This window comes from Ruditapes philippinarum, unplaced genomic scaffold (genome assembly GCF_026571515.1).
Source record: "Ruditapes philippinarum isolate M1 unplaced genomic scaffold, ASM2657151v2 ctg2134_1_1_1_1, whole genome shotgun sequence".
NCBI lineage: Eukaryota > Metazoa > Mollusca > Bivalvia > Venerida > Veneridae > Ruditapes > Ruditapes philippinarum.
The window spans coordinates 7,003-151,133 of record NW_026862004.1 but is presented as its reverse complement, the minus strand read 5'-3'; the positions used below and the strand labels follow the sequence as shown (position 1 = coordinate 151,133).

Sequence of the window (144,131 nt, the reverse complement as noted above, 5' to 3'; positions counted from 1 at the left end):
GTCAAGAATTCAAACACTTATAGTAATTTGACATTTCACAATTATTTTGAAGTCAGAGTGTTTTATTCAAAACAAATGTAATTTAAACATCCATCTAGAACACATGTATATATCCTCACTTCGCATGATGCACACATCTTCTTGACTTGTGGTGTGACCTCTCTGATGGATACTGAAAAATATGAATTAATTGTATATAAATACATGTACTTGTGTTATATGCACAATGTCAATATAATTAGTATTGTTTAAACAGGATTGATAAAAAACACAAAAGGGTGAAAAAAGTTAAGATGGAAAACTTTCAATTCAATGATTTTTGCAGAATATCAGCACAGAGTAAATACCATGCTTTGATGAAAATATTTTATTTGGTCAAAATCAACATTATGATAAACTTGTGTCAATTATTTCCCTGCTTTTCCTATAGCTATGTCATGACAACTTTATGTAATGGCAGTTTAAATTACTTAATGATCTTCACAAGTACTTAATTACCACTGAAAGTTTGAGATGTGTTCAGTGGAGTCAGTATAACAATAATATATGCATAAAACATGAAGAGCAACATTTTGTTCAGTGTTTGGAAAATAGCATGCATTTATATGACAACATGTTACTTCGACTTTTTTCAACAAAACAAACTAAATTATTACCAGGATAGTTCTGTAAGCATTCTGTATTCAACAGTACATATATCACTTTTCCCTCATCTGACATCCTTTGAGTTGAAACATCTCAAGACATGTGACTCCAAGATCTTGAAAGTTTGCAACCTAATATTGTTGAAAAATAAACATATGTACATGAGTAACAAGAAATTACAATTAAGGCATATGAATTTTATAAAATGTGAATTTGGAAAATTCATTGCTTGATAATGGAATCTGTTTCAATCACAAATATTTTGAATGGAAAATTATAATCTCTGATTTAAAATTTCCCGCCATTATTCAAAAATGAAAAAGATTTTCTTAACTATTAAATTGTAAAGTTTACATGTATGTAGAAATACAATCACTAAAACAGTGTATACTTGCAAAGAAAATTTGAAAAAAAAACTAAAAATAATAAGTGTTAAAAAATAAAAATACATTTGTTACTTTTTACTGTTAGAAATGGTTATATATACAATGATATATACATGTAGTTCCCTCCATTTTCACTGAATCATGAAATACACATGTTTAAAAGTTCATATTTCCAGAAAACTTTTGTAAATTTGTCCAGTTTAAACTCATTTGATCTAATATCCAATGCTCAAACATAATTTTTCAAGTTATAATTTTTAAGCAGTTAGTCACTTTTCAATGCTTTCTGTTCAAATGACCCGCCTGGAAGGAGTGTTCTGACCTGTGATTTGTTCTGCAAGGGTATTAAGTTACTTGGGAACTACAGTGTAATATAGTAGGTTGTAAACCTACTTTACCTCTTTCTATTCTCTTATATCAGATAGGTGAGTTTAACTTTGGTGTTTATGAAAACAGTTGGTTCCACTTGAGGGGTCATAAATATTTACATTGTGGCTGATGCTGATTTGAATGTTCCAGAAATTAATCACTATACATAAGTTACCTCTACACAAGATGAATATATAGATAAAATAATTATATACTTCAATAGAGATACATAATAAATTTATCATCAATTAATAAAGAAACATAAGTGCATAACAATTACATTTGTTCTTAAATTTAATTGTTTCTCTTTAATTGTGTATTTATTTTTTCCAACTAAGGGTAATATATAATAATGAACCTCTCACATCTGAGGCTTGATATGAGATACCTTGAAAATAATGAGAGTTAAATGAAAAAATACCTAAATTTATGCCAAAGTGTGGCAATGGAGTTGCATGTGTTTTTTTTAAGCTTTTTTTTTGCAATAAAAAAAGAAACAGTTGAGCTCTTGAGGGGCTTATGATGGTTTCATTTTGTTTAACTATAAGTGTTTATTTTGCTAACTGCTACTTTTAATTACAATGAGTACACATGTTGACCAATCTCAATGCTAAGTAATTAAATTCATTTGTTCTTGCTGTTCAACATTGTGGTAATGCCATATTTTAAATTGTCTTTTTTTTTTCATTATGTCTTAAAACCAGAAAACTGTCTTATATTAAAAAGATTATTTATGACTACTTAGGAAAAAATATTTAAGTTAAATGTATTAAGTGAAGTATATGTAAATGCAGAAATAAAATGAAAATTTCCTAAGTCCAAAACTTTCTCAAAAATGACTAAGTGTTTTCCAGAGTAAAACTCCTTGAAAATTGTCTAAGTGTTAACTTTCCAGAGTTTCCAGAACTGTTTCATGGTTATTTCTTTGATGAAAAAGTCAAGTTCCAGAGTTCTCCATGAAAATTGTTCCAGAGTACTCTGTAAATACTGTGGAAAAAAGCTTGTTTCCATGAAAATTCATGGAAATTCATGGAAAATCAGTTATTTTCCAGAGTTTTTCCAGAAAGACTGTGGAAAATCTACAGACGGGCTAGCGACAGGGCAAAAAGACCGATTTTGAATATTTTTGAGAATGGTGTAAGGTATTAAAATCACATTTTGTGGTGTTTTTGCATATTTTCTAGTGTTTTAAGCATTGGCACATAATTTCTGCCAAAAGTCCCGATTAACTAAAGTTATGAATACATAATAACGTATCCGGGACATCGAAAAATTGCAAAACAGCATAAATTTTTGGAACCACTGTGTTATGCAATATTGCTAGGCTGTTCCCCACCCACTCCGTTTCAATGACCGCATTTGTTTACCATGCTGATACGATATTCAGCGATAACATTTAAGCATAACTTTATTGTCTCATATTAAAGTTAACTTACATTTATATCCTGTCATGATTGATTGTTTATATATTCTAATATATGTCACTTTTCCTCATTATCAAATATTGTCTGAAATTAGTCCGCCATTTTGTTAACTGTAATTGTATTGTGACGTCACATTAACCCAGTTTTACGGGAAATCCTACTTTCATTTTGACGTCATAATGTAAACAAAAGAAGCATATAAATAGACCGAATTTCAATTAAAGGTTCGGATATGATAACGGATATGATAACGGAAATGATAACGGAAAAGATAACTGAAATTGATAACTGAAATTGATAACAGAAAGATAAAAGCTATAGATCGAATAACAGTCTTAGAAATGAAAGATAAAGATATTAAGGTATTTTAAGTAATATTTATTCTATTTATTACATGTATTTGTTTATTACATGTATTTGTTTATCATTGACTGTCAAATAAATTTATTATTTGAGTGATATAAAAAATTAAAAGAATTATTTAATTTTACAAATTTGTTGTGACTATTGTTATAATCCTGACTCGGAACCGGCCTGACAATATCAAGTGAAATATAATGTTATGTGTTAAGAGTGTTCCAGTCAAAAGTTTATAATTTTGTCTAGGATTAATATAATAAAACTTATCGAACTCCCATATTTTTCTTTAAAATGAATTTTACTTACTTTTAGTATATTTCAAGTAACAGAGCATAGGACAATAGTATCGTATGATTCGTTTAAATAGGAGTTAGCCGGAGAGCTAGGCAATAACAAAATATCATAATGACCTTAAATTTAAACATCTTGTACATATTGAAAAAAAGAACATGACATGTTAAGTTTCCATATCTGAAATTTCATGTCATTATTTTGTTTACATGATTATCGTTGATATTCATTCAGTTACTTTATCCCGGACAACAAAATGATAACAACACTACCGTGATTGTTGCAATAATGTTTGAGCTGCTTAAAAGTTTAAGTTAATGAGTATCTAAATTCTCTTTGCATTTGAAATAAAGATTCCCTTTGCCTTCAGAATCTATTAGTACTTGTAATCAATTGATACAATTTAACTTTCCTTACCTTAAAGTCGCTGGGTTGCGTGGCTAAATTGATTAAAACGTTAAACAGTGGACATGATGGTTGTTGTTTGACGCTGAACAAAATGGAAATCCATTGGAAGACAAGACATTTTATATTGATGTCCTTTTCTGTAGTTTCAGATTGAATATCTAGATTGAATTGCTTTAAGTCATTGATGCACATTGCGTGTAAAATAGCCTGCAATAACAAATAGTAAACTAAAAGGTATATCAATATTAAAATAAAAATATCAGCACAACAAAATTATGTATACAAAGTTTAATTATAATCAGTTCATTGTGGCATGTTAATAATTAGTATAGCCAGTTAGATTATTTTGTCATTAGACCATTCATATATGATATAAGAACGAGTACATTTAAAATATACTTATATGATGTTGGACAACAAGCGGTTAGTATGAATTTTTATACGATCTTTTCGTCAAAATTGATCTCTTGAGGATATTCTTCAAAAATGCTCAAGAAGGTATTAAATTTATAATTATTTAAAGACTATTCGGGACTATAAATAATATATATATGTACAAAAACTTTACCATGTTTCCAAAGTTTTTATTTGTGTTACTCAGCGCTACAAGAATGCGTCGCACCTATATATATAAAATTATGTTTACTTGAATAATGATTATGTTTTCCTCACCAAAAGATAAATACGATATAATTAAAAAAAAATCCAATAACTTACATTGTACTTAAAATGTATCCAATTGATTCACACACCCCAAATAAAAAGAAATGTAGCGATTGAATAAATATATACTGTAAAAGATTGTTTAAGACATTATGCATGTTTATTATCCCCATTTATGTTTTGGTAAGTTATTGATCATACAAAAAGAGCAATCTAGTTTAAGTGCATGCATGCAAGTTTATAAACTTTCTTATCACTTCTACCATTATCACAAAGACTGGTTTAAAAGGTAGACACAACATCAAATAGGACGTCACTTTTTCAGCATTTTTAATATAAAAACTAAGCTATAACGAATATTCTATATTACCGTATCGGCATGTCGTTTACATTTTGATACCGTCAATTCCCAATATATCGCCATTTGAAGGTAGATAAATCCATGCAGAGATGTCTGGTTGGTATTCTGAAAGCAAGTACTTTATAACGTAAAGTAATCAGACAGAAATTCAAATTAAATAATGTAGGTATAGCAAACATATCTATTTCCAAATTATACAATATACTTTTTCCGGTAAATTCTAACGTTGAATACAGAAGTACAAAGAAACGGTAACAAATACCTTTGCATTCAGTGTCCATTTGAATATAAAATGCAAATACATACAAATGTGATCCATGTCAATTCGTTTATTAGTTTATGATGAAATCGTCAAAGCTTTCATTATAAATCAAAAGGTTCTGTTATTCAATAAAAAGGAAAAGATATCTTAAAATAATTACCTTAACAAACTGAATCACATCGTCTGCTTGTGGTTTTTCATTTGGAATTTTCAAATAATCTTTTATACGAACGTACATGTCTCCACATGCCATGAATCTGTCAACTCGATCAGGTTCCTAGAAGTTAATGCATTATTATAACTTTATCGATTAAATACAGATTGTAGGATATTGGACATTGCCTATCTACGGACAAAGTATGAAGTTTGAACACTGTGGGCCAAATGGAACTTAAGTTATGCTCCGGAAACTGTTTTCAGTTTTAAGGTCATAGTCACCTTGACCTTTGACCTTGTGACCCCAAAATCAATAGGGGTCTTCTACCCAATATGGACAATCATTCTATGAAGTGTGATCACTGTAGGTCAAATGGAACTTAAGTTATGCTCCAGAAACTGTTTTCAGTTTTAAGGTCATAGTCACCTTGACCTTTGACCTTGTGACCCCAAAATCAATAGGGGTCTTCTACCCAATATGGACAATCATCCTATGAAGTGTGATCACTGTAGGTCAAATGAAACTAAATTTATGCTCCGGAAACTGTTTTCAGTTTTAAGGTCATAGTGACCTTGACCTTTGACCTTATGACCCCAAAATCAATAGGGGTCTTCTACCCGATATGGACAATCATCCTATGGAGTTTGAATATTGTGGGCCAAATGGAACTTAAGTTATGCTCCGGAAACCAAATTGCTAACTGACGAACGGACAGACGGACGGACGTCAGGGGGTATAACATAATATGTCCGAAATTCTTTCGGGCATATAAAAAAGATACCACCTTTTCAGCGCGGCCAAATCCAAATGATACATCAGAGGGTTGCCAGAAAAGGGATGTGCCCCCTTCTGTTTGGGGGGTTTGAAGGGTGGCGGCAGTCCCCCTTATCGCAAAGAAAATTTTGGACTTGTGAGAGGCTAAAATGACCTCAGATCGATTATAAGGTAACGTGTAACCAATGCTGAAAATCATTTGACTATCTCAATCCATTGAGAAGTTGCAGCACCTTAAAATAATTTTGATGGAAAAAATCAACGCAAAATAATGATTTATGGAAATTTTGAGATGACCCCTCGTTGCCATGGTAACAGGAAATTAAGCCTGAGCATGTTGTTACAAAGGCAATGGTCCAGTCAACATTTATACCAAGTTTGATTAGTATTGAAGCAGTTTTTATTGTTTTATGGCAATTTGAACTTGTAACGGGAGACTTTTCAATGAATACAGTCATTTTTCACAAAATGCTCATGAAGTAATGGGTTAAACTAGTTCTGGTGACATTTGAGAATAATATCTTAACCACACTAATGAAAATTGATTTTAAACGTTGGTTTTCAGACTGCTTACATTTCATTTATAGAACTTCAATTGTATCGCCTCGCTCTTCTTTGTTTGTTTGTAATATGAAGTTTAATTTTGATATACATTGTACTAGTTTGAATTTGCTAAAACTGAATAAACAAAAATCAAAAAAAGCTCCAGAACTAAACTTATAATTATAACAATGATGATTTCATATCTTTTTCTTTCTATTTAACTTATCCATCTATAAGTATGAAAGAATACCAAATGCATATTTTTCAAAAATGACATTATTCGTCAAAAAGTCTTGATTTTAATTCTAATTTGTTTTACGATGCGCTATTACTTACGATTACTAACGACAATCTTAGCATAGACAAAAGCTAGTAATTCTCAACATTAAAGCTCATCATACAGAAATTCATGTACAGAAATCGGACATTCAATTTACACCGCTCTAAAAATATTTTCATTTTCTTATGCCATGAATGAAGGTATTTAGGCTGAGCTGTTATACTGGATTTTTATCGTAACACAGTTTGTGCACGGTTACTTTTTACGCACTTTATGATGAAGTAACATACACGCATATACTTTAATATCCAATCCATGTCGTACTTGTTGAATTGCAAAAAGGTAACAAAGCAATTACTGCTGTATGTAGGACAGGTATCCAAAAACTCGTCTATAATCTTACAATGTAGATGTGTTTCGAAGAAAACAACTCTAAATATAAGACAAAAATCAGCATGTAGCACTGTAGCAGATGGAATTTGCATAACATTTCACATGTATGGAGTAAAAGAGACTACCTACCGACCAGCTGATTTTAGTATGTTCCATTTTATATTTTAATTTTCGATGGTACAAACGTGCACAAAGAGCCTTAAGTAGAGTACAGAGAATGTAGAGATTTAGCAAAATGAAGATTTCCTTCAAAATTTACAAAATACTAGTAGCTATGATCGTTGATAGTGGCATCAACAATTAATTTTCAAATAAAAACTTCGTATTAGTAAATTTTGATTTAGCTGCAAATATCAAATTTACGAAGGACTATATTGCGGTAAATAACATGCATTTCGTTTGCGTTTAAATAGTCAATAACCTCATAGAATATGATACAACGATAGCTCTTTGCATTGTCTTCATTTCAATCACATTTGATAACAGTTTGATGTACATTGACCTCAACTATAAATTGTATATCTATGTATTTTTTTTTCAGAAATAGAAATAAGTAAGTTGTTACCTTTGTCTTAAATTCGTCACTATATACCCAATTCACTGAGGTATCGTTGCTCTGAAATGCTGCTCTAAGGATGTCAAATCCAAAAGTTCTATACAAATATCTCAAAAGATATTTTCTGGAACGAAATATAATCAAAATATTGAGTTTCTACCTGTTTATACCGATACATTCTTACTATTAAATGACTGTGTTGGATAATCGGACTAAAATCTATTCATTTGCAATTTTAATTTTATTTTAAAATTAATAGTATTCATTACACAGCGCATAAGAGAAATTCAACGCTTTCGGATTTCATAACCCTAAATACTATTCAGTATCGCTTGACAGTCGATGATGTTAAATTTAAAAATCATGTTTTTGTCAATACAAAAAAATAACTAGCAACTTGCAATTTGTTATATATGGATTATAACATTATAACATTGATAATTGATAGCTGATAAAATACCTTGCCCCTGCTGCTTTCTGTTCCTCGCAAAATGTTTTCACTTTTTCAAGAAAAGTAGTCGCATCTTCATCAAGCATGCTAAATAGTCCATCACTGAAAGAGGTACTCTCACATATTTGCCAGTTAATGTATCCTGCTGCTTTGTTTAATAGAATCCTTGCATAAGCAATTCCGTGAAACTGGTCAACCAAAGAGTCTGAATTATACATATGCTCTTGCGCCTCTTTCAAAGTGACACGCCGATGGTCATGCTCATTGATGTGATCCTTATAAATAAATGTTAACAACTAAATAAAGAATGTTTCTTGCTGGTATTTATTAGGCTACAATATGCATCTAAGATACATATTAGAAATAGATCAAAGTGTTATTGTTGATGTGTATGTCGTTTCATATTGTCATATCAGATCGTTGCAGAAAAAAAAAGATTCATAAATTTACACGGTTGCTTCTCAGATGAGAAACGAACAGTGAGTGAGACTATGACACTAACTTTATCAAAGATTACTTTTACATATGTGTTTGTATATAAAACAAATAAAGCTTCTATACACTATATACTTATATATAAGTAACATTTGATTTTATTTATTTTTGTTCGATTTGTTTTGTTTGACAAAGAAGTAAATAAATTATGAATAACAATACATTTAATTGATCTGGTTCGACTAAATATATACAATATACATGTATTAAATATAACATAAATTATTTCTGTTTCTTTATGGAAACATATATCCCTATCTGGGTAATTTTGTTTCAAAGTTTAGATTATGGATATTTCGTATGAATTAGCGTTATTTGGTTACTCAAACTTGACGAATTTGCTTAAAGTTACAGTATCTGAACAATCTTTGTGTGCGTGCGTTCTCGCGTGTGCATATTTCATATAGAAAGCTACGAAAACAGTACGTACATGTTGCAAAGCCACAAGAAAGAACATGTTGTTTAAAGCTCGCTCCATGAAATGACCTGTGCATTTCTACTCTGTATCAATATGTTGTATTTGAAATGAATGTGCAAATTTGTTTGGGAGATAACGGGCGGAAGCTGAAAATTTTTCAGGGGCATAACTCTGTCAAGTACCATTGCACCATGACCAAATTTGAACTTTACCTGCCTTTTTGCCGTGATATATTCATATGCCAAATATAAGTTGAATGTGTGCAACTGTTCCGAATATAATGAACGGAAACTGATGATGACAGAATAATAATGGCATCACTACATGGCTTATTTAGTAGTTCAAAGTCTTGTTTCAATATAATTAATGTTTCAAATAATTACTGAAGAAATATGCTAACCACGTTTCGTAACAACTGTGGCAAAAATGTGACCACTATAGTGCTTAAGCGCTAATAAATTATAGCAGATGTTTAACCGACGCGGGACATTTATCAACAGAATGATAGAATGACAGAATAATAATGGCATCGCTACATGCCTTATTTAGTAGTTCAAAGTCTTGTTTCAATATTAATGTTTCAAATAATTACTGAAGAAATATGCTAACCAAGTTTCGTAACAACTGTGGCAAAAATGTGCCCACTATAGTGCTTGAGCGCTAATAAATTATAGCAGATGTTTAACCGACGCGGGACATTTATCGACATAAGTAGCTCACTTTGAGCCCACGGCTTAGGTGGGTTAAAATATATATCTGTTTAGTAAAATTTCAAAATGTTCTCTGTAAAATTAAAAAAAAAAGTCATGATAAAAAATTCAGGAAAACCAATCAGTAAACCACACACAAATATACATTCAATATGTTGTTCAGTAATATTTTCTTTAGCATTAATTTTGGTGATTTAGTTAAAATAATGTTGTACCTCAATGCAATACGCAATGATCATCATAAGTTCATCTTTCTCACACATCTGCATTTGTGCCGGACATTCAGCATTTGCCTCGCTATCAGATTGCTCCACCGATGGTTTTATTACTGATAGCATAAATTCTTCAAGGTGGTCTTTAAATTCTGTTTGACTTTTGAAACAGAAATCATTTTACAAGTTATTTAATGCAGAAGAAAATTGCATCATTATTATATTAATGCTTGCATTCAAAGTGTATGATTTTCCATATCTATATATATTTACTGGTATTTACAATGTCAATACGTAGCCAACAATACAAACCTTGTTCTCAACAGCAGTTTGAAGATAAACGTCTTAAATGCATGGTCGTGACAAACTCCAAAGGATTGTATCCCTGATTCTAAGGAATAACTCATTAGTTTTCTAATAACATATTTATTAGGACCTTGGTTTTCTGCAAAGCACAACTGCGAAACGATGTTCATGAAGAAAATTGTACAACGTCTTTGGTAGTCTTCCAATTTATCTTTGCCAGAAATAAATCTGTAATTTCAAGTCAAAGAAGGAACTTATGATTCATGATTTATATTTTGGTCAGTATTTATTGATAAAATTTATTTTATTCTTAAATACAATATATGTCTTCTTGAAGTTACTTATATTGACTATAAAGGCTCAATATCATTTAACATTAAAACGTTTATTCAAGGCAATGATGGTACAGTTAGTTGAGCATTTGACAAATATTATTGTATTGAACAAAACAGAAACATGTTTAAGCAAAAGATTGTAATGTCTTTCTACTAAAATTATATATTTAGATACAGAACAAGGTAACGGAATTTATTTTTCCGAGGAAAAGGCTTATAATATATAATTACTTTGTAAGAAAAAAGGTACATTTCCTTTGCCATTTGAAGAAGACATTACAATTAACTTTCTAAAATCGACGGATTTATTTATGTCCTGACAGCGTATTTAATGTTTTCGGCTGACGATTTTTTTTGCGATTCACATACCTTGTGAATCGCCGACCTTCACTATGTGGGAACGTTTTTGTACGTGATATTATTAAGTTCTTTTAAGCATGTTCGCACTTCATTGTAAATTATAACGTTGCCTAATAATAAAAGTAAAGTGAGCGTTTCTATCAGGTAAATCTTCATAAATATTGAAAAACATATTTCACCGTACCTGCTATCTGGTTCATCGAGGTAACTTGCTTCAAAGCTTTTTTTACAGCTAGGACAGACCAGTTCTTCTGTATTACTTAAGTCTGTTTGCACACATACATCACAAACTTCATGGTTGCAAGGTAATATCTTACTAGTTTCTGAGAGGGCTTTGCTACAGTGACTGCATCTTTGAAGTTGTCTGCGGGTTAATGTAGAATACCATTAACAATTAATAAATTCTAACATTTTGTTGAACAAGAAAAGCACAGCTACTAATTTACTCGCAATTGTATAAACTTTGCTTGTTTAAAAAAACAGTTAGAACATTTGTCTTTACCTTATATCAGTTTCTATTTCATATTTTATTAAACATTAAAGATATTATATTTTTTATTTAATTTTACCCATGAAATACGGTGATATATCAGTCAAATATATTTCTTCTTTTTTTTTAAAATAAATATGAAATATAAATATGAAAGTGGGCGGAGTCAAAACTCATACTTATTTTAAGGGACTTCTTTCCCCATTTTGTCAGAAAAATCTGATAAATATGAAGCAGCGTTTGTTGAATTTTGTTTTGGACACTATCTTGAATGATAAAAAATCGTCTAACTAAAAAAATAAATCCGAACACCAAATTATGATAAAAAACATGATAACACCAAAACAAAACGTCCAGGCTCGTGAAAATACGTGGCATTTTATCATGTTTCGTGAAAATATATTCAATATTTCACTCAAACGAACAAATATCCTCTTAATATTTTTTATCTCAGCATATCTTTCACAATGATTGATTTAGATATTAATAAACCGTTATCAAAACTATCTTTCACAAGCTGGCTTGAAGGTATTTCAAATATATACTGAGCCTAACAACAGTCACTAAACTAAAATTAAAATATTTATAACAAGCTTTTTACTAGGCCATGAAATTTTATTTAAAAGTTCATAAACTTTCTGTAAAATTCTAAAATATGTTTTTCACAGTACTTCATAGTTGCATTATATTTAAATGCAGATGAAAAGCAAATGACATAAATAAATAAATGAAAATATCGTGTGAAAAACGTTACTTTTATGTTCAAAATGAAACAGAATTCATAAATATTACAAAATAATTTTACAATATGAACGTTATGGCGTCACTATTTCATAGCATAATGGAGACACAAGGCCTTACACAGTAAAATTACAATTATGACAGATAACAAGTGAAGACACATAACAAAAAAATTCCTCTCTTAAATTTAAATTTAACGACCTTAAAGTGACATTATGTCTATCCAAAGGTATTAAGTGAGTTAACAGTTATAAGTCAAATTGAGCTTCAATTTAATTCTATAATTGACTTCTCATGAAAGATAAACACCTCAGCTGACTCAGGAAATTGTCTATACAATCCATCTGAAATTTCCTGTAAGGCACATTTTGTAAAATGAGTGAGACAGTATTTTTATTTTATTTTTCAGGCAGGTTGATATGTTATCACGAACGTTTTCTATCATCAACTCTTGGTCAATTAAACTCAATTTGGTCATAAGAAAAATGAGAATAATGTTACTTTAAATCTACTCTTCAACGTAAAACATTGTTATGTTCCATTTGAAACAAGGTCAGAGAGACAATAACGAACCTTTTGCTTATCTATTCGGCTGCAAAGAGCAGCGTCTTTTATGACTTTGAAAAGGTCGCATGATTTACTGCGGAATGACACAATTAAATGTGCGAGTATTAAAAGTATTGAAAAGTAGATACAAACATTCAAATGCACATGCTAATCAATTTTTTGCAAAAGCATTGGTTATTTACATTTTTGGCCATTCAACGAATAATATTTTTCCATCTCCGTAAACAAATAATGAACTGCTCATCCGGCTGATTTCCTATAATGAGGTTGCTTCTTCAGAAACCAGACTTAAACGCACAGAAAATGATGACGTATCGAATTAAGCTTAAAACTCGTTGTCCATCTATTTAATGGGGTACTATTTTGCATGGGACAAAACTGCATCAGCGAAGGGACCGTAAATGGTTACAATATATTCCAGATCTTTGCACCTTATTTTTCTCTCGCTATTACCCACACAAACGTATTTTCGAATTTGCGTTAACAAAAGATACACAGCGAATGAAGAAATAGAACGACGAAGCCACTGAGTTGTTAAATATCAATACGACGTTACTGAATTACGCTATGTGTGAGAACGCTTCACCTTTAACACTATTCTAAAATAAATTTTACACAGTGACAACTGCCTCACATGTGCTGACTTAAGACTAGCGATTATATGCATTTTTACACGCAATATTTTAAATACAATTGTATTATATACAAGTGTAAGAGGACAACAAGATGAAAATTGAATTTAGTGTTAAAAGGAAAGGGACATCTTAACACTGTGCTTATGGTACATGTAGAAGTGACTCGAGATACCCGGACAGGTCAGAAATAGAAAGTTTCTTTCGTACGATTTCCGCAAAATATAAGGACGCACTGCCTGGCAAACAAAACATTATTATTATCCATGTCCATACTTGTGAAATTATATTTTTTGATGTTATTTTATTACAAAATATTCCAGACTACAATGCTTAGGAAAATAGCCTTAAGGAAGTTTGGAAGTCTAATAATTGAATTGACCGTTTTTATTAACTATAGGAATAAATGATGAATAATGTGTTATAAAGTGGTGTCATAATGAGTCGCTGAAACAGATAATATAGATCTACCAAGAAATATAACGGGAAATTAAATATTCTGTAGACTTGAAAATTCATTTTTTTTACAATAATGCTTCAGATGCCAAATGTAATCAGATTCATTGAGGTTATGATATGACGACGCCCCACTGACAGATGAAAATTTGTCCGTTGATCTGAATCACTCCTGTTCTGTTTTATCACATTTGACAGACACCTGTTTTAATTCGTCTCATGTGTTTCAGATATGATTTTATTTTGTTTTAATTGTTTTATTTCAAAACTATTGTCGTTTTCTTCTACTATAAAATTAGATAAGATGGAATAAGTTAAACACATCTTTATCACATGAAAACATATTTGTAGGTCTTGTTCTGTAAAAACTGACTGAAAAAATATACTTAAGTCGTCAATATTTAAGGTGACAAACTTTTGCAACTTTTTGTATTTGGGTGAAGAATATGATAAAGTTAAATGATGTAGTTAATGATGATTTTTGAAACATTATCAATTTTACATTTTATACCTAAAGTCCAAAGTTCTCTGTGAATGTTTCGTGTGCAACGTATATTTTCAGACCATAATTAGGTTTGTTTATAGATAAGAATGCGACTCACTTTAATGCATTTTACAACCTTTTGGCAAATCGATTTGCAGTAAACATAACATCTTCTTTATGAATGCTGAGACAAAAGCAACAAAGGAAACGTTGTCGCAAAATACACCCGTCAAAGAAGCTTTTGACAGAGATGTAGGCATTATAGATATGCATATAGGAGATATGCTCTTGGCAATATCCAGATATGTTTGTCATCTCTAGTGACATTGACCTTGCAAATATTAACCTAAATTACATGTGTCACACATGTGTAGTTATTATTTGTGTTACAATCCATCAATAAATGATGAATGGTTTAAACATATTTATTTTATCAAGTTCTTGAAACTTATATTAATCACTTCCTGGAACCAACAAGAATTGGTTTCATATGAAGAAACATGGTCGTTACCCGAGTAGGGCTCGAACCCATGCTCTCTTGGTTGAGAGGCAGGCACCTAAACCACTAGGCTACCGCTCCCCTTAAATAAATGATGACTAAAAGGTCCCGTACACAAACTTTGACCTCTCTAAGTGACCTTGACCTTGCCCGAAGGGACCTAAATTTTGCAGGAGAATCTCTGCCTTACAATGGTGAACATTTCAATTCATTTCAGTTCAATTAAATGATGAGATCAAGGCTGCTACAGAGGCTTGGTTTAGAGACCAAAAAACTTCTTTCATTTAAATGATATAGACTGCCAAAAGTTGGCCAAATGAATTGGGTAAAGGGGAGTCATTTTGAAAAATATTAAATGTTAATCTTTTAATCTGTCACTAACACTCCAAGTACTACGAACTAATTTTACTCCTCTCGCAATTTTACACAATTTTTAATTGTCTCAAATGCCAGCACTAGAAACATATAAAGGAAAACAATTTCAAACAGAAAATAAATAGTTAAAAGCCTTAAGAACTGCTACACTTACATTTTGTATTCTTCTGTAGCTAGGTCAAAGCAAGTTCTCAAAAATTCTTCAACTTTTTCAAAAGTTGCTTCTTGTTTCATGTCAACTTCATCTTCACACAATTGCTGAAAGATGGATATGTTAGTTTTTCGAATATTGCTTGATAATTACGATATAAAATTATGACATAAATTTGATGTTTAGATTTGTCCAAGGTAAAATTATTCAGTGATGCATAAACTTTTAAACTTTTCATTTAAAGTCATAAAATGGAAATGCATGGATAGAAATTATCAATTTTACTTTAACAATTTTTTTTTCATTCACAAAAAAATTGCTTACAGTCCATAGTGGATCACAGAGGTCAATTGTGATATTGTCTTCGCTCGTTGTGTTGCATACGTTCTCCACAAATAAATACATTACAACAACTTTGTTCCACATTGACCTTTAAATGTTTATTAAAAGATAAAAAGTGAAAGTCGGAACAATGACAAGCAGTATTATAATGTTAATATATGCAACATCATTAAATATCATTTTAATTCTAAGCTTTACACAATCAAAGCAAGTTTGGCAAATTGGTTTATACAGAATTTATTTAAGTTCGATTGTGTAGGAAGTTTAAGCCTATAGAAACACTTTCGAATCCATTCCTGGAACCAACCAGTACTGAGCAATAAGTGTAAAGTTTCTTGCTCAAGGAAACAACGACTTGCCCCTGACGGGGTTTCAACTCATGCGGCTAGCGATCATAACATTACTAGTACAACGTGTTAACCACTCGGCCATGCCGCCACTTAAGTTTGGAAGTCGCATGCAGTATTTTGATAAGTACGTACGATGATCGTAAATAAAAGTATCAGGTTCTACTGATTTAAAAAAATTTACAACTAAATAAATGATAATTAGTAGGCATTAAAAAGGACATTTTTGATTGTTGAAATCATGGAAATAAATATTTTAATAATTTAATGACAAAAATATATAATAAATTGTGATGAATTTGACAAACTGATTGTTTGTAATGTCACATCAAATTTGCAATCTTTCATCTAAGATTAATTATTATTGTTAATATCATTTCCGGAACTGATAAGAAATAAAAAGTATATTAATAGCTCATTGAAATAACCTGGTTTGCTTCCAAAAATATAAAACTGTACTGTATTTTCTAAACATTAAAGAAATCTCTTTTTAACAAGTGTGGAATGATCATTCACTCCTATTATACATAGTACAATATTCGTGATAAAACACAAAATTTAAAAGCTTAAAAGAGTTTTAAATATACGACTATATATAAAGCTGCAAAGTGTTGATTCAAATTTTATTTGTCATTGATTCTAATACATTTTAAATTATTTGACCAATGACTGTTTGCAAAATCAAAGAGGTAGATCGTAAGTTTTCAAAAAGAATCTAAACTGATGAAAAAACATGCAATAAACTTTATCAAAGTATTATAAGCTAATCAAAAGTCCCCTACCAATAAGAGACACATGACGAATATACATATTAACAACAATGTCTTTTAATTATGATATAATTGTAGAAAAAAACTAGAGCTATCACTAAAGGTGATTAATATCCTCACCAGCAACTTTGACTTTTTTGAAAAATTAGTGATCGGAAGAAAAATTTGAAGTCTCACATTAATGAAGTATCAATTGTTTAAAAAACCGTTATTTCAATTACTAGTAATTGCAACCCTACCAGGATATTTATATATACTTTCTTAATACTAAATTTGAGTGTTATATTTCATTTCTAACTCTAGTTATAGTTTGAAAAGCATTTTCTATTTTAAGTAATAGTGACCATTGACCCCCGGTGGTCCAAATGCCATCCCAAGCAGGGTGTCCACATAAGGCTGCTAAATACCAAGTTTGATAACAATATCTCATTTGTACCTAATATAATCTTCTGGAAGAAATTTCTTTTTAGAAATGGTGACCATGACCACAGGGGTTCCAAAACCAATCCTAACCGGGTTCTTCATGTAAGCTGGCCATATACCAAGATTCATAACATTATCTCATTCCTAACTCTAGTTATTGTCCGGAAACCATTTTTCTATTTTGAAAAATGGTGACCTTGCCCTTGACCCCAGGGGGTCCAAATGCAATCCAAACCGGGATCTTCATATATAAAGCTTGCTATATACCAAGTTTGATTACAATATCTCAATACTAACTCTATGTATCGTACGGAAACAATTTTTCTATTATTAGTGACAGTGACCTTGATCTGAACACCAGGGTGTCCATGAGGTTGCTTTATACCACGTTTGATTACAATATCTCATCCCCAACTCTAGTAATTGTCCGGAAACCATTTTTCTATTTTTAGTAATGGTGACCTTGGCCTTTATCTCACGGAGTCGAAATGCACTACCAACCTGAGTTTCTGAATAAGTTGCTACATACCAGGTTTGATTTTATAACCTCATTTCTAACGTGTAGTTATCGTCCGGAAACCATGATGTGGACCAACGGTCGGACGGACCGACCGACCAACCGACCGACAAGCTTAGTCCTGTAAACCCCATTAAACTTAAAACTGGGGGTTTAATGACCCTTATTGCATATGTCATGTATAGTCACGGTTATTTTATAACATTGTCAATTTTGTCTAAATATTTCATTAGTTCCGATGTTATCAAATCTATAAATAAATAACATGACCATTTTAGCTTAATTTGATAACTGGACCTTGACGGTCGAAAGGCAATTAGTAAGGTCAAGACAATAATTGAATAATTCAACATGATGGTCCAATAATCAAAATATCAAAATTTATTTTATTTTACCTTGCTTCTATCAAAACGATGTTGTTCTCTGAGCTAATGTCCTTGAAAGAAGCAAACGTGAACGTCTGCTGAACAATATAGCGAATGCGATGGACATTTGCTAACCATGTCAAACGTTTTGAAGAGTCGTTAAACACATCACATGATTTATCATCTGCTGGAGATTGTTTTTCTATCATGAGATATACACCTTGAATGAGCTGTAAAGTAGTGTATGAAAATTAATATAAGGTTTCCTGTCATGAAAACAGTATATTTTAACTGGGACATACAACTTACGTTGTCACAATACATAATAGTCGGCGAACATTTGAAGGAAATGAGAAAAAGACTTTGTGAAATTCACATTTTACCAGAGAACAAGTCATTCACTGTCTAAAGATGATATTTGATTATTTATTAAAGTTTTGTCGTTAAAAATTAATCATCTTTTTAAAGTGTATGAATTCATGTTTCTCAAGTTTTTTAACCCCACATGTCAAATGCACACTTTAACCATATAGAAAGTTGAATGCATTTAAAGTAATATGTAAGAATTCGATCATCTATTAATTATAAAAAAATTGTCCCTTGTCGAAATGTTATAGTAATTTTAAATTTTTAACCTTAAACATATTGATACCAAAACAGTGATATATATACCCCCCAAACACAATCGTAATTAATAACTATATTTTGATTGTTAACTTCAAATAATGTGCTTACTTTGTTAACCTTGAATTCTTTATATTGTGCAAACGATTAAAAATAAAGGCGTTTAAATTATTTAATTGAAAACTTTAATTAGGCTAAAATATGCAAGAATGGCAATTTTATTTTGAGTATTTTTGCAAAACTTTTATTGCAGATAACATTTTTCATTTGTATTGATAGATCCCTACTCTTACCTTTAATTTGACAAATTATTTAACCACATATATTGACATGTTCTCCTTTTTAGCTCATCTGAGCTTGCTCAGGGTGAGCTTTTAGGATCGGTGAATGTCCGTCGTCCGTCCGTACGTCCGTCGTACGTCCACAATTGCTTGTGAACACTCTAGCGGTCGCATTTTTGCCTCAATCATCATCAAACTTGGTCAGGATGCTTATCTAGTTGATAGCTCGGATGAGTTCGATCATGGTTCATCTCGGATGAAAAACTAGGTCACAAGAGCTAAAAATAGAAAAACCTTGTGAACACTCTAGAGGTCACAATTTTGACCCAATCATAATCAAACTTGGTCAGGGTGTTTGTCTTGGTGATAGCTCGGATGAGTTCGAACATGGGTCATCTCGGATGAAAAAGTAGGTCACCGGAGCTAAAAATAGAAAAACCTTGTGAACACTCTAGTGGTCACATTTTTGAACCAATCTTCATCAAACTTGGTCAGATTGCTTGTCTAGTCAATTGCTTGGATGAGTTCGAACATGGGTCATCTCTGATGAAAAACTAGGTCACGGGAGCTAAAAATAGAAAAACCTTGTGAACACTCTAGTGGTCACATTTTTGACCCAATCTGACATCAAACTTTGTCAGGATGCTTGTTTAGATAATAGCTCGGATGAGTTCGAATATGGGTTATCTCAGATGAAAAACTAGGTCACCGGAGCTATAAATAGAAAAACCTTGTTAACACTCTAGCGGTCACATTTTTGCATCAATCATCATCAAACTTGGTCAGAATGCTTATCTAGTTGATAGCTTGAATGAGTTTGAACATGGGTCATCTCTGATGAAAAAGTAGGTCACCGGAGCTAAAAATAGAAAAACTTTGTTAACACTCTAGCGGTCACATTTTTGCATCAATCATCATTAAACTTGGTCAAGATGCTTGTCTAGGTGATAGCTCGGATGAGTTTGAACATGAGTCATCTCGGATGAAAAAGTAGGTCACATGAGCTAAAAATAGAAAAAACCTTGTTAACACTCTAGTGGTCACATTTTTGCATCAGTCATCATCAAACTTTGTCAAGATGTTTGTCTAGGTGACAGCTCGGATGAGTTTGAACATGGGTCATCTCGGATGAAAAAGTAGGTCACCGGAGCTAAAAATAGATCTAGAACTCCGCGAGTCGGATGTGTCGCCTTGTGAACAATATAGTTTTAAGAGAAATGGCAAAGACAAAAATGAAATTTGAAAATCAACAAAGGGCAATAACTCATAAGATAAGTAATGCAGATCAGCAGTTTCTGTGCACTGCACTTCTTATCAATAAGATCTATCATCCAATTAAGTTTCAAGTCTAAAGCTTTAATAATTTATGACAAATGGCCTGGACAAAAATAAAGTATGAAAATTAACAAAGGGCAATAACTCAAAACATAACAAATGCAGATCAGCAGTTTCTGTGCACTGCACTTCTTATCAATAAGATCTATCATCCTTTTAAGTTTCAAGTCTAAAGCTTTTATAATTTATGAGAAATGGCCTGGACAAAAATAAAGTATGAAAATTACAAAGGGCAATAACTCAAAAAATAAGAAATGCAGAGTACCAGTTCTTGGGCACTGCACTTCTTCTTAATAAGATCTATAATCATATTAAGTTTCATGTCCATAGCTTTTATACTTTAGGAGAAAAGGCCTGGACAAAAATAAAGTATGAAAATTAACAAAGGGCAATAACTCAAAAAAAAAAGAAATGCAGAGTACCAATTTTTGTGCACTGCATTTCTTCTTAATGAGATCTATCATCCTTTGAAGTTTCAAGTCCATAGCTTTTATACTTTAGGAGAAATGGCCTGGACAAAAATAAAGTATAAAAATAAACAAAGGGCAATTACTCAAAAAATAAGAAATGCAGAGTACCAGTTCTTGTGCACTGCACTTTTTCTTAATGAGATCTATCATGCTATGAAGTTTCAAGTCCATAGATTTTATACTTAAGGAGAAATGGCCCGGACAAAAATAAAGTATGAAAATAAACAAAAGGCAATAACTCAAAAAATAAAAAGTACAGAGTACCGGTTCTTGTGCACTGCACTTCGGGTCATTATGAGAAGCATGCATACCAAGTTTGAAATCAATCCAACTTATAATGACTGACTTATGCTCCGGACAAGCTTTAGGGGACGCCGACAACGACGCCGACGACGACAACGACGCCGCCGACAAAGTAACCCCTATATGTCGCATTTTTCAAGGCGACACAAAAACCTTGTTAACACTCTAGCGGTCACATTTTTGCATCAATCATCATCAAACTTGATCAAGATGCTTGTCTAGGTGATAGCTCGGATGAGTTCGAACATGGGTCATCTCGGATGAAAAAGTAGGTCACAAGAGCTAAAAATAGAAAAACCTTGTTAACACTCTAGTGGTCACAATTTTGACTCAATTGTCATTAAACTTGGTCAGGAAACTTGTCTAGGTCATTGCTGGGAATAAATCGAACATGGGACATCTCGGATGAAAAACTAGGTCACAGGAGCTAAAAATAGAAAAATCTTGTTAACACTCTAGTGGCTACTGTTGTGATCCAAATATTCTGTTAATTGGTCTGAAAGTTTGTTTTGATGATTTCTAAGTCAAGATCAAACATGGGTCATCTTGGATGAAAAACTAGGTCACACCGCCTAAATATGGAAAAACCTTGTTAACATTCTAGTGGTCACATTTTCGACTCAATTATCATCAAACTTGGTCAGGATGCTTGTCTAGGTAATTGCTTGGATGAGTTCGAAATCACATGTGAAACTAGGTCACCGGAGCTAAAAATAGAAAAATCTTGTTAACACTCTAGTTGCTACTATTTTGATCCAAGTATCCTGGAAATTGGTCTGAAAGTTTGTTTTGATGATTTCTAGGTCAAGTTTGAATATGTGTCACCCGGGTAAAAAACTAGGTCGCACTGCTCAAATATGCATAATCCTTGTTAATACTGTAGTGGTCACATTTTTGACTCACCTGTCATGAGACTTGGTCAGAATGCTTGTCTAGGTAATTGTTTGGATGAGTTTGATAAGTCAGGTGAGCGATCTAGGGCCATCATGGCCCTCTTGTTTAAACAAATCTGTTGTGGTGAAATTCTTATTGCAAATTAGAATAAGACAGGTCAGCGACCTATGAATTACATAATCTATAAAATATAATCTAATTTTTTTATTTTTTTTTTATAAATGCGAAATCCTTATTTAGCATGTGGTAATTTTCACTTATGTAAGTATTTTTCAAAAAACACTTGAATAAATAAGAGCTGTCACAGGAGACAGCGAGGCTCGACTCATTTAATACTGGACACAGTAAATGACGACAAAATTATGAAAAAATATGATATATTTATATATCAGTATCAAGCACCACTCAGATGCTCAGTATTTTTGCACCACATTATATGAATGTGACCATATATAAAAACTAAACAGATATTGCTATATGAAATCTGAAGTCAATTCTTTCAGTAACAAAAATGAATAGAGCAAAAAGTGTATTAAGTAAAAAAGTTTTTACTGTAAAATTAAGAGTTCAAAGAGAAAATAACTCTTAAGATGATAGAGTTATGACCCTTTGTCATAAATAATGTAATGACAAAAACAAGTATCTTAAGTCTACAGTAGATACCATTTATATTAAGAAATATAATACTTAAAACATATACATTTTTCATATAAACGAGATAGCATAACACATTGATTATAAATCTTATCACATATTGAAAAGCTGCTGATAACAAACTTTTTTTTGAAATTTGAATTAAATTTCTGAGGTAATAAAGAAGTTACAGAAAATAAGGAAAATTATGAGTTTAAAGATAATTCGAAATACTGATGATAGAGTTATAAACCTTTCATATTATTATTATTGTATGGAAGTATGAAACTTAAATCTAAAGTTTAAAGTATAAAGAAGTAAAGAAGCAAAAAATACGAACAACAAAACATTTTTATAACCAAAAAAATCCACGTTCAAGGAGGAATAATTTTGGAAATATTCATGCTAGAGTTATGACCGAGCCTGCGACATTTTCAATTGTGCCTTGTTGGGCTTTCTTTGGGGATTCAGTTGTTTTTTCTTTTTTATTTTATGAATCTTGCCACACATGATGTGGAAATAGATACTTTAAGAAATGAAGAACTTAAAAAAGTTTAAAAAAATAAAAACATTTTCAACATAATTTCTTGATTTGAAGTTGATCCCTTCAGAAATAAAGAAGTCAGAGTAAAATTATTTTTAACGAACATTTTAAGTTCCAGGGGAGATAATTCGGAAAATATTTCTTCTTGAGATTTGAGCTTTGTAACATATTATAAAGTTGAAATTCTATTCCAAACAATTGTTGTGTCCGTATGATAAATTTTCATTAATTAATAACAAAGCTATAGCTCTTTTGGTACATTCTTGGCTATTTTCTAAGTTAAAAGGGCATAATTCTGTCACACTAACTATCGTAGTTATAAATCTTGATATAGATACGGGAACTGTAATATTGCATTTATGTTTCAAATTTTAAGTAATAACCTTAATTATAGCATAAAATCGGCTATTTTTCCCTATTTTGCCCATGTTATACCGGGACCAAAACCATGTGTTAACATAGTCACGCGCTCTTGTTATAGCCCAGTTTTACCTATGCGCAATACATACAGGGCCCAGTAAACAAACAAAATAAATGACGATTTGGCCTTGTTGTCCAAAGAGTCATGCGCTTTGTTATATTGAAATTATTGATTCGAGGGCATCAATCGCATAAGTAACGGCGAGCAGCATTCAAGTAACTATGCCGGAAATACGGCGTATAGACATCGCCGCTAATCTTAGTTGTCGCCCTTTCTAAGAAACGGACCGTTGTCAATGTAAACAAACCCTCCGAGTAACTTACAAAACAAGATAACACAAAATGAATATGAGAAAATGTTGTTTTATTGATGTTTATATTGATAAATGCTCTTAATATTTCTTTGAGAGAATAATGTTTAGTGCCTGATTTTTTATAAACTTGTGTGCTTGAAAAAAACCGATTCTGATGTCATTGATCATTTTTCTACCGTCAATCAGAAATAATTTTAGGAATTTCTGACGGTCATGTTCTGTCTTGTGTAGAGTAATTTAATGTGTATATTTTCTTAAGTTAATAAATCTCCAATATTAAGCTTTGTTAAATCAATTAAAATTCGAAATTTCGTTCGGTTCTGGGCATTTGTATTTCCAAAGATGTTGGCCCGGCCCCGGAAAAATAAAACGCATACGTAAAACATGTAGAATTGGATAAATACCATCCAAGCACAAGGATTTAATATATGTGTTTTGTATTAAATCGACATCATGAATCTGTTTTAAAATTTTATGATATAATAACGTTAACGCACGTTTATTTCGTGTAATAAAGTCTGCAGAGTCCCTCGGAACTGTTGGAGCCCTCGCCATACCGGGCTCGGGTACCAACCATTCCTCGGGACTCTGCAGACGTTATAACACGGAAAAACGTGCGTTAACCCTATAATATAGTTCTTCGCGTTCCTGAGATGGTATTATAATAAGTTACCGCAAACAAATAAATAAATAAATAAATAGATAAAAATAATTTGAAAGTCTAATACATTTAAGACTCAAAATCAATATACTCGTAGTATATAATGTTTAAAATATATTCCATAGGATTGTTGTGTCAAACTCTGAAGAAATTTTATTCATTTATAACAAAGCTATGGCTAATTTTGGTACATTCTTAGTTAAGTTCTAACTTCAAAAGAGGCATACTTCTGTCAAACTAACTATCAGATTTATTAATCTGTACAAAGTTACTTGAACTGTGATATTGCAATGATGTTTAAAGTTTCAGGTCAATACCTTAAAAAGTTTTTTTAGATAGCGGGACGCGACGAGACAAAGTGATTCCTATATATACCCCCCCCCCCCCCCCCAAAAAAACAAAAACTATTTCTTTGTGGGGTATTCATAATTTGCAGAAAATGAATACACAAAGACGTTTTATTAATTGCCACTAGCGCTGCTAATGTAAGAAACTGCTCCTTGTCAACATGACTTGAATTTTTCAACCATTTCGTCCTATCTAACATGGTGATTGAGTTGTTGTAAAATGATTAATAACATAATCTGTTGTGTCATTTCTTCAAAATAATGTAGTCGCTGTGACAGTATACTGTTAAAATAATGAATATATATCCAAACAAGGCTTTAAGTGTTCTCTTATAAATGAAAAGATAATAAATCAGAAATTCTTTTTCTAACATTCGGAAAAAACGTTAATGTAAAGTAAGCAAGTGAACAATTGATGTCTTATAAGTCTAAAATCTGACTTACTCGATCAGTGCAATGTCGTTCTTGCAATATGTGTGATTCTGGGAGTCCAGAAATACATAATAACTCAGCGCTGCATTCCTTCCAGACATGGTTCATTTCCCGAAAGTAACTCAGTTTCGAAGAAAGTGTTGTGTATGCATAGTGTACATTTATAAGTGCGACATACAATGGTAGCTCATTAGCATCGTCCCTGTTGATTATTGTCATTTCCTGCTTGATCATATCACATACAACCTGTCACATATTTAAAAAAGGATATTTGTTGTAAATGATATCACCCGGCGTTAGACATAAATGACTTGACATTAGCGCTTTTGCACTCAAAGTAAATAAAATAGAAGGGAATAATGATAAAAACAATACTATTGAAAAGTGCCTATAATAATACTGAACTGTATTTAAGAGCAGATAAACACAAATATGAAAGTCAGGATTAAAGTAGATGTATGTGTATTGAAAGAGTATAAGATTATGATTTTTGTTAATAAAATATTGCTGAGGGTTTATTCAAAAAATGCGGAAGGGGTCGCCCAACAAAATCACAAATTAAGATTGGTATGATCAACTTCAGCATTTAGGCTACCTAGAATCTTTGGCACACGGAACAGATCAGCGGATTGATTTCGGCTTATAGAATGTTGTTTCATTTCTGAATTAAGGCTTATCTTAAATGAATGACGTTTGATATTGCAATAGGGTGACGTCTAACACGCCGGTCTAATTTATTTCAAGGGTGTTCGACGGAATTTAGATGAGGGCTTTTAGCAGGTAAGTCATGGATAAATGCACTGCTATTGGCACGGAGAAAATTGACATTGCCCATAGTCATATGTATTGTGGCAGTATTATGTTTTAAATATTGATAATGACATCATATGAAACAGTGGGATAACATGCCTCAAAAGAATTTCATCTGGATAGCGTTGGACATTCAAGTAACTATCGATGACAACGAGTATGAAAGCCATGTACAATGCCTGCCCTTGACCAATACAGAACGCCTAAACCCAAACGATCTCGTTCAAGCACGTAGCAGACCGCATAAAGCTAATTTCTCCTACGGTTTATTCGAACCCTGCCATCAGCCTGATGAATCGATAACCTCGACTCGTCAGATAAAAGAACGCTATTTCATTGTTGTCTTAGCCAGCGTTGGTGTAAACGTGCCCAATAAACAGTATTTACGCGGCGACGTATATATATATATATGTGTGTGTGTGTGTGTGTGTGTGCGTGTGTGCGTGTGTGCGTGCCTGCGTGCCTGCGTGCGTGCGTGTGTGTGAAATAACATTTAAGCAATTAAAAAACAACATTTCCTAGAAATGGCTCCAGACAGATGGACGGACAACGTCATTTTAATACCCTATTTCTTAATTAATCGGCGGGGAAAAACAAAAGAGAGTATGTTGCAAGACTTCGAAAAGAAAACAATATGGTTTATTGTGTAAACATTGTGGCTTTATACTGTAAAAGAAAATGAACCATAATACTGTTGTTTATTTCTTAATGCGTTTAATTCATGCTACCAAAACAGAGGTATGTTTTTATTCAAAATCAAAAATGGTGTTCTTACAGTTAATCTGAATTCCTATCAAGTATAAAATTAATGGATTTCATTTCGGTTACTTTATTTCTTATATAATCATTACAGAAACAAAAGAACTGAAAAAAAGCTCAGTAAACTATATTTAATATACAAAGCTTCTAATGCCACACTTCAATCCATTTGTATACGTACAGTCATTTCTTCATCTTCTCTCGATGAATAAATCATGTTAACAAAGTCAACAATGTAACAATCAATAGCTTGTTCATGATTCTCCGATGGGACGGTCGATAGCTCTTCCATGATCGGCGAGTCCCCGAAAACTGCCCTGCTTGCAGTACCTTACAAAGATTTTTTAAAATGTAACAATAAAGAGATAATGCACACTTCAGAAAGACAAAATAGTTCCTGATTGTATTCAAAGGCTTTCAATATATCATTCATCGATCAATTTATTACATTTGGTTTCTCGTCGCGAACAAAACGATTTTTTAATGTGATTAAATAGGTGTTTATTATTGTAGATTTGAAACAACATTTTTCTATAAGCTATAAATAAATCAATAACCATGTCCAAAGCAATATTGTACTACCTTGAATGGAAAAGTAGTCCAATAAAAATCAAACAAGGAAAGTTTACCTAAATTTAATTTCGTCAATTTACAAAAAGAAATTACTTCTTATCTATCAGTTAATGAGAAAATTACAAGAGCCGGTTGAACCGGGTGATGCTCCCCGACTAGGTTTTGGACACAAAAAAGTATATCTTTTGTAGTTTCAGAGTAATGTCCAAGACAAAGTTCAAAGTGTGATAATTCCAAACTTGGGCAAGGCAGAGTTACTGGTCTCTACTCTGCACTTCTACTCAATGAGATCTATCTACAGGACTTGCGCCAGGCACGTCATCTCAATATGGTGATCATTTCTGTGAAAAAGTTTTTAAATCCGACTTTAAATAAAAAAGTAATGGGCCGGTTACAATTTTGCTGCAAAGTCATGCTGTGACCTTGACCTTCAAGGTAGCGACCCTATTGTTGCGCGCGACACATTCTCTCAATATCTTGATCATTTATGTGAAATAGTTTAAAAATCCGACTTCAAATAACGGAGTTGTAGGCCGGACACGATTTTGCTGCAAGGCCATGCTGTGACCTTGACCTTTAAGGTAGAGACCCAAATGTTGCGCGCGACACGTCGTCTCCATATGGTGTTATTTTTGTGAAATAGTTGTTAAATCCGACTTCAAATAACGAAGTTATGGGCCAGATACAATTTTGCTGCAAGGTCATGCTGAGACCTTGACCTTCAAGGTAGCGACCCAAATTTCCGCGCGACACGTTGTCTCAATATGGTGATCATTTTCTGTGAAATATTTGTAAAATCAGACTTCCAATAACTAAGTTATGGGCCGGACACAATTTTCCTGCAAGGTCATGCTGTGACCTTGACCTTTAAGGTAGCGACCCAAATTTGCGCGCGACACGACATCTTAATATGGTGATCGTTTCTGTGAAATAGTTGTTAAATCCGACTTCAAATAACGAAGTTATGGGCCGGACACGAATTCGGGACGTACGTACGTACGGACGGACGGACGGGTGGACAGACGGTGCGATTTGAATATGCCTCCCTTCAGGGGCATAAAAAGGGGATTTTGAAAATTAACTTCACTTTTTATGTTAAAAATACAATATAAGAAATAAATGAGACTACATGTATATCTTTTTTTCAGTCTATATAACTACAATACTACATATCATTATATACATTGTTGTTGTTAAACATAATTCTCAAGACATGTTTGTCGGAAACATGAACAAATCACAACCAATGAATTGTTGAGCGATTGGTCTTTTGGTTTCTTTTTCATAATGTAAATGCCATAAAATGAGATAATCGCACCTTCGAAATACAGGCAAGTATATATTACAATAATTAAGTAGACATGTATAATAGTATCGCCAATAAAAATCTGGAAACGAAGGGAAATAAAACATACATGTGTTTCACACTGAAAAAAAACTATATCCTTACAAATTTATAGAATTTGTAGATATGAATGACACGCAACGCAAGCGCGCGTTATTATCATAATTCCTTCACTTTTGTCTGGGACTTAATTTAATATAAACAAGATATGTTTGTAAAACATGTATGCCCCCTATCAGCAGCCAATTAGTCATGTGATAAGGTTATTATGCATGACTTCTGACCCAGTGATCAAACAATTAATAAGGGTTATAAAGTATCTACTGGTCATGACCTTGACCTTTGACCCCTTGACCCAAAACTCAATAGGGGTCATCTGCTGGTCACGACCAATCATCATACAAAGTTTGAAGTTCCTAGGCCTAGGTGTTTTTAGTAAATTGATCAGAAACCGTTTTTACCTACAAGGTCAATGTGACCTTGACCTTTGACCCAAAAACCAATAGGGGTCATCTGCTGGTCATGACCAATCACCATCCCAAGTTTTAAGTTCCTAGGCCTAAGGGTTCTCTTATTATTGATCAGAAACCGTTTTGACATACAAGGTCAATGTGACCTTGACCTTTGACCCCAAAATCAATAGGGGTCATCTGCTGGTCATGACCAATCACCATGCCAAGTTTGAAGTTCCTAGGCCGAAGCGTTCTTTAGTTATTGATCAGAAACCGTTTCTACTTACAAGTCATTGTGACCTTGACCTTTGACCCCTTGATCCAAAATCAATAGGAGTAATCTGCTGGTCATGACAAATCACCATACCAAGTTTGAAGTTCCTAGGCCTAAGCGTTCTTGAGTTATTGATCAGAAACCGTTTTTACTTACAAGGTCAATGTGACCTTGACCTTTGACCCCTTCACCTAAAACTCAATAGGGGTCATCTGCTGGTCATGACCAATCATCACACAAAGTTTGAAGTTCCTAGGCCTAAGCGTTTTTTAGTTAATTGATAGGAAACCGTTTTTACCTACAAGGTCAATGTGACCTTGACCTTTGACCCCTTGACCCCAAAATCAATAGGTCATCTGCTGGTCATGACCAATCACCATACCAAGTTTGAAGTTCCTAGGCCTAAGGGTTCTTTAGTTATTGATCGGAAACCGTTTTTACCTAAGAGGCCAATGTGACCTTGACCTTTGACCCCTTGACCCCAAAATCATTAGGGGTCATCTACTGATCATGACCAATCACCATCTCAAGTTTGAAGTCCCTAGGCCTAAGGATTCTTTCAATATTGATCGAAAACCGTTTTTACCTACAAGGTCAATGTGACCTTGACCTTTGACCCCTTAAAGCCAAAAATCAATAGGGGTCATCTGATTGGTCATAACCAATCACCATACCAAGTTTGAAGTTCCTAGGCCTAAGGGTTCTTTTGTTATTGATCAGAAACCGTTTTTACTTACAAGGTCAATGTGACCTTGACCTTTGACCCCTTGACCCCAAAATCAATAGGGGTCATCTACTGATCATGACCAATCACCATACCAAGTTTGAAGTTCCTACACCTTAAGGTTCTTTAGTTATTGATCGGAAACCGTTTTTGCTTTCAAGGTCAATGTGACCTTGACCTTTGACCCCTTGACCCCAAAATCAATAGGGGTCATCTACTGATCATGACCAATCACCATACCAAGTTTGAAGTTCCTAGGCCTTAAGGTTCTTTAGTTATTGATCGGAAACCGTTTTTGCTTACAAGGTCAATGTGACCTTGACCTTTGACGCCTTGACCCCAAAATCAATAGGGGTCATCTACTGATCATGACCAATCACCATACCAAGTTTGAAGTTCCTAGGCCTTAAGGTTCTTTAGTTATTGATCGGAAACCGTTTTTGCTTAAAAGGTCAATGTGACCTTGACCTTTGACCCTTGACCCCAAAATCAATAGGGGTCATCTACTGATCATGACCAATCACCATACCAAGTTTGAAGTTCCTACGCCTTAAGGTTCTTTAGTTATTGATCGGAAACCGTTTTTGCTTTCAAGGTCAATGTGACCTTGACCTTTGACCCCTTGACCCCAAAATCAATAGGGGTCATCTACTGGTCATGACCAATCACCATACCAAGTTTGAAGTTCCTAGGCCTAAGGGTTCTTTAGTTATCACTCGGAAACCATTTGGTCTACGGACCGACGGACCGACAGACCGACGGACCGACGGACCGACAAGTGCAAAGCAATATACCCCCTTTTCTTCGAAATGGGGGCATAATTATGTCCAAGCTTTAAAAGATATATACAATGTATACTATTACGGTTGTGTAACATAAAATTAAACTAATTGAAAACAATGCCAATTTGTTGTTGTTTCCCTTTTTCAAACCTTTGTTTTGATCTTTAAAGGAAAATATTTAAAATATTTGCTATCTGCCTTAAACTATTTCTTGAAATATCTTACTGGCCTTCTGTACAAACATTGAAATGTCTTACCCACTAGGGGTCAAAAAGTCATGTTAAAAGGGGTCTTTAAGTCAAGGGGTCTAGAAGTCATCTTAATATCCTAAGGGGTCGAGACGTCAAGGGATCTAAGTATCTTACTTGCAGCCCTGTATTGTTGTCCTACAATCTTAACACTTTTATCCTTATATTCATATTGTTAGTAATGGACAGTTCCACAGTTAGGAGGCTGAACAAGTTCATTAAATAAATTCAGCAATCTAAAAGTTTATTCAGTTATTTATTGTGTGGCCCATTGTGATTCATAATTTCAACAAGTTTAGAATTTTATACAGCTTATGCAGCTGACAAGAGATGTAAGAGAAGTCTTTGTAGATAACCTTCACCTCACAAACGCAATAAAATTCAGCTAGTAAATTTTAACTTTTCATTAGGTTAACGTTGTTGTTTGTTTACATTTCTCTAAAAGAATTTCATTTCTTTGTGACAGTTATTGTCTTAGATGAACCAGCTCACTTACAAAATGTAAAAAAAAATAGTAGTACAAAATGCGCTTACCATCAATTTGACCTAGGAACGTTGAATCACATTTCAGTATTTCAGATATTTTCCTGTATATCAACCATGAAAACGGCATCTTACTTTGAAAGATATATCCCTCAAATCCGGTACCATAGACAATAAAATCTGCCTGTTCAGTGTCTTTGCTTTCTCTAACAACATCCTGGTACTGTTTGAAATAGTCATTTAACGTTCAAGTGTACGAAAGACCGGTAAGGACATTTCAACTTCATGAACTCCCGATTACAGTTACATGAATTCTCGATTTCAACTTCACGAATTCACGATTTCAACTTCATGAATTCATGATTTTAATCACGATTTCAACTTCATGAACTCACGATTTCAACTTCATGAATTCAACTTCGTGAATTCACGATTTCAACTTTGTGAATTCACGATTTCAACTTCACGAAAGTTGAAATCGTGAATTCACGAAGTTGAATTTGTGAAGTTGAAATCGTGAATTCGTGAATTACGTATGTTGAAAACGGGAATTCACGAAGTTTAAATTGTGAATTCATGAAGATGAAATCGGGAATTCATGAAGTTGAAATGGCCCTACCGGTCTTTCGTACAAGTGTCTATACTGATCATTATATATATGACTTTATAAATTTACATTTAACGCCATGAATCACGACAAATATCAAGGCATGAAAAGTTTTACCGTTTCACTATATGTTTGATACGATATCATATCTATTGCGTCTCTGCAAACGGATCAAGATATTGTCCGTTGTCACCAGTAGTACTAGTTACTGGTTATTTAATTGACTTTGCAATTCTGAACTCCAAAATTGAGTTAACAATAGCTTCTAATTATAGGCAACATAATTTCTTCCATTTTCAATTAATCGCAATCTTTATTGCTTTATTCGTGTCTTAAGTTTGCATAAATAAATTATTAACTATGCATTTATAATTATACTTGTGTAATATATGTACATGTATTACTCTTAAATTAAATTCTTAAATATCGTAAAAACACATGATTCGGTATTGAATAAAAACATGTGTACTTAGCATTTTGAACGGTAGAATAATGTTCACCTCCTTTAGGTATATTTTCATTTGACTACCGATACCAATAAATAAGAAAATGTTTTCATTACTGCTATGTAAAATCAATAGCTACAATAAAAATATAATCATATTCACCGTTAAATCAAATATTTCATGTCTGTTTAGCATTCTTATCCAAAGATTAAATTGCCAAGTGTCTCTTTCCCCAAGTATGTTTATGTTCTTATTTGTATCCAGCACAGCAATAAGTCCCGCCAATATTGGTGAAAGTTCGTTTTCAAATATCTGCAGACAAGCTCGTCTATCATATAAAATGACACAATAAATACTAAGATTATATCCAGGCCGCCGCAAAAACACATTTGTTTTGTTTGTTTTTTACACTTTATTTATACGAGGATTGATCAAAAAAGTTCTCAGGCACAATGTACTTCCGGTAGTTAAAGAACCCAACTAATGGTCTTACTTTTCAAAATTATCGCCCTCTTTATCAATGCATTTTGCCCACCTGTGCTCCAACTTGTTTAATCCTTCAAAATAGAACTCCATATTTTGGTCCTCAAAGAACTCATTGCCCACCTCCATGACACCTTCATTGCCTACCACGTCTACCATGAAAATTGGTTTTTCAGTTTCGAAAACAGGTAAAAGTCAGAGGGAGCCAAATCAAGAGGGGGATATGGGGAGCAGAATGCCTTGAGTCGGTTTGCCCCCTTTACGCGCGATTTCTTGACGCAGACGTCTGAATGCGTCTGCATAGTACGTACTGGTACGACCTTGCTCAAGATAGTCAATTATTATAATCCTCTGACTACCCAAAAAGGAAAGCCATCACCTTCCTTGTGATGGCACCTTCTTGAATTTCTTCAGAGGGGATGAGCCAGGGTGCTTCCACTGCAAGCTGTTTTTTGGATTTTGAATCGAAGTGATGCACCCATATTTCACCTGAGATACGATCCGGTAGATAAAATCAGGTTCATCCTCGTAGTGAGACACAAGAAATCTTGAAATGTCAAGCCTGGTCCGTTTCTGGTCGCCAGTCAACTGTCTGGGGATCCATCACCTTTGACATGCCATAGACAAGTCAGAATTTCCTGAACTGAACAAAAGCTTATACCCACTTCCCCCAGCAATGCTTTGCAGGTCTTGCCTTCTGTCGCACATGACCAGATCGTGCACAGCTTCGGCAGTTTCATCGTTTGTGGCCTCTTTTGATGGCTCAGGACGCTCATCATCTCCAATGCAATCCCTGCACCTCTTAAATTCAGAAGCCCATTTTTTCACAGTGCTATGGGAAATCTTTCCCAAGTGTATCCATGAAGTCTTCATTGATTCCCATTTTGGACAACCCTTTCTTACAGAGGTACTTCATGACTTCAATAGGATATCTGTATCGATGTGTGGTGTGTAAATGTCAGTGTAGTGGCTAGACGTATATCGGGCCGAGAACTTTTTGACCATACCTCGTATATATTACATAAACGATATGTTTCTTAATATTACTATATAAAATATAGCTATACCATTCGAATTAATTTAAGTCTTACTTTTTTAATTGAAATGGCATATAACCTGTACTTTTATAAAGTATCGTTTATGGTTATTAAAGATTCGTTTTTGAAGAAACATAATGATTAACAAGAGCCATGTCAACATGGCCATCCCCCGCCGAATGTGTTTACTCATTGGAAGAATGTATATGTAGTAGAGCAGAATAATTCTATTTTAAGAGGTCTTTTGGAAATGAAAACTGATGGCTGAAGTTATTACAGATTTGAAACCTATGTGAATACTGATGGCTGAAAATAACAAAGGGCATTAACTTAAAGATAATGCAGGGTAGGTTATCATTCTTGTGTGCTCCACCCCTTCTCAGTAAAATCTATCCAGCTATGAAGTTTCAAGTTGATACCTCAAATACTTTTTGAGATAAGCTCCCGACAAAATAGTATGAAAAATAACAAAGGGCAATAACTCAAATATTGTATAGGGAAGAGTTATCTTTCTTGTGCACAGCATTCCTCCTCAATAAGATCTATCCACCTATGACATTTCATGTTGACATCTTAAACACTTTTGAGTTATGCTCCACTCGGGTGAATAAATAGGTATGAAAAATAACAAAGGGCAATAACTCAAAAATTATGAAAGGTAAAGTTATCATTCTTGTGCACTGCACACCTCCTGAGTGAGATCTATGCACCTATGAAGTTTCATGTTGATATCTCAAAGGCCTTTTGAGTTATGCTCTGGACAAAAATTAATTTTGAAAAATAACAAAGGGCTCAAAAATCATGCAGGGTAGAGTTATCATTCTTGTGCACTGCACTCCTCCTCAATGAGATCAATCCACTCATGAAGTTTCAAGTTGATACCTCCAATACTTGTTGAGATAAGCTCTCGACAAAATAGTATGTAAAAACCAAAGGGCAATAACTCAAAAATTATATAGGGAAAAGTTATCATTTTTGCACTCAGCATTCCACCTCAATTAGATCTATCCACCTATGATATTTCATGTTGACATCTTAAACACTTTTTGAGTAATGCTCCACTCTGGTGAAAAATTAAGTATGAAAGTAACACAGGGCAATAACTCAAAAATCATGAAAAGTAGAGTTATCATTCTTATGCACTGCACACCTCCTGGGTTAGATCTATGCACCTATGAAGTTTCATGTTGATATTTCAAAGGTTTTTTGAGTTTTGCTCTGGACAAAAATTAATTTTGAAAAATAACAAAGGGCAATAACTAAAAAAATATACAGGGTAGAGTTATCATTCTTGAGCACTGCACTCCTCCTTAATGAGATCCATCCATCTATGAAGTTTCAAATTGATACCTCAAATACTTTTTGAGATAAGCTCCCGACAAAACAGTTTGAAAAAGAACAAAGGGCAATAACTCAAAAAATATATAGGGAAAAGTTATCATTCTTGCGCACAGCATTCCTCCTCAATAAGATCTATCCACCTATGACATTTCATGTTGACATCTCAAACACTTTTTGGGTTATGCTCCACTCAGGTGAAAAATTAAGTATGAAAAATAAGAAAGGGCAATAACTCAAAAATTATGAAAGGTAGAGTTATCATTCTTGTGCACTGCACACTTCCTGAGTGAGATCTATGCACCTATGAAGTTTCATGTTGATATCTCAAAGGCTTTTTGAGTTATGCTCTAGACAGAAATTAATTTTGAAAAATAACAAAGGGCAATAACTCAAAAATTATGCAGGGTAGAGTTATCATTCTTGTGCACTGCACTCCTCCTCAATAGGTCTATCCACCTATGAAGTTTTCAAGTTGATACCTCAAATACTATTTGAGATATGCTCCGGACAAAAATGTCGGACGGAAGATCGGACGGACGGACGGACGGAGACTATTTCTATATCCCCCGCCGCCTTTTCGGCGGGGGATAATAAATAAGTCTGGTGTGTCAATATTAAAGATTTACTTTCTTAAACAGTTACAATTATATGACATTTAGTATAATACATTTACAAGAAAATTAAAACCTTAATGTTCCTGTCTTCTGAATCATGTTGATTGCAGCAGCTTTAAGTGGAAGCCAATTCTGTACTTTTATTGGAAAAGATGAATTCTCTTTCTCTAACAATAGCAAGCCTAGCAATCGTCCAATTCCAATCGCAAAGTCTGAAACACAGATACATTTTAATTTGAATGTAATAAGATTTATAATCATGTTCAGGTCCTTCTTCATTTATACTCTGATATCTATTTGATATTGAATTGTGGTTATCTGCATACAACGTCTAATTTCTTTTATAAAGAAATCTTTTAAATTAACCATAAACTGCCACTGTCATGGCGTGAATACCCCCGCGTACCACTTTATCAGATTCAAAAGTGGTCATTTAAAGCCCAAGGACAACCTTTCAGCCAAATTTGAGTGTAGAAAGCCAGTGCATTGCTACATTATGTATTCTATATGCTTTTAGTGGCAAAAATCAAAATGACTGAAACTGCCATTGCATGACTTTAATACCCCTCCCCCCCCCCCCCATTAATGCAGTGGTGGTGTTTTATGATGAATATATGATAACATTACTATATGCTTCAAATGTGAAAATGTCAAAATCAATACACTGTGGACAGGCATTCAAAAGCATTTGAGCAGACAAGGTTATTGCAGTAAAAGCCCTTGTGACCTTGACCTTTGACACAGTCACCTCAAAACAAACGTAAATACTAAATTTGAAGACTGTTTATCAAAGCATTCTTAAGCAATTGAGTGGACAAGCTTTTTGAACTAAATGCCCCTGTGACCTTGACCTTTTGACCCAGTGACTTCAAAATCAAAAGGGTTTACTTCATGGTAATGATCAACCTCTATGCCAAATATGAAGACTGTTTTTCAAACCATTTATTTAGTAAGTTATTGAGCGAACCAGCTTTTTTAGTCAAGGCTCTTCTGACCTTGACCTTTAACCTAGAGACCTCAAAATCAATAGGGGTCATCTACAAATCATGATCAATCTCAATACCAAATATAAAGACTACGAGTCAAAGTATTCTAAAGCTACTAAGGTTTTTGAAATTAAGGCCCCTGTGACTTTGACCTTTGATCCTGGGACCTCAAAATCAATAGGGGTCATCTACATTGTACTAATCATGACCAATTTCAATTAATATAAAAACTGTGGGCCAAAGGAATCTTTAGTTATTGGGCGGACAAGATTGTTTTAGTCTAGGCCACTGTGACCTTGCCTTTGACCCAGTGATCTCAAATTTAATGGTGGTCATCGAATGGTCATGACCAACCTCCATGCCAAACATGAAGACTGTGGGTCAAAGGATTCTTGAGTTATTTGGCGGACAATATTTTTTAGTCAAGGCCCCTGTGACGTTGACCTCTCACCTGGTAACCTCAAAATCAAAAGGGGTCATCCACTTATCATGAACAATCTCAATACAAAATATGAAGACTGCGGGTCAAAGCAGTATTAAGTTATTGGGCGAACAAGGAAAAACGGAGAGGCAGCCGGATAACCGACCGGCCAATTTTATTCCAGTATACCCTTGTGCGGGGGTATAATAACAATCACAACCTTTTAAAACTTTACAAAATAGATAATTCATCAAATTTTCATACACGTGTTTGTAAACAAACACATAATAACTTCTCTTTATTCAGACGGACGATTAGCAAATGTAATAGGTAGACGACATGTAGACACAACAAAATATTTGAAGAAACACGTGTATATTTTCATTTTATTAAAGTATATGGAAGTATCTCCTGTAGTGATACGTTTGTTCAGAGAAGTACAAAATCTTTAGACCCACAAAACATGTCATGAGCAAATAGGAAACTACCACATCAGTTGGTAATATGTGCGTGTAAACTATAAGTTAATGTTAAACGTTTTTTCCACAAAAAACAACATATAATAAATTTTAAAATTAGATTCATGATTCAAGGATACTACTTTTATTCTAAAAATAATAAATCTAAGAATAGTAATAAAAGGAAAACTTGATTCACTGTATTAATGAAGATGTTTAAAGAACTATTAATACCGGTAGTAGATCTACATGTCTGAAGAATGTTCAGGAACCTTCATTGCCTCTTGTGTGCAATTATTGAAACACACTAATTATTCAAAACTTTTCAGGTAAAGAAAACATGTATTCATTCCTATTTTTTGATTTCGTAGTTGTTTTTTAAGAATAAATATGATGTTAATGTTAAGTTTAACTCTGTTTTTTTCTGTTCCTATCTTTGGCCTTGACAATAATATAAAACAACTAGAAATGTGTCCATAGGACACGGATGCCCCCACACGCCACTGTTCTGTCAATCTTATGACTCTAGGTCAAATATTTTTTGGACTACATGTGCCACAAGTTGAAAACTAAAAATCAACAAAGGGCCATAATTCTGTTAAATTTGGTCGCAGCAAAAATTCCTTCCTTTACTACCGTCTACACATTAAGGTTGTTAATCCCTGGAAGTTTAAGCAAAATCTGCCTTCCGGTTTAAGAGGAGTTGCATTCACAAAATTTCTACATAGTATATAGTGAAAAAATCAACAAAGGGCCATAATTCTGTAAAATTTGGTCGCTGCAAAAATTCCTTCCTTTACTACCATTTTCACCTTAAGGTTATTCATCCCTGTAAGTTTAAGCAAAACCTGCCATCCGGTTTAAGAGGAGTTGCGTTTACAAAATTTCTACATAGTATATAGTGAAAAAATCAACAAAGGACCATAATTCTGTTAAATTTGGTCGCAGCAAAAATTCCTTACTTTACTGCCATCTACACACTAAGGTTGTTAATCCCTGGAAGTTTAAGCAAAATCTGCCATCCGGTTTAAGAGGAGTTGCGTTCACAAGATTTCGGGACGTACGGACGGACGGACAAGTGCAACGCTATATGCTCCCACATTGTGGGGGCATAAAAATGTGATTAGTGAAAATGGTTACTTTATTCTGGCATTTCTTAATTAAAGCGATATGAATAAAAAATGATTGATCATATAAAAGTACTAAATAAATTTAATTTTCTAAATTTTTTAAGCATTCACCATCTGTTTGCTGAAGACAACTCAAAATTAGAGATATCCTGTTTGTAATTCCAATACCACCTTCACCGGTGTCTTGCACCATTGACATTGCTCTTTGCACACACATAGGCAGAATTTGTTTCAAGTCTACAGATCTGTATGATAAAAAATATGATTAAATTCGTAGAAATTACACATCATTAGTACAGGAACATGACTACCATTCGTTCCAATTAAAATACATATAAACAAACTTTATTAAAAATCCTGTATGTTGTGAATAAAGTGGTAACATTTACGTGTATAAATATGTATATAATTATGCTTCTTATGCAATTTAAAAGCATTCAAGGATATGTTAAATATGTTCTGCAAATGATTAAAGGCATTACATGTAATCAATAAAGTATATGCATTCATTTCTTATTGAAACATTTGGCTTCGACTTTATAGAAAAAAATGTGAATTACCTCCCTTTATTTACATGAATGATAAATTCGGTAATATCTTTACAAATAATGTTTTTTGGAACTTATAATATTGATAAATCATTCATTTTAACATCATATGTATGATATAAAACCAATACAAAAAGCTGCGTTACAGGATTTTTACAACAACAAACTGCAGCTTTAACATAAAATATTATTTTATAAAAGATCATTCGGATAATTTTAAAGTATGTCCTTACTTTATTTCATCTGAGATAATGCTGCTTTTACTGTTTGTATCTGGGGATAACGCTGGGTTTGTCTCATTGTCTTGAGTTGTTTTAGTGTCAATTACTTTTTTTGACTTCTTTATAGCTCCACCGATTAACGTTCCTATACTTTTCTCTTGCATTTGTGGTATATCTGGCATAGCATTACTTACGCTGTATAAGTGGTCAATGTGAACGGAATGCCATTCACCACACTAAAATGAAAAATATGCATACTTAATGTTGTATTTGTACCTAATAATTTCTGATATGTTTACTATATACTCGTATCTACACTAATTGCAGATCACTTAGAATTGTTTTATTTACTCTAAGGATACACATTACATCGATCACAGTTTTATTACAGTTTTATGCTGTTCAACTACCTATGTACCTCTATAGAATATAAAATCATTTAAAGGGAACCTGAATGCTTTTAAAGTGTCTCTGAGACAAAGTTGTAACTTGCACGATGACGACTATATGCACTGGAGACTTTCTGTTTTTGTCTTTCTGTACTTTTGAACATTCGTCAACAGCTCCATGTCTTGCGCAGGCGATAAGATTTGCGTTTTCATCACCAGTGACACACTGAATGACTATCAAAACTGGGTCGTCTTTCGTCTTGTGCAAGAATTCTCTAGAAAATGAAAGAATTATCCTTAATTAAGCAATTGTAAGTAGTAATTACAAAAGATGAAATCAGATAACTATTAAAGTAGCCGCAATGCGCGGGGATTAATCCTACATAAAGCAGTAACACCAAGAACTGTCGCATTAAGAAATGTTCATATGGGCAATTAAATTAAAATATATGTGATGATTGTGTAACGATTATCAATCTGTCACTTTCGGGTGCAAAAGAAATTAAATGAAGACATATCAGCTGACAATACATACATTGCATATAGCTAATGCTACATACCGAACTTTCGAAATGAACTGCTGCTCGGTATCAAACGTAGTCAATGATTCCAAAATGTAAATTTGGCTTTCTGGAATTTCACATGCTTCACTTAGCGCTTCACGGTGCACAGATGTCAAAAGCCTTGCTCGAGTTGTAACCTTAGCATTGATAAAACTACATTGTAATATTGTTTTTATTTAAAACTTTACAAAACTTGAATCTCATCACTATTTTTTTATTTATATCTTGACATGATTGTTATTGAAGACAAAACATAAAGAGTTTAGAGATATCAAATCTGTTCCATTGATTTATTTTATTAAGTGTGAAATAATGTCTGTTCAGTATTCTCAAATACACTTAACCAAACTTTAAGATATTTGCATTAGACATTTACATTCAAATAATTAAGTTACAATCAGTTTATAGATAGTTTAACATGGTTTGTGTACAGCTCAAATATCGTCTACTGACTGGTCAAGTATATTCATGTATTTATTAGTTTGAGATTTATATTAGCTAAGATTGCATAAACAAATGTAATTTGTAAGCATAGTTCTTGTTTTTAACGGTAAATCATAAAATAGACACATGCATGGATGGATTGCAATCAATATTGTAATTGTAAAATAGAAAGAAATAGAGAATCCCTAAAGAATGCACAAAATTACAACATTAAACATGTTGCACGGTAATAGACTGTTCATGGATGGTAATAGACAGTGCAAGTTACACTATAAAACATTTACCATAATATGGTAATACTTATTATGGTAAAATTGGGAATTTTGAAACACCCGTAGATGTGTTCATGTGGCGGTTATCATAAGATCTTCAATGTGACACGTGAGTGCCATTCCATGAGTAGCGGTAAATGGTTCAAAGGCAAACGAATGTATGTTCCGTAAACGAAGAAACAATGGACTGAACAAAATAAAATGGAATTTTTAACAGGGTATCAGAGGGTATGAAGATTTCATATCAAGACCGTACCACTCTGGACGGACGCACAGAGGGAGCGACGGCCGGACGCACATACACCGAGCTATACGCCAAAAATGATGAATGGGTGGAGCTCAACGCAAGCGGGCTCAAGAAAAATGGTGAAATTTTGAATTTAGAGACATCCGAAGAGGAGTTCGTATGTTTGGTGAAACTGAAGAAGAAGTTACTCCAAAGTAAACTATCAAGAAATTTAACTTTTCATAACTTTGATTTCGGTACCAGTGGGATAAGTCATTTCTAATTGCCATGAATGAAAATGATATTTTTGTTTATTTACCGTACATTGCACTTCAAACTGCATAATTGCACAAAATAACATTGGTTATCATTTCTGTTAATTTAATTTTATTTTATAAGCAAATCTTAAAAAAAAATTATGAATGTAGCTCTCATACAGTACTTCTTTCTTTGGCGGTGTTACTGTCATAGGGTGGTTATCATTAATAAATAAAATATGAATTAATACTGGTTGTTGTATTCAATGTTTAATCCTTAAATGCAAATTGGGTCTCGTATTAAGTCAAACATATTTCTCTTCTCTACGTCAGTCATTCAATAACTAAAAGTCCCGTTATTTTATTATTATATTTGTATTGTTACATGTACTTTCCGTTTATAAGTGTTTATACAAAGTGACATTTACGGGTACGGTAATGCATCATTGCATTCCGTCTCACTTTGTGTAGACGCATTTCTTTAATATATAATAAATTATCTATGATAATATTATATTGTTTTCATGTTAGTGATGTTATATCTATCTTGTGTTTCATATGGTTAAATTGTAATTGTTTTGTAAAATGTTGTTATTAATAAAATGGTAATTAATCTTTGGAAATAAGTAGAATACAATACCCTAAATATAAAGTTTTCTTCACCAATTTGAACCCAACGATCTACCAAATATTTGTACGAAGGGCCTGAGCTAGTTAATGACCGGCAAAGCAGCCCTACGTCACTACTACTTTATTGCCTTAAGTTGAATATAGTAATTAACTTTTATGACGAAAGAAGTTACTCTGATAGACATTATAATGTTTTTTATAGTTCTGCTGTGAAGTTATCTGGTAGTCCTGTGTGTTTATGTTATGTCGGGGACTTCTTTTAACGTTAAAATGGCTCATATGTGGCCAACGATTCTTGTAAACTTAACTGTAGGTTAAAAATTAAAATATCGCCAAAAACGAAATCATACAAACTGCAAATATGTGTAAATTATCAGAAAAAAGACGATGCCAATTGATGAAACTTGTAATGTTGAAAATAGAGTATCCTTATGATACAAATTGACTACAAGGGCGGAAGACTTTTGCCCTTAGAAGAATGAGTTATAATTTTTCGTAGATGTATATAAGGGTATGATACTCTTTATTTCCATGCTTTTCTGTCTACTGATTACAGAAACTATATTGCAAGTATGTTTGTTATACATTAAGAAGTTAGTTTCATATGTACAAGAGCAGATTACATTATATATGAGGAATGGTAGTTACTTGTGCTAGCAGGCGTTTTCCTTTCCTTGTACAAATTTGAAACTTTAGGTACTGCGATATACTTTCATGAGCCTGCTCTTTCCAGTACGTATCTTGTATGAATCCTTCGTCAGTCGCATTTTTGTAACACAATCGCACAATAGCATCTGGTGTGGCGCACCATAAAAGAATTTGCTTTGCTTCAATAATGACCTGCGTCAGTGGAATCGAAATAAACAAGTAAGTAGTGGCATATGATTTAACCAATCACTATACTTGAGTAAGCATTAACAAAAAGAAACTTTTAAATTGACATTAAATATTCTACTGAACCGTCTCAATGACATTGCGCAGTTTTAAGACAAACGATTGAAACGATTTAACTAATTCAACTTGCCATATTTTTATTTTACACTTACATTTATATTCATTTTACCTTTTGCTTATGTTCATCTTCATCTTGGCATTTAAGTTCATTCCATATATTTAATACAACAGCATAACATGCGTCATCATGGTAACCAATAATGATTTTCCCTATATCATTTTCCTTCGGAGAAACCCTTTAAATTCATAACAGATGTGGTAAAATGATAATATCGTTATGTTATAATTTATGACCATGATTGTAGGAAAAGGTTCTCAAAAGTATATCAAACACATTTAGAAATACATTTTACATCTTATAAGATGGAATAGATGAACGTCAAATATTTTATTATTATTTGACCCAACCTTTTCAATTTAAGCCTTTAAATATACAGAATACATAAAAAAAACTCTTATCAAATTGCTTGAACTCTGTCTAGCCCCGTTTTTACTTTGAAATACCAATGATTCTATATCAAAGTCTAAATGTATTCGACCTGGCGTGTTTAGATTTTCAGAGTCAATTAATTCCATATTACATGCAAATTGTACTTATAAGTAACTCTACTTTTAGGAATACGAAATCTGTTGATATAGATGTTTACGAGAATTGTGTTTACCTTAAAACCTATTGGTATGAAATAAAAGGGTAGTAATATATTGTTAAGAATAATGCTGAATCTTTTTGAATTGTGTTAAGAATCGGCTTCGTTTAATATAGTTTTTTTTATAGGCATGCATATATCAAATAGAATAATTTTGTGCTCAAAAATGCATAATAACAAAATATTGATTTACAGCATCAAATAGTATCATGTTTAGTTTGTTTTTTTATAAGAAAGGTCTTTCAAAAATATTCTACACAATATACAAGAAGGAGAATCATATCCATATATACTCTGCAACCATGCTGTTTTGGCACTATTCATTACTATTCATCACATAATTATTCTGCATGTGAATGATACTCAGTTTCTTTAGAGACCAGTTCCATTTCATTCGGCTTCAATATTGTTAAATATCCAGTATACGTACGTATCAGAGTCTCGTAGGAGTATGAAAAATATAAATAACACCGATATGACTTCTTTACATATTTCAATAATTGTGTATATAACGAACCGAATTAACAATAATGTATTCGATTCATTTATCGAATCTTAATAGCATCTAAGCTTTGTAATCGTTGAATACTGTAAATCAAGATAATAAAAAATTGGAACTAACTCCTGTGGCAGTGCTAATTTTGTTTTTTCCATTATCCAATCTTTCAAAAGCTCCGCCTGTTCCATTTGGTCAGCATCAAGCATGGTAGATGATGTCAAATGATGTTTCTCAAGCCTATTTATAAGTGGAATCGGAAACTGGTCGTAGACAGTCTGTTTTTCCGCCACAACAATCAGTCTAAATGTAATTTTAAATAATTTATACATTTGAAAACCCACTATAACTGAATTGTATTTATATTGGTGTTTCTCCAACAATGTTGTTTTGGCACTATTTATTGCTATTGATCACAATGACAGTTTAATCAATAAATATCAAAATGTATTCAGGCAAGCTGCAGGCTGTCCAGCACCTTCTGACAAAAATATTCAGGCAAATATTAGGGCAATACATAAAAACTAGGAATTTTAGGAAACATAAAATAACTTTTAAACTATTGCCCCAAACACCCATGATATGGACTAAACTCTGCATATTTTACACAAAATAATAATAATAATTATGATAACATTATTAATGCAATAGTTTAGTGATAGCAAATGAATCTACCAGTGTTTCATAGTTATCAGGTGTAAATTAGATATCCCGTCACAACAAAAAACCCTAATACGAATTGATTCACTGGTAAACTGCCTTTAACTGTTTTCTCTGAATGAAAACATTTACAAAGTTAGTAGTATGTTTATAACAAAAGATGCTTAAGAAATAGGAATTTAAGCGAAAAAAAGGGCATTGTTAGGAATGCCCTTTGATTATTCCATTTTTAGGAATTTAAGCCAAACGGAAAAAAAGTAGGATTTTATAGGAATTAAGGAACACTGGAAAGCCTTATGCAAACCTAATTAAAAATAACACTTACTTGAAATTATCATGCACCGGACACTTGACTCGATGCGTTCCAAGTCCCAAATCAACGTATTTATGTCCACCAAAAGATACATAGTACTGATTGAGAGCTTCGTAGAGGCTTTCATAGAGGTTTTCAGAATTCAACAGTATTACCGTATTTCCAGTTTCCATGTAAACTTTAATTCTGTTGATATTTCTGCAAACCTTAAATGTAAAACAGTGTCATCTTTTAAACCACGAACTCAAATCTTACAATATGTGCAGACTCTGGCTTACATTGCAAATATAAATTTTGTGAAAAATAGTTCCTTATGTCTAAATCGTTTTACAGAAATGAATAATCAGTGACCCTGTGACCCTCTTTTTTTTAAAAAATAAATAGCTTATCATATTTGCAGGCAGACGTTGTCTACTTTAGTGTATGAAACTATATTTTATGATTTTTTTTTCTATATTATTCAACAGTTATATTTGTTGCTTCCATAAAATTATGGTCTAATTTCAAAGGATTTATAGCATAGAATGTCTCTGTTATTGAGCATGAATCTGTAAATAGACGTTAATATGAATTTTCTCTTGCTAACATTGTTGATTGAGTCAAAGCAAAAACAACACGATAATTCACACATGTTTTAGGCTTATGATAGAATATTAATAAATATAAAAACTGAAATGAATAAAAGCATTTTCTAGTGAATAAAATATGTTTGATGAGCAATACAGGATAATCTAGGCACTTTTGCAACTACATTTGTAAATACTTCGTTTGTTTCTAACTTGTAAATATTTAATTTTCAAACGTTTGTCGCGATCACGCTTCATCTGTCACAAGTATTTCCCTTTTACATAAACTTGCTATGTCCTTTCACGTTTTAACATGTTCTATGCATGTTTTTTCTGTTTTCCTTTTCCAAAGACCAATGAAAATACAATATTTTAACAGCTTCTTTTATCTTAGAATTATAATTACACCTTTATTCGATTTTATGACATATGGCAGGAATGAAAATAAAAGAATACCTGTGTATATTCTTGGTCGCGTCTAAAACTGCTTCCGAAAATTGTCTTTGGCTTTAAGTGAGTTTTTCTTTCAAGAAATTGTTGTTGAAACGTTGAAAGAGCGCTGTAATTCTCAGTTATCAGAAGCAAATGACGACTGTGTACATAGAAAAAAAATATTAGAAATGAAAAAGTATAATTTCTTGTACTCACCTGCACAGGAAAGCTAATACAAAACTAGCAAATTTAATTTATATTTAATATCACTTACCTATTAATTTTAGAATTTTACATTTGATAAATGCATTATTTTTTCTAATTTGGTATCTGTTAATTCAATGCGAGTTGTAATTAAAAAGAGAATTTGATTCAATACATGTCTCACTTTATATAATATCTGCTTCAAATATTGTATTATTTGTAATACATGTTCAGACAACGAGGAAGATTATAAAACTAAGTTTTCGTTAAATTTTAATGAAACTAGAAATGTGTCCATAGGATACAGATACCCCCACACGCCACTGTTCTGTCAATCTTATAACTCTCGGTTAAATATTTTTGGACTACTTGGCCACAAATTGAAAACTTAAAATCGTTTACTAAGTAAATGGCAAGAACTTAAGAAATACTGTATAAATCCACAAGGAAACCCCAAGGTGAATAAGTACACATGCTTACCAACATTCTTGTAAATTTTCAGGCCTACAAGTCAAATACTTTTTGAGCTATGCATGAACAAGTTGAAAATTGCAAATTTATACTACTGTAAGTCAAGGGCAATAACTCTAACAAAACTGAAAGAAAATCAACATGCAAAGTCCCAGGTGCATAGCTTCACAGTGATGTTTATCATTATTCCTGTAATTTAGTGATGTTGATCATTATTCCTGTAAACTTGGAACAAATAACAGAACATAATGAAACGGTTTTTACTAAGTCAAGGGCAATAACTTTACAAATACTGTATATATCCACAAGCGAAAAGGTGCACAACAACATATGCTGAGCAACATTCACGTAAGGTTTCATGACTCTATTTAATTCTTTTTAAGTTACATGCGACACAAGTTGAAAATTGCAAATTTTTACTAAGTCAATGACAATAACTTTAAAAATACTAAAGAAATCCACACATAAATACCCAGGCGCACAACTGCACATGCTGATTTACATTCCTGTTAAGTTTCATGACTCTAGGTCAAATACGTTTTGAGTTACGTGCTAAACAAAAGAGAACGCGCGGATGGACGGAAGGACGGACGGACGGACAAGGGTAAATCTAAATGCTCCCCCAAAGTGGGGGCACAATAACAATATTCAAGTACTTGCAATATGTATATTTTTATGTCGATTGCGATGATATTCTTTATTACGTCCGTAATTTCTAAACTTTATTACCTGTTTGTATCTGATAGGCAAGACTTTATAAGACCTCTGAAAGAACAATCAGGGTCATTTTTTTGTGGCTGAAAAAAAAGACAACCACACATCAATATAAAACCAATTGAAATGTTTTTATTGAACGGGCATTTAATTAGAATATCACATATTGAATAATATTAACATGATGTATAACTATGCAGGTTAATGTATTTTTTTTTCCATTGTTTACATGCTTTGAAGAGTAGTGTAAATATCGTGTTTCAATGAACAGTAAGCTTTAAATTTGTTGCTACTCGCAATTTGATTTGTGTATACTCTTTATATACATGTAATTTCAAAACGTAAAGATAACAAATGTCATGCTTGTTTTTATGGGGACGTTACCGTCAGTTTAGATAAGGCACGCATTGAATGTGAAGCGTTCATTTTTAGAGAAGAGAATATTGTTCTTTAAAAAAGTTGTTTTGTGGTCGTGTTGAATTCGGTTCAATTCATGTGTGGTGATCATATCTGATCTGGTTCGGTTGTATTTAGTTGTGTTCGTTGTTGCATTATATTATTATTGAAATGTACTTGTTTGCCTAAGTATATTTTATTGATACTGTCTCGTCAAGAATTTATTAATAGATGCTACTGATTTTAAAATGTCTGTAAACATTGGTTGTTGTGGTTTAAGTGGTTTTCTGATGTCAATGTAACATTTTTGTTGAATATGTGTTGTTTGTACTGTGAGTTTTAAAGTAATTCATTTTGAGTTCTTTATTTTGTTGCAATATAATAATTTTCGTTCATCATCAGTTGTTTGCGGCTTGAGCCTAACATGTGTGTATTTGTCTTTCGTGAAAATGAGTATTCAACTGAGACTATTCCAAATATACGCTAGGCGATGCTTCTCTGTCTCCAGATGTTTGGAATTGGTTATAGTTTTATTACTTAACCCTTCCTTAGATTTAATATCATCACAACCGGTTATTTTCTAGACAATGTGTCCCCTACTTAGAAAAAATCCAACTGTGTTTAACCACAATTAATACTCTACTATATATTTTGAGATTCACGATTTTTGTTTGTGTGATAGTGATAACATTTATCATTAACATTTACTTCTGTCGATGTTTCTTTACCCCGTTACCACTGCTGGGTATTTAAGTTTCACCTTTACAATCCGGGTATCTTATCGCTTTACTGATTCTATTTCAGCTACACTTGCAATAATTTTCTCGCTCTTTGTATTTCTTCAGAAGATTTATGTTTTACACCCCTAACTTCTCACCTTCCTTAACAGTGTAGTCAAACGTGTTTGCAAATGGACCTTTCAACTGCAATATTATTTCACTGTGTGTTGAAGGTAGAAGGAATAATACTTTGTCTCTTTTCTTATTACAGGGTAGACCAAAGTCGTATACAACTTGGGTCAATGAAAACAATAGCATCGCAATGAAATAATAAACACACAATGAATTACTTAACAATTCTAAGATACAATATAAACATAAACATTCAACCAAAGATGTTAACTTTGCAGCATCTTTATCACATCAGTAAACAATTTAAACAACTTAAACGAACAAACCCATTATTTATAAATATCTTCAAAACCAAAGCATCTACTAAGAGAATTTTGACAAGACAAAATCACTCAATAAAATCCAACCAAATGTATCTTTTCAAATAATATAATGCAACAACAAAAACAATTAAATACAAATAAAAAACCAGACTAACAAAGATCACTACAAGTAAACTTGATTTAACATAACTTCAAAACTCCCTTCATGGGAACAATATTCTTTTGTCCAAACAATAAACGCTGAACACAACAACAGTATCTTTCCTAAACTGATGCAAATTCCTTAAACTCTCACCATAATAAAATATTTATCTGAATGATTTGCCATGTATATGTATAGACATTTTAGACAAACAGCAACAGCTTTGAAAAAAAAATGTTCACATACCTGGTATTTACACTAAACTCTTAAACAATGTATCGCTGTCGAAAACAAAAACAACAGATTAAATTGTATGATTATTCCGACACATTATGAACAAAGAGCCAACTTATCATTATCCGCTTTTTTTTGGGGGGGGGGGAGGTTTCAGACATCTGAGTCGTACAGATTTAATTTGTTAAACGCTATATTCTGTAAGAAACTGCGCTCTTAGAAATTAAACAGCGGATATAATTTAGTGAGTCATAAAATAGTATAACCGTGTCATATTAATAAAATGAAAATAAAATATTTAGCAGACGGGGTTAGCTGGGTCAAAAAGACCCAGCATAAAACAATTACTCATAACAAATATTTACAACAAATATGGAAATTTATACCATTACTTACAAACAGGTATAGTTCAGCGAAATAATATGTTAAAACCGATTATATGCCAGAATTAGTCACTCTTTCATTAATTTTCGAAACAAAGTACCCATGGTTTTACTTTTTTATTAAAGGATCCAAAGCTCATATATTATATTTGGGTCAAACCGACCACACAAGCCCATTGATGTCGATGGTAAGGAGAGGGTAATGGTTAAACTCCTATCCAAGTCAACATTCTATTTTGCAATACATGTTTTAGAGCCTTTTATATGGAAACTTGCTATTTCTTTTGATATTTTGATGAGTAAGATTTATAAATAGGGCATGTTACAGTCTTTAAAATACATAAAAACACATATTAAATAATGACCAGCCCTCGCTGAATGATATATTATCAATTGTTTTACAATTAAGAAATTCTGATCTATAGGATTTTACCAAAGATTTGATTGGCACGCTTGAGTTTGTTTCGTTGATGAAAATGTCAACCGGGTTAAAGGTTTCGAGGCCACTGAAGTTCCTCGTCAGGGAAAACTGTAACTGATGAAAAGACGGCAATCCCTTTGAATCATCGCAAAACTTGTTGATCATTTTCATAAGACTGTAAAAAAGAAAATCGTGTTTGATAATTCATCCACACATCAACGTTTGAAAGGCAATATATTTATCAAACAGTATCTAACAGTATCGGAGATTAAAAAAAAAACAATAACAGTTTTATTTTTGAAATAATAGGACCTAGCACATAAATGCCGACTGGGCTACGTCAAATGTATGTGTCAATTTTTTAAATTCTTAGAAACGTTTCCTTTTCAAATAGAGTTTTAGAGTTATGTCCCGGACAAAGTTCAAAGTGTAAAGAAAAAACAAAAGACAGAAACACAAAAAAGGCAAGGCAGAATTATGGGTCTTTCGCACTGAGCTTCTACTTCATGAGATCTATTTACCAACAAAGTTTTTTATATATCTCTCATTGTTTCAGAGAGATGATCCGGACAAAATTCAAAGTGTAAAAATGAAATGAAGGGTAAGTTTGTCTTGACAAGGAAATGGGACGGACGGACGGATGGACAAAGCGGTCAAAATATGCTCTCCCTTCCAGGATCATAAAAATGAAAAGTTAAAATGACAAAGTATATTTGTCTCCTGCCCAAATTCATCTTTATTTCCTTTCTTAGATTTTTCCTTTTCTAAAAATATAACATTTTGACATAAACGATACGTAACACTTCAATGGGCAGAAACATATGAAGTTGGTAATCGCAAATGTCCAATTTTGTCGATTTCACAAGGATCACTTTTTCACGGGATACCGGTGTTCAAATTTTGTTCTTGATCTCAACTATGTTGCATCCTGTACTATATAATACTCTTACCAGTCACTTGTATCCCATAGCTCATAACGGATATGTAAACTTTCTTAGATTGTTGAAATTATGAAGATAATAAGGTTTAAAAAAGGACGTAATACAACGGATTATTTTTCAACATTAACAAATATTATACACAACGGACAAAAAACAAAACAATTTACCAATCGATTGTGCTTTCATAAACCAGAAGCAGGCTAACGATTTAATAAATAAAGATTATTTATGACGAATACTTTATGATGCAATAGCTTAAACAGTAATGCGATTATTTTGTAAAAGGCGATAGATTATTTACAGACCAGTTCGATGTCGACTTGTTTTAATCATAACTGTGCCTTATCACATATGTCGTTTAATGATCTAAATACTAGAATTGATGTCGAAGGCAAAGTTATTAATATTCGGAATGGACCTAATTGTTTTACAAATTTTATTATTTAAAAGAGGCATAGTTAATATCCCACACTGCTTTACTGTACTGTTAATTACATGAACTACATAGCAGGTGTGCTGGTAGTTTGATGTGTACAAAGGCAAGTAAATTCAATGTTATTTTTTCTAGAAATCTTTTGATAATTACGTCTATATCAGTTTTTTGTTAAAATACATCAAATGAAATGAGTGTATAAGTTTTATACGAAAACCGTGACTTTTCTATTATTGTTACAGGCAGCAAACAGAGTGGATTTATTTTCAATATCAAGCTTTTGCAAAGTTGTATGAATCTCATACTGTCCCAATAGTTACATTTAGTGCTGGTAATTGAAAAGTTTTCACCAGAATATGATATTTTTGAAAACAAAAAAACTTTAACTAAATACAAGATTACTTTTGAAATAAAACTGCGAGACTAATTAACATTGTCATACATGATGTGAGTTATTATCTAAAAGTCTAAACTGGATATCATTTAAGTAACACAAAAGTAAAATTATACATATTTACCATTTATAGTAGCAAAAGAGAAAAATTTAAAAATGAAAAAAGTGAAACGATTTTAAAATAAATCAAGTTTGAAAATGAATATGATCATACTTACCGAGGGGCTAGACTTATGAATCTAATAACGTATGCTGTAGGTGTTAATTAAAATCTAAAGTAAATCCGTAAAGAAATAAGAAAGTAACAGAATAAATAAGGAAAATGCAAATTTTAAGGGGCAGATAATTCTGGACATATAAATGCTGTATTTATAAGTCAAGCTAAAAAGTGAATCTTCTCACACTATTGTAAACATACATTTAAAGCCTTCAAAATACATTATAAAAAATAAATTTATTGTAAGCGATAATGGTGATCATTTGTGCCAATATAATTGAAAATTTTAGTAGTAAAAAAGTTATGAAGACGACACAAAATTGTTGACATTTAACATTTGACCTCTATGTGTTACCTAGACCTTAGGGGTAGCACTCTGAATATTGCACTAATCACATCATATCATTATGGTGACCATTTGTGCAAAGTCATTTTAAAAACTTTCAAGTAGTTTAAAAGTTAAGAAGCAGACAACATTTGACCTTTAAGTGTTATCTTCACCTTTGGGAAGCAACACAATTATTGCGCTTTGCACGTCGTTTCACAATGGCGATAACTTGTGTAAAGTTATTTAGATTTGTTTCCGTGGATTAAAAGTTATGGTGCGTAACCAAAAATACTACGGACGGACGAACAGACTAACAGACAGACAGAAAGAGGCCATTCCTATGATTCACTCCTTCCTTTATCAAAGGGGATTAAATCATAAAACCTTTGAATTGTCAATAAGTTGTTAAGGAGACATGAAAAATACATCTTTAAACATTGGACTTTTAAGTGTGACTTTGACCTTGAGGGTAGAGTAGTGACTTAATAAACGTGCTCTGCACATAGTGTTATAATGGTGATCACATGTGCCAGGTTATTTCAAAACTTTTTAGTTTATAAGTTATGGAGTGGACACAAACATGTTACGGACGGACGGAGAGATGGACTGACAGATGGAGTCAATGACTATATTTCTATCCTCGCTCTGCGGAAGGGGATTTATAACAAAGTTATAGCCAGTTACAGAAAAACAAGATAATTTCATTCATTTAACCTTAACAGTAAGGGTCAATTTAAGATCAATGTCACTTTTAAATTTTTCAATATGTTTAATGGTAGCAAGTCTTGTTGTGTCTAAGTTTAAATATAATCCGAACATAACTAACAAGATTATGACAATTAATCCAAACTCAAATAATTAGACACTGACGGTGAATGTCATTTAAAGCTCTAGGTCAAGATCCATTCAATCTTTTGAAGGTTTTGTCTAAAATGTTGTTTTGCCAAAGTATGAAGATAATCCATTTATAATTTACTAAGTTACAGACAATTATAGTAAAAAATGGGTCAAAGACAGAACAGGCCAGGTTGCATTTGTACTCCAAATATCATGAGTCTGTGATGTTACGAAAGAATTTACCATTGACCCATGAATGTCAAAAATTTAATTAATCTTATTTAATTAATTTAAGGAAGTGGATGAGCTACACACCTTAAATCGAATCCCACGTTATGGGACCATGTGTCAATGCTGTATGCCAAATATCAAGAGGCTGTGATAAATAGTTGCTGAGAAAACTGTTACGAAAATTTCCTACCATTGACCATTAATGTCGAAAAAGTTAACTAATTCAACTAAGTAGATAAACAGGAAGTGGATGAGCGACAGACCTGAAATCAAATCCCACGGTATGGGATTATGTATCTATGCTGTATGTCAACTATCAAGAGGCTGTGATAAGTAGTTGCTGATAACAATGTTACGAAAATTTACTACCATTGACCATTAATGTCGAAAAATTTAACTTATTTAACTAAGTGTATTAACAGGAAGTGGATAAGCGACAAACCTGAAATCAAATCCCACGGTATGGGACCATGTGTCAATGCTGTATGCCAAATATCAAGAGGCTGTGATAAGTAGTTGCTGAGAAAACTGTTACGAAAATATTTTCCCCGCCCGACCGCCTGCTGCCCGACATTCACCATACTATAACCCGGATTTGCACCAATGCAACCCGGCCAAAAATTTCCTCCTACCATTGTCCATTTATGTCGGAAATTTAACTAAGTTGATAAACAGGAAAAGGATAAGCGACAGACTTGAAATATAATCCCACAGTATGAAACCCTGTTTCAATGCTGTATGCCAAATATCAAGAGGCTGTGATGAGTACTTGCTGAGAAAACTGTTACGAAAATTTCCTACCACTGTCCATTAATGTCGAAATTTTAATTAAGTGGGTAAACAGGAAGTGGGTGAGCGACAGACCTGAAACCAAATCACACAGTATGGGACTATGTGTCAATGCTGTATGCCAAATAACAAGAGGCTGTGATATGTACTTGCTGAGAAAACTGTTACCATTGACCATTTATGTTGAAAATTTAATTAAGTCGATAAACAAGAAGTGAATGAGCGACAGACCTGAAATCGAATCCCACGGTATTGGACCACGAGTCAATGCAGTATGCCAAATATCAAGAGGCTGTGATAAGTAGTTAGAGAAAACAGTTTCGAAAGTTTTTCTCTCGCCCGCCCGCCGCCCACCGCCCGCCGCCCAAAATTCACCATACTATAACCCGAAATTGCACCAATGCAACCCGGCCAAAAATCAGCAAAAATTCATTAACAAGGTCATAAAAGAGCCAATGTTTATTTGAGTTAATATTCATAAAGCTCTTAACCCAAAGTATGTTCTGTTATAATATAAGGTCAATCTATTCAATAATAACAAAGTTATGGGCAGTTACAGCAAAACCAAGAACCGATTGAACCGAGTGCTGCTTCCCGAATACGTTTTGGACACAGAAATGTATACCTCTTGTAGTTTCAGAGTTATTTCCTGGACAAACTTCTAAGTGCAGTAATTCCAAAATTAGGAAAGGCAACGATACTGTTCTTTGCACTGCACTTTTACTCTATAAAAACCGACTTTTTCTCTTGTTGATACCTCTTGTGGTTTCATATACAGTGTATAGTGTCAGAGTTATGTTCAAAGTGTAAAAATGAAAAAAGGGCAATAACTCCAAAATAAGACATAGACGAGTGATGGTTCTTTTGCGCTGCACTTTAACCCAATGAGATATATCTACCTACACAGTTTTATGTTGATACAATTTATAATTTCAGAGTTATGTCCCGGACAAAGTTTTAAGTATAAAAATGAACAAAGGGCGATTATAAGTGAAGGTTATTGTATGTATAGTTATCTGAAAGGTCTATCCTAAAAGATCATCATGCTCAAGTTTGAAAACAATCGATTCATAAATAGCAACATTAAAGAAACTAGAAATGTGTCCATAGGACACGGGTGCCCCCACCGCGCCACTGTTCTGTCAATCTTATGACTCTAGGTCAAATATTTTTTGAAAACTAAAAATCTTTTTACTAAGGCAAGAACTTTACAAATACTGAATAAATCCCCAAGCAAACCCCAAGTTGAAAATTGCAAATTTATACTTCTGTAAGTCAAGGGCAATAACTCTAACAAAACTGAAAAAATCCACATGCAAAGTTCCAGGTTCATAGCTTAACAGTGATGTGAATCATTATTCCTGTAATTTAGTGATGTTGGTCATTATTCCTGTAAAGTTGGTCGATTTTAACTCAAGCACTCAAGGGACAAATAACAACATAATGAAACAGTTTTTACTAAGTCAAGGGAAATAACTCTAAAATACTGGATAAATCCACAAGCGAAACCCCAGGAGCAAAACTTAATATGCTGGGCAACCTTCCCATAAGGTTTAATGACTCTATGTCAAATCCTTTTTGAGTTACATGCGACACAAGTTGAAAATTGCAAACATTTTCTAGGTCAAGGGCAATAACTCTAAAAATACTAAATAAATCCAGACGAAAATACCCAGGTGCACAACTACACATGCTGGCCAATATTCCTGTAAAGTTTCATGACTCTATGTCAGATCCTTTTTGAGTTACATGCGACACAAGTTGAAAACTGCAAAATTTTACTAAGTCAAGGGCAATAACTCTAAAAATACTAAATAAAACCACACGAAAATACCAAGATGCACAGCTACACATGCTGATCAACATTCCTGTAAAGTATCATGACACTAGGTCAAATACTTTTTGAGTTACATGCGACACAAGTTGAAAATTGCAAAATTTTACTAAGTCAAGGGCAATAACTCTAAAAATACTAAGAATATCCAGACGAAAATACCCAGGTGCACAACTTCACATGCTGATCAACATTCCTGTAAAGTATCATGACTCTAGGTCAAATACTTTTTGAGTTACAATCGACACAAGTTGAAAAATTGCAAAATTTTACTAAGTCAATGGCAATAACTCTAAAAATACTAAAAAATATCCAGACGAAAATACCCAGGTGCACAACTACACATACTGATCAACATTCCTGTAAAGTTTTATGACTCTAGGTCAAATACCTTTTAAGTTACATGCGACACAAGTTGCAAATTGCAAAATTTTACTAAGTCAAGGGCAATAACTCTAAAAATACTAAAAATATCCAGACAAAAATACCCAGGTGCACAACTACACATGCTGATCAACATTCCTGTAAAGTTTCATGACTCTAGGTCAAATACTTTTTGAGTTACGTGCGACACAAAAGAGAACGGACGGACGGACGGACGGAAGGACGGACGGATGGACGGACAAGGGTAAATCTAAATGCCCGCCACAAATATTGGGGCACAAAAAGCAAAATTTAGACATTTGACATTAAAGGTCAGTGTAACTTGAAGACTATAGTTAAAGAATTTCGTGCTCAGGTTTGAAGGCAATCCATGCATCAATAACAAAATTTCAGCAACTTATAGCAAATAAACAAGCAAATTTTAGACATTAGACCTTGACGTCAAGGTAATCTATGACTGAAGATCAAGGTTAGTCTGCCTTATTAAAGGTCTTGTCCTAAAGGTTGGTTTGGCCAAATATAAAGGACAATACACCTATAACTTAAAAAATAATGATCAAGGTACAAGTTTGCGGCCGGCAACGGAAACGGCAACGCCAATATTACTGCTACGATACCTCTATTTTATTTGTAATTTGTTTTCTTTTTTCTCAAAAGAAAGCCGAGCTTATAAAATGTTGTTTATATTAATTTCGTTTCTATATCTTTCTTTATTATGTATGCACTGTATAAGACAAATTAGCAACGTTCATGATTGTTTAATTTTGAGGACACAATTCTATATTTTAATAACTTTGTATAATCTCCTCTATTTCTTATTGAATTCTTTGCAAACATGTTTTATCCTGTTTTTTAATGTATGTTATAAATGTGATGTATATAATTAAATAAATCAATAAACAATGAATAAATGAATGACTTAATTAAATGATTGATTAATGTATTTACTTATTAATTAATAAGTTAATACAAAAACAAATTGCTTAAGTTTCGCGACACTTAAACAGATAAGAAATATGAACACTTCTTCATAATACAATTTTTAGAAGAAGTATATAATTCATTAACAAAAAAAAACATTAGCAGGAAAAAACGGTTGGACTTTTATTTTGTTAGAGTCATAAGATCAAATTGTATATTTATGTTTTTTCTTACCAGTAAAAGTCTCTGAGTCCGAAAAACTCGCGTTTTGTTTCAGTTGCCATTTGAAAGACTTTCAGATAAGCCCCTGCTAACTCGTGTACTAGTTTTTCCATGCCAGGAAAGGCAATCGTTTTCTGACAAATTCCCCTAAAAGTGTAAAAGTAAAATGATGTATTACAGAACTTATGTTTTTGTTTTGTCCTGCTATTAGTCAGCTGTTACGATTTTCATAAACTTATTTCGGAATTGACAATTCATATGTACACTAAAATGATGGACATTGCCGGTACAAGAACTATATGCATGATTTTTGTCAATGTTTCAATGCATATTAACTAGCTGAGAAGAAAAATCAATGTATTTATTATAGAACACGACAAAACCTTAGAATAAGAACACTCTATTATCTATATTTTTTTAATTTTATCATGATCAAACTTAACGTTTCATAGCAAGCATAATTTAAAAGAAGAAAATCAATTCGGAAATTAAAACATTGTAAAAGTTTTAGGCAAATAACAATCATAACACAAAACACTATTATACTTTTTAATTATCAATCTACATTTCCTTTGTACCTACCTTGCAGTTGTCTCTAATTCAGACGAGTCTGGAACACCACGCTGAACAAAAATACCACGATTCATTTTAGCAGGATCAAGTGCCCAATTGGATATTCCGATAAAACCAACCTAGATAGTAAAATATTCAAAGTTTACGGTTATTATTTTAGAAACTATATGAGAAATGTACCATAAAATGGTTAAACAAAAAAATCTATTAACAAAAAGAAACGCAACTGTGCAAAATAAATCTTAAGGATACCTTTTTGATATAAGCAAGTATTGAACGTTTGAAAAATTGGACAATATATGAGAAATGGACTTATGAAAAAAGGAAAATAGCAATAACAGTGCAAAAAAGATTGTTATGATTATCTTAATTTGTGTTATTATTTAAAACTTACAGTTTTAAAGGAATGGAGTGAATACCTTATACACTTTCTGAGAAAAAGTTCAGACAAAAAGATTAACCAGGGAAAAACAATCAAAGTGCTAAAGGAGCATAACTTATATATTAAGGACCATCTGCCCTTTTTAAATCTGTCGTCTTTTTGTAACAAATAACATGTTTACCAGATTAAGGTAAACAGGAAACTGTTAGAGCTACTGAGAAACTTGACGAAAAGGTTAATCAATATCAACGAGAAGTTCATGACAATAGCTCGACTATATGTTTTTCAAAAAGTTGAGGTTATAAGGATAGAAGAATTCCTTCGCCTAAGGAAAAATTTGCATGAGGCATAAAATTGTGCAAATATTAAGGTATGGTACGGATATGATTATTGTGTATGTGTATGCATAAATACATTTGTATACTTGTTATCACTATTTCAAAGCCACAAAATGTGACAAATACAAAAATCAATTCAGGATATGGTCTATTTCATCATTGACAATAATCAATCAAGGTATGTAGGCAATTCACCAATGACATTTTATTTGCATGGGCCTTACTTGGCATCATACCCTTTTAACCGACTGTTTTAAGCTTTGACCTACAAGTGTCACCTTGACCTTTAAGGTAGGGTCTATGTGTTGGCATCATATGTCTTCTTATTATTGATAATATTAGTGCCAAAGTATTTTAAAATCCCTTGATTTATGAAAAAGTTACATACCGCACACAAAAAATACACTAGCACGGACAATGTAAGGCTTTGACACTCAGGTGTGACCTTGACATTTAAAGCAGGAGTCTGGCTGTTGCGTATTTCACAAGGTTTCAATATTTAAAACATTTATGCCAAATAGTGAAACATACAATCATTATAAAATGCACACAAAATAAACCCTATAAAAGTCATTTTGACCTTGGAGACAAAGGCCGGGTGTTGTGCATGACACATGGTCTCATTATTGTCAACATTTATGCCAAATATTTTTAAAATCCTCTGATGGATGAAAAATGTTCACTTGAAGTAAAATAAATTCTATATTCTTAAACAGACTATGTTAATCTTTGACGACTAACTGTAACCTTGACCTGAGAGGTAGGCAACTGGATGTTGCGCATGACACATGGTCTCAATATAGTGAATATTTGTGTCAGATAATTTTTGCCAAGTTGTTTTAAAGTCCTTTGACAATGACAATTATGGGCTGAACACGAAAGTGTGACGGGCGGACGGAAGGACCAATGGGCGGAGCCTATTGCCATATCTTCCTTTTTCTTCGATAAGATAAGGGACAAATATCGTTGTAACCTTTTTGTATGGCTCTGGTTCCTCGTCTCCTTGACATCCGTCTTCCAGGAGAGGATGCAATGTCTAAAGAATTATAGAAATTAAAACGTATATGATTAATAAATAATATAACTACACATACATGTATTTGAAAAACCTACGATATGAATTTATTGCCCTAATCATTGGTCATAATATTATGAATGACGTTATCAGCATCATGTTATGATTTGTCTAAACATAATGGTATTATTCAATTCTTATGACCGGGCGTAAATTGCTTATAATTTTTAAAGGATTTTAAAGTAAGATTTTGAATGAACCGGAGGGAAAATAGTTTTAGAATGCTACAATTTGTGCATGCACAACTTTCTGTTTACATAAAAAACAACCTTCAGTGGTAATTTCGGACTATCCTCTGCCAAGCCCACTTCATCCAGTACAACAACCGATATAAACTTATCAAGATTGTTATTCTTTTGAAATTGAGCACATTGTCTAAACGTCGTAGAGATACCAGCAGGTGTAGAGTGCGGGCTACATTGGAAAGAAAGCATCTGCACCTGGAATATAAACAATAACTCTCATTGGCTTGTGTGGTCTTACCAATGCTTATCGCAAAACAACATATAGTTTTATTATGTAGTTATCTCATTAAAGCTGGTTTTATCAACAGTTATGCAAAATTATGTATTAACAATGTGCAAAACAGATCTAAACATTACATGCAAATATCACCTTATTATCAGCGTATGTATAAATTTGTTTCCATGCTTTCATGACACAAACTTGACAAAGTTAAACAATCTTAATAGATAACAATCCATATGTTGGAGACTGAAAGGATACTTCAAACTGATTTTGATACTTTAGACATAACTGATTCTTCGTTTTTCATAGAACTTATGTTTTCATTACAAGTGTACTAAAGACTAAATAATGATTGTCACAAGCATGGAAAATAATTTTAATTTATCTCAAGATATCTTATGTTGTGTAATTTAAACCTGTTTCATGTCTTTGAAAAGCTCGTTTTTAGATGAACTGCCTTGCATGGCATCGGCTACTATGAGTCTGGCAAGCGATTTTGAGCTTCCTGGCTTACCAACGAGAAACAATGGAATACGCAGCTCAATGCAAACAACCATCATGTAAACGTTTTCCTTAAGTGCAAGATTTCTGGCGATGTCTTTTTCAAGGGTAACGGCTTCAATAATAACTTCCTGGCAACTGCAAGTATTATTGAATTATACATAGTATTATATATAACAGTAAAAGTAACATGGTTCACAATATTCACTGAGTTGATCTCGGAAAGACAATACATAAATAAGTTTAAATAACTAGAACTCCGCGAGTCGGGTGTGTCGCTTTTTGAACAATATACTTTAGGAGAATGACCAGGACAAAAATGAAATATGAAAATTAGCAAAGAGCAATAACTCAAAAATAAGAAGTGCAGAGCAGCAGTTTCTGTGTACTGCACTTTTTATCAATAAGATCTATCATCCTATAATGTTTCAAGTCTATAGCTTTTGTAATTTATGAGAAATTGCCTGGAGAGAAATAAAGTATAAAAATTAATAAAGGGTAATAACTCAAAAAATAAGTACCACGGTCCAGCCCAAATAAGAAGTGCAGAGTACCGGTACTTGTGCACTGCACTTCTTCTTAATGTTATCTATCATCCTTTGAAGTTTCATGTCCATAGCTTTTGTACTTTAGGAGAAATGGCCTGGACAAAAAGTATGAAAATTAACAAAGGACAATAACTCGAAAAATAAGAAATGAAGTGTATCAGTTCTTATGCAGTGCAATTGTTCTTAATAAGTTCTATCATCCTATGAAGTTTCATGGTCATAGCTTTTATACTTTAGGAGAAATGGCCTACACAAAAATAAAGTATGAACATTAACAAAGGGCAATAACTCAAAAAAATGAGAAATGCAGAGAACCGGTTCTTGTGCACTGCACTTTTTCTTAATGAGATCTATTAACCTATGAAGTTTCAAGTCCATAGCTTTTATACATTAGGAGAAACGGCCCGGACAAAAATAAAGTATGAAAATTAACAAGGGGCAATAACTCAAAAATTAAGAAGTACAGAGTACCGGTTCTTGTGCACTGCATTTTGGGTCATTATAAGAAGCAAGCATACCAAGTTTGAAGTCAATCTGACTTATAATGACTTACTTATGCTCTGGACAAGCTTAAGGGGACGCCAACGCCGACACAGTCGACAAAAAAAACAGGTATGTCGCCTTTTTCAAGGCGACACAAACATTATGTGTTAAACATGATGTAAGCGTTTTGCATCTTTTTACCTGTACAACATTTAATTCAAATATTTCCATTTTAGTTTGTTGACTAGTAAAATTACATACATAGTATAATGGTGCTGATGCATCTCCAAATATATTAATTTCCGTAAATGCTGTCAAAACATTATTCCCAAATATCCTTTATATTGATTTAGTAACATTATATAAAAAAAGTTGACATTTGCTATATTATATACATTAGTTCTTAACAATTTATATATAAAGTTTATTTTATTAGTCAATACCTTACAGCTTTTAAAGGTGCGAAAGTGACTATATTATTTTCAAGTTATAACTAACTACATTCAGTCGACTCTGCTTATAACGAACCAAATGGGACAAAAGCGAAGTAGCAAGAACTTGCTGACTTGTTTGGGTGCAAATCGGCCGTGAAAAAGCCATACCTGTCACTAGTCACAGGGTGTAATTGGTATTTTACGGTTGCGATAATTCATTATGCGGTATTTCATTGAACAATGTACATGTATTAGACTATAAAGTGTTTACCCTTTTTATGCTTTTGCTATTTGTTTGAAATTGTTTGGTTTATATTGCAATCAAAAAACATCGACGTTTGGTAATTATCGGGTATTTACAGAAATTTGTCAACTGAAGGTGGGAAATACAAACTTACCGTAACAAGGAAATTATGTTGTGAGAACATTTTATCAAAACCTTTATTTCCTGAAGTCATAACTTACCTGTGCAATCGCTTGATTGAATAACTATCTGATAGCGGTAGTCATGTACTGATCTTAATCGAGTGCATACTGATATTACAATTAAAACAGTTTGTTTTAACCGAGGAAATTTACATAGTTTTAACCGTTTGGGGCTTAATATAACCGAAAATTCGCTTTAAGCGAGTACGTATTAAACGATGGTATTTAATAGAAAATAAGGAAGGAATCGGCCGGGGTGTATCGGATTAAGTTCGCTATTAACAATAATTCGTTATAAGTGAGTTCGTTATAAGTGGAGTCGACTGAAATTTAAAAAGAAAAAAATCACATTAACCTGTTTATCTCCTCCCAAATTTGGTCTGCTCCCCTCGGTAATGCACAAGGCTGGCGGAAGAACTTTGCTATGAAAGATCTATAGTTTTGTCTATCATTTACACAAGCATGGTAACAAACGCCTAATGCAAGTACCAAAGATCTTGTCACCTTTGACAGCTTTAGAGTCTGCAAATTAATATTCCATCTGTAAGTCATATTTTAAAAAATAGTAAACAGTAGCGTATCACGGAAACTGATACCGTCCTTTCTTAGATGCCACTCAGTACGATTTTATGAATTCTTATGCTGATACATATTGTTCAAGAAATATTGCTCTTGCCAAAGTTAGTCTGAGTATGTTTTTTATAGGTAAGAACTTATTTTCTAATGTTTTGGGTTCGGTGTACAATTGATATCTTCATTTCTTTTCGATTTGCGCTTTAAACTCAGAAATAAGTATTGAAAATTCAAATAGTTATCATAAACAAAAGGGCCATGATGGCCCTGAGGTCGCTCACCTGTATATAGGCCCCCGGAGCGGGGCCAGTTTAAACCCCAGGGCTTTTATTTGAGCAAACTTGGAAGACACCCATTAGAAGATGTTTCATGATGTTAAGTTTTTTACTACACACCTATAATGAAAAACAATGACCTCCACCCCCCCCCCCCCCTTGGCAGGGCCAATTTAAACCCAAGGGCTTTTATTTGGACAAACTTGGTAGACACCAACAAAAAGATGTTTCCTGCTTAAAATCTAACCTCTAGCTCATTGGGTTTTTTAAAAGAAGATTTTTTTAAGTTTTTACTATACACATTACACATACAGTTAAAAACAATGACACCTCTGGGGCGGGGCCAGTTTTAACCCCAGGGCTTTTATTTGAACAAACTTTGTAGACACTTACTAGAAGATGTTTCACTCTTAATATCTAAACTCTAGCTATTTGGGTTTTTTCAAAGAAGATTTTTAAGTTTTTGCCATACACATATAAGGAAAATCAATGACCCCCAGGCCAAAATTTTGACCCCAGGGCTTTTATTCGAACAAACTTTGTAGACACCCATTAGAACATGTTTCATGCTAAATATCTTAGCTCTAGCTCTTTGGGTTCTTTAAAAGAAGATTTTTTAAGTTTTTACTATATGCATATAGGGAAAATCAATGACCCCCTGGGGCGGGGCCAATTTTGACCAAAGGGCTTTTATTTGAACAAACTTAGTAGACACTCACTAGAAGATGTTTTATGCTTAATATCTAAACTCTAGCTATTTGGGTTTTTTCAAAGAAGATTTTTTAAGTTTTTGCCATACACATATAAGGAAAATCAATGACCCCCGGGGCGGGGCCAATATTGACCCCAGAGCTTTTATTTGAACAAACTTTGTAGACACCCATTAGAACATGTTTCATGCTAAATATCTTAGCTCTAGCTCTTTGGGTTCTTTAAAAGAAGATTTTTTAAGTTTTTACTATACACATATAAGGAAAATCAATGACCCCCGGGGCGGGACCAATTTTGACCCCAGGGCTTTTATTTGAACAAACTTTGTAGACACCCTTTAGAACATGTTTCATGCTAAATATCTTAGCTCTAGCTCTTTGGGTTCTTTAAAAGAAGATATTTTAAGTTTTTACTATATGCATATAGGGAAAATCAATGACCCCCTGGGGCGGGGCCAACAATTTTGACCCCAGGGCTTTTATTTGAACAAACTTGGTAAACACCCATTAGAAGATGTTTCATGCTAAATATCTTAGCTCTAGCTCTATGGGTTCTTTAAAAGAAGATTTTTTAAGTTTTTACTATATGCATATAGGGAAAATCAATGACCCCCTGGGGTGGGGCAAATTTTGACCCCAGGGATTTTATTTGAACAAACTTGGTAGACACTCACTAGAAGATGTTTCATGCCAAATATCTAAGCTCTAGCTCTTTGGGTTTTTTAGAAGAAGATATTTAAAGTTTTTTCTTTTGGTTGCCATGGCAACCAGAGTTCTGCATAGAATTAAATTCTTTGAACAATTTTTAAAGGTGACCACCAAAGGAACATTCCTGTGAAGTTTGGATGAAATTGGCTTAGTGGTTTATGAGGAGATGTCATTTAAAGTAAAAGTTTACGGACGGACGACGGACGGACGGACGACGGACGGACGGACGACGGACGGACGCCGGACGAAAAGCGATCACAAAAGCTCACCCTGTCACTTTGTGACAGGTGAGCTAAAAAGCCAAAGAGAGATTTAGAATTTTGACATTACAATTTTACAAATAAGATATTCCTTCTTAGAAATAGTTTCTTTAATTTTAATACCCTTAATATTTTTAAATATGCCTCGTTTGAAAAGACAAAAATCAATAGCTTGAAAAATTGTGGAAAAAAAACAGTTAACGATAAATCGACTTTGAAACTCTGCATAATGAAAATGTGCATATCGGAAGTTTAAAAATTGGTACAATATATGCTCTGTTCATTTATGCATTGGACAAACAACATTTAATTAACATTAAAAGCGACGAAAACTCCAAATGTAACAAACAATAATTACTCTTCAAAGGCTCCAGAAAAATATCTTGGGGAATGACTGACATGCATTTCATAATACCCCGTTCATTTTCTTTGTGCAAATATCCAAGATAAACTGTCTTTGAACAGCTTTATATAAATATTGTGTCAGTAATTCAAAATGTACTTTTGTTGTTTTGTATATAACAATTATAACAATGTTTAACAATCAATCATATCTAAACACATTAAGATACCAAACATTAGATGACATTTTTCACTTCTATTAAAAAAAGTGATATACTATTTTAGTATCATTAGGATCTTTCCAACAGGAACGTTTATGTTTAACTTTGTAACCATACTCATATCGTTTTCAAGAATATATTTTGTTAAAAATGATAAATAAGATTAACAACGAAAAGCGGCGTTCAATGAATGTAAATATGGGCAATAAAATGAAGTCACAGGAACTCTGATCAGGTTGAGATGGAGTAAAAAGTAAGGTAATTGAAAGGCACAATTATCTGAGTATGCTTTGTGTGTGTAATTGACAATTGGTTATATTTTGCTCTTGTGTATACTTCATCATCATTCAGATTTCCACTACTGTCTATTAACAGGCTATTTTTAGCGGAGCCTGCAATAGTTTTAATTTTGCCAGGAGTTCTAAGGGATTCTGTTTTTACTTTGACCATCTGCTCAACGCAGCTTTTTTATGTACGTATGCATGTGAGTGTGCGTGCGTGTATAAGATTGTGTGTGTTTATAAAATCAACTGATCTAATTATATTCGTTTCGCTATCTAATACATGTAGTTATGCATAATAACATACCAAGTGTTAAATTTCTGCTAAAACAAGTTTAAGTAGTGGGGGGAGAGAGTGGACGGAAGCATGAAATTTTCATTTACGTCCATTAAAAGGCTAATTCAAATCGAGCTTGTAAACATTTCAAATTTTGCCGTTTGACCCCGTTTTACTCTATTGAATATTCCCCGGTCAGTATGTGATCTAGAAACTAAATATTCATTTAATTTGAATCAATGAAACACATGTGTGGCCTAAATATGTTTTTGAATTTCCGCCTTTCTTACCTTAATCACAAGTAGTCCGAAATTGGTCAGTTCGTGTGACTGCATGTTATACTTACCAAAACAAATTTATACGAAATATGCTTTTAGCTATACACAGTTTAAGTGTAATGAAAGTATTTACTATAGTTAAATAACTTCCAAATGAACATTGAAACCCAACGGTGACAGAACATTTTGCAGAACCGTTATATTATATCAAGAATCTATCTGAGAACAAAGCTTGAACAATACAAGAAAACATGTTATTTTCAGTATCACACTAAGTACAGTTTTTAACTTACAATATATATTATTTAGCCAATAGAAAATAAATAACTAGATTATCATCCAAATTTTGGAAAAAATGTTATTTTCAGTATCACACTAACAAAAGTTTTTAACTTATAATATATATATTATTTAGTCAATAGAAAATAAATAACTAGATTCTCATCCAAATTTTGGAGAGAAAAAAATGTTATTTTCAGTATCATACTAACTACAGTTTTTAACTTACAATATATATATTATTTAGTCAATAGAAAATAAACAAGCAATTATCATAGTATTGCAAGCAATCCATAAGTCCCCTACCGGTTAGAACCCCATCAACATTCTGAAGGGCCATTCACTAATGTTTCAATTTTTCTCTATTTTAAGTAAATTTGTTGGAAAAGTTCTTTAAAAGTGATCACAGGAAACAGTTTTTATGAACAGACAGACAGATGGACTGAAGGACACTCTAAAGTCTAAAGTTAATATTTGAAACATCCCTGTTACCAAAATATAACATTTTAAAAGCAAAATTCTTAAACAGGAGATAACTCTTGAATTAAAGATGCAATTTCATAAAAATTTTCAGCTCTTTTTGACTAATCACAAATATTGTTATATTTGCCATGTTTTAAGCCTATTTGTTGCCAAGGCAACTGATATTTTTTCAAAATAGGAAGAACAGATAAGACATGCATAATCTCAAGACTGCCATCTACCCATATGTCAAGTTTCATAAAAATATTTCCAGTACTTTTTGAGTTATTACTGGATTCAGTTTATGTGTAAAATTTGCCATATTTTCAGTCTATGTGTTGCCATAGCAACCAGAATTTTCAACATAGGAAGAAAAGAAAAAGACGTGCATAATCTCAAGACTACCATCTACCCATATGTCAAGTTTCATAAAAATATTTCCAGTACTTTTTGCTTTATCACTGGATCCAGTTTATTTGTAAAATTTGCCATATTTTCAACTTATTTGTTGCCATAGCAACCAGAATTTTCAACATAGGAAGAAAAGAAAAAGACGTGCATAATCTCAAGACTGCCATCTACCCATATGTCAAGTTTCATAAAAATATTTCCAGTACTTTTTGCGTTATCACTGGATCCAGTTTATGTGTAAAATTTGTCATATTTTCAGCCTATTTGTTGCCATAGCAACCAGAATTTTCAACATAGGAAGAAAAGAAAAAGACGTGCATAATCTCCATACTGCCATCTATCCATATACCAAGTTTCATAAAAATATTTTCAGTACTTTTCAAGTTATCGCGGGATCCAGTTTTGTGGACGGACGGACTGACAGACGGACGGACAGACGGACGGACGGACAGACGGACGGAGGGTAAACCTAAATTCCCTTTCGGTAAACCGGTAGGGGACTAATAACTAGATTCTCATCCAAATTTTGGAAAAAATGGGGCGGATGGGTCGATTTTTTTCTATTTTTTATTTTCCATTCTCGGTCTGGAAATTACATGCGAGGAGGTCAATATTTGGGAATTAGTTCTATTATAAGCTATTAAGGTGCTTATACTGTATTATGTGTATGTAAAATATATAGGTTCAGATTGAGAATAGAAGCAACATGATAATATATCTTGATTGTTATGATCTGTTTTATTGAACCTTTCAAATTCCGACATCAAACAAATTGATGTTTGGACAAAATGATAACCAAATACATACATGTATTGTTGCAAAATAAGATATCCGTATTTTATAAAAGAGTTGAATAAAGATGTACTATGACTATGTCGATCAATATTACTTTTTTCTGGAGTGAAGTCTGTTGAAAATTAATTTATCAACCAATGAAGCTACAAAAAAAAAGAAAATCCTATTTATATATCACATTGCAAAAATAACAACAAATAACTTATTGAAAATTTGGCAAAGAAAGTACAGAGCTTTACCCATTAAAAGTCGGCATCGCAAAAATATGTGACAAATGAAAAATATGTCTGTTTCCTGCATAACCATTCACAATTCTAGTTGTTGTTGATTTTGATTTTATCAGATTAAATATTTTATGATTATTCATTCTCTCAAAAAGGCGTTGTAAACAATAAATCCAAATTTGTAATTTACGGCAAAATTTACCGATGTTGTTTATGAAGACAAGCTCACAACTGTTTATCTGACTTGTCCCAAATTGGTCTTCTGTGGGTCAATACCTTTAAATTTCTTTAACAAATTTCGATTTAACTGTCAAAACTGGTTATCTTTATCTCTTTGAAATTTTATTAGAGCCCGAGGATTGGCAGTAAGAAAATTATCTCTGACCGCATGGTCCGATTTTTATTCAGCCAGGACCGAGACCGACGGACTTTCGGCCGCACAGATAATAATCATGCACTTCTAAACGTTAAGTTCTAGATATGAACTTTTTCCTTTTTTTTCTTTCTTCTTCTTGTTTTAATCGTTCGGGCCGAGCGATTTTTGCCGGGTGGGCGGGGATGAGAATCTGGGAATTTATTTTATATAGCCTTATCGACACCTTATAAAATACAATAATTGGACTTCCAGCTTTGAACTACGTGAAATTCTAATTAAAATCATTATATCAATTTAGCCTTGCTTCCATTCCAAAAGTTCAGAACATCAATATCAAATGCATAGTATTTTCTAATTGTACATAAAGTATACATAGCGAAATAAAAATGTCTTTAAACATTATCCAGACAATGCTAATTCTTTTCACAAAACATATACCACATCGGCAAGGTCTTTTCTCCGATACAGGTTTTACAACTGTGTTTTCGTCCAATAAGGTAACGTTTTAAACTTTGATCAATTTATAAAAAGCGAGGTTTTAAGCACGGCAAAATGGGTGCGAAGAAAAGGTCAGCTGTGCACTGCAAAATTTTAGATTAACCAAAACATTGCTCTGTAGAAGAATGTCTTTATAGATCTGTGCAGGGGAAAACATTACGACACAAACATTTCAATAAGTCATGCTAATACTACTCGTTTTATACTCAGACTTGACGGGTACTCTTAAGACAATGTGGTATTGTGCCAGGAATCCAACACGATGTATTTTATTTGAATATGGACAGAGCTGACACGCTGGTAATGGTTTATTTTTATGCCTTTGATATTATTTATTGTATCGCAATAAAACAAAATATAATCTTATAATACACGGTGCATATCCATATCAGTACCCTCTTTGCGAAATCTGCTGAAACGGTACCCTCTTTGTACATGCACAGGTTATTCTCTGCTCAAAACAAACCAGCGATGGATAACAAGCCAGTGAAAATTCATTGTAATTTGGAAAGGAGGTATGACACGTGGAAAAGATGTATACCACGGAACACTAGAATGTTTTATCTATGTGCTGATTTGTCATGTGGACGTTACTCATGCACTGCAACTTCAAAATAAGCTACAAAAAATCAACATGTCTTGCTTCGCCCATCACCTCGACATACCTTTCGGGCTGAATTGAACCTGCGGCTTGATTATATATGCATCATACATATTTAATATGTTCATTTACACATCATCTTCGGACAAATGGCAGTAAATTGTCAAAAATAAATGTAAAATTTATAAAAACACCCTACTTTCGGTTTTGCAGCGGCACGGGCTACCTCTCTTCATATGAATTTTTATATCACAGGTACCCTCTCATTTTTTAACACATAGGTACCCTCAAGGCACGACATATGCTTTTATTTGCGTTAATCGTTAAGTATGTAATATTTACATAAAATTAAGAAATATTACATACCTTACGATTAACGCAAATAAAAGCATATGTCATGCCTTGAGGGTACCTATGTGTAAAAAAATGAGAGGGTGCCTGTGATATAAAAATTCAAATGAAGAGAGGTAGCCCGTGCCGCTGCAAAACCGAAAGTAGGGTGTTTTTATGAATTTTACAATTATTTTTGACAATATACTGCCATATGTCCGAAGATGATATGTAAATGAACATATTTAATATGTATGATGCATATATAATCAAGCCGCAGGTTCATTTCAGCCCGAAAAGTATGTCGAGATGATGGGCGAAGCAAGACATGTCGATTTCTTTGTAGCTTAATGTGAAGTTGTAGTACATGAAAAACGGGAGCATGACAAATCAGCACATAGATAAAACATTCTAGTGTTCCGTGTTATACATCTTTTCTACGTGTCATACCTTCTTTCCTTATTATATTGAATTTTTACTGGATTGTTATCCATTACTGGTTTGTTTTTAGCAGAGAGTGGCATGTGCATGTGCAAAGAGGGTGCCGTTTCAGCAGATTTCGCAAAGAGGGTACCGATATGGATATGCACCGTGTAATAAGCAAAAGACCATTAATAAAGAATCAAACTTAAGCATACGCATAGAATACATGTATAAGACATTTTACACATCAAACTCTTACCAAATCTAACTAAAATAAAAAAAAACACGTGTGACTTCATTTTACTATATAAAAAGGCGGCTATTAAAGTTTTTGAAGCCGCACAGCACGAACCAATCAGCTCAGAAGAAAAAAAAAAGATAACTTTAAAATATATCAATTTAAATTTCTTTTTTTTTTTAAACTTTTTCCTAGTTTCTAAAGGTAAACAAAAACCGGATAGATTGAAAAAAAATCAGATGTTTTATTATAACCCAATGCAACACAAATGCGTTTTGATCAATGTGAAACCGTCACCCTTTAGGTTATTTTTTGCTATTTATAGAATGTTGAAATGTGTTTACGCATGATAAAATTTTAGCCTGGTTCCGAGATATTAAATATCGGTAAATTATTTATATACAGAGATAAATAAACACATTGTTTCCCATTTGAGGAAAATGTAAATAAAAATTATTTGCAATAAGAACTTTCAGATTGATAGAGAAGAGTAAACTAGAGCTAAAGAAAGAAGAACGCGGCAAAATTTAAAATGATGCAGGCTCGGTTTGATTGAGACTGTTCATGGACGGTACTGTCAAGTGCAAACTACCGTCCACAACCCCTACCACTGACTTAAGCAGAATTCAACATTTAAACATGAAAAGGTAAACTTTTGAATTTAGAAACATCCGCAGATATGTTTATACGGCGGTTATCATGGAACTTTCAATGTGATATAGACATGTCATTCCATGGTCCCCAAGTAATAAAAAGCAAATACTCTAAACGAGAAAACAATGGGTAGAACTAAACAAAATGGAATTTTGAAAGGGGGTCAGAGGTTATGAAGCTTACATATCACAATTAAGACGTCAAAAGACAGAGTTTAAAAAGCAGGCAACGTATCCTAAGGGTGACTCAACATTATTCAGGTAGGAATATTGGAACCGTCCAACTACAAAATGCAAAATAGTTAAAACTCAAGCTGATGAATGTGAATGTATTTATATACTTTAATTTATTGACGACTCGCAAAGTTAATCGTGTCATTCCGCAGTAATTCATGGGTCTTATTCAAAATCCGTGAAGACACGGCTGCTTTGAAGCCGAATAACCTATTCAAAGACAAAAACAAGTACAGCTCATGCTTATGATGTGATAGTAGTATAAATCGACTTAGATATTGCAAAGAAAGGTTTTAAGCAAGATGTCAACTTTTCAGACATCTGATATGATTTTATATCAAATAATATTATTAACTGTGTTGAATCATTTTTCTACCAACAGTGCTATTCATGCAGTAATTAATTCTCAATTAAAAGACTTACATGGAAAGTAGTGTTTTCAAAAGCTTGTGTAGCGTACTTCAGCTTCAGCTTTTTGTCGGCCTTTTCAAAGAATGAGCCATCTGGTCTACTATAAAACCAACACATTATTTGAAGAACTCGGTCAACGTCTCGGAGGGAAACAAAGCTGCACTCATCCTGAATTTGATTTTGAAATTTTTAATCAAAAATGTATCAGAAGCTGTAATTTAGCATATATTTTTATTGAATTTGAAAGTATGTTATCCAAGTGACAAGTCCAAAATTTTGAATTTATGACCAAATGAATTCACACAGTCAAATACTAGTCGGCTGGCGACATTACTATTTGCAAAAATCTTTTTCTTTTATTCATATATTATATTTATTGTTATAAAAATGAAACTAGAACGTTATTGTTGCAATTTGATCACCTGTAAATTCATGGGCCTATTCCATCTGAGTTAACATGGGAATGTTGCTGCTCATTTATAACTTTTGCGTTTAAATTCTATTTCATAAAGACTTTTATACTATTTATGCTTTGAATACAGTGTTGTATATTAATGATCAAACTATGAATATTTTTATAATTTATCTTAAGTAAGGATTATGTAATCTTTATGCTAAATGGCATTCACCTTTTAACAATTTAAGGGTATCAAGTAACAATTATATCAATTTTAAAATTTGATAGAATGTTTTGTTTTTCAAAAAGTTTTAATAGAAATTGTACGAGTACAATTATCTTAATATTAAATCAAATATATATCAAAACAGGAACAATTACAAACCTATTTTGCACGTATGGATAATATGTTTCCATACAAAAACTCCTTACACACTCACGTTAACATACACGCACGCACACATGCATGCAAACACGCACGCACACACACACACATATATATATATAAACATGACAAAACACACATACATGCATATGATATATAAAGTACATGAGAAGTTTGAAGATTGATCAAAAAGTTCTAGGTCCGATGTACTTCAGGTAGTCAGAGAACCAAACTAATGGTCTTACTTTGCAATATAATCACCCTCTACATCATACCTAATGTGCTCCAACTTGTTTAACCCTTCAAAATAGAACTCTCTATTTTGGTCCTCAAAGAACTCGTTGACCGTCTTCATGATACCTTCATTGCTTCCAAAGCGATTACCACGAAGCTTGGTTTTCTGTTTCGGAAATAGGTAGAACACAGAGGGGGCCAAGTCCGGAGAATATGGGGGATGGGGAAGATTTCAAAGCTGCAGTCAGTTGCAGCAGCCATTGCAATTTGGGATGTTAGAGCTGGCGCATTGTCGTGCAGGAGCAGAACGCCTTGACTTAGTTTGTTTCTCCTTTTATGCGCGATTTCTTGACACAGACGTCTCAATTCGTCTGCATAGTACGAACTGTTTATGGTATGACCTTATACAAAATAGTCAATCATGATAATCCTCAGACTATCCCAAAAAATTAAAGCCATCATCTTTCCTGCTAATGGCACCCTCTTGAATTTCTTCGGAAGGGGTGAGCCAGGGTGCTTCAACTGCATGTTCTGTTATTTGGATTCTGGATCGAAGTGATGGACCCATGTTTCATTCTGAGTTACAATCCTGTAGATGAAATCAGGTACATCCTCATAGCGAGACAAAAGATATCTTGAAATGTCAAACCTGGTCCGTTTCTGGTCGTCAGTCAACTGTCTGGGGATCCATCTAGTAGAAACCTTTGACATGCAATAGACATCAGTCAAAATTGCATGAATTGAATCCAAGCTTTTACCCACTATCCTAATAATGCTTCGCAGGTCTCGCCTTCTATCGCACATGACCAAATTGTGCACAGCTTCGGCAGGTTGTAGCCTCTTTTGGCCGTCCTGGCCGCTCATTATCTTCAATGCTCTCCCTGCCCCTCTTAATTTAATTTCAACAGCCCATTTATTCACAGTGCTATAGGAAGGGGGTGCCTTCCCAAGTGTATCCATGAAGTTCTTATGGAATCCCTTTCTTACAGAAGTACTTAATGACGGTTCTGATTTCAACTTTCTCCATTAGGTCTAAATGACACACCCCTCTACTGATCAAAGTGTGTTTTATGTTACTTTATCTGTGTAAAACCGCGTGTAACTCGGTCAGTAATCTTCCATAAGATATCGGTATCGACATATTGTGTGTAAATGTCATTGTAGTGGCTAGAAGTATATATATTGGGTCGAGAACTTTTTAACCATGCCTGGAAGTTTGATACAATCTGCTGGTTATCTTTGACAATAAAAACAATATAATAATTATTATCAAGTTATAGACACCGGAAAAAACTATAAACGTATTTAAAATATATTTGATCATAACTTTTACCTTTAATGTTCGCATATACTTTTGTGACTGTGTAAGAACAGAACTTATCACATCTATACAGTCTTCACTCTGAGGAATGTGGTTTTCTACCTAAAATTTTAAACAAAACTCATTTCACTCATTTAACTTTAGCCAATGCTATCTTTTTGCAATTTCCTTTAGTATCTTTTTTAAACTTTATAAAGGTCATTATTTAATTACATAAGGGCTTCATCAGAAAAATTCAAAAATTGTCTTGCTGAAACACCGCATGGTCTGCATAAAGGTATTATTTTTTTCATAATCTGTATTTTGATATTTTTTTACATCTGTTCAATGTATTGCTTTTGTGTTATGAATTACTCGTATTTATATAACTAACATACTTAGATTCTAAAACAACAACAAAGAGGTAGATTGTACTAACATATCGCTTAACCATCTGGCGGATGTATAATTCTTCGACTTCAATTGTGAGTTGCCCGAAATCCCATACAAAAGGTAGCAGGCTCTGTGGAAGCGGTTGTACTCTGTACACTAGGCGTCTGAGTGGGATTCGACCCAATCTGTCATTAGTTTCATTTGCACGAACATGATATCCTAGACCGGCTTTCTCTAGTTTTTCTATTAGATGTTTCGGATGTCTTTTGATATAGATAAGATCAAAAGTTATAATGATTTTCATGCGACCAACAATATGATAAATCTTCAAGATCTATTTTTTTTCTTGTATCCGAAACTCAATAATTAAAACAATACCTTCCGCAGCCTATATATCAATGTTTTTGATCGAAGGTACACAATTGTTTATTAAATAAATTACTTTGCTCACAATATTATGTGTCTTTAATTTACGTTTGTTTATTCATAATAAATTTAACATTCTGCAGATTTATTAATTAAGCATAAATGGACAAATTGGATTTATTTTAAGCAAAAGTTTTTTATGTATCAATCGACAAATGATAATCACTTATCCATTTAATTGCAACAAAATTCAAACAAGTATTGACACTTCGAGTACTTTTTTATATCATTTATATATCCTGAAAATATAAAAGGCTTCGGCAATAAAATTTCTTGGAAACGTTGATAACAGAGATTTTAGTTGCAATATTCAACTATTTAACAATTAATGACTATTGCTATCCACATTAAACTGAAAGTATGACTTTAAGATTATTTACCGTCTGTATGGGTTACACGCGGCTACCAGTTTAAGATTTTTGCACAATTTCAATGGTAATCCTTCCATCGTTTTGTCGCACATAATTTCTTTCAGAAGTCCAATTGATTCTGTGGTATTGGCCTCGTCAAAAAATAACACAGTGTATAAATTGTCTCCAAATACGTCTACATTTTTCTGTGCTTCTTCATTTGCCTTTTCAACATTTGAAATGATGTCTTTGTTTGTAGTTCCACCATGAATCTAAATAAATACAGAATCAAACATATTGAGATGCAACTTAACACCTGATATAGTCTGTTTATTTTGTATTACCAAACTTTGTATTACCGTACTTTTCATGTACGATTCCAAAGGAATGGATACTTATTAAGCTTAAAAGTTATAAATAAGGTAATATATAATTATATTATTATCAAATTCAAGTCGTTCATACCTTAACTATGATCATGTTTAGTGTCTTTTTACACGTCCTTTTGTTTAAATCGCACGTCATTAGTTCACACAAAAATCTCACGAGCCTTGTTTTTCCACATCCTGTTTCACCCATTATTATTACAGGTATGTTGCATCTACACCACAAGAAGAAGTATAAACAAAAATATAATATTCATTTTTCTGTTCAGTTGCAATAACAATGTTTTTAAAAGGAACAAGATTGCATTTGTGAAAAATGCTATGCCATCGCATTAATACAACACTAAATAGAAATGTAGGAACATATTTTTTTTGTTTCTATACAAATGAAGATTGCCATAATGCATAGATCACTGACCTATCTAATTGTATTTATTAGATTAGTGGTTAAATCTATTGTTATTCAAGTAAAATATCAGAGTAGGAATTCATCAATGCAGTTGAGTCTTCCGAATTTGGTGGTGGAGGTCATATTTCATATAGCCAAAATTCCATGACTGTACATCAAAGAGCAACATAGTAAGACACTTTGTCAAAATCTAGGCCAGCTGATATCAAAGTTCACTTTACATCTTAATCTGTGCACATGGTTCAAATTTCATAGCTGCACATTAAAGGACAAAAAGTAGGTCACATCATCACAATCTAGGTCACCTGATATTAAAGTTCAATTGTACAAATAAAAATGTGCACATACATACTGCGAATTCACTTATATCCGAGGGCATGAAATTTCGTGGTTTTATCAAATCGGGCATTTTCGTGGGTTCTTAAAATCGTGGATTTTCATTTTCTTGTAAAAAAAAGTCGGTCACCAAATGCAGAGTAATCTTAAATTTAATAGCCGAACAGTTTTACTTACAGCATGTACATATCCTTACGTGTCACACAGCGCTTGTCAATAAATTTAATCCTTGCCTCTGGGCATTACTATAATATAGCACAGTTACTGTCGATAATTGTTTGCAAATAACACATTTATGTGACATGATATGCACCTCCATTGGACACACTGTCCCTGCAATTCGCTGATGTAAACATCGTATAATTTAAACGATGCCTGACACGTTTTAACCAGCCAATTAAAAAAGTCCAAATTTTATGGCTGTACATCAAAGAACAAGAAAGAAGGTCACTGTCCCCTTTGGCAAGGCAAAATTTTGACCCAAGGGTTTAATTCAAACAATCTTGATATTTCATTTCAAATATCTAAGCTGTAGCTTTCTCCAATTAAAAAAAATGTTTAAGTTTCTGTTTTTACCACGTGTAAAAATAAAAATCAATGCCCCTGGCAGGGCCAATTTTGACACCAGGGGCAAAATTTGAACAACTTTGGTAGAGGACCTATGGATGATATTATAAAGCAAACATCAAAGCTCTAAGCCTTCAGACGATAAGATTTTTTAATGTTTTACTATATTTACATAGTGTAAATCAATGACCCCTGGGGAGGGGCCAATTTTGACCACAGGGCTATAATTTAACAATCTTGGTAGAAGTTCACTACGCAAAGTCTCATGCCGAATATCTAACCTCTAGCCTTTGTCAATTCAGAGATGAAGATTTTTCAAGTATTTACTATATACATATAAGGAGAACTATCGCCTCTGGGGCAGGGCAATTTTAACACTAGAGGCATTATTGAAAAACTTTGGTAGAGGACTCATAGATTATATTATATACGAAATATTAAAGTTCTAAGCCTTGTACTTCAGGCAAAAAAGATTTTAATTTTTTATTATACGTACATTATAAGTGACTGAAAATCAATGACCCCCGGGGCGGGCTTATTTTGACCGCAGGGCTATAATTTGTACAATCATGCAAGAGGTTCACTACACAATGTTTCATGCAAAATATCTAATCTCTAGCCTTTGTCAATTTAGAGAAGATGATTTTTTGAAGTTTTTACTATATACATATAAGAAAAACCTATGACGCCGGGGCGGGGCTAATTATGACACTAGAGGCAAAATTTGAACAACTTTGGCAAAGTACCTATATATGATATCATATACCAAATATCAAAGCTCTTAGTCTTGTACCTTCAGACAATAAGATTTTTTTTACTATGTTTATAGTGAAAATCAATGACCCCGGGGCAGAGCCAATTTCGATCCCAGGGCAATAATTTGTACAATCTTAATAGAAGTTCACTACACAATATTTCATGCAAAATATTTAACCTCTAGCCTTTGTCAATTTAGTGAAGATGTTTTCTAAGTTTTTACTATATACATGAAAGGAAAACTTTTGACGCTAGAGGCAAACTTTGAACAACTTTGGTAAAGTACCTACAGATGAAATCATATACCAAATATCAGGCTCTAAGCCTTGTACCTTCAGACAAGAAGGTATTTAGTTTTAACTACATGTACATATAGTGAAAATCAATGACCCCCGGTCTTGTGTGTCTATACAAGATTTTTTTTTAATTTATTCATATAATTCCTTTTGGTTGCCATGGCAACCAGATTTCTGCATGGAATGAATTTCTTTGAACAACTTTAGAAGCCCTTGACCCAAGGATCAATCCTGCCAACTTTGGTTGCAATTAGACAAGTGGTTTTTTACAAGAAGGTTTTTTAAGTTCACTATGTAATCTATATAACACACAACTATACACACACACATAGAAACACACCAACACGCACACGCACACCAACACACACACACCCAACACACACACACACACAGGTGAATTGCTATATGCCAGCGCATCGCAGATGGCATAATAATTGCTTTTTGGTTTTTAGGAAGACTATAAATTTATATCGATATGAAAAAAAATGTTCAGAAATTGTTATATTTCACTCTTTCATATCAATATAATAATCTATATATAGTAGCATCACAGTTGTTTTATTTTATTGTTGTTTTGTAGACTCAATAAATAAAAATCTCCATATTTCTGATCGATGTATATGTTTTTACATTCATGAGAATGATTCGACTTCAAACGAGTTTCGAGTATTGAAAAACATTGGATATTTGGTGATTATTCTTTTTTACTTTTTACTGGATAAAAGCGTAAAAACTTTTTTTCGCACAAAAATGTAGCCTTCATATAAATTTATAGATAAAAATATGCTTGTTATCTAGATGTAGATCTAATTGATTACATATATATACAGTATTTGTTCACTAAATATATTTTCTGTTACAAAACGATTATTTAATTATTGTTGTATTTTTATCTTATGAAATATATAAATAAGAGGTACCTGAATCGCATATATATTGCCATCATCTTCTTGACATTATCAGTTGTCAGTTCATAGGTGATGTCCGGGTCATTATCTGGTGTCGGGGGGTTGATTCCCATAACCATACAAAGACGAGCAATCTTTTCATTCCTATAAAACGTAATACTTTTTTTATGATTTCACCAAAAGGAAAAGAATAAAGAAATGACATAAGTAATTTATATAACACACTAAATAACTTTAAGATTTTAAAATTTGAACTTTATACAATCAACAAACTACGCAGAGTGTATACGTCCAAAAAATAGTTGAGCACAGCCTACCTTGAAAGTTTATCAAAATTTTCTTGAATAGGAACACCATTTTCTTTAAGCTGTCTGTAGAGAACATCGTCCATTGCCTTCTCCTCTAGTACCTCTCCGGATTGTATGTCAACAAGTTTTTTTGTTTTCGCTTCTATATTGAATCCAATGAATGTAAAGGTATTGTGATCAGCATTGAAAAACAGATATGGATGAGGACTGAAATGGGATAACATAGTCATATGTGAAAATTAATCAAAAAGAAAAACTTGTTAAAAACAACTACAATTAATAATTATTATCTTATACAATCTGCATATGTACACTTTAATATGGCATTTGAACTTCATACTCTTATTGGATAGTTTTTCTATACGATTTTACTATTTGTACAAAATATTTTGACCCAAAGTCTATAATTTGAAAAATAAAACTTTGCGGATGTCTTTTATACAATGTTTCATATCAATATATAACTTCTTACCGTTGTCAATTCAACAGAAAAGATTTTTAAGTTGTAACTAAAATATGTATAAAAGTAAAATTAATGACCCCTATGATGCAGCCATTTTTACCCCAAAGCTATATTTGAACAAACATTGCGAACTTCAACTATAAAAAACTTTGTGTTAAATATCTTTTTTCTTGTATTGGACATTTCAAAGGAGACCTTTAAAGTTTTAGTATCTACATGTTAAGAAATTCTCGGGGGACAGGGCCAATTTTTGCCCTCGGGCTATAATTTGGACAAACGTGCTAGAAGTCCTCTACACAATTTTGCATGCCAAATATTTAACCGCTAGGTTTGTCATTTCAGAGGATAAGACTTTTTCAGTTGATCCTTTAATAAACGTACAAACAGAACGTGAGTGGGACCAAACACCATAGCTCTAGTCTCTGTCGGTTCAGGTATAAAGTTTTTTACTATATATTTATTAGGGAAATCTAGCGTGCCCAGGCAAGTACCTGCTTTCCCAAGTCCTTTTCATTTGGTATTCTTCTAGTTCGTCTATCTCATCATTTTCTCTACTCAATACATCTGATTCCTCGCTCATATTCAACGACCGGCTTGAAAAATCCTATCACAGAAAACATGTTATGTCAATAATTATGTCAAGTAGTTTGATGCTTTGAAAGCCCGTTTCCTCGTCATGATTTGGAGGATAAATTTTAATTTTGCTCATTTCTCTACATCGGTACTTTTTATCAATGATCATACTCAAAAGGCTTTAAAAGACAGTTTCATTATTTGCTATGTGATATCCAAATAGTATCAATGACATGTTCCGAGTATCTTTCCATTTACATACCATGCTACGATTATTATTACAAATGTCCAGAACAATTGTTACTGTTATATACTTAAGAATTTTCTAAACGCACGCATTTTATAAGTAAATGTGTTTTCACAATTATTGTCATACATATTTGTTTTCTCCTTTCATTGCTATCAATTTCAAGCCAATATATGTAAAGTTGTTAAAGTAATGAAATAAATATAGCGTGATGGAAAAGGTGCTCAAAAAAGCCGTTCGCCTTTGACTAGGTGTGAAATTTTAACTAGTCGATTGTAAACATAACTAAACACCACTGACACAGTGAAAATGTGATTATGTTAAAATCTTTGAACTGTCACGTTATCTTTGTGCGGTATCTTTATTTCTGAAGTAATGTTAATCCTGCTATCTTCAACTGTTGAGTCTCTTTGCACGTACATGTCTTTTAAGATTATGGAGCTACAAAGATATCTGGGCTGCGTTTCATGGAGTGTCCTAAGTAAATCCTAAATCCTAGGACTTATGACCAACTTTAGGAGAAAAAGTTTTTGCACTTAAGACCGTTTCAAGTAACTGTCCTATCTTTTGTCTTAAACTTAAGACTTATGACCAATTCGCACTCCTGAAAAGAGTTACAAAATACAATGGCACTCGCATAATCCCGGATTGGATTCACTATGTAATTGATTATAGCAAGTATTAAAAGCAATGTATTGCCCTCTTATCATGTTGAGTGAAAATATACACAATATTTCACGAAAAACGATAAAATAACCGTTTTATTTAATTTCATAGTAAAAATAATAGTTACTAACCCCCTTGCTTGCTACGCAAATGCAATTGTACAGCGCGCAGTAATACTATTATTTATAGATGCGTCTTGTTTTGCACGCAATATTTGGCGCTACATTGTGACGTCATGTAAACAACTCTTTAAACTCACAATTTTTATCTTATGACAAACTTAGGACTCTCCATGAAACGCAGCCCTGGATAGCTGTATATCTGGCATTAATTCAGAAGTTGTCAAAAGTTTGATAATCATATTGACATTCTTAGAGATATCTTATCCTGGCATTCACAACGTCCAAGAACTGGTAAGCTTAGAGTAACGACAATAAGACAAGATTTTAGCAACGAGCGCAATATATTGCAATCTGTCTCCTGTACCAGCAGCAATTGTAAAAAAGATCTAAGGCATCAAGGATTCTCTGATCCAAACTTGTGTTAATCACCGCTGATAAATGGTTGTTTTTTATCAAACGTTTAAATAAATAGATTTACACAGGACTCTGTATTAACAGTTTATTACAAACATCTTTGAAATGTTGTACGGAGTAAACATATTATACACGTTGAATGGATTGACTTTCGTAAAAGCACATTATACAGGAGTATTTTAGAACAATACCATTATAAAAAAAACTATTTATATTTTGACTAACTGTATAAGATCAAAGATCGATGTATGGAATTTAATATACTTATCTTGTCACAACAGACCTAATAATTATCTGAGTTTTCATACAAATTTGAAAAAGTACTTATATTTGACATTGAATCGTTCAAAACAGTTAGATGTTATAAAATTATAAGATACTTACGCACTGGAGCGGGAAGTTATTCTCAAAATATCAAAATTAACATTCTAATGTACACGTTAACCTGTAGTTACGCAGTAAAACATGTTTTTGGCTTTTTCAGGTATGGTTGCAATAAAAATGTGCACAAACCATATTCTTGCATAAAGGTATGCTTCTTCAGTTTCAACGTTTCGTTATTTGTTTATCGTGATCAAACTTTGGTTCTGTCATGCATTGGCAGCATAGCAAGTCCGGCTTTGGACAATTATGTTTTGTAAATGAAATTAATGGGGTCGTCTGGGTCATAAAATATTTAACATGAATCACGCAATAATATTCATTTTAGATAAATGCTACAACGATTTATGCCCGCGATATTTTATTTTCTTCATGCCTGATGATTTCTCAGTTTAAATAAAACTGGCTTTTAATACAAGAATAAACTGCTACACAGGGGTGACACTTTATCCAGATTATCAACAGACGAGAAAAATCGGTTGCATTTTAATAAAATATTCATAAATGTGTCTATTTATGGTTAGATTTAATTTGTTTTTCAAAAAAACAACACGCTACAATGTAAATTTATGAAAGAATGGCAAAACTGTAGAAAAATAATTAGACAAAGAATGCCTTTAAGACTTAAAATGTGGTTTAGAAAATAAGAATGTCGAAAATTTTTACTACAGAAATACATTTTTAATTGGATTTTAGTATCGTGAAGCCAATAATCCGGACAAATGTTGGTACCTATTGTATTTCTTAATTAAAAGGCATATCTCTGAGCAGACATATTTCTTTTCAAACAATATATTTAATAAGTGCGAAGACTTGTTAGATACGCCGTGTACCTATCTATTTTGTGAAAACAAATTTGTGTTCCAACACAAAATTTTGTACTGGAGCATTATTTCAACCTTTAAAGAGAAGAACTTAAATGACTTACTTACCTTCGACATTTGTAAAAGACACTTTCTGACAAACGTTCTAAATCCGGGAAAATCTCTTGCAGCTGCTTGACTTACAAAGTAATTTTTGTCAAAGTCGATTATTTGTGTATGCAAGAATGAGACAAAGTGGTACAACTCTGACCAAGAAGGATCATTCACACGGCATGTTCTATGAAAGTAAAGTGTAAAAAGGCAAAGTGTTAATTATGTCGCTAATCTTGACCTTTCATCCTTTTTTCCTTTAACAAATAAGACATATAGAACAAATGATACTGTACTGTATAATTAAATGTAAACTTTCCTTGATATTCTAATTCAATGACACACATTTTCAGCGACAAGAAATCAGTGTCACCTTTCTTTTTCAATTATCAGCCCTTGAATTTGGATTCTGCTGTCCTGTTCTAGTCATTTTAATATATAATATATAAATATAAATATAAAATATAATAATATATAAAATATAAAATAATATATAAAAATTTGCCACTGCAAAATTTATGTAAGGGAATATGGACAATTTACTATTCCAACATCAAAGTCATATCTCTTATCATAAATTGTGTATGAATAGTGATCTTATTGATTGTAACGTGAACTTTACGAATATTCTACACCTTCAATGTCAAGGTCATACAAGTGTCAAGGTAAACTTGAGTTTGATATACATGAAAGCCCTGACGTTAAAGATATTATGTCTTAATAATGAAGTTATTCCATTTATATATTTCAAAGTTACAGAAAAATAAACAACAGAATTTCATTAATTTTACATTGACATGCAAGGTCGATTTAAGGTCAAGGTAAAGTCTAAATTTCTCGATATGTTTCTTTTGTGTTAAGTCTTGATTTGTCCAAGTTTATACTGTACATAAATAACTAAATTATGACAGTTTAACCATAATAAAATAATTTGACTTTGATGGTCAAGGTCATTAAAACAATAACTTCATATAGACCCCCTTTTACGCCTTTTCACCCCCCCCCCCTTCAAAATTAGGGACATCGAAAAGTGAAACAAATCCTCTTTTTAGAACCCCAAAACACGTGTTCTCGTTTGAGAGGTGTTGTAAAAAAGTGATCAGTTTTTCGGCGCCGTCCCCTATCAAAAAGATACATCAGGAGGGAAAAAGGGTGGGAATTGTCCCCTTCTGCTTAGGACAATTGAAGGGGGCAGCAGCCTCCCGTCATCGCCAAGAAGATTTCGGATTCTTAATCCATTGAGAAGTTGTAGCACTTTGAAATCAGTTTTTGATGGAACAAATCAACGCTTAATAGTGGTTTATGGCAATTTTGAAACGTCTCATCGTTGCCATTTTAACAGGAAATTTAAAATTGAGTATACTGTTACAAAGGCTATGGTCCAGTTATTATTTGTGGCGAATTTTATCAGTATTGAAGTATTTTCTATAGCAATTTGAACTTGCAACAGGAGGCTTTTTAATGTAAATAGCCATTGTGCTCATTAATGCTGCAAACTTTGTCTGGCTTTGTGAATCTTACCGGTCTATATCAGTGAAAATGGGATTTAATATATCAAATTAAACATTAGAAACGTTGCTTGTGTCACAACATTTCTTTTGCTTGTGTCACAAAATTTCTATCCACGATGACGTCCCAGATGGCCGCCGTCTTCTGCATGTTAATGCATTTGGACATTACTTAACTATTTTAGTGGAAATCAATGTTAAAATGTTGTTAGACTCTTTCCAAATATAGTAATCATTAAAATATAAAATTAAAATATTTTATCAAGTTTCTTGTTTCATTGGTTACGAGTGAAAAATAATAAAATATTAGATTTATTTAGAAAACCAGTACAAGTAAGTTTTCCTTTGTCGTTTTGTAATTATGATGGCAGGAATAAAATAAATAATCGAATAGTAAAAGGCTGTCCTGTTGTTGACAATATGAGTTTTTGTAAGTATTTTAAGAAATAATGTAGGTTATCCGAAAAAGTGAACATGTACTTGAGCCTTTATCTAGAAATTTCAAAATAGCCATAATATAACACAGCACTTGGATAATTATTGTTTATATATCAATATCAAAATATCAACCTTAAAATAGAAAGTTTTATCCAATGAAGGATGTCTTTATTTAAGAAAAATGCTTTTAAAATTCATTCTTATCCTATAGATTGTACCATATTTAGCAAAAGTTGAACAGCATGCTGATAGTGATCCGTTGTTTAATTTTAACGATATATTAGATGATTTCTAGTTTGATTGAAGTTCTTGTGTACTTAACTTTTAATAAGTAATTGATTACTGTACATTAAAGAACATGAAGAAGAAAATAATTACAACTTATGTTTACAATTAGCCTTAAGGTAGGATATACTTCACTGAATTGATATCAGCAATATGTTTGTTGCGCAGATGTAATTTGTTAAAAAAAGTAAGTGTCTTTGATTTGGTTCTTTTTCAACTAAAACTTAGAATGCCTATATAGGTGTTACACTGTTTAAATGCATATATGATGCCTCTTGAGTATTCAAATATGGGGCCAGTTGATAGAAATTATATATAATGAAAATAAATTGCTAACTTAAAGGATCTTCTGAACTGTTTACAGATATATTATCAGATAAATCCTGTTGTTTAGATCGATTTGGAATGTTTCTCATTTTTTAATCACAAACCACTGACATGAATGTTTCTAAGAGTTGTTTATCTTATTTTATTTTAATTTGAAAACATGTCTATAGTGCGCATAGTGATAAGTTCAAAAGTCATCAATTGCCCCTGTTGTATAAGACAAGGATTTGTCTAATCTGCAGATGACATTTTCAAGGGGCATACAATGTTTTATACTTAACTCTTCTTCATTGCTTTAAGATGAACTTTTGGCATATTTCTAAATGGTACATATTAACTCCGTTGAGGCCTCAGTAGACTGTAGGATTTTAAATTACAACACCAGTTAAAACTTAGATGTAAAAGCAAATCTAAATGTGTGAAGGCTACTTTTCTTGACTTCATAAATCAATACTAGACTTACTGGACAGACATATTCTCAATTATTTTTGTAGAGACCTACCGCGATGACAGGTGAGGCCTCAATAGACTGTGGGATTTTGAATAACAACACAAGTTAAAACTTAGATGTAAAAGCAAATCTTAATGTGTGAAGGCTTCCTTTTCTTGAATTCATAAAACATAAATCAATATCAGGCTAACAGGATCAGACATGTTCTCAATTCTTGTTGTATAGACCTCTCACAATGACAGGTGACAAAATTTCCCAATTACATGTATTCCCTGATAATGTGTTTAATGAATGAAGTTTCTGGACAATTGACTGTAAATAATTATTATAACTGTTTCAAAGTCGAAATACTGTACTGTCAATTTTGCTATCATGATAACAGATTACTTTTGATACATGAAGATACATATCAAAACAATGAAGATTTTCATTACTATTTGTGCACTCTTTGCATCTGTATTTATGTATTTTTTCATCGCTTAAAATCACTAAGAAGGTTAATCTTCTACTTCAGAGATACCCAATCTCGCTTCTTTCGGAATGGACCTTTCCTGTTTTTCGTAGCGGAACATTTAGCCACACCTTTCCATTCATCGCTAGGTCAACTGCTCACAAACAGTATCACAAACATAAGCATGTGTTCTTTTGTGCAAACCAGGTCAACCAGTGACTATGTATTATCTCAGTGTAGCGATTGGATAACAAGTAAGCCAATTTACATTAAACTGTAAACACCGGAAAGGTCCATATTGGACCTTTCCGGTTTTTCGTAGCGGAACATTTAGCCACACCTTTTTCATTCATTGCTAGGTCAACTGCTCACAAACAGTATCACAAACATAAGCACGTGTTCTTTTGTGCAAACCAGGTGAACCAATGACTATGTATTATCTCAGTGTAGCAATTGGATAACAAGTTAGCCAATATACATAAAACTGTAAACACAGGACAGGTCCATAGTTCCTTACCGTTAACATTTCTATATATCTTACTCACTAGCGGAAGTAGTGGATTCATGATAGTGATATACATACATTGTTTCACTTATAATCTTAAAAATCTGGAAACAAAGTGATTGAGTCTGTACATGAGGAATAATGAATAAAGGCAACATCCATCACGCCCCAAGCAAAGCGTTTTATCGTATTTGTGTTGTGTTTTGTTATTTTGTTGTTGTTGTTGTTTTTTATATCGAAAGAATATGTCGCTGGACATTACATGCAAAAGATTAGGTTCTTATTTATACAATACTCATAAACCCCTCTCATCGACTATGTCTTATCGTGCGTCGCATAATAACATAACATAAAAGTAAAAAAGAAGATTTAAGCCAAAACGGGAATAACTCTGAAAAAAAATCAAAATGTTACCTGCCCTTTGATATTGATTCCAATTTATTTAAAACTGAAAAAGGTATTCCAAGTTTGAAGCTTAATATGTCAAAATGGGGCATAATTGTAACATTATAAATGAATGGTAGGATTAATTTTCTTTCTGACATGGTGTTATGTTTTGTTAATGAAGATGTATATCAAGATCGAAGTGAATTACTTAAATAGTTACTGAGAAACGAAACTTAACAGCAAAAAGATTAACAAGGGCTAAAAAATGAAATAAAGAAAAGGGCATTACTTTGAAAAAAAAAATTTTAAGATTATCTGCGGTTTTGAATCATCGTTATTTCATAACACATGTATACCAAGTTTGAGATGAAAAGATTTTAAAGTTTTAGAGAAAATGGATCTACTGAAAGTTTCACATATGCCAATGCCGACTCCGATGACAAAAGCTCCACTTCATTTAATAAATGGAGCTAAAATGGTAGGAACCCATTAATTGTTAAAACAAGGCAGCCTATAGGACAGCTAAACTCCCTTCCGCAGTGAACATGAATGTGTACTTCTTAACCTTTTACCAACCATGACCTTGATGTTGTGTCATGCATATCAAAAGCATATAATCTCACGATGATGGAAATTTGTGCCAAGTTATTTAAAAGCTTCAATAAAGTCAAAAAGTTATTGAGAGCATATAACCATGACCTTTGGTGTAGCAACCTGAATGTTGAGCTCTGCAAATTGTGTCCTGGTGGGGATCATTTGTGCCGAGAAATTTTAAAACCTTTGAATTGTCAATTAGTTATACAGCAGACATGAAAAATAGATGTTTTTTATATTGAACCTTTGAGTGTGACCCTGACCTTCAGGGTTTTGACTTGATTATTGTGCTCTGCCAATGGTGTCATAAAGTGATTTTTGCTGCCAAGTTATCTTAAAAACTTTGCAGTTGTTTAAATGTTAAAGACAGACACAAATGTAAAATTTCTAACATTTGACTTGTAAGTGTGACCTTGACCATTTGAAAAGTAATTCAATTATTGCGCTCTGCACAGCATCTCATAATAGTTATCACTTGTGCCACGCTATTTAAAACAAGAGAGCCATGATGGCCCTAGATCGCTCACCTGACCCATCGAACTCATCCGAACAATTACATAGACAAGCACTCTGTCCATGTTTCGTGACAGGTGAGTCAAAAATGTGACCACTAGAGTGTTTACAAGGATTATTCATATTTGAGCAGTGTGACCTATTGTTTTACCCCAGGTCACCCATATTCGAACTTAACCTAGAACTCATCAAAACAAACTTTCAGACCAGTTTCCAGGATACTTGAATCAAAACAGTAGCCACTAGAGTGTTAACACAATTTTTTCTATTTTCAGCTCCGGTGACCTAGTTTTTTAATGCGAGATGACCCATGTTAGAACTTATCCGAGCAATTACCTAGACAAGCTTTCCTGACCAAGTTTAAGGATAACTGAGTCAAAATTGTGACCACTAGAGTTTTAACAAGGTTTTCCCATATTTTGGCTGTGTGACCTAGTTTTTCATCTGATGTGACCAATGTTCGACTTGACGTAGAAATCATCAAATTAAACTTTCAGACCAATTTACAGGGTATTTGAATCAAACCGTAAGCCACTACAATGTTAATAAGATTTTTCTATTTTTAGCTCCGGTGACCTTGTTTTTCATCCGAGATGACCCATTTTCAAACGCATCCTAGAAATGACCTAGACAAGCATCCTGACTGAGTTTGATGATAATTGAGTCAAAAATGTGACAACTAGAATGTTTACAAGATTTTCCATATTTTGGCAGTGTGACCTTGTTGTTGACCCAATGTGACCCATGTTCGAACATGACCTAGAAATCATTAAAACAAACTTTCAGACCAATTTACAGGATATTTTATCAAAACAGAAGCCACTAGAGTGTTAACAAGATTTTTCTATTTTTAGCTCCTGTGACCTAGTTTTTCATCCGAGATTACCCATGTTCGATCTCATCCGAGGCAATTACCTAGACAAGCATCCTGACAAAGTTTGATGACAATTGAGGCAAAAATGTGACAATTAGCGTGTTAACAAAAATTTTCTATTTTTAGTCCTGTGACCTAGTTTTTCATCCGAGATGACCCATGTTCGAAATCATCTGAACAATTACCTATACAAGCATCCTGGCCAAATTTAATAATTGAGTCAAAAATGGGACCACTAGAGTCTTAACAAGTTATTCTATTTTAAGCTCCTATGACTTAGTTTTTAATCCGAGATCACTCCTGTTCGAACTCATCAGAGCAATCACCTAGACAAGTATTTTGACCAAGTTTGATGATGATTGCAGCAAAAATGTGACCGCTAGAGTGTTAACATGTTTTTTGCTATTTTTAGCTCCGGTGACCTTATTTTTCATCCGAGATGACCTATGTTCGAAATCATCCTTGAAATGACCTAGACAAGCATCCTGACCAAGTTTGATTGTAATTGAGTCAAAAATGTAACCACTAGAATATTAACAAGAATTTCTATATTTGGCAGTGTGACCTTGTTTTTGACCCGATGTGACCCGTGTTTGAACATGACCTAGAAATTTTCAAAACAAACTTTCAGACCAATTTATCAAAACAGTAGCCACTAGAGTGTTAACAAGATTTTTTTCTATTTTTAGCTCCTGTGACCAAGTTTTTCATCCGAGATGACCCATATTCGAACTCATCCGAGCTATCAACTAGATAAACATCCTGACCAAGTTTAATGACGATTGAGGCAAAAATGTTACCGCTAGAGCTAGCTTACTTGAGCTAAAAAAATCATATTTCAAAAGTAATGGAGGGGACATGCAATGAAGATTTTATACATTTAGCCTTTAAGCGTGATCTTGACCTTGGGGGTAGCCACTAATTATTGCTCTCTGCACATGTTTTCATAATGGTGATCTATTGTGCCAAGTATTTTTTTTTAATTTCAGCGGTTAAAAAGTTATGGAGCGGAAATGAAATATAGACCTTTTAACACCTTGACCTTGGGGGTAGCAACCAAATTATTGCGCTCTGCACGTCATCTTATGATGGTGATCAGTTGCGCCAAGTTATTTTTTTTAATTTTCAGCGGTTAATTAGTTGCACCTCCTACACTTAACAAGTAACTGTACTTGAGAGTATAATAAGGAGTTGCTTACATTAACGTGGACTTATCTGTTCTTGAAATAAGCAACGTTTTCTTATGCAGTGTCAGATGGCTCAAAAATAGTAATGTGACCAAAAACATTTATTTCCACTTAAAATAAGTTCTTATTATCAACATGATATATCCATCTTTTTAACGTTTCAAAACTCAAAATTATAAATCGAAATAATAGTAATAATATTTTGTTTCTTACCAAAACGTTGAGTTTGGCTTAGGTAAGCTGTGTTTTACACTATAAGTACAGACAATATGATTTTTGTCAGAATGTTATCGGTATCATTTTCATTGTACAATAGTTTTGGACTCATGGTATCAGGCATTAATTTTAAAAAAAACATAACTTCATCTCTATATTAATGACATAATTATACCCTAGAAGAATTTCCAAACAATCTTGAATCGACGTTCTTGTTCCAGTCTGTCCTCTTAGTTCACGGAGAAACATGTACGGTTTCTGATAAAGATCACTGTTGTAAAGTACCTCGTCAAAAAGTTGATCTGTTTCTACATAACCTTTAAAGTACAACTTAAGTAATTACTTTGTGAATGTCTTATAAGTTTTGTATGACTACCAAACATTTGATAACAAAATATTTAATTTCTTTCAGAACATTAGCTAAAAGGTTCGACTATGTGTTTTCGAAAAAGTTGTAATAACAATAAACACTTTAACAATAGGCAAACCTTCATTAAAAATCATATTTCAGTTTGGTTTGGTTTGTTTTGGTTTAACGTCACACCAACACACTCAGTATAGAACAAAAGGTGAATTTTTAGCTTGAATTGTTGAAAAAGACTTATATGCACCTTGGTGCATTATTTGAGGCAAGAACGGGCACGCGAGAAGACCCAACGACGATAGCTTCCTCACAAGAAAAGATTCAACAAACAGCTGTGAGAAGCAAGTGGTTTGATGTTAACGACATAAACCACTAAGCTATGGTTGCACATATATTTGAGTATTGTATGTAAGAGACCAATAAAGATATTGGTGTTGAGTAAATTACATCTCTAATTCAGGCCAATTATGCTAAAGAAATGCTCTAATTTTTATTTCTAAAAAGCTTTTCTGTAATTTTGGTAAGTACTTATATTGTATTCAGACTTAACGCATTGGCTATTAACCGCAAACATTATTTTCATCTGCTGCGTTTGGTAATAAGAACAGTTATAACGAATTTTAGTACATTGTTAAGAAGTTAAAATATTACTTTGTTTACAATTTGCTACTTTCTGACAAAATAGTTCCCGCTTACCGCTATTTTGTCAGGTTACAGGTAACAATAATCATTTTTCAAAAAACATTTTTTCACACGTTATAGAATTCATGTTTGCCTTTTATATAAAACGTTAAATGCATTTGTTTCTGAGACTTAATTGTGCCTTTAAATAGAAGTACATTCGTGTTCTTAAAGTCCCCTTTCAACCCTGTATCTGTGACATTTGTTATTGACTTTCTAATCTTCAAAGCTCTCACAGGCTCTATTTCATGACATATGATAACGTACTTCAATCAAGTTAAGCTGAATTAACATAACCTATAACATTACCATTTATCTCTTTGTCTTGGTACACTGTCACACTTTCCTGCGGAGATCGACACACTACAGAAGGTAAGAAGTTCAACATTTGATGCTTGCTGTTTGTAAACGTACTCTGAATTGAAAAAGAAATACATAGCGAGTGGAACTTCTTTGCAATGTATCATGGCAGAGAACTCTTATTTATGTATTTCATTAAATCTTTGTGAAGACTACCATAAATTGATTTTTTCAACATAAACTCTAAAGGGTAAAATTGTTAAATCCTTTGCTTGAAATTTGATCTGAAAGTTCTTAAAACATTAAAAGCACACTTATGCAATCGACAGTCAAAAGTTTGAACCGTTGTGATATCTAATATTGCAGAGCAAACAATGTGGTTTGTTTACTACTTAAAGGTAAATGTTCATGTTACCCTGCATGAATTGGCAATACATAACAATATGTTGGTGTTTTGTAATGGTCACTTTTATTGGTTCATTAGTACTTTTTAGCTCGACTATTCGATAAGAATAAATAGAGCTTTTGAAGTCAACCAAGCGTCGGCGTCGACGTAACCACTTTTTGTAACATCTCAAATATGTTCAAAGTCAATTGACATATGGCTTTGAATCTTTGCAACCTCGTTCACTATCATGACCCCAACCTGAAGAAAGTACGAAGGTCACTCTATAAAGCATTTTGACAGAATAATACCCGTTTTTCGACTTAGACTTTAATTAAAGTTTTTGTGAAACCTTAAATAATTTCGAAGTCCTTTGACATAAGCCTTTGAATTTTGCACACTTATTCATCATACCCTTACCCGTAGACAGGAGCAGGTAACTCTATCAAGCATGTTGTCAGAATAAGGCCCCTTTTTCGACCTAGAATTTACGTTAAACTTTTTGTAACATCTCAAATGTTTTCAAAGTCCATTGACATATGGCTTTGAAACTTTGCACATTTGTTCACCATCATAACCCCAACCGGTAGAAAGAAGGAGGTAACTCTGTCATGCATTTTGACAGAATTATGCCACATTTTCGACTTAGAAATTACGTTAAAGTTTTTTTAACACCTAAAATATTTACAAAGTCCATCGACTTATGGCTTTGAAACTTTGCACAGAGGAGTCAACATTATCAAGCATTTTGACAGAATAATCGCCCCTTTTTGACTTAAAATTTACATTAAAGTTTGCATACCACCTCAGATATTTTCATATTTCATTGACATCTGACTTTGAAACAAGTTTAAATTTTATACACTTCTTTGAGAGCATTATAGGACTGTCTCATCTCTCACTAAACATGGATTTAAAGAAAAATGGCATTTTTGTTAACTTAAAATTTTACATTATCAAAGTTCCTTTACTCATTGTGTACACCGGTCTTACTGACCTGTGTGAAACCACTCGAAGCATGATGGGAACGCACTACTTTTTACATGGCGGCTTGAACACGAAAGTGATAGAACAAAACGCAAATAAGGCCACTTGAAAAAAAAACTTTTTCAATACCCTGTTGGTAAAATAGCCATTACATCATTTTACTCAAAACATGCATGAAACACATTCCTCTGACATCCTTAAATGGTTTTACAAACCCAATTTCGTTCAACACGTGTGATAGTAGTTCGTCCATTTTTAGTTTAAAACCGAAAGTGAAAGTAGTTTTGAATATTTGAATAAATAGTAACACATTCAAACTATCAATTGTAATATCGAACTATCAGTATTAAAATCTGGAAAACAGTTATCCCTTGGAAGCAATAAACAATTCTAATCACTTGAAAAGATGTATTGTGTTTTATAAAATAAAATCGTCATCCCTATGCGGACTTCTTTATGTCGGAGTCATTTTAACCCTCATTTGGAGTGAGTAATGCGTCGTACTACACAGGTCGATATTTAAGAGACCGGTGCGTATACAATGTCCTTTACTATCAAGCACTAAGAATAGTCGAGCGTGCTGTCCTACCGACAGTTCGTGTTGTTATGTAAAATGATTCTGTACTTTTTATTTATAGCATCGAAGCTTACTAGAATAAGCTAACGAAGTGAGCGGAAACAAATATGTACTGATAAAAAACAGGAAGACAAGAAATATTTAAGAAATATCTAGAGTATTAAAACAAGATAAGAACGTGAGTGTTTGCCTATATCCATGACCAGTGGAGAGCTTAGGTGCTACAATATACATGCAAAATAATATGAATCGGAATCTAAATAAAATATTATAATGCACATTACTCTTATAAAATGAATATCTAATTTTAAAAATATATCCATGGTAAAATCTATTTTAACGAATTATGATTGAAAATGATATGATTCCTATGTACTTCCCTTGAACTATTTTTTGCAGAATACCGCTAAAGCTCTTGTGAGCCCTATAGGTTGAATTAAAATCAAAACATGTCTTAAATACGTATAATGTCTGTGAGACCTGTAACAAGTTGCATGCTGGTTTATTAAATCATTGAGAGTTAACGTATCAACCTTTTTCGCAAAAGCAGGAAAACGCGTAAGCCCGAGCCGAGCCATGTTTCTGTACCCTGTCTGTCGTAATAAACAATTTGTATCGACCTTGCACGTATATTAGCAATACGCTTTGACGTTATTTTCGATAATGTTCTAAGGGCTGTTTTTGCAGGAATCATTAAGGTCCTAACACCTCTCCTTCGTCTACACACTCTCGCACGCAACAGTCATAATTTTTAAAACGAAGCAAGACCAAAAACGCCACTCACACGATTAGAATATACTAGCACGCCGCAGCCTTTGCTTTCACGTTTTCTCCCATACTGCCTTACCAACGGCCGCTCCTGCGTAGTTTTCGTGCTACACTCCGTCACATGATATCGCAAATCAGCGATAAACGCTTACTTCATCGAAACCATCTAGCAGGTACGGACAACCCGCACGAATTTCTCCGAAACTGCTGTCGTACTTTACCGCACAACTAGCGCTTCCATGTACTCTGTAGCAGGCATTACTTTCAATGCACGAATCCGCCCTTCAAACTTTAACGTAATTCCTACACCTGCAGACCGAGGGTTCTTCAGTGCCGTTCTCGTGCTTTTTGCATATCGTTACCCATGCTTACTCGCAGCAACAAGTGTATTCACCTCCTATCATAGACGGCAGGGTTTTCTGCTTGATCAATGCTTTAAAACCCAATCTACTGTACTGCTGTCCTTAAACTACGCATATTCTAAATAATACCTTCAATAGTGCTCATTTTCTTCTTGTATTGCACTCGACCCTTGTTCTCACATCAGATACACCGGCATCGCCACCACTGGACTTTCTCCAATGTACCTTCATCGAAACCAACCGAACCACCGAGTACTACAGAAGCATTAAAAGCAAGAAAATCTACCGCTTCTGAACTGTGTACGAAATGCAATTTTACATGTTAGTCGCGATAACATAAAAGTTATGCGTTCTAAAAGGAGCTTGCTTGTTTCCCCAACAATTTATTTAAGACATGCCGCAAATAGTTTTACATATACATCCAGACATTATACGTTGAACTTTTGATAATTTCCAAATTGCAATAAGAAAAGTGTAAATAAACATGTTATGTAGAAATTTCGTCTCAGTAAATGAGACGATGTACCCTAACAAACTAAACCGATTATGAAAACAAACGTATTACTTAACCACTAAAGAGTTATAACCAAAACATTTGCTATATAAACAAGATTGTGTTTGAAATATTTCTTATGATTGTTGTCATCTATATTTTGTATTTTTACATTTTTTTCGGATTTTCGAATCAAAATTATCAAAACTTATAGAAAAGCATTTATTTGCTTATTGTTATGTTTTGATACGGTGACATGTCTTGCATTTGTTTAACGCAAGATTGTTGATGGCAAATTAAACTGAGAAGAAAGAGGAACCAGGAAAGGAGACAATTCAACCCGCTCACACAAATAAGATAATCACCGAACAAACACCGGGAGGGGCACAAGGGTAGAGAAAGGAAGAGATAGGGCTTGTAAAAAAACTGTTTAAAGTCATATATTTGTTTTCATGGCTCATGTATATTGAAATGCATCAAGATTGAGAATTACCTCATGTGTGAGATCGATGTGAAATAAACGAGGCTCTGAAAAATCAGGTCCCTCTGTGTATCTTAGAAGACGCCCGATGAAATTATCAATGTCGATTTTCTTTTGGTGCAGCGGAAGTGTTATTCCTTCATAATGATCAACGTTTTTCAGCTTTTTTAATTCTTCTTCTCTGCGTTTCTTATAAAGTGTTTTACCTACGCCACTTCTCTGTGACTGAACCAGTCGAACAGTTGATCTACAAAACACAAACCCTCGTTAAATATAATGTTTGAAATAATTTGAAATTATTGCTATTTTAAATATATTTTCAATTTATCATGAAGCTGTTATAAATTGTAAAGTACAATGCTGAATTCTATAGGACAACTTCAAAGCTGTTAAACCCTTATAAGACGAGACGAGTCACGAAATGGTTCTGACATGTGTCTTGCAGCTGTGAATGATTTCAATAAATTTAGTAATATATTCAATAATGTACTCGTATAATAAACTCTTTGTTATACATTTCTTTTTTAATATTTGGAATATTTTTATTAGGGAAATAAGGAATGGCGATATGCTTTAACTGTGCTATTTGTAGGCCTGAGGGATACATTACAAACATAGAAACAACATACTGTCCATATCTTCATGCAGTCAATATCGTAATATACATTTTGTCATTGTGACTAATGAGTTTAAAATGTAATGGAAAAATACTTGACTATAGGCTACACATGTCACTTGAAGACAGGATCTGTCACACACACCCCGAAGCAGGATCCAGTAACGGAACCATGAAATGGACTTACATCAAAGGCATTGTTATTATAAAGAGTATGTTACAAGAATATTGAAACATTCTCAAATTCTCAGTAAGCCAAATAATTTAACAAGGTCCATCAGTGATGACAAGTGTCGCCTCATGATAGCCATAACTTAGCAAAAATCATTAAACCTAAAATCCTATGTAATATGCAAAAGAATTTGAGTTATCGATCAATCCTGTAATCCAAGTTTAATTGAAATTGCAATAGTGGTATAACACGGTTGTCCGGACAAATTTCAAAATCAAAATAATGAAAGGGCAAAAACTCTGACAAAAATCAATGAACCGACAAATATTGATGAGATGCACAACTAGACATGGTCCCTTACATTTTGATGAATTGCACTAGCAGTTTATGAGGAGTAGTCCGGACAAGTTTTGTGACGGACGGACGGACAGACAGACGGACAGACGACGGAGATGTGATCCCTATATGTCGCCACTACTCCGTAGAGGTGACACAAAATGCATCTGTGAGTGAATGAATGAAAATACAAAATATGACACAACCATAAATATGGTATTTTGACATTGTATAACCATCACCTTTTAAACTGTCGACCTGGCTTTTAAATGTGAAAGTTTTCCCTAATATTTTTTCAAAATCCATTTATTGATAACAAAACTGATGACTGGATATAACCGTTGATGTATTTTTATAAAACTAATTAGCCTAAAAGCCCTAGGGTGACCTTGATATTTCAGCTACAAACACATCACACATTCTTTTAAATACAAGATTTGTCAGTGATAAAAAGGGCATGTGAAAAATGCATTTTATAGATATTCCTCGACAATTAAGTCCTTAATATCTCTGAGGCCCACATGGAAGATCGGGAACACAAATGTGTAAGTCTCGTTAAATAAAGTCATTACTTACTAATTTACATACTTACTTACTTATACATAAAATGGATCAGATATATAACTATACACCCTAGAAGACTCAGCTAAAAGATAACAAGAGGGACATGATGGCCCTGAGGTCGCTCACCTGTATAAAGGCACCCGGAGCGGGGCCAGTTTAAACCCCAGGGCTTTTAGTTGAACAAACTTGGAAGACACCCATTAGAAGATGTTTCACAATGTTAAGTTTTTACTACACACATATAACGAAAAAAATGATCTACTCTCCCCCTCCCCCCGTCAGGGACAATTTTAATCCAGGGGCTTTTATTTGAACAAACTTGGTAGACACCAATAAGAATATGTTTCATGCTAAACATCTAAGCTCTAGCTCATTGGGTTTTTTAAAAGAAGATTTTTTAAGTTTTTACTATACACATATAGTTCAAAACAATGACACCCCTGGGGCGGGACAAGTTTTGACCCCAGGGCTTTTATTTGAAGAAACTTTGTAGACACTTACTAGAAGATGTTTTATGCTTAATATCTAAACTCTAGCTATTTGGTTTTTTTCACAGAAGAATTTTTAAGTTTTTGCTATACACATATAAGGAAAATCAATGACCCCCAGGGCGGGGCCAGTTTTGACCCCAGGGCTTTTATTTGAACAAACTTTGTAGACACTCACTAGAAGATGTTTCATTCCTTATATCTAAACTCCAGCTATTTGGGTTTTTTTTTCAAAAAAGACTTTTTAAGTTTTTGCTATACACATATAAGGAAAATCAATGACCCCCCCCCCCCGGGGCGGGACCAATTTTGACCCCAGAGCTTTTATTTGAACAAACTTGGAAGACACCCTTTAGAACATGTTTCATGCTAAATATCTTAGCTCTAGCTTTTTGGGTTCTTTAAAAGAAGATTTTTAAGTTTTTGCTATACACATAAAAGGAAAATTAATGACCCCCGAGGCGGGGCCAATTTTGACACCAGGGCTTTTATTTGGGCAAACTTGGTAGACACCCATTAGAACATGTTTTATGCTAAATATCTTAGCTCTAGCTCTTTGAGTTCTTTAAAAGAAGATTTTTTAAGTTTTTACTGTATGCATATAGGGAATATCAATGACCCCCTGGGGCGGGGCCAATTTTGACCCCAGGGCTTTTATTTGAACAAACTTTGTAGACACTTACTAGAAGATGTTTCATGCTTAATATCTAAACTCTAGCTATATGGGTTTTTTCAAAGAAGATTTTTAAGTTTTTGCTATACACATATAAGGAAAATCAATGAAACCCGTGGCGGGGCCAATTTTGACCCGAAGGCTTTTATTTGAACAAACTTTGTAGACACTCACTAGAAGATAATTCATGCTTTATATCTAAACTCCAGCTATTTGAGTTTTTTCAAAAAATAGTTTTTAAGTTTTTGCTATACACATATATGGAAAATCAATGACCACTTGGGCAGGGCAAATTTTGACCCCAGGGCTTTTATTTGAACAAACTTGGTAGACACCTATTAGAACATGTTTCATGCTAAATATCTTAGCTCTAACACTTAAAATTCTTTAAAAGAAACTTTTTTAAGTTTTTACTATACGCATATAGGGAAAATCAATGACCCCCTGGGGCGGGGCAAATTTTGACCCTAGGGCTTTTATTTGAAAAACTTGGTAGACACTCATTAGAAGATGTTTCATGCTAAATATCTTAGCTCTAGCTCTTTGGGTTCTTTAAAAGAAGATTTTTTAAGTTTTTACTATATGCATATAGGGAAAATCAAAGACCCCCTGGGGGGGGGCTAATTTTGACCCAAGGGCTTTTATTTTAACAAACTTGGTAGACACTCACTAGAAGATGTTTCATGCTTAATATCTAAACTCTAGCTATTTGGGTTTTTTCAAAGAAGATTTTTAAGTTTTTGCTATACACATATAAGGAAAATCAATGACCCCCAGGGCGGGGCCAATTTTGACCCCAGGGCTTTTATTTGAACAAACTTTGTAGACACTCACTAGAAGATGTTTCATGCTTAATATCTATACTCCAGCTATTTGAGTTTTTCAAAGAAGATTTTTTAAGTTTTTGCTACACACATATAAGGAAAATCAATGACCCCCTGGGGCGGGGCCAATTTTGACCCCAGGGCTTTTATTTGAACAAACTTGGTAGACACCTATTAAAACATGTTTCATGCTAAATATCTTAGCTCTAGCTCTTTGAGTTCTTTAAAAGAAACTTTTTTAAGTTTTACTATGTGCATATAGGGAAAATCAATGACCCCCTGGGGCGGGGCTAATTTTGACCCTAGGGCTTTTATTTGAACAAACTTGGTAGACACTCATTAGAAGATGTTTCATGCTAAATATCTTAGCTCTAGCTCTTTGGGTTCTTTAACAGAAGATTTTTAAGTTTTTACTATATGCATATAGGAAAAATCAAAGACCCCCGGGGCGAGGCCAATTTTGTCCCCAGGGCTTTTATTTGAACAAACTTTGTATACACTCACTAGAAGATGTTTCATGCTTAATATCTTAGCTCTAGCTCTTTAGATTCTTTAAAAGAAGATTTTTAAGTTTTTGCTATACACATATAAGGAAAATCAATGACCCCCGGGGCGGGGCCAATTTTGACCCCAGGGCTTTTATTTGAACAAACTTGGTAGACACTCATTAGAACATGTTTCATGCTAAAAATCTTAGCTCTAGCTCTTTGAGTTCTTTAAAAGAAGATTTTTTAAGTTTTTACTATATGCATATAGGGAAAATCAATGAACCCCTGGGGCGGGGCCAAATTTGACCCCAGGGCTTTGATTTGAACAAACTTGGTAGGAACTCATTAGAAGATGTTTCATGCCAAATATCTAAGTTCTAGCTCTTAGGAATTTTCAAAAGAATATTTTTTAAGTTTTTCCTATTGGTTGCCATGGCAACCAGAGTTTTTAATGGAATTAAAATTTTTGAACAACTTTGAAAGGGGTCCACCTAAGGATCATTTCTGTAAAGTTTGGTTGCAATTGGCCTTGTGGTTTAGGAGGAGATGTTTTTTGAAAAGTTTGACGCCATTTTTTGAAGGACGCACGACGGACGCAGAGTGATGACAAAAGCTCACCCTTGAGCACATTGTGCTCAGGTGAGCTAAAAACTGTTTCATTAAACATTTAATTTAAATAATGTATATATCTTCTTAATTTACAAATAATATAAGGTATCGTGTAAAGGATATGAGAAAGCACGCTAAAATGTTATCTTTCAACACTTTAGAGTTATCATTGAACGATCTCAATAGCAAAGGTTCGGTTAAAAAATCCATAAAGAACTTTATAAGAACGCTAGAAACATTTCATCCCTAAAAGATTATGACTCACTGACATAGAACCAGAATGATTCTTTCGATTTTCGAAATGCGAAACATTGACGAGACGAACATTAAATGTTTGATTTTTTTGTTTTAAAATTTATTTTAAAAGGAAACAAACACTTTAATCAATATGTCAACATCTTATATAAATGATCATTTCATGAACATATTTATGATTTAAAAATAAGGTCATGCTATGAGTCAGATATAAAGAGAAACGACATTTTCAATGTTTTCAATCTGAGTGGCTTTAAATATAAAATTTGAACTTCAATTGATAAGTTGCCATACAAACTAAACAATACATAAACGTTCGGTACAGATTTTAAAACAAGAAGGTGTTGCGGCATAGCTTTTATGCAATCACAACAACTCCTCTGTCAGTCTTCAGAACAAAAACCCTCGATTAAATCCTCTGTTTAAGTTAACACCATAAACCAGGTGGTAGACTTACTTCAAATCCGTATTAAGTCCGATATTATTTTTTATAGTCAAGGTGTTTCGATTGAGGCATCGGTCTACTGCTGACCGTATTGATTCAAATCCCGTCAGTGGCAAGTGTAACGCAAAGCAAGAAAAACTCACAAGTATTGCTTTCTACTGGTTGGTACCAGGAAAGCATTTGAAGCTGTTCCTTTAAGTTAACAGCTTCTTACAAACTCGAATACATTCTATAGAAACTAAAAGTAAAGAAAGCTTTTTATATTCATTTAAACTACAAAGCATGCAACACGTTTATTCATCAGTAAAAGTTTGAAAATTAATTTGTCCAGACATTCTCATATATCAAATAGATATTCCCGAAATATTTCGTAATATTTCGTAATATTATCTGTCTGTTAAACAATAACATAGCTTTAAAAATTTCGAATACATACTTGTCGAAGTCAACTGATGCAGCCCCACATTTTATGTCAACTCGAAGTTTATTCTGTATGTTTGTTTTAACACGCCCAGGATCCAAAATAAACGGAGTCCTCCGATATTTTTCAAGAGATGAAATCATTGACAAGCTATGCTCCTTTTCCGACCCACATATAATGATAAGTCTGTACTTTACTGAAATGAGTACGGACGAATTATTGCCTATAAACAACGTTCCTCAAATGTAAATTTTATTGCAATTAAAAAACTAACATTTCTATAACTAAAACCCACATAAATTTTAAGTAAAAGATATGCACCTTAAATAGACTTTCGTATAAAGTCTGTGTAACAAGAACCAGTTGAACCGGTTGATGATCCCCGAAAAGGTTTTGTACTTTGATTTAATTTCAAAATTCAGTAGTGATCTAAAAACTCTTCTGCGACAAGGGATTAGCCAGTCTGATTTTTACGGGGATGTTGTTTACAAACTTCGTAAGATCTTGGGTCATTGTAATTTTTCTGTTGTCTTTACTAAAATTATTAAACGTTTTATGAAAAGGGGTTATGACCCTACTATTTTAAGACATACCACATGATTAGTGTTCAACCCATTTACAGTTGGACGCTACGCTTTTCTCTTTTGATTACATCTGACGGACCAAGTGGGAGACTCTATGATAGACCGTTCTTAAAGCCCTTTGGGTCTGAATTGCTTTAATGTTCGTCTTCTGTCTTGCTTCGTCGGGCACTTGTAGGTGTTCTTCATGTTGCTCTGTCTTTTTTTAAGACATTGGGTACTTTTGTTATGGTCATTGGGTTTTCTTTTGTGTGTTCCTTCATGAGCATTTCGATGTTTTACTAATTTCACCTTTTGTAACCATGACAACTGTTAGAATTTCACTTGGTGGGGATTAAATTTATTTACACTGTCTCGTTTATAGGAACATGGTGGGCTAAGAGTGAGGTTTGGTGCACCAGTTAACCGGTTTAAAGTCCCCAGCAGTATTTATGCTGCCTGAACCGTTCCAAGGACGGCGCCCTCTGATGTTCCTCAGGATGTATGTCTGTGTTGCTTTTATACTGCTTTGGTGACACTTTGTGTCTCTTGTTGTTTTCTCGTCTACGGTAAGTATCTTTCCCTTTGCCTCTAGTTTTTATTCATTTGTTTATCCCCTCTTCCCCGGGTCTCGTGTCCCTTTCCCCTGTGCCTTTTGACTTTATGGGCCTAATATTCGGCAGTTTGTTTGTTTTCTTTTAGTTCCATATCGGTTGCTTATTATTTATTCTTGTGTGGTGGTTTGCCTGCCCGTGCTCTGCCTTGTGCCCTGTCCTGTTTTTGTTTGAGATCCTCCTGGGCTCCTTGCCACTGGCTATTGTTGCTGGGTTGGTTGCTGGGTCGGGTGGGGGCTGCGTTCATTCAACGCCGCCTTTCCTTGTTGATCTTATTTATCATATTTTGTACACAGAAAAGGATACCTTTTGTAGCTTCAGTTATGTCCAAGACAAAGTTCAAAGTGCAATAATACACCAAAAAACACTTTCAATACGAACTACGTAAATAACCAAAGTTGTTTCCATTGTCTTGGAGTAAAATCGATATCTCTTATGCAAAATCAATACAAATTAATCCTTTTTAAACCGCTAGTGTGTTGTTATTTTAATGTCGTTGTTATTCAAATGTCCGATTATAAGACTTATTACATCAATGGAAAGCTTTGGATCATAGCTTTGTCGCAGTATATACTTCAACACATATTTTGACACCAAAGTATTTAAATTAACTGTTATAGTACAACATGTCAAACCATTTTACATACGATTTATACAGCGAAATACGCAACCGGTTATCTTTACTCGATAACTGATAAGAATAGCCTGTGGTCTGCTAGTGTTTATCGGTGAATTCCAAAGTGAGGCAATGCAGAGTTATTGTTTATTTGCACTGCACATTTACTCAATGAGGTATATCTACCTACAAAGTTTCATGCTGATATCTCTTAGTTTTAGAGTTATGTCCCACACAAAGTCCGAAGTGTTATAATAAACAAAGGACAATAACTCCAAAATTTGACAAAACAGAATTATGGTTCTTTTGCACAGCACTTTTTTTAAATGAGATATATCTATCTACCAAGTTTCACTTTGATACCTCTTGTGTTTTCAGAGTTATGTCACGGACAAAGTTCAAAGTGTACAAATGAACAAAGGGCAAAAAAGCTAAAATTAAGCAAGGTAGATTTATGGTTCTGTTGCACTGCACTTTTATGAGATCTATCTACTTACAAAGTTTATGTTGATATCTCTTATAGTTTTAGTGTTATGTCCCGGAAAAAGTTCACAATGTGAAAATGTAAAAGGGCAATAACTCCGAAATTTGGCAAGGCAGAGTTACGATTCTTTTGCACTGCACATCTTCCAAATGAGATCCATCTTCCTACAAAGTTTCATGTTAATATTTCTCATAGTTTAAGAGTTATGTCCCGGTCAATGCTTAAGTGTATAAATGAAAAAGGGCAATGCAGAGTTATGGTTCTTGTGCACTACACATATACCTGGTCAGATCTATCTACCTGCAAAGTTCCATGTTGATACCTCTTGTTATTTGAGAGTTATATTCCGGACAAGGAAAGCGGACGGACGGACAAAAAGGCGACTATATGCTCACCCTTCGGAAGCATAAAAATGAAGCATTATAGCAATTCAAATACATAGATTTTTCAAACCATATTCTTTGTGACCTGGACGAACATAACAACTTCTAAAAGAATATAAATTAAGGCCAAATAATGAAGCATTAACCTCATATTTTTTTATTTGAACGAGAAATAAAAATTTACCATCCGAACCGACTTTTCGTATGTATTCCTGAAGAAGATCATGCAGTCCTTCACATACATTAAATTCCATTAAATCAGCATTGACTATGCAATGAATCTTTCCATTTGCAAAGAAAACGCTTCGCCTGAGGAATACATCAACCTGTTAATCAACAAGAGTTTTAAGAAACAAACACCTTTTTCACATCCAATTTAGCAAATAAATAGTGTGTTCAAATTGTACTTCTGTTATTCGCAGTATTATTTTATACTTGAAAATTCATACTTTTGTAAATTATAAAATTTATTATAACCTATACCCTTATCTATTAAATTCAAGATTGGAAATTTACAATGAATGCATCTGCGATTAAACTTTGCTGTAGGTTTAGAATACTTTGTATTAGATGTAAATCATATGTAGGCCGAGTATCTGATTAGAAAAACGATGGGTATAAACAAAACATATCATTGAAGTTAATAGAAAACAAGAAATTCAATGGCAATTCTGGTGTAATAAACGAACAATTCTACTTAAATTTCGACGAAGATATAGTTTCAATACATGAAAGTCCCGTTTAATTGTTCATTGCCAATGGAGTCTAGCTGAAACATTTCGCTGAAACTTAACGTTAACTAGACAATAATTTCAGCGGTATACATTTGCAAAAGATAAATTTTAGGGACACCTATGTTCTTATTATTGAAATAAAGCTTTTTGATATAGAGAAAACCATTATATTTGTTTTAAAGAAATAACGTTAAACGATGTCGTCGCCGACAAATTATTCCAACCCTTTTTAAAAAGCTTTAAGATCATACTTGACAAAAAGAAAATCACTTAACTCAGATGAGCCAATGTTTGGAAGTCAAACATCCGACAGATATAAAGCTTCTTCAGTTTAACTTTTAATTTGTGATGTGAAATAATCCAATATTTATAAAAATAGAAAACAAAATATATCGGTTGCTGTACCAAAACTGTTATCACAGGATCTAAAACATTCAAGACTCTATTTCTGATTATGACAAACACTGAAAATTTATGTAAAGAACCAATGCAAATTTATCTCAAACTAGTATAAAATAAGCAAAACAGCATGGGACGATATTAGCAAGAATATTAAATCTAAATCAAAACGCAGTTTTTATATGGTTGTTGATGAAAGTTCTGTATGACTGTAGGTTAAACTACAAAAAGGTGACCCCAAAAACGCTAAGGAAGGCAAAACTAAAAATGTTGCATGCCAGGTTTGATTGTATACGTTTTTATTAGAAAACATACTAACAGAAAAAAATGTTTGCCAAAAACACTTTAAATTGTTACATTTTTTATAAAAAAAAAAATATTCAAATATGATATACCTGCTCGAGGGACGTTTTTGCTGAACACATAAGCACTTCATCTGATTGGGGAAGTGGCATATCATCAGCAGTTTCGCCCATCATGTATACCGATAACGTAGTTTGTAGAACTTCATCTGATACGTGTAAAAAATACTATCCTAGCATCATACTTTATAGATTTTTAACCAACTGTAAACTTTCCGGTATTTTAAGTGTGTTTTCACAGAAAATGTTATTGTAATGCATATACAATGAAAAAGATAATAAAAATAAGAAACATTTACATAATTACCAGTTGAACAAATAACTAGATTTGGAGAAGATTCTATGTAACCATCTGGAAATGTTCTATTCACTTTCTTTTTCTCTGAAACAAATATGTTTTCAATGAAAAATGCAAACGTTTGGTTTATATCAGTTTGTAGAACTTATTCAACTTTTTAACAGTTATACTGACAGTAAAGCTGATGACATTTAAAATTCTAAAACAAGATGAAACAAGTCACTTATCTTATCTATTTATTAAAGTGTAACTTGTATTAAATTTTAATTAGATTTTAAGATAAGCAATATCATTCAAACCTATCATTTTTAATAAAAAGACATGAAATAGTTAACAAAATTACCCTCATTTGCGAGATGTCGCAATAAAACTCCAAGCTGTTTTAAACTAATGAAGTCTTGCAGATTTGATATGATTGCCTGGATAAAGTCCTGCCATATTCTATCGAACTTCAGTAGCATAAATTCACACTTGTCATACTGACTACAATACATGCATGATATTAAAATTAGGATCTTGAAAAGTTAAAATATCTTTTTTTATTTGAACAACAATTATTTAAGGTTATCGTTATCATATATAATTTACACTTCGGATCTTTAAAGAGCTGTACTTTCTTGATACAATTTATTTTATATTTCATATTTAGTTGTAATCAGGTGAAAACAATCGTCTTAACAAGTTCAAACAAGAGGACAATGATGGTCACATGAGAACAAGTAATAAGAGGGCGATTATGGCCCTTAAATCGCTCACTTGATTTATAAAACTCTTAATAAATATTGTAATCTCTAAATGAAAAGCATATCAAATCTCAAAGTAATATCGTACAGTTCGTATTTGCACCTGATATTATGCAAATGCAAACATGGTTTTTCCAACAAACGGACTGTTTCCCACACACGCACACGCACACGCACACACACACACACACACACACACACACACACATACAAACTTAGAAATCATCTAAACATCATTTCTGAGAAATTCTAAGGATACTTTGGCTGCAAATATTACATTGATAGTGTTTACAAGGTTTTCTTAATATTAATTTTACTTCTAAGGCTTTTTTTTCATATGAGTATTCAAAGTCATTTAGTTTGTGACCCTAAATGCCCCTTTTAACCTTGAGCTAAAATCATATCAACATTCATTCTGACCAATGTCAAGGATATTGACAAACAGTTTGTGAAGAGTGTTTCTTTCGATGTTTGGGTTGTGTGCTAAGTTTTTGACTTCGGTAGAACCATAATGGCTTTTGAGCTAGAAATCATCAAAACACTTTTAACAAATTTTAAGGATATTTGGACTTTCAAAAATTCAATCATAGACAATAGAAAAACCAAGCTCTTAAATAAATATCTTTATATGAATGATTAAGAATATTTTATGTTTTGCCTTAGAATGAGTCCAGTATATTTATCAACAATAAAGTAACTGCAACCTTTAAAAACTCTGCTCTGAATGTGGAAACAAACAAGATATCTTAGCATCACAAACCATGTTTTGTTAAAAAAATTTCGTAATAAACAACATTTAATTTCAGACAGTTTTTCTGACGATTATCATTTTTTCAATTATTTGCGACTCATTCTTTTCATCCGCATTCAAATGTATGTTGGTTTTCCCTTCGGTGATTTGCAGCATGTCATATTAATGAATGAGAACGGGAACAAATCTCACGCCTCAACCGCAGATAAAAGACAAAACAAAAAAAATAAACTTGAATTTGGTTATTCATTTCGTAAATTTGTATCTCCAACACGAAAATATATGTATAGAAGTAGTTTTAGTTTTGAGTCTGAAACTCAAAGAAACGGTCATTCGTGTCGCAATATGGTTATAAATAACGAAGTGGAGAATTTTGCAGGAAATGAAATGCAAACATATTCTACAATCAATTGCACTCTTTATAAACGTTTTTTACAAATTTTTATATCATAGTATTATCATTTTGAAATTGTCCGTTCCGGTTTATTAATAGTTCCTTTCTTTTTTACGACCCTAAATGGACATTTTTACCGTGAATATTTAAATCGACCCTGATTTCCACATTTTTTGCTGAAAGAAGTTGATTCTATTTTGTTTGAAGACAATCGGTTTTATGGAGGTTTGAGTGGAATGCTGATTTGTCGAGTACTGTGAGATTTTAACAGAACAAACTTTTGTCTGCAGTTTTAACATAAGGTGTTATGAATTTATTGATAGAAATGTAAACACAAAGTCAGATGATGATTTTGAAGCAATAATTCAACAAACTAGTAGAGCAATCTCTTCAGTTAACAGTCTTCCATTAACTTTATAAATAATGTTTAACCATATAAACATGCCAAGCAAACTTATTCATGACTTTTAATGTACAATTATTTTTTTAACGTGTATAACAAAAAAATCAGAAATTTGTCTTTTTGAAATTCATCCAAAATTTTTCTTTTCAGTGTTTATCTGGGACTTGAAATATAATCATAGTATCTTAATTCCCAAGTATTAATAGAAACCTTTTTTTAAAATTTGACATGAACAAGATGTATGTAATATTACTATATTTGTCCCCTTTGTTACTATTTGTATATGATGTTTGTATATTTGTTACAATTATAATAATAAAAAACATACTGTGGTTATTTTGTCTAGTTTTTTTATGTTCCAAAGAAAATACATTTAATATTCTAATCTCTAGCAAGCCTACCAAAGTTCATAATGAACAATGTCATTCGTCCGCCAATTGATCTATAATGTACAATTCTTGTAAGTCTGTTAAGACTTTTTTGAACTTTTTCTCCTTCATCTGATTTGAAACTAATGTAAGAAATAAAGAAAATATCTGACATGGAAGAAAACAATATAAAATCTAAGAGTACAGCTTTACACATAATGTTCTGCGTTATAGATATAGAATAGAATGAAAGGAGGAGTTGAGAGCTGGTGCATAAACTAAGTTTCTGTGTTCCTTCGGTTACTTAACAAAGTTATTTATTACATTATCATAAAAACACCTACCCTTCATTAGCCATAGCTTTGCTCATCCAAGTAGCAAAGGTATCTGTTGGTTGGGTATCTCCAGTTGCAAGATCATCGGTAACATCTCCTCTAGTTTTTGACAACCGTGATTTTCGTTCGGTCTCAAATTTTTCAACGTTGTTCTTGTTTTTCATGCACCAAGTCAAAGCTTCAAACAGTAAAATAAGAAGTAGGAGCAAAAAAGTTTTCGCATTTGTTTTTTATCCCATAAATATTTATCAAATCATTCACCTATTCAGAACTATCCAAATACAAATGGATACAAGTGGGTAGGAGAGGAAGATATATTAATACGAAATACAAATACAATTCAACACACATTTTTGTGTTCTCAAGTTATTGTCTGCAACTTAATTATTTGTTTTCCTTTACGTATAAATGTTAATATATATAGCAAGAGCAGTAGACATCTTTCACGTAATAATCTAAATCAGTTACAATTTGGCATTTAAAATCAATATTGTTATTGATGATAAAGTATTGAGATAGTGAAGTACATAAAATAATGCATGCAACATTAATATTAACACGAACATTTTTGATAGAGATTTTTTAACAAAGCAGCTAAAATAACTTTTGACAAACTTATACCGCTTTTAGCTTATAAAAACAATGATCCGTCAATAGATTTTTTTATAAATTGACAACGTAAAATAAACCCGTAAAGTAGGCATTTGTATCCAACTCATATATCTGTGACAATGAAGTATAAAGTTTAATTAAGATCGGTCAAAACTGAAAAGTATAAAAAGTGAAGAACATGATCCAAAACATTTAACTATATTTTATATTTTTGTTCGCTTAATGTAGTAGATGTTTGAAGCCAACCCTGAAGCATTGTTTTGTGTCATTCCATAACTGTGTCATTGCCTGAAGGATATTACAGTTGCTAGATCTATTCAAACGGTCATTTGGTGATGTTTCGTAGGCAATAATAAAGGTTGTAGCTTTAAGCACCAAGTCATGTATAATGTCCAAAAAGCCGACTCGACTGATTTTTTCTTCTTGATTTCGTTAAATAAAGCACAAGTAATGACCAGCATGAAATGATGTTTCGAATGATAAATTCAGGTTTGTAGCTTTCTCAAAGTCAAAGTCACTGGCTTAGGTGTCATGCAAAAGAAAACAAAAGATCAAAGTGGCAAGGCGACTGTTTCAGAACGCAGCCCCAAATCTATGGTGTATTTATGTGTTATATCCGTAACTTGGTCATTTTTGGAGATTTTGAAATCAAATAGTACGAATTTTAAAAGACAAGATATGATGTTCTGTTACAAGACATAGATTTCTACGATCATTTTCAAAAGCAATAATATAAAGCGATACAATGATGCCATAACGTGAACCTTTTATCAATTTGTAAACAAATATTCAATATAAAGCATCTAAAACAGATAATAATCTAAACATAATTTTCGGACGCTAACTCATTCATAGTCATTAATACGGTGTATGATAACATAGACAACCGACTTTGAGATTAAATACATTTAAGAGATTTTAGCATGTATGCCATTTTTATCATATATTTGCCAAATCACTAACAAATGTTATTTAGTAAATGTATCGATATTAAACATGTCATTTGTTTAGTTGTTGTTTTAGAAATATACCTTTACTAATATCAAAGTTTGGAAACTTCTCTAATGCAAATGGTATAAGTCTTTCAAATTTAGCCATTACTAGCTTTTTGATAAATTTGTCTCGTTTCGGATCTTCTTTCTCCATTAAATTTGATGATTCTTGCTCCAAATCTCTATCTGATCGGTCTGCTTTAATTTCTGTCACTGCTTTTTGGTTTGCACAGATAACATCATCTATAGAAAAAAATGTTAGTGAAGTGCATCAAGTTTTTATTACAAGACAATCAGTCTGTCAGTAAAGTATACTAAATTGCAGGGAGAAAGAATTTTTTAGAAATATCGATTTATTTACTTTTAAAAAACAGACAAAATTGACCATTGCAAAGGTCATTTATATTTTAAATAATAAATACAGGTTAAAGTTAAATTTTGTTTTTAGACTGGACAGTACAATATACAGATTCTGGTTCTCATGGAAAAAAACATTAAATTAATTGTTTTTTGTTTGTTTGATTGATTGAGTTTTAAGTCACACCGAAACAGTTAAGGTCATATGGCGACGTTCCAGCTTTAATGATGGAAGAAGATCCCGGATGCCGTTCCGTGCATTATTTCAGGCACAAACAGGTACTTGAGTAGAACTACTGACGTTTAGTTAGTAAGCTGGGCTGCTTCCTGATTTGAAAGAATCTAAAGTCCGTGTCGAACACAAAGCGGTGCTGGGAAAGTGGTGTTTGAAGACATTGACTTTAACCACTCGGCAACGGACGCGCCTATATTAAACTAAAAATATGTTTGAAAATAAAGATAAAAAATGTGAATGTATGTTCATGAGGTTCTACACTACTAACGACTTAAGGTTTTTAAAGAAATAAACATAAAAGCTTGAACTTCTGAATTTAGAAACGTACGCTGATGTATTCATGCAGCGGTAATCATGCAAGCTTCTATGTGGCACGCTTGTGCAAACAGACATTCATACCTTTTTTACAATCGCTCTTTACACACTGAAGTAATGGGAAAAGCTTAGGTGATGTTTCTTTTTGTAGACATAAATTTGCAATCTCTTTCTGAATGATCACTAACTGGTCCATTGTGTAGTAGTTGAGATGAAGGTACTCAGTTCGCTTTTCGTTAACAAATGTAATCCAATTTGCTAAACATTTCTCCATTTGTGATGCTATTTTCGGCATAATATTCTCAAGGCGTTCATCTGTTGTTTTTCGACACTTCAAGAAAAAGTTATTGCATACTTGATACTGCATCATTTCAATGCTTTATATGACTTTGAACTCTGGACTTAAATTTTTCACCGGATCAACACCGTCTCATGGCATAAGTCCATACATAATACATTACCTTTAATGTACTGCATATAAACCATAGAAAAACGAAGATTTAGAATAAAACCCCATATGCAATCAGTTAAGCAATTAAAAACTCTTTTTGGACTTGCGATTTATCACAATTCCTTAATCTATATTTTTCTTTTTTTCTATTTAACCGCCGAAAATCTACGATTATACGTTTCAGTAAAGCATTTGTAAACAAACACTTTAAAGGACAATTTAAAGAATAACATACATCTATACATTAGGAGTTTGCTACGGAATGCCGTTAGGGCCATTGCTTATGAATGTGTTGATCTGAAACGCGATAGTCGATAGTACGATGGTGAAAACGCGAAATCACGAAACTACGATGGTGAAAATGCGAAAGTACGATGATGAAAACGCGAAAGTACGATGATGAAAACGCGACAATACGATACTACGATGATGAAAACGCGATAAACTATCGTGTTTTCACCATCGTACTGTCGCGTTTTCACTATCGTAATTTCGTGATTTCGAATTTTCATCATCGTACTGTCGTGTTTTCATCATCGTACTATCGCGTTTTCACCATCGTACTATCGCGTTTTCATCATCGTACTGTCGTGTTTTCATCATCGTACTATCGCGTTTTCACCATCGTACTGTCGTGTTTTCATCATCGTACTATCGCGTTTTCATCATCGTACTATCGCGTTTTCATCATCGTAGTATCGTGTTTTCACCATCGTAGTTTCGTGATTTCGTGTTTTCACCATCGTACTATCGACTATCGCGTTTCAGATTAACACATTCATAGGCGATGGCCCTAACGGCATTCCGTAGCTTGCATATCCAATGTGCTCACTGAAACAAAAAGTAACAGCTTGTTTGTTTTGGTCACACTGACATATGACAAAATTTAAACTTTCCAACTCTACTTGTCAAGAAAAATGCAAGGTGATCCTCGTGCATCATTCAGACACACAGGGAATTGATAAGAACCACCTGAAACCGTAAGATAGCTTGATAACAGACAACCAGTCGACATGTACTTCTAATCTTTATTCCTACCATCATCAAAATTCGTCTGACCATCAATAATGTGTTTAAGTGCACAGAAATAACAGATATTTAACTGAAGAAAGATACAAAAACACATATTTTTTTAATAAAAGGATGGAGATATCAAACAAGGGAGTGTTGCTTTTGACGTATTATTATTTTCTAAAGCCATCTGATATTCGTTTGTGTACGGCCATTTGCATTAGTTTACATTAGTATGTATGATAATTTGATAAATAATTATACAATTGATAGAAGAAATAATAACAAAATTCATTAAAAAAACATAATAAATATTATTATTATTTCCCTATTTAGAGATCAATTTTTCAAATTTATCTGGAATAACAAAATGATTGCCTTATCGTACTAAATAACCAAAATCGAAACCAGTCAGAACAGATAATAATAGGAACTAACATATCCTATCAAGTAGAACATTAATAATAAGTTATGTTCCTTACTTGCAGCAATCATTTTATGACCCAATTTTCTTTCCAAATGACAACAGTCGTGTATTTTCAAGAATAAAGTTTGGTGTATATAAACCTTTATTACCAAAAAAAAGTATAATTTCTAACAAAGTAAAAACAAATCGTTTTCGTCGAGTTCAGTTGACATGTAAAACTAGTCTAAGTGTCTCTTTAATAATGCTGACAACACTAATCAAAGTTATCGCATTTTGTAGGCTAAACCCTTTATGTTTGCATGCTAACTACCTTATTCTGTTATTTAACCACAAAAATAGTACATAATAATATACCATGAAAATTAAAATGAGTAACTATTTTTTTATCGCAACAATTAAGTTTTGAATTCTGATGTTGTCATTTCATTAACAAATTATAAATTACCTTTAATTGTGTTAGTTCGTCACCATTTTTGAACTCGAGAATAACGCACACTGGTGTATTTAGATTTGGTTCACAAAACAGCTTTATTGCAAAGTTGGTGAATATGACACAACCGGATGACACGAGTCTTATGTAAACTTGACTAAGTCGTATAACACCATCAAGTACCTAAAGTTAAGAAAAGGAAATTGTTATATATTGCCATAACAACCTTCTAACATGATCATTCATGAAACTATTTTGAAATCACTGAACATTTTTGATATAACATAATGAGGAATTATAACAATGGACGTCTAATGGATTATATTGTTGATTTGGGTAAACATTAAACGACTCAAATAGTGCTAGACAAGTTAGTGGAATAAGACAATGCAAATATAAATACCAGTGAGAGATTAAATATTTCTGAAAGTAATTGATATATATCTTTAAGCAAAGAAATGAAGAAGCATCAAGACATGCCGTTGAGATTCAACTGCATTACATCACAGTGCATGTCCTCAAAGTTAATTATGAAAATCATAATAATAAATTTTCCAGTTACAAAGCCTTTAAAAGTATATAATGTTACAGTAGCCAAAATTGTTGTTTCACGCAGTCATATTAAATTCGCTAATTTGGCTATTTTTGGAATGAAAACAGTGGAACAAATGTTGTTTTCACAAATAGTATCTCTTTAAATATGATATAATCAACGGCATAGTTATATAGGTCAAAAGGATAACCGAAATTTGCTTTGCTAAAACCAACATCTCACTTTTGTTTAGCAGGTCTTCATAGTGACTCAAAAAGTTAGGCAATATTCTGTCAACAATTCATTTGTGTTTGTTGAACATTTAGAATTATTATTGATAATAACAATTATTTACAATTAACAAATCAATGCAAATGCAAATTTAAATGAAAATATCAAGCCAACTTTCCATAAAAAGAAGGTAATTATATTAGGATGTAAAACAAAAGCAATTAATAAAGTTGACTCGAAATGGTAGATGATCAGGAGTAATGAATTCGCTTCAATATTGTCATTTGTTATCTATACGAGTATATTCCATGCGTTGCAATTCTAAACTATAATGTCCTTTCAGCTTAATTAATTTACTTGCTACATGTATTATTCACTGTAATTGTTTTATTTACGAAAATAATATTGCCGTAAGGGTGTTTGAAAATTAACTTGACTTACGTTTTGTATGTAATTTCTAGAAAATCTTTCGACGTTAACGTAATGTTTGAATCAATATACAATATGCCTTTAATAAGAAAACTAATCTTAAACTTAAATTTCATATATCAGTGGTAGGATACTACATCATGTCGCACCAGCTGAATGCTCCCAAATCGGACATTTTTCTGAACAAATACAGTATCCTTCTATTGTATATATGATACAAAAATAAATACTTTTTAATTTCAATATAGGGTAGATTTTGGTAAGGTTACCCCGGGAAGTTTTCAAAGTATTCCGCATTATCAATTATCTTTTACTGAAAATTTTACTAATTATACTATTTATACAGATAATAATCTGATACTGAAGCAGTTAACTAACTAACACAGTTTATGTAGAAAATAATATAATTATACGATGCGTTGTATAACTGGTAACAGAAACCTTTTTTCTAGATAACCACTTAATTTGTTAGATAATAATAAAAACGCAAGGGATATGTCCGAAACATTCTGCATTATCTATTAACTGAAATTTTATCTAATTATACAGATGAGTGAACAAACACAAAAATACAGATAACAGGTATTAGCATTTCCAAAAATGCTTGGAATCCCCGTTCAGCTATGAATATAGAAATAATATTTCCTCTCTTGCCTAATACTTTATTCATGTGGTCAAAACATAAAGCCAACAATAAAACTTTACTCCACCATTTAGTTCTTGTCAAAATATTTTGAAGCGCTCAGTTACTACATGCGCTACTTAATAAGTACGTGCATCAATCGGCAAAAAGAATTAGCTTCTTGCGTAATTAACAACAGTTACTTGCTACATATTACAATTGAAGTCTGTGAACTGAATTTACGTTATATACTCCGTCGACTGCTTTGCGAGTTTTTTTTCGAAACGGACTATAACTGACCTGCTATGGGCGATAATTATGCAATAACAATACTCTTAGTATTAAACTAAAATTTTATTCCTTCTATTCTCCTGACAATAATGTGATGGACGGATGGACGGACAAACAGTGACAATTTGCTCTCTCTTCGGGTAGCATAACAATTTCTGATTTCTGATAACAAACAAAAAGATATTTAATAAATGAACAAGAAAGTGATGTTCAGCTTAAGTCTTCAAAAAATATTAGCAGAAAAGTTATATTCTTTCAACTAACAAAGAGCATTTTGTTGTGCTGACGAGAATACATAATATACAGAAAATATTTCCCTTTATTAAGATTAGGCTTCTTATCTCTTCTTGTTACCATTAAATGCTAGAAAAATGCCCTGATAAAGATCGACAACAGAAAAGCACAGGCCTCTTATAGAGATAAACACGCATTTATTTCTATACTTTGTCGACTCAATATGCCTTTTCCAAATTGTGTGTGATTTAATGACATACGGCTGACGTGTACCCAAAAATTTCAAGAAAATTATTCTGCAGGAAAACAACTAAGATTTTTACAAAAGTAAAAAGATTGATGATTTAAGTTTACGATATATTTCATCGTATTATTCTAATATGTGAATTATGCAGTAAGAGCTACTGTCTCTTTTCGGTTATTTACAGAAATAGTAAGTACTGTTTGCAATGTGTAAGTTACATTTTTGTCACTTCACAATAGTACCTTAAAATACATTTTAAAACTTTTCATGAAAACTCAGCATGAGTCTGGAGCATGTTACTTTATGTAAGCATTTTGCTAGAATTCGCTGAAAGCATAACCCTCGTTTTTCTAGAATAAAGAAAGCAAAACAAATACCTCTAAATAAAAAAAACAGTCATGTCGTTTAACTTAACCAGTTGACGTGTTACAAATAACAGTGATTACCATAAATGGAATGTTGAGTGTACTATCTCAGTTTTCAGCAAGGCCTTCTTCGTTTCATCGAATTTCTTTCTCCCTTATTTTATTTTTGTGAACCTACAGACTGAGTGAAAGCACATGTAAATGATGCTACGTAGTCATAGTTTTAACTTTAGAATGAAATATTTATGAACTAAACAGAAACTATTTCCTTTCTACATTTTTGTGCTATGTCCGTACTTTCAGAGAACTTACCATAGAAAATCTTTCCACACATGCTTGCCCTTTTTCTGCCTCACCAGCAACAAGTATAAGTTTGCTTTGAAGCTCTTCTAATTCACTCAAACTGTATTCCCTAGCTTCTATCCTACCCGCTTTTCTGTCAGCGGGAACTGTCAATTTGATTACATGAGACAACGCCTGAAATAAAGATATAAAAAAACTAGACATGTCAAGAAGATAAGAATGTTTGCGTTAACTAGAAACATTAAAATAATTTACCAAAAATAAAATATTTCAGTGACTGCCACCTGTTTTAAGAGATCTCCGTTTAAGTAAAATATACTTTAATAAAAAACTTAAAAATATTACTTTAACCGGACAAATAGCGACAAAGATATACATGTATGAAGGTTTTTTCAAACAATTGTACTGTTGCAATTACTATGATATACATACCGTTTACAGTAGAATTATTTAAAGTCCCGTATTTAACCGTTTTGTCTTGCGAGCAAACAGTCAGTAAAATTAGGCCCGATATATTAAATTGCTATGAATAACAGGCTATTTCAAGAATAGATAAAGCATTAGTATGTTTAGGTCAAAGTTGCGATCACTTCTTACAGATAACCGAGTAATATATTTTGAAGAATTTAAAACATTCTATATTTAATGCAGTTTGTATTTTTGTAAGCATACTAACAAGGCTATTTATCAGTGCGTTTGTTCAAAACCATGTGTTTTAAAGCATAAAGTGAAATATACTTTTACGATTATTTAAAATATTAAAAACAGTTAAAGTATAAGTTCTTAAATTCGATTTTATATGTTTATATTTTTTCATAAACTTTAAAGGCAAAGAAGGTAACTTTTGAGAGAAAAAACGATTAGAATTGTGATTTAAACTAATTTATGAAAATTTATTGGTTCGCCATCATACTTTTAAGTCTTTTGTCCCTGAACTTTGGGGCTTTTGTACTCTTCTAGGCTACTTTCATGAGCAGATAACTAATAAACATGCATAACGGTACTTTCTTTTATTTAGCATTAAGTTTTGTTACTTTATTTCATCACAAATTTTCAAAAGGATGCTATCATAGTATATGTTGCTATGTTTAAACATGTAAACATACACAAATCTCTATCAAAGACGTGCCATAAATCGCAACAAATTTCAACATTTCGCATATGCAACGACAGAATAAAATATGTCACATAGAATTGCATTTCATTTTGCACAATGGCAGAGAATAACACACACAATTTTCCAATCAAATCAGGTAATGCTTAAAACAATTTGGAGTTATATGTCCTGGAAAATGACCGAACAAGAGCAAATATCTCATATTCAGGGGTAGATCACTCAAAAAGATTTTTATTGCTCTTTGTAATTTACCTTATTTACCTTTGCAAAATCTTTACACTTAACAAATCTTATAAGTGTGCACCTTTTATGTCCTTATAACTTTTTCGTTTATCACTATATTTTTACAAAATTTTGCGTTCTGATTATTGGCTGCATTTCCACACTTTTCCCGTGCTCAAGCATGTCAATTTTAATTATGAGGTGCGTTCAACCATGAACGAACGAAATTCACACAATGCACGAAAAATTTGTGAGAATGGGTGAAAAAAAATTGCACATGATATTCACGGATACAATAGAGATCCACATATCAGAAAAACACCACATTGGTAAATGAGCTTTACAACAGCGTGGTATAGCCCTAGGATTGGTCAACGCTGGTGTCCATCAAACAGAGGTGGTAAACTCAATTTATTTGTTTAAATATTATTTTAATTCATTTGCATTGTAAAAGCCGAATATCATTTAAATTCAGTTTCTACCTAAGACGAACGTAAATGCATATTTTTTATTTATTAATAACATGTCTGTATCATTTGTAGGTTGCGCCTCGCATGGGTGTACACCGGAATACTTTAAGAATGCTAATCATTAAGTACAAAGCAACTGACATCGTTAGTAACCTTCCTCACCAATACCAATATGATCTACAACGGTGTGTAGCATCGATGTGACGACGCTACTAGGCTGTAATACACAGTCAGGGTGGGCACATACTGTATTAAGACATCATTTTGCAACATCGACTTTCGACGAGCACTCACATTTTTTAGAAATACATCTTGAACTTTTATCCTGAATGAAATAGAAAATAAATAAAAATGATAACATGTCATTTTTCTGTATTTATTGAAAATTCCAGCATGACCGGGCAAATATTGATACACCTATGAAACCATTTATACATGCACACTTATAAGATATGTTAAGTGTATATATCCGATGAAGCGTCTAATACTATAAAACATTATGTCGCTTCATGTGAAATATCAGAATCATGAATTCATATCCCGGCCAAATATATTCACCATGAAGGGTACAAATAAAGTGTAGGCATGAGTTACAGGGGGTGCTGAAAGAAATGAGATATGGATATCTTTGGCCTATTGGATAAGGTTAAAAACTTAAAATCTCTTATCTATAAACGTTTTCGGGTTTGAATTCTGCTTTAGATGTCAAAATTCTTCACTCCGCTGGTTTTCAAAGTGTAATAAGGTGCATCATTGTGTCCACGCAAAGGTTATTATGAATATTATCATAAAGTTAATCGCTATGTAAAACTTATATATAATTTCACAATTGAAAGTCACATAATCTTTCATGTTATATTAATTTTATTTTCTAGTATGACAGAATACTGATCATAAATGATAAAGCAGGGTTTGGAAAAAAAAATAGAAATTGTCACAAGTGCCGAATACCCCCGACACTCCCTTGTCAGAATACATGCTTTTAGTTAAGATGTGTCTTATAAGGAAAATGCATAACTTCATAGCTTTTTTTCAAATGTTTTGGAATTATTCGTCCTTTTTCAGTTAAATAAATCAAAGTTTGGATCTTAAGTTTTCATGACTTCTTTTAAAGGCAATACGTTCTTTCTCCCTGAGATTTCTGCAGTTCTTCCCATTTAGATCGATCTACATACATAGTTTCATGCTGATACCTTTCATAGTCCTGAACAAAGTTCAAAGTGTAAAAAATAAACAAAGGGCAATAACTCCAAAATTGGGGTAGAGATGAATACGGTTCTGCTGCACTACACTTGTTCTCAGATCTATCTACCTACAAAGTTTCAAGTTGATACATTTTATAGTTATTGTCCAGGACAAAATTCAAAGTGTAAAATGATAAAAAGGGCAATAACTCCAAAATAAGGAAACGAGGGTTTATTTGTATTGCACATCTACACAGTAAGATCGATCTACCTACAAAGTTTCAAGTTGATATCTCTTGTAGTTTCAGAATTATATCCCGGACAAAATTCAAAGTGTAAAAATGAGCAAAAGACAATTACTCCAAAATTAGTCAATGCGGAGTTTTAGATTGATGCATTTTTTAGTTCTCAAGTTATGTCCCGAGCAAAGTTCAAAGTGTGGAAATAAACAAAGGGCAATAACTCCAACATATGGGAAGGTAGAGTTATAGTTATTCTGCACTGCACTTTTACCAAATAAGATGTTTCTAACTACCAAGTTTTTTGTTGATATCTCTTGTAGTTTCAGAATTCTGTCCCGGAACATGTACAAGCGGTCGACTAACAACCTTAATATTTAACTAGTAATAAATTTCAAATTTTCTATGTATAGAGATGAAACACGTTGCCCGTTGAAATATGTTTAATAAAATTTTAAAGAAAAGGAATATAACTGTTTTGCTCACTGTGTTTGAAGTAACATCATGATCTCCATTTTGAACATGTGTTCCAGCATTCTTCCCGATTGTAAATATTCCAAAGTCATTGATAGCATTTGCCTCCATAAAAGATGTAACTTCCACCACTCCTTTTGTATTTTTTACATGTTTGAACCATTCTAAATGTTGGTTTGCAAACACCTGTTTTTGCAAAACATGCAATCATGTAATAAACTCATCTTAGCGACAATCAAATAATTAAAATAATAAAACCGCTTTTTAATATAAATCATTTGATCAAAGCTGTTGAAAATATTCCAGGTTTTGCAAATTAAAGTTGTAAAGATTTAATTACTCCTTACATTAGCTTTTATGCTTTGAAGTGCGGCGTTGTACATAATGATTCTGATAAATCTATTTGTTAAAATGTTATTTTCCCTTTTCAAGGTCATTGCCCCTTATATTGTAACTACTGCAAGAATCAAATGTTTCCTACCCTAATATGTTTCTTAAACCTCATTTAATTACATGGCAAGACAAACATTATCATTTCAACCTACACATTCCGATTAAAATGGAAAGACGTGTAAGAAAATACTTAAAATGAGTTACAGATTCAAAATCGTCAACAACAAAAAAAAACTAGAAATACAAACATTTCCATAGAAACGTAACATGAAAATGTCAAGAAGATGTAATGCCTCAAAAAAGCTTGCAAATGATTCCTCAAAATAATAAAAGCCTTGCCGTTTTATCTTGCATTTTATATAAAAGATACCGAAAAGGGTCCAAAATAAAAAGTATTATCATAAAGTTAGTTTATCTTTAAATATGATAACGTGTGAATCAATTGCATATATATATATATATATATATATATATATATATATATATATATATATATACCATTTACAATTTACACTTCTGATGATTGCGTTTTACGCATGAAACTAATAAGTAAAGGAAAATGTGTTTTTCAATGTCTTGACAATTGCATAAAAGTCGATCTGCATTGATATGAAATCTGAAATTTTTCAATTTAAAAACCAACTCGAATATAACATTCTATATATCTTATACTTATACTAAGATTAACAAAAACGCTTTTAGTTCAAACAATCATTTAAATTGACACTCATATAATGTAACGTAATGTTTGTATAACGCAAATGATGAAACATCGTGTCATAACATTTTCATGGAGTCACAAAAGCGGCATGGGTTTATAATGAATAAAAAGAAGAGTTGATGCTCCTCTTGTTGGCACGAGGTTGTATGCAATGTTGCAAGGAAATGTAAGATCAAAGTGACCTCAAACCCTTCACCAAAATTTGTCATCTACCGCCCTAAACCACCTGTGGATTTTGAGCACCAATGACCCATCGGGTGTCGAGTTATTGGATAAAACCATGTTACGACAGTCAAAGTCGATTTGACTATAACCTTTAATCCTGCATCCTTAAATCAATAGGGGACATCTTGTGTTAAATCCAATGTACCTGTAAAGTTAGTGGACTAGGGGCAAATTGGTTTTCCAATTATTGGTAGTCAATAATTAGTCTTACAAAATATCTGTGACCTTTTGACCCAATTTTCGAAATCGGTCACCTACTAGCCAAAATCTATGCATTTTAGTTTAAATTTTAGAGCCTAAATAGTCATTGGTCGGAAAGTATTTTGACATAAAAAATCAATGTGAGAGTACCTTAGATCCTTTACTACCAAAATTAATAAGGGTCATACATTGGCCTAGACCAATGCATCTGTTAAAAGTGGCCACTAGAGTGTTAACAGGGATTATCCATATTTGAGCAGTGTGACCTAGTTATTTACCCAGGTTACCCATATTCAAACTTGACCTAATAATCATCATAACAAACTTTCAGACTAATTTCCAGGATACTTGGATCAAAACAGTAGCCACTAGAGTGTTAACAAGATTTTTCTATTTTTAGCTCCGGTGACCTAGTTTTTCATCCGAGATGACCCATGTTCGAATCATCCGAGCAATTACCTAGACAAGCATCCTGACAAAGTTTGATGATAATTGAGTAAAAATGTGACCACTAGGGTGTTAACAAGGTTTTTTCATATTTGGGCGTTGTGACCTAGTTTTTCATCCTAGATGACCCATGTCCTAACTTGACCCAGAAATCATTAAAACAAACTTTCAGACCAATTAAAATGATATTTGGATCAAAACAGTAGCCACTATAGTGTTAATTAGATTTTTCTATTTTTAGCTCAGGTGACCTAGTTTTTCATGCAAGATGACCCATGTTCGAACTCATCCGAGCAATGACGTAGACAAGCATCCTGACCAAGTTTGATGATAATTGAGTCAAAAATGTGACCACTAGAATGTTAACAAGGTTTTTCGATATTTGGGCAGTGTGACCTAGTTTTTGACCCCAGGTGACCCATATTCAAACTTGACCTAGACATCATCAGAACAAACTTTCAGACCAATATACAGGATATTTGGATCAAAACAGTAGCCACTAGAGTGTTAACAATGTTTTTCTATTTTTAGCTCCTGTGACCTAGTTTTTTTTATCCGAGATAACACATGTTCGGACTTATTTGAGCTAGGCAAGCATCCTGACAAAGTTTAATTATGATTGAGGCAAAAATGTGACCGTTAGAGTGTTAACAAGGATTTTCTATTTTTAGCTCCGGTGACTTAGTTTTTTATCCGAGATAACCAATGTTCAAACTCATCTAAGCTATCAACTAGACAAGCATACTGCCCAGGTTTGATGATGATTGAGGTAAATATGTGACCAATAAAGTGTTAACAAGGTTTTTTTCTTTTGTTAGCTCCGGTGACCTTGTTTTTCATTCGAGATGACCAATGTTCGAACTCGTCTGAACTATCAACTAGACAAGCATCCTGACCAAGTTTGATGATGATTGAGGCAAAAATGTGACCGCTAGAGTGTTAAAAGTTTTTTCTATTTTTAGCTCCGGTGACCTAGTTTTTCATCCGATATGACCCATGTTCGAACTCATTCGAGCTATTAACTGGATAAGCATCTTGACCAAGTTTGATGATCATGCAAAAATTTGACCGCTAGAGCGTTAACAAGGTTTTTCTATTTTTAGCTGCGGTGACCTAGTTTCTTATCCGAGATTACCAAAGTTCGAACTCATCCAAGCTATCACCTAGACAAGCATCCTGACAAAGTTTGATGATGATTGATGCAAAAATGTGACCGCAAGACTGTTAACAAGGTTTTTCTATTTTTAGCTCTTGTGACGGGGTTTTTCATTTGAGATGACCCGTGTTCAAACTCATCCGAGCTATCAACTAGATAAGCATACTGACAAAGTTTGATGATGATTGAGGCAAAAATGTGACCGCTAGAGTGTTAACGAACAAGTGTGGACGAAAGACGGACGACGGACATTCAACGATCCTAAAAGCTCACCCTGAGCAAGCTCAGGTGAGCTAAAAATGATTGATGGCTAATAAGTGCCAAACAATGTTACGAAAAAGGGGGCTTTAAGAGCAAAAACATTTTGACATAATTAATATTCTTTGTAATATACTTACAAGGCTTTCGTTTATATTCGGTGACTCCTCTAAAGTTTCCCAAACTTTCTGACATTTTTGTATTACATCTCTGTAATCATCTTTCCGTGACATATCAAATATGAGTGGGGAATAGGCAATAACACCAGCATGAAGGCTCTTAACCATTGCCATTTTTTCGGTACTCTCGCCAGCAGAGATTGTTGCAAGATCAACAAATACAATGAATTCTTTCAATCCAACTATACGTAATAAAGAAGGTAGGATGAAAGTATATTGCGGTTATTTAGTCTCATTTGCAGTATTATTTCAACTTCCAATTAATATACAACAAATTATATGTCATTTCAATAGTGTTTCACTTTAATTAAACCAATTTTGAGAATATTAAGATCTAAAACATTCTATCCATCACACAATTAAACTATATAAATCATCTTTAATTAAAATAATCTGTTTTGGCTGTAAAAGGACAAAAGAACATCAATAATAAAAAATGTTGAATAACTTTTAATACTACCAAACTGTTACTTTTAAACACTTACATTCTTTCATTGAGTCATTAAGCCATTTAACTAGCTTGTGAGATTGTATGAAGGCTTGAAGGCTAATTATTCTTTCTTGAGTTATTCCTTCTAACAAATCACCAACTTCGGAAAGGGACTCTTCAAAGTCTTTAAAAGCGAGGTCCTCATTTTTATGCTTGAACAAAAGGAAATATATTAACTCATCAACGAAAATAAACAAAATACACTGTTAAGTTTGTATAAGTTAGAGGATCAATAATTTTCATATTAAAAGTATTAATTCAAACTTCTTTAGTGTTTTGTTGTTTTATTTTTTTTTCAATTCAATGATTTACAGAGTATGACATGAACCGTTCTCCTATTTAAGTTCTGATAAAGGTATTGAAATTCAAGTGTTTTACAGTTATTTTCTTACACTTTGCATGTTTTCAAAGGGACCAAAGTTTCCTTTCATGTCATATGTTTCTTTTAAGTCTACCATAACACGTGCTACGTCGTTCATTGTCAGGTAATTTCGGAACTTTTTAAGCTGGTCGATTCTTTTATCTACACAATCTCCATCCCGACAAATCTGTGTTATCTCTTTTCTCATAATGTCATATCTGTCGTGGTATAGCTCCCCAAACAGTGTTTCGATTTCCCTAAATGTTACCACTCCACTTAATATGTTGTCTGACAAGGTATGCAATCTGTTTAAAGAAAAGTGGATTGCTATAAAATATTTTAAGTGATAGTAAAGGATGTTTGTCCAGCTTTTTTATTTTTATTTTATGCGTATGTTATATACACTCAATTATTGTAATCAACATTTTAAAACAATATATAACTAGAAACAGTTCTTCTTTGTAAAGGCGTCAATCCTTGATTACTGTAAAAAAAACGTTTCAACGATAACCCTCCTTTTTGTAAGTAAGAGGAAATTACTTGTTATTTCTAAGTTTCTTTCGTTCCTTGGGACTTTCCTTACTACATTATACAATATAAGATTAGTCTCAAAAACATGAACCATCCAATTCAGGCTGTCATCTAATGTTCATAAATAGTTCTTGCCTTATATTAACTGGTTTCATAACATGCTCTACTAGGTCATCTAATGTTGTGCAACTATCATCCGTGCGTTTAGTGCATTCCTCGTCCCACCAACGACAAAAGCATGGATTATTTCTATAATCGCTGATCCAATCGAGTAATCTGCACAGTGCAGGAACTTCAGAAACTATCTCTACTCTGTCCGTATTCGAACAGTTTTCTAATGTCCCTTCATCAGTCACATTAACAAGGGTGTCAAGAGTACATGAATCGGGCTGCTTGCTTAATATCTCAAAAATAGGTTCTATGTTGACTTAAAAGGAAAATGTTGTTAAACAATAAGCATTCAAAATCAGATTATAATAAATAATATAATCAATATGTTACTGAGCATTTGAATATTTAAAACTCAGCAACTGTAAAACATGAAATTTCATTGTCGTTATAACATAAAAACCCTCATTTTTTTAAAATTTGAAATGTAAGGACACTATTTCCTCCAGAAACTAAAAAAAATCTCCAGGAAAACATTTTTAAAAAGTAAAGCTCGCTGAATGCGATCATATCCCGTTAAGACTTTTATAGAAGTTAGCATGGAAATGTGATTAAGAACTTAAGGGGCATTAAATGCTTTTTAGTATTGGAAAAACTTTGTGAAAATAAAATAAAGATTTAAAGAACATTGACACAGAAACATTTCACTTGTTGCGTTGTTTATATTGATGTTGGAGTTTGAAATTGACCATCATCGTGGGGAATAATATCTTCTGTGTCGATGGACAAAAGGGTTATGTGAAAATAATGGAATTGGAATAAAATACACGGTGAGTTTGAGGGTAGGTGTGCGGATTTTTTCCGGCGAAAATTTTTATCTTGTGTATTATCATAGACGTTCAAATTTGATTTATTATCAAAACGGCTTCTATTAAGTTTATATATACATGTGCTAGGATTGACAAATATAAATTTCATTTGGAATTTAAAACGGTTTTGAGATTTATACCCAAGTGTCTGTGTTGTCGCATAGAACAGATGAGCGTATTGATTTCGGTTTCAGGATTGTTCTTCCATGCCTGAATTAAGGCTTTTATTAGCTTGTATTAGCTTAATGACGTTTGACGGTGGAATAGGGCGTCGTCTTAAACGCACGTCAAAATTGTCCCAAAGGTGTTAAATGGAATTTAGATCAGGGCTTTTTAAAGGCCAATCAATTATAAAAACAGACAAATCATTAATAAATGCAATGTTAATCGCAATGAGGAAATTCACAATGTTCGTAGCTGTATGGCTTGTGGCATCATTATGTTTAAAAGGGTTATATTATCATTATCTGAAATAGTGGGATAACATGCCTCGCAAGAATTTCATTTTAGTGGCGCTGGGTATTAAAATATTCGTCAATAACGACGAATTTAGTGCAAAAGCCATCTGCAATGCCTGTCTAGATTTAGACAGAACCCCAATCCCGAAACGATCTCATTCTAGTACACGGTAGTTGACATAACGTTCATTCCAACTACGGTTTACACGAACCCTGCCATCAGCTCGATGAATAGAAAACCTCGACTCGACAGAGAAAAGAACTCTATTCCATTTTTCCATTGTTGTCTAAGCCAGATTTAGTATGTACGTGCTTAATTAAGACGTTTTACGTGATGACGTCGCCTCAAAACACAGCCAACGTATGGTTGACGTCCAAGTAGCCATCCATGGCACAAAAGATAGCGCACAATTTGGGCAGATATACTGTTGATGTGTTAGCAAGGGGTGTTAGCAGCAGTGGCTTTGGCAATTTGGAAGCAATTATGCAGGTGGGTGTTCGGAATATAGCGATCTTGGACATATGTCGTGACGCGCGGCCGTCCTGCTGCTTGAAAATTTTTACTTAGGTGTCGAAAAGCACGATGAGAACTTACAATATTAATGCGACGGCATTCATTTTCATTTCAATAACAATGAAAAATTTCTTAAAATATACACAAATCTATTTGTCTATTAGCATGCATATAAAAATAGCGGTCAGCTGGTTTCTCCTGCAAAACGTGTTAAAATCGTGGTGACAAATTGTTTTATCGGACACATAATCGATCGACCGAATACATTTAGATCATTGACATTTTGAGGTTTTTGAAATTACAATATATCACCACTTTAACATAGGGAAATTTTGTTTTGCTAAGCATATAAATAAATGATGTCTGTTAAATAAAAAGACACATACCACTTTTTAGTTTTTGACAACAGGTTTTCAAAAACTCCAGATTTTCTATTTGGCTGCAAAACTGGTTGAACTCAAATATGCGTCTATCAATGACATCGGTAATATCTTGATGTGGACATTCGATTAGCCGTGCAATGTCACGAAAGCGGAGTTTGTGCTCAGACAAGTACTTTAGTTCACCTACTCTGATAGTGCCTTTCCGTAAGCGCTCACATGTTTGGTGAACTATTGCATTGATAGTCTTAAATCTACCTTCGTGGCCAGATTGATTCACTTCAGGAAATCCTTTGTCTGAAGCAAATATTACTTTTTAACATCATTTTTTATCATATTTCACTATCCATATTGAAAATCGTGAATCAATTCTAATATTTGTTAAATTAGATAAATGTTTAGTAAGAAAAAATATCCTCATTCAAGTACTTCTAATTTATCTCAAAATCAAATTGATTTAGTGTAAATTAAAAGAAGATTAAAACATACTGACATAACTTCTTAAAATTCGAATTAAAACTGAAACATGACGTAGAAATAAATGTCAGGAAACATATTCCCATGCTTGAACAAAAGCATATATCACTGAATGAACTTAGTTCTATAGCTAAAATAATTGGCTAATTTATAGTGTAAAAAAATATGTAAACTCTTTTTCTCCCACCTGCCTATAACCGACTGCCAGCTTATTATTAAGGTATTGATTGTTCAAGTGTCTTGGCCTACAAAGTCTAAATGACCTTGAAATCTGAGCCCCCTGAGTTGACTGTCAAGTTTTTAGTCGGAAACCATTTGGTGCATGTAACCAACCCCTTACCCATTGTTCCCAACATCAATAGGGTCATACACTGGTAAAGACTATTTCACTTAAAAGCGAGGGCGAAGAGCTGATGGGTTGTTGAGTAATAAGCCGGAACCCGTTTTAATATAAAGGTTAAGGTGACTTTGATCTTTGACCCAGAGGCCAAGCAATTATTAGGAATCACTTTCTTGCCAATACCAAAGTACCTGAAAAGTTTGAAGGCAATGGCTAATTGGTTTTCAAAATCATGGTTGTTTGAAATAAAAGGTAAATATTACATTAACCTAGAACCTGTTGACCCTCAAAACAATACGGTTCATTTACAGGTCAGTTCAATATTCATACAATAGACTTTTATCAATTTAAAGTCAAAAGAAAATGAAAAGCGCAGACTTACTACAGAAAACATGTACAAAAAACAATTCTCCGTTCCAGTCTTAAACAATACGAGCTTAAGCGTATCTCAGAACTTATGTTACTGTATCAAACTATCAAAAGAAACAATTATGCATTACTTATTCCAAAGAGTTTTAAAATTATAATCAAAATCAACATCGTGTCTATAATGCATGGAATTTCAAATAAATCTATCGTTAACCGACAGATATTTTTTAGTTTAAAAAGAAGAGCAGTAGGAAATAAGAGCAGTTACATTTCGATTGCGCTTATGTTGTATATTGCATGATGTTGAGTTATTTTGACGAGATATTGTATATTTAATTCCTTTATATCTGATCAAAATCAAGATTAGACTACTTATTTGTATAAGGATAAATTAATTTGTTTGACCTGATCTTACATATATGGTTCAATTGCTCAAAGTGATTTTCTCCATAGATACTTAAAATACTTGAACTAATGGGATTCAGGAACATAAGTGACACAATTGCTATGTGGAAGAATTTTTGCCTTTGAACATTTATTCAAAAAAAACAAAGGGGCCACCTACTGCCCAAGATCAATTCTTGTAGAATGTATTTGGGCTTTAAGGACATTGGTTGTAAAGTTATTTGTCCAAAAATGTTTTGTTTTTCAAGGTCAAATCAATACGGGTTGGCCAAGATAATTCCTCTAAGAAGTTTGTTGATCTATGACTTATTGGTTGATGTGTTATTGGTCGGGAACTGTTTTGACAAACAAGGTCAATTTGATTTTGACCTTTGACTCCTCTACACAAAAGTCAATAGTGCTGATGGCCAAGACCAATGTACCTCAAGTTTGAGGGCTGAGACCGGAGGCAATTGAGAACGGAGGCACGAAAAAACCGACCGACCGGTATCATGTTGCACAAATTAAGATCCTTTTGTGTGACATAAATTATGAAAGTATAATCATTGTTATGTTAAGATACATGTATATTTTTACAATTTGTGGCAGGATTTATTCTGATCCGTTAGAATGTTATTTACATATTCATAGAATTACCAAATGACCGTGACGTCATTTTCGGCATCATTTCAAAGACAAAAAATAATTCTTGAAACCAAAAAGAAAATAGCCGTAAGTATTTTACTTATGGGCAAATTTCATTGGGATATGCTTCAGTTTACGAACCATTTCCAAAGAAAACGAAATAGCTTGTATTTAAAGTCCGCTTCTATAAAAACAACTTCCAAAATTTTTCAAAGTGTTATATTAAACGGCAAATTTACTGAGGGGATCCAATATATCATTGCAAGATTATTTGTCCCATGGACTGGCGCATATGCTCAAGAATTTGACGCTGAAATAAATTACTTTATGGCCAGCAAGCATTTTTTGTCTTCGAAATGATGTCGAAAATGGCGTCAAGATCACATGGTATTGCTACATTGATATATCTTTGTATATATCTACGCTTCAATAAAATTAAATTTATATTAAGCATATATACAATTTAGGTAGACACAACTTTTTATATTACGATCATTACAGCAAAAAGCTTTACGGAACAGAACGGTACACGTTTGCTTAAAGGCCTTATACTATGCATATGAAAAATAAAAGAATAAGAAAAATGAATAAACTTACAGATTTTTTCCAAGTACATCGGCAGTGATTGCCAATTGACAAACATCATGATGTCCATTTCTTTGTCCGGAACGACCACTTCACCCCATTGTTTTGAAAACATTTTGCTTAACAAATGTAATAAGTTTCGTTCTTCTTCCGACGACCATCCAGAAGTATCAATGCCATCTAAAGACTGCACAGCCTTAAGCAGAAAAATCAACATAATTAGATGCCAAAGCATCTTAAGTTTTGTAAGGAGGGACATTTATGGACGTGTTTATATCCCGTTGTCTACTCAGTAATTGAAAACGTAAAATTAAAAAATAGCTTTATTTAAGAGAGTGCATATGACAAATGGTAACAGATGGCTTTAACAGAGAGAACAAACTACATGCAACTATCGTTATCTCGACATCGCTTTTCTCGATATTTCGTTATCTCGATCAAATTCTGAAAGTCCCGTTTTTTCCCCTTCTTTATCTATATTGAATTTATTTCTTTATCTCGATATTTTTATTTCGATTTTTTCAGTATCTCGATGTGATATTTCAGTCCCAATAGTTATTTTCACACTATAATCCTTTGTTTATCTCGACAAATAATTGTTCGTCTGCGCCCTCCCGCAGAGGTGTGAAAAACACAAAGCGGACGGTTATCGCTCAAAGCGCGTGTCATAATAATTAATGATGATATGTTTGTAACAAGTCAAGGTGTTTTGAAAGTATTGTTTATCTAATTAGCGTGTTGATTGACTTATGTCGAAAATGAGTGAATTTTCCGTTATGTATAAAACATACGAACACTGTATTTAATTCATTATTACTTTAAAAGTCCAAGAAATACGATACGAAATATAAATACGTTATATAAACACATTGGGAAAATGTCAGAGGCAGATGATAATATAAAGTTGTCTGAGAATCTAACACCAGGTTAACGATCTAGAGAAGGGCCCGGTAACCAACCCGGGAGGATATCTGGATCAATCACAGCTGAGAAATCTGGAGAAGGACCTTGTAACCAATCCGGGGGATATCCAGACTCTCAGCAACTGGTGGTAAGTGTGCCAAACAAAAATTGAATACCAAGTCATGCAGCGAAAAATACAGGGCAATTATAGAAGTTGAGGAAGGGAAAAAGAGCAGAAAGCAAATAGCCGCAGAATATGGTGTTCCGCAAAATACTTTATCGACCTGGCTGAAAAACAAGGACAGTATTAAGTCAAAGTATGTATCGGGAGACATTGAGCCTGATAGAAAAAAGTCACGTACAGCGAAATTTCCAGAAGTAGATGAAGCGATGTTGAAATGGTTTGAAAATGCTAGGTCACAAAACATATCTGTTGAAGGTCCTGTACTTCAGATGAAAGGGAGAGAGTTTTCCGAACAACTTGGCATCCCTAGTTCAGACTTTGAGTGTTCTAGTGGCTGGGTTGAACGATTTAAAAATCGCTATGGCCTTAAGTCAGCGGTGAGTCAAACTCTGTTGACATAACAGGTGAAGAGTTTGAAAAACTGGCAATCCAGACTCCCGTCCATTTTGGAAAAATATCGGCCTGATGACGTATTCAATGCAGATGAAACTGCAATTTTCTATCGTGCTATGCCTGATAAGACGCTCGAGTTTAAGACAAAGGCTTGTCATGGTGGAAAAGTGAATAAAGAAAGGTTAACAGCTATGGTTTGTGCAAACATGAGTGGCACAGAAAAATTGCCATTGCTTGTTCTAGGAAAGTCAGAAAAACCTAGATGCTTCAAAAATGTTCGCACCCTTCCCACTCAGTATAAAGCAAATAAGAAAGCTTGGATGACTGCAAAATTCTTTAAGACATGGGTCAGAGAGGTAGACGAGAAAATGCACAAGCAAGGGCGTAAAATAGCCCTAGTTATTGACAACTGCCCGGCACATCCCAAAAAGATAAAAAATTTGCATGCTACAGAGCTTGTCTTTCTTCCTCGTAATTCCACAAGTGTCACTCAACCTATGGACCAAGGTGTTATAAAAAACCTTAAAGTGCACTATAGGAAGCAGGTTGTAGCTAAAAAGATAAAAGCAGTTGATAACAACAAGGACTTCAGTATATCTGTCCTAGACGCTCTTCGTATGATGCGTCATGCCTGGTCTCAAGTCACCAGCACAACAATTAAGAATTGCTATCGTCATGCTGGCTTTACATCTACTCAGACAACAGATGTTGAGTCTGAAGATGATGCTGATGATGATATTCCTTTGAATCAGCTCGCTAGCATTCTTGGCACAAGGGTGTCAATGGACGATTACGTCAACATCGACGATGAACTTCAGGCAACTGAAGCAATTTCTGATAATGACATATTGTCTGAATTATTGGAGGCTCGCTCAGTAGATGATGATTCTGACAATGACGATACGATCGAATCCACGATCCAACTCCAGCACAGATTTCTACTAAACAGGCGACTGAGGCATGTGACACAATTCGAGCATTTCTTGAATCCATAGACAACAACGACCATATCATTTCCAAATTCGATGACATCGAGCGATACATTTCAAGGAAACATCTAGCAGTCAGATGCGGAAAACAAACGGACATTACATCATTCTTTAAGAAAAGTGATTAAAATGTGTTTAATACTGTGTGCTATCATTAGAATAAACTTTACTGCAAGTGATATCAGTTTGTAAACTTGTTATCGAATAATCGTTAAATTAAATAAACGTGCTAACTATTCATAAATTGTGTGCTTTTATAAATGTGCTATTACTCTCACAAAATGATTGCTATGAAATGTGTTCATGTAATTTATATGTGTTATTATGCAATGTTAAAGTACTAAATAAATAAATAAAGTTAGAAAACAACGTTTTTGTTTTAGTGGTGTATAACTGAGTAAACCTCACTATGTGTTAATCACATAGCACCTAAATGCTGTATTTCCGCTGGTAAACATCCGTTAAATTATGTAACAAATTGTTATTTTTTATTATAAGGATTGACACAAGATTATGAAACATCGTACTTATTTGACTTATAAGGTATGTGCATGTCTTCTGTAAAAATTAGTTTTTGACATGTTCAAACCCTCATACGTTTATCTCGACATTTCGTTATCTCGATATTTTTTGGACGGTCCCGAAGACTTCGAGATAACGAAGAGATATGAGGATAAATAACCTTGACCTTCCTATTGATCTCCAGATTAAGCTTTTTGACCAAACTATTCTACCTATCCTTACTTACGGAAGTGAAATTTGGGGTTATGAAAATTTAGACCTTATTGAACAAGTTCATGTTAATTTCCTGCGCAAAATAACTAAGACTAGAAAGAGTACGCCCCGATACATGTTGTACGCAGAGCTAGGACGTTACCCCATAGATATTATTATAAAATCTCGAATTGTTAAATTCTGGAATAAGTTAATCCTGTCAAATGAATCGAAAATATCACATATGTGCTATAGTTACATGATACAGTCTGATCATAATTATAAGTGGATACATTTTGTTAAAACATTTTAGATAATACAGGTAATTCGTATTTCTGGCAAACCCAACATAATATACGTGGCTATAACGTCCACAAACTGATCAAGTCAACGCTAATAGATCAGTTTAAATAGGAGTGGTCCTCAAAATTAGAAACTTCTAATAAAGGCAGAATGTACAGCTGTTATAAAGATTATATTAACTTTGAGAAATATCTTCTTTCCCTGATTGTCCCTAATCCATTTCGCACCGGAAACCATAGGTTTCCTCTTGAAATAGGCCGCTGGACTTAGTCATTTATTCCGCATGAACAGCGCAAGTGCCGGTTATGCCATATTAATAGTCTTGGTGACGAAATGCATTATTTACTAGTGTCATTTCTTCAGTGAAAAAAGGTCAAAGCTTATCCCAAAAAGATTCTATCAAAGGCCTAATATTGTCAAATTTAAAGCTCTTCTTTCATGTACGTTCGGAACTACTTTAAAAAATTTAGCATATTTCGTCAAACACTTGAATGAACATTTCAAAAGATAAGAGGAAATTGTAAGTTTTTTTTGTTTACTTGTTTGTTTCTTTTTTTCCTCATGAAGTACAGACAGTCATGGCTCTATAATTTTGTTTGTGTTTTTATCATGAATGAAATAGCAATGCGACGCAAATCATGATTTTCGTTATCCAATAAAACCACGCGGCTGTAATACACATTCATCAAGAAAATGAAATTTGCGTGTAAATCTCTATACTTGTTTTAAATTTCTTATGCTTTTACAGTTTGATAAAACTATTTACTGCAATACCCATATAACAAAAATACCTTCAAAGATTATTTGCATCACATAATATGACTGTCATTTCTTCATACCCATTTTATTTGATTTTGTATACTGACTTTGTTCACATGTTATTACATTATACTTGTATATTGTAATCTGTGTCATTCTAAATAAAGTATATGTTCTGTTCTGTTGTTCTAATTCCAAAAATAGCATAGGAGATATTTGTAAACGACAAGCCGTTACTTAAATGTCAAACAAAGACAATGACTTTGCTTTATACTTTATTTAGAAAAAACATGTACTTTAGACATTCAGTGTATGCTAGATAATAATGTTAGATAAAATATGCAAATGAAGAAGCAAGGATTGTGTACTTTTATCGAAATGCATCTCGTTCATTACATTAAGGAAATGAGCAATTCTTGACGAATATTCAAAAACGACAAAGGGTGTATGTTAGTAACTACATTGTATTTATAATAAGACGCGAATGTATTCTTTATTTTGAATTATGCTTTATTTAATATAATGAGACACAATTATATGTGTTATATACATGTATATCAATATGTTATGAAACAAATTTTTGTCCAAAGAGTCATCCAACATGATTATCTGCATATGTTATAGCATCCGATAAATATATACATAACATATTTCATATATTTCAAATGCAACCAAAGCAATCACATACAAATATCTTTTGTGTCCAAAAAAAATATTCCTGTCTTTTTCCATGCATCATTAGCAAACAATGATAGCAAAAAACAATATAAACAATATCAGTAAAACGCTATTTGAAATTGGAGTCATCAGTATGAGATACGGAGGCGGTTCTACGCTTTTTAGTGCAGACACCCATACCATTAACCACATCCGGGCTTTTGAGGCAGCCAAATGTTTCTAACACTTGACGACGGAATCGGTATCCACTTAAAAAATACAAGACAAAATTGATCGAATGATTGATATAGATCATCATATTTACAACCGCCCATATTATTTCCTGTGTTGTTGTCATCCCCGTATCCTCATCAACCCAGCTTGATCGTCCCATCAAGAAAATATACGCAGGTGATGTCGTACACACAAAAACTATGTTGACCAAAATCAATGTTAGGGTAATTTGCGTGGCTCGAGAATCAAAAGCTGGTTTAAAGCCCGATGTTCGCATGAATTTGGTCCTCATACCCTTGCGCATTATTTTACTTTTATGAAGACTCCTTGCTATAATAAGGCCGCCGACAAAGAATATTGTCTCAGGGATAATTAAATAACAAATACTTGCTACAATTTGATGAATTCCGGAGAAATATTGTCCATATCGTAAATCATCATACCAGCATACTTTGATCATTCTAACATCATTTAGCTCATCATTTGAAATCTTGTTTACAAAGGAGTCATCAATTCTTGATGCATCGCTTGAACCGCAATCCTCTTCTAACATTAAAGTATTTATTAACATACTTCTTTCAGTATCAAAAAGCATGTCCAGCATACTTTCACATGTATTGGCCGAAAGTTTTATTGAATCATTCATCGATGAACTAGTTTTTGTTTGATACGCCTCATTGTATATTATTTCATGAAGGTTAATGCCAACCAAAACATGTCCATGAATTACAAACAATGTAAGTGCTAGGAAAAGTGATGTTATTACTGCAACTTGTACACTACATATTGTTTTTACTCTGTAAGGTTTCACTGTACATATGGTACGCTCGATTGTTACAGCTGCCAATAGAGAAGCTGACCAGCCACTGCCAAAGTAAGTTGAAAAGAATTGTATTTTACAAATGATGTTATGAATATGCCGGACATCGAAGCCAAACAAATAGATTAACCACCATCTAGGTAACATTATAGCCATCATTATCAAATCTGCGACTGCTAAAAATGTCAGAAACACAGTAGATGAAGTATACTTGTTTCGCTTACCGTTGAGTACAATAATTGTCATAAGGTTACCGAAAACTCCTATGGTAAAAATAATTGGGGATCCCACAATCCAAATCATTCTAGCAATATCTGAACCCTTATGCTGGTTACTATCCATCGCTATATACAATAATGTAAAAATAGAAAATAAATTACTTATAAATTAGTTTACTGTCTTGACTTTGTCATTACATCATATGAAAATGGTTCTTATTTAAATCACTCATATAGACGTTAGACTTGTAAGAAGAAATGTGGAATCTTACATTTTATACGGTCATTTCTATTGGTTCCTTTTACCCTGTCTCATTAGCATTTCTAATCCTTTGTCCAATCAAATTATTTTTTCTAAGATACCTTTATCGTAAAAACACCTGAAAGAACTTTCTTGTATATTAATTATGCATATTTTTCTGAAAAGTTCTTACTGGACATTGGGAGGAGTTAGATGCGCATAGGAAAGATTTCCTCAACAAAAATTGTCGAATAGAAAACTATTGAAGCAGATGAATTATTGTCCTGTTAAGCGATTTGCTAAACATTTTTATATCGCTAAAGTGAATTAATTAATTATTTGTCATGAGAAAGGAAATCAATTACAGAAACGTAAAATTGTCTTAGTTTAGGAATAACTTAATGCTGTGAATAAAGTTTAAGTCGGTGCTAGGGGTCATGAATTTTTTTATCGCTAATAAGAAACTTGATTAAACCGAGTCTTCATATTTTCATTTTATATTTTAGTTTCATTGCTTCCAAAGGATCACTCTCCTTCTCCAGACTTTTTTTTAAAATCTGAAGTCAAATTCGAATAGATAACCAATTATAATCAATTCAAAAAGTTACTGAACAAAGTGTCAAATCGGGGACGCCTATTATAAAAATGTAAACTCCGTTTCATCAAATGTGACAATGTCGGCTTCACTATATTTTAAACCAGAATGAGTAAATGAAAACATGTGTCACATCTTTTAACAACTCAAATTTAATATCAGATGATTATAGGAATAATACCAATAAGTTATTTCAATTATTGCAATTATTATTTTAATGAATGATGTTTTGTATATTGACCATGAAATAAATGTGAAAAAACAAATGTAAAATTTACATTATACAGAATTATGTTAATGTTATCTGCCGTTAAAATGACCTATTATATACTAACAGCTCAAATCTAATGACACCAAATAACACATTTAATAAAACTTCATATTCTATGAACGTGCAAAGTTTTATTTCTGCTGTTTATTTTATATATATATATCATTATCAAACGCCATTGATTTGGATTCTATATCAGTCACATTCATTTCAATGTCCGAATGACGATGTCACATTTCTTCTTCTGGAATGATCACGGGAAGAAAATATTATTCATTTTGCCGAGACAGTTACATATTCTAAATTTTCCCAAACATTTAACAAATTTAACAGTAAATATAAAGGGTGCTGAGCAATTTCTATGAAATGAAGAAATAACAATGGCATTACTGTCTGGTGTTTCTTTGTCTCATGTGGCTTGGTACCTATAAGAAGGTAATCTTTCCGAGTTTATTGTATATATTTAATTATAGGGGGTCACATTTTCGTTTTATCTACGCCTACAGGTCACCGTTAATGAAATAGCGCCAGGTAGGCGAAAAGATCTTTTATGATTAGGCATAATATCATATTACTTTTTACGTTCAAGTCGCAATTTCTCGGAAAAGTTTTTGGAGATATAACGAAATAGATAAAGACAGACAGCGAGGTCTGAATATTCCTAATAAGGATGAGGAATACCTTATCACAATTTTTTTACATCTTTTTATATTAATCTTATTTCATTGAGATATATTTATACCACAAAATCAATGATATATTTAAAGCTATTTAAAGGAAAAGAAACAAAGATTACATTTCTTGCTTAATGGTTGAACTAGATATTTATAGAATATAATTAAAGAATTATTAAAGAAAATATGAATGTTGACTACCCAGGAAGCTTTCTGTTCAAGCAAATTATATTCACGTGATCTTGAAAACAGTACAACGCGTTAAATTGTAATGAATATAAAACTATGCCATGTCCGAATTTTAGTTTTCCGAATAGTATAGCTGCAAAATTACACCTTTTTGGAATTATAATCGACAGTTTTTCACTCAATGTTGTAAAAAAACTTTAAATAAAAGACTGTTCTATGTCCGTACTGCGGTATCAATCTATAACAGAATAATAAATATAACTGAAACTAATTTGAAACTGTTAAGTAAGAAACAGTAAAAATTAGAAACATGAAAGATCGTGTCTGGCAGCGTTATCGTCCACGCACCCTATCATTGACTCAAGCAGAAAATGATATCAATTTTTGAAAAGCTAAATGGTACATACACATCAAATAATGAAGTTTTCAGAAGAAAAATAAAAATAAATGAATTTGGTATATAATCTATGGTTATAATGTTCATGGAATATGACACTGTATACAGATTTTAAATTTAAAAGTAATCAACAACACAATTAGTTGAAATTTATTTTCATTTTAATTGGTGCAATTTAAAAAAGACGATTTTTTTCTCTTAAATTACACATCAATGTCAACATCTATAAAATTAAAATCAAGCACAACAGTGTGATCATTCGTTCTCATCGACGGGAATGAATAAGAAAGTATCAATATCTGCTCACCCTTCATAATAAAAAAGGCATATCTTTAACTAATAGAATCAGGTTTTGTAGTCTCTCTAGATAATTTCAAACTGTAAAAGACGTTTCTGGTTCACTGATTTATTTACTGTAACTTCAGCGTCACAAAGTAAAAAATATCTGATACATTAACATTTTTGTTACTTCATTCAAACTGCCTAATATGAATATTTAATCCCCTAATCTTCGTAGTTAAGTAGTTAGTATTAATTCGGCCTAGACACCATTGTTAAACTGTCAAATGTACAATCAAAATACAAAATATCAACGTAGGACATATCTAAGGTCCACACACACACACGCGGGCACGCGCGCGCGCGAGCGTGTACACACGCACCGCACCAGATATTATTTACGTACAAAACGTTTTTACTGACGATTGTATGAGACGTCTTAAAAACTGGTTTGGTATAGAAAAGCGTTTACCCATTAATAATTTGGCAAATAAAATTGGAATTTATACAAACAATTACATATTAGAAGATCTATAAATATAAATATGAATAAGAGCAACACTACAAAATACTTCCAAATAGAAACAAAAGTACAAAATTGATTATTCAGTAAAATTTATGTCATAGCTATTTGATACAGAAGAAAGTTTAGGCTTATTTAAGCGGACACTTGTACCGCATTTTGTGCATCTAAACCTTTCTAACACTTGACGACGGAATCGGTACCCACTTAGAAAATACAAGATAAAATTAATTGCATGATTTGTGCATAATAACATATTTACAACTGCCCATGTGATTTCTTGTGCTGCTGTCATTCCGGTATCTTCATCAACCCAGCTTGACTTTCCCATCAGAAAAATATATGCAGGTGATGTAGTAAAAACAAAGACGATGTTAACCAAAAGTAATGTCAATGTTATCTGTGTAGCTCGATTGTCAGGTGTTGCTTTACTATCCGATGTTTGTGTATATTTGGTCTTCATTCGTGTACGTAAGTTCTTGTTTTTATGTAAACGTTTTACAATAATGACACCGCCAACAAAGAATATTATCTCAGGAATAATCAAGTAGCAAACTGTCGCTACAATCTGATGTATTTCAGAAAAATAATGCCCATATCTTGAATTATCATACCAGCATACTTTGATTTTTCTTACCTCATTTGAAACATTGTTCACAACGGAGTTAACTGACCTTTCTTGAACACTTGAATTGAATAAACCTTCACACTCATCTTCTGGCATGAATTTTATCTTGGCATCGGCTTCACTTTCGGCATCGTAAAACTGATTCAGCAAACTTTGGCACGTGTTTGCAGAGCGCTCGTTTGAATCTAAAGCAAACAACATCATATTATCTGACGCCTCGTCGTACGTTATTTCATGAAGGTTTATACCAAAAATAATATGTCCATGAATCACACATAAAATTAGCGCGAGAACAAGAGAAATAATCGTCGCAATACGGGCTGTACATATTGTTCTTACTCTGTAAGGTCTTATTGTATATATGGTGCGCTCGATTGTAACAGCTGCCAATAAAGCTGCCGAGTAGCCACCACTAAAGTAAGAGGAGAAAAATTGAACTTTGCACACAATGTCGTGAATATGACGGACATCAAAACGAAACAGATAGATTAGCCACCATCTTGGCAATATCAAGCTTATCATAAACAAGTCTGCGGCTGCTAAAAATGCCAGAAAAATGGTAGATGATGTCTTTTTTATCCGTTTACTGGTAAGTACAATAATCGTCATGATGTTACCAAAAACTCCAACGGTAAAAATAAGCGGTGATCCCACAAT

General features: G+C 33.0%; 7 protein-coding genes and 2 long non-coding RNA genes across 9 annotated transcripts in view; 1 reads left to right on the top strand and 8 right to left on the bottom strand.

Moving 5' to 3' along the window:
* Positions 1 to 3,461: 3,461 nt before the first annotated feature.
* LOC132717592 (uncharacterized) lies at positions 3,462 to 10,315 on the bottom strand. The gene is made up of 7 exons (XM_060701085.1): positions 10,162 to 10,315; positions 8,333 to 8,598; positions 7,882 to 7,996; positions 5,330 to 5,446; positions 4,917 to 5,012; positions 4,452 to 4,505; positions 3,462 to 4,090 (listed from the first exon to the last, which is right to left on the bottom strand). The coding sequence occupies exons 1-7, from the start codon at positions 10,282 to 10,284 to the stop codon at positions 3,842 to 3,844; spliced, it is 1,020 nt and encodes a 339-aa protein (XP_060557068.1). The 5' UTR covers positions 10,285 to 10,315; the 3' UTR covers positions 3,462 to 3,841.
* A 5,242-nt stretch (positions 10,316 to 15,557) lies between these two features.
* On the bottom strand, positions 15,558 to 18,444 carry LOC132717595 (uncharacterized). Its single transcript, XR_009623971.1, has 3 exons — positions 18,349 to 18,444; positions 15,879 to 15,984; positions 15,558 to 15,661 (listed from the first exon to the last, which is right to left on the bottom strand). It is a non-coding gene; the product is annotated as an uncharacterized LOC132717595 (long non-coding RNA).
* Positions 18,445 to 27,305: 8,861 nt separating this feature from the next.
* On the bottom strand, positions 27,306 to 39,788 carry LOC132717591 (E3 ubiquitin-protein ligase rnf213-alpha-like). The gene is made up of 5 exons (XM_060701084.1): positions 39,661 to 39,788; positions 36,628 to 36,766; positions 33,242 to 33,407; positions 32,078 to 32,249; positions 27,306 to 27,475 (listed from the first exon to the last, which is right to left on the bottom strand). Exons 1-5 carry the CDS (start codon positions 39,764 to 39,766, stop codon positions 27,306 to 27,308), a joined length of 753 nt encoding a protein of 250 aa, XP_060557067.1. The 5' UTR covers positions 39,767 to 39,788.
* A 1,485-nt stretch (positions 39,789 to 41,273) lies between these two features.
* Positions 41,274 to 44,281, bottom strand: LOC132717594 (uncharacterized). Its single transcript, XR_009623970.1, has 3 exons — positions 44,163 to 44,281; positions 43,748 to 43,939; positions 41,274 to 41,407 (listed from the first exon to the last, which is right to left on the bottom strand). It is a non-coding gene; the product is annotated as an uncharacterized LOC132717594 (long non-coding RNA).
* A 735-nt stretch (positions 44,282 to 45,016) lies between these two features.
* On the bottom strand, positions 45,017 to 77,781 carry LOC132717590 (E3 ubiquitin-protein ligase rnf213-alpha-like). The gene is made up of 17 exons (XM_060701083.1): positions 77,770 to 77,781; positions 77,441 to 77,682; positions 76,681 to 76,897; positions 76,275 to 76,364; positions 73,938 to 74,093; positions 64,421 to 64,587; positions 62,090 to 62,312; positions 61,475 to 61,645; positions 61,104 to 61,166; positions 59,420 to 59,529; positions 58,850 to 58,984; positions 51,319 to 51,481; positions 48,572 to 48,639; positions 47,192 to 47,327; positions 46,182 to 46,375; positions 45,323 to 45,499; positions 45,017 to 45,098 (listed from the first exon to the last, which is right to left on the bottom strand). The coding sequence occupies exons 1-17, from the start codon at positions 77,779 to 77,781 to the stop codon at positions 45,017 to 45,019; spliced, it is 2,406 nt and encodes an 801-aa protein (XP_060557066.1).
* A 3,600-nt stretch (positions 77,782 to 81,381) lies between these two features.
* On the bottom strand, positions 81,382 to 128,147 carry LOC132717589 (E3 ubiquitin-protein ligase rnf213-alpha-like). Its single transcript, XM_060701082.1, has 20 exons — positions 127,875 to 128,147; positions 127,478 to 127,634; positions 126,954 to 127,174; positions 123,425 to 123,598; positions 119,716 to 119,880; positions 116,471 to 116,638; positions 114,221 to 114,467; positions 113,269 to 113,472; positions 111,635 to 111,803; positions 108,975 to 109,114; positions 108,641 to 108,715; positions 108,367 to 108,482; positions 107,023 to 107,164; positions 104,197 to 104,377; positions 98,303 to 98,537; positions 94,247 to 94,352; positions 93,068 to 93,209; positions 85,175 to 85,343; positions 82,331 to 82,443; positions 81,382 to 81,583 (listed from the first exon to the last, which is right to left on the bottom strand). The coding sequence occupies exons 1-20, from the start codon at positions 128,049 to 128,051 to the stop codon at positions 81,382 to 81,384; spliced, it is 3,303 nt and encodes a 1,100-aa protein (XP_060557065.1). The 5' UTR covers positions 128,052 to 128,147.
* A 6,952-nt stretch (positions 128,148 to 135,099) lies between these two features.
* LOC132717588 (tigger transposable element-derived protein 4-like) lies at positions 135,100 to 135,978 on the top strand. The gene has a single exon (XM_060701081.1). It carries the CDS (start codon positions 135,100 to 135,102, stop codon positions 135,976 to 135,978), a length of 879 nt encoding a protein of 292 aa, XP_060557064.1.
* A 2,557-nt stretch (positions 135,979 to 138,535) lies between these two features.
* On the bottom strand, positions 138,536 to 139,801 carry LOC132717587 (type-1 angiotensin II receptor-like). Its single transcript, XM_060701080.1, has one exon. It carries the CDS (start codon positions 139,799 to 139,801, stop codon positions 138,536 to 138,538), a length of 1,266 nt encoding a protein of 421 aa, XP_060557063.1.
* Positions 139,802 to 142,925: 3,124 nt separating this feature from the next.
* The window catches only part of LOC132717593 (uncharacterized), a 1,260-nt gene continuing 54 nt past the window's right edge, over positions 142,926 to 144,131 (bottom strand). The window contains exon 1 of the mRNA XM_060701087.1: positions 142,926 to 144,131. This exon is cut by the window's right edge and continues 54 nt beyond it. Coding sequence (XP_060557070.1) covers positions 142,926 to 144,131 — 1,206 coding nt within the window.

Bases quoted from the DNA above. Each gene is read 5' to 3' on its own strand.
- LOC132717592 (XM_060701085.1), bottom strand. From the start codon at position 10,284: ATGCTATCAGTAATAAAACCATCGGTGGAGCAATCTGATAGCGAGGCA. The intron at 7,997-8,332 runs GTATTTTATCAG...ATTTCGTTCCAG, and splicing joins CAGAAAGCAGCAGGGGCAAG to AAAATATCTTTTGAGATATT. The intron at 5,447-7,881 runs GTAACAACTTAC...ATTAACTTCTAG, and splicing joins GTGACGAATTTAAGACAAAG to GAACCTGATCGAGTTGACAG.
- LOC132717591 (XM_060701084.1), bottom strand. From the start codon at position 39,766: ATGTGTGTGCAAAGAGCAATGTCAATGGTGCAAGACACCGGTGAAGGT. The intron at 33,408-36,627 runs GTTTTAATTTTC...TTTATATGATAG, and splicing joins CAGAAGACAGGAACATTAAG to ACGAGCTTGTCTGCAGATAT. The intron at 27,476-32,077 runs GTAAGCGCATTT...AATCTTTGTAAG, and splicing joins GTTCCTAGGTCAAATTGATG to GTACTGCAAGCAGGGCAGTT.
- LOC132717590 (XM_060701083.1), bottom strand. The intron at 61,167-61,474 runs GTTGTTTTTTAT...ATAATTCTTTAG, and splicing joins GTCCGAAATTACCACTGAAG to ACATTGCATCCTCTCCTGGA. The intron at 45,500-46,181 runs GTAAGTGTTATT...AATTACATTTAG, and splicing joins CCGGTGCATGATAATTTCAA to ACTGATTGTTGTGGCGGAAA.
- LOC132717589 (XM_060701082.1), bottom strand. From the start codon at position 128,051: ATGAGAAAAGAGATAACACAGATTTGTCGGGATGGAGATTGTGTAGAT. The intron at 123,599-126,953 runs GTAAGTATATTA...TTGCAAAAACAG, and splicing joins CGAATATAAACGAAAGCCTT to GTGTTTGCAAACCAACATTT. The intron at 94,353-98,302 runs GTAATTCTCAAT...TTTTCAATTCAG, and splicing joins ACATCGATCTCACACATGAG to AGTACGTTTACAAACAGCAA.
- LOC132717588 (XM_060701081.1), top strand. From the start codon at position 135,100: ATGCCTGATAAGACGCTCGAGTTTAAGACAAAGGCTTGTCATGGTGGA.
- LOC132717587 (XM_060701080.1), bottom strand. From the start codon at position 139,801: ATGGATAGTAACCAGCATAAGGGTTCAGATATTGCTAGAATGATTTGG.